The sequence below is a fragment of the Vulpes vulpes genome, chromosome X (assembly GCF_048418805.1).
Source record: "Vulpes vulpes isolate BD-2025 chromosome X, VulVul3, whole genome shotgun sequence".
In the NCBI taxonomy this organism is placed as follows: domain Eukaryota; kingdom Metazoa; phylum Chordata; class Mammalia; order Carnivora; family Canidae; genus Vulpes; species Vulpes vulpes.
The window spans coordinates 99,931,728-100,053,941 of NC_132796.1; the positions used below are offsets into that span (position 1 = coordinate 99,931,728).

A 122,214-nucleotide genomic window follows, 5' to 3' on the forward strand; every position below is an offset into this window, starting at 1 on the left:
ATATAAACCTGCCCATTTTAACAAATAAAAGAAAAATCCAGTCCATGTATATTTGGATACAAAGACACGTCCAAAAACACATGGAAGTTAAAAATCTGCTTAGAAAAAATATTGAATGAAGCAGTGAATTAAAGTGACTGGCAAAGCCTTTCACTGGATAAAACAGTGGTAACTCAATTGTGTTGAATGTTCTTAATTCATCTGGTAGTTTAAAATTTGATTATATTGCTTAGTACTCCCTGAAATCTCCTATACATGGGTAATTCCCAGCCAACAGATTTGTCGTTGAACCACTTTCTCCAAATGTGGCAAGCCACATATATTAGTCTTTTTCACCCATTATTTCTCATTTGTAATTTATTTGGAAGTGATTCAATTGATTAAATATTACATTTTAGGATATGGGTTAGTTTTCCTCCACATATGCTAGAATGGTGACTAAGTTCACAAGTGAACGTTTACCTTGTTTAAATATGTACTATAATACATCATCTTGATAAAAAGTAATGGCTCTCAGTTATGAGAAAGATTTACAAGTTAGCGAGTCTCAAATTAGTAACATCAAAAAATTCAAGAAACCAACCTGGGTAATACAGATGTCTATTTTATTAAAAAAGTTACAAACAGGTGGACTGCAGGGTCATCTTACAAAATGACAAGAATGAAATCTATTGGAAAAATTTTACTTTTACAAATCTTTATAGGTCATTGTTCAATGCTTGTACTTGTTATTTGAGATTTTTACCTTTCATTGATAGTTACAGTACATTAGATCCATTAACAGGTTACATTATTTTATTTGCAGAGCCCTACTGCAGTGATTTGAACAACTCCTAAACAGATGCCATAAAAGACAAGACATATATTGCATTTAATATTAATTTATTATCCTAATAAGCAACTTGACATGCAATCTATTCAGGAAGCTAAAATAACTTTTGGTCCCTTTTCTTAAAATGTGCTGGAGAAACCACCTTTAAATCACTTTCCCCTGATTCCTGTGATCCTAAGTGAATTCAAGTTAAATTTGCTGCTGAGGTCAATGCTGCGGGGGCGGGGGTGGGGGGGTGGGGCGCTATCCATAGGAAACAAACACTGTATATTAAAAAAAATCATCTGCAGAAAAATTTTAAATCATCATGAATTATTTGATTCCTTTAGAATTTCACACATCTAATAATGATGAACCATGATCACTTAACCTACTCTGAACTGTTTCGTTTTTAAGTTTGATATTAAAGTGCAAACTTAAAATTAGGTATTTACTTCAAGTGGTTTATAAATAAGGAACAATGTTTTAACGGCTTCCACCCTTACAATCTCACCATAAAATCCAAAATATCAGATGATCAAGGGTTCACTTTGAGGGAATCTGATCAGGAATCAAATGCAACACGATTTTAAAAAAGGAAATCAAAGTTTAATCAATTACATAATAATTAATGGTCATGCTGACCAATAAACCACATGAATGTAGATATCACTTTATTTGAACATCACACACAATATAAATTTAAAATTGCCACACCCTTCCATAAACCATCACTGCATATATTAGAGCTTTCCTTGACAAAGTTATTGAGCTATTATTATAGATCAAAAGTATAGTTTTGGTTTTGTTGTTTTGTTTTATTTAGAAGCATGTTCAAATGACTAAAGCTGGGCTCTTAGAGTTGAGAACTTTGGTGCAGGTGAGCTGCAGTTACTAACTTCTGCAAATTAAAAGCACACAACTAAAACCAAATAAAAACCCAACAAGAAAATACTGTCAAACTTACAAAATTTTAAAGTCATTGCTAGAAAAAGCGTTTGTTGTCAAGATGTTAAAACTGAACCAAAAGATTACTCTATGAGTTTCCTTTCTGTTTCTATACCTGTGTTACTGTTAAAATGTTCAAGTATTCAGACAAAATGTGCTGATTAGGTAAACAACATGGAAGGCAATGGCTATTAGAAGCACATTTGGAAAAAAATAAAAAGTTCCAAAAAACAAACAAAAAAGCCCAGAGACTTGGCGCTATCCTCTCCTGTTACACAGATTTTTGTCTCTACTACGAACATGCTTCTTGAGAAAAAACTAAAAAGCAATTGTGATAGTGCAAGAAAACTTTAACAAATATTGCTTTAAACTATTATCCAGAAAGACAAGTATTAAGAACTAGAAAGTGTATATGATTTTATTTGAATTCAATTTTACATGTGCAGGAGTCTACTAGATGTCAATTACAAGCCTGACAGGCAAAGCTGAGCGATCTCTGTTTAGGTATACAATTAATTTACCATGGATACAGTATCCCTTTTCAAAGGCATTGCTAAGTAGGTCATAACTAAATTTAGAACTTCACAGAAAGGAAAATGTTACTGCTGCAATTTGATGCTGTAAATGAGATTAACACATGTGAAAACCTAATGGAATCAAACGCTTAACTCTTCAGCTAAATGCTCTACCATCAATTTCAAATATCAGTTGGAACTTTCAGAACATGTTAATTCCAAAAACACATCACAAACCGTACTTGAGGAAAAGGGATATTCCATCCATAAGGGTAAAACATGATCTTTAGTTTCTTTTTACAACACTGCCACACGTAAACAAAGTCTCAAAGTATTAACCAACCATTTAAAGGAGAAAGATTTTACAAATAGAATGAAGCACTGGTGCGAGGTAATATACAGAAGTAACCATTTGTTTAAGGCTCAATTTTTTTCTCCATTATAACTTTCTTTTAAAAGGCATTGAGTAGGTAATACTGAGTTTGAGTAATAAATACAAGTTGAGAAACTGATTAAAGAAAATCAATTAAAATATTAAAAATTAATTCTTGCATATTAGCCATCAATAAGAACTTAGAAAGCTACAAAAGGACTGATTGATAAAGAAAAGATTTTAAACATATGGTAAACGTGCTAAGCATTCCTGTTTAAGGTCGATGGATCTTGAAGGCCAAAGACCTTATGCGCTGAATTAGATGTATGGCAACATGCTGTAATAGAGACAGGTTTACCAAGGCTCAGTTCTGCAACCCAGGTTGTAAAGTTCTCCAAAGCAGCATCTGTGCAAATTTCCTCTGAGTTTTATCTGCAATTAAGATTAAAATGTCATAAAAAATAGAAATATAGATTATAATTTCAAATGAGAATACTGACAACAGATCTAAACACACCCTGAACTGGCACCAGAATCACTATCTTCAGGTGGAATTTCACTGTGTTCCCCATCAGTTTGAATTAAAAGGTAATTTTATGTGGTCACAAAGAGTCACTGAAAATCAGAAACACTAATGCACTGAATATAACATACTGTGTGTATGTAACTACTCTGATTTGTTTTTAAATAATTATACTTTATAATTGTTTTATACTTGGTACAATACTGAAAATGTTCTTACCAGTTTCTAAGATTTCACAGTATAAAAGTGGCAGAATATTACTTGTACTTTGAATCTGATGTCTTCATATTTTTATTTTTATTTAATTTATTTTAAATAAATTTATTTTTATTGGTGTTCAATTTGTCAACATACAGAATAACACCCAGTGCTCATCCTGTCAAGTGCCCACCTCAGTGCCCGCCACCCAGTCACCCCCACCCCCTGCCCACCTCCCCTTCCACCACCCCTAGTTCGTTTCCCAGAGTTAGGAGTCTTCCATGTTCTGTCTCCCTTTCTGATATTTCCCACTTATTTTTTCTCCTTTCCCCTTTATTCCCTTTCACTATTTTTTATATTCCCCAAATGAATGAGACCATATAATGTTTGTCCTTCTCCGATTGACTTATTTCACTCAGCATAATACCCTCCTGTTCCATCCATGTTGAAGCAAATGGTGGATGGATAAAGAAGATGTGGTTTATGTATACAATGGAATATTACTCAGCCATTAGAAACGACAAATACCCACCATTTGCTTTGACGTGAATGGAAATGGAGGGTATTATGCTGAGTGAAAAAAAAATGATGTCTTCATATTTTTGATGGGAAATGGCATTAGAATTAAATGCATCTTAATTATGAGCAAACTTGGCAGTATACAAAACTTCTTCAAAATGTAGCATTTGGGGGAAATTTTTAAATATGAAAATGTAATCCAATCAGGTTCTAGCTACTGAGCATCCAGTAAGTACCCAGACCTGGGCTGGATGCTAAGTGATGGGCAGTAGCTCACGGATCCCATTCTGGTCTGTTTTCTTTTGGACATCTTCCCCACCAGATACCTCTCCTATGAGTGGGATTTCTCAGCCTCCACTCTCACAGTTGACAGACTTCTGCCCTTCTAATTAATACTAAGGAAAAAAAAAACTCTCATTCAGACACAAAGTCCTTTAACTGTGCTGGATCACTATAGCTTCTAGGGGAGTAGAATTACATTTTTTTTAATGTAAAAGATAAAAGTTGTTAAATGAAGCCAGAAACAGAGTAAAACAGCAACTATGAAAGAATGCCAAGTGAAACCAATTTAAGATCTAAAGGTTCTACCAATATTTATACATGCATAATTTTAACTTCATTTGACAGCTACACTTCTATTAGTGTCCAAAGAGCCTGAGAGAACTCTTTATTAGCAGCTATATCATAAAAATGATTACTTTTAAAGAACGTCTCTCTGCTCATTATTGAAATTCTGCCACCTAAAAATGTTAGGAAAAATAGAATTTGTCTGCCTCCTTAGAAATGATTATAAAACATTTTTTCCAATTAAAACGAAATCTTTTTTGCATAAAATTATTAACTAAGACACTGGTTATTTAAGCTCAAGCAAGTCCAGTTTCCTCATCATTAAAATAAAGATAAAAATTCTTTCCTCAAGGATTGTGGTAAATATCACATAAGGTAATTTGTGAAAGTACCTTCCAAAGTATGCAAACGTTGGATATTTCTTATTTTCATTTCTCAACTATGCTATAAATTCTAGAAGACCAGAATTATGTCTTTGATATCCAGACTGAGGTCCTTTATATTTTTTAGCCTCATTTGAATTTTTATACCCATTTGAACACAACAGTATTCAATATATGTGCAATTCAGTGTGAAGACTTCTCAGTAATTCAGATTAGACTTCTCTCAATTGATTTGAATTAGTAAGTTTGATGTAAATTTTAATCCACATTAAAAAATAGATTATAGAGTTTGGGATTTTCAAATATGCCTCTGTCTCTTAAATAGTGAAGACTTGTAATAGATGATGTTTTAGTTCAGGCATTCTCTGAAATCAAATTGAGGAAGCAGTAATTGTTTTGAGCCAAAATAAGCACTAAGAATACAAACCAGCTTATGAACCATAATCTACATTAAATAAAAGGTGACAGATGCATTATTTCTGACCCTCTAAAAATCTGGTTAACATTTGGTCCATCCACATTTCACAGGATGACAATCCTCCAGTGAAATCAAGAGACATAGATAAATCCTGGGTCTGACTCAACAATATTAATATGAGGCATACCATTAAGCAAAGTATTAATACCAGCTCTTTTTCAGAAGAGTAATAAATTTTGATTCTCTGCAGTAACAAATCCTGAAGCAAAAGCTCTCATTAAGCCAAAAGGACAGTCTCTCTCAAGATTAGAATTTCATAGAACGTAAAATATAAACGTTTTTGTTCCACACTGTGACAGCAACATTCTCGATGTACTGACAACTCTCATTTATTTAAAAAACATTCCAGAAGCTTTAAAGGCAGCTGGTCAAACTCCGACTTTTTAACTCCCAGGACAGCACATCCAGACAGACTGCAGAAGTATAACTTGCTGCTTTTCAGACAGAACACAAGTGATCCTTGTCCTCAACAATCAAGCTTCCAGTAAGACACCCGACAAATCTCAACTCTGGAAGCTTCTGCTCAAACTCTTGCTTAAGTGGTTTCACTTTTTCTCTATTTTGATTTTGTTAAGAGAGAGTAAGTGTACATACACCTCCCCCCTCCCCGACAACAGTCCAAACCTTCTACCCAGGAAATGATGAAATAGGGTCTCCCAAGTAGGGTCAATTGGTACCCGAGAGTACCAAACACAGAACTGAAAGAACAAAGATCATTATTTCTGTTAGCATGAAGAAAAGGGAGATTCTTGATTCCAGACTAGCACATCATTTCACGTGGCAAAAGAATGCCTGGGATATTAACAAAGGCTCCTGAAACGCTTAGCAGTTTATGAATGTCTTTTTAGCTTAGCTGGATCTATGATTTCTAAATACAATGGTATTTACTAGCATTCCTTTTAGCAAATATAAATGTGCAACCATAATCAATTTTAACTTTTTCTAGTTTTAGATATATAATATTCTGGAGATTTAACCAAAGGAATTTTTAAAAAAGATTTATTTATTTATTCATGAGAGACACGGAGAGAGAGAGAGGCAGAGACATAGGCAGAGGGAGAAGCAGGCTCCATGGAGGGAGCCCAATGTGGGACTTGATCCTGAGTCCCAGGCTCACGCCCTGAGCCAAAGGCAGACACTCAACCACTGAGCCACCCAGGCGTCCCCCAAAGGAATTTTTTTAAAAAATGAATTTCCCTTCACATTCTTTTACTTGGAATTTTTGTATCCAAGTTAAATACTGAAACTATGGCATCAAATCTTTGAATAAAAGTAGAACCAAAAAAAAAAAGTAGAGCCATGCTTTAAGGAGACTACATACCCCAAAAGTTTATGGCAAACCCCGGGTAGAAAATAAGGGATAAGCTGTTTTCTTCTGCCCTACACCTAAAATCTCCATAAACTTAAAATAATGAATTCTGAAATCTCAGGTAGTATGAGCATGTTCACTGATAATAAGCAGAGTATGAGCCCAATGATAGGATTCCAGCCACTAGCTTTGAATGAGATGAGGTAGGGTACTACGCCCCTCCACTCGAAATCGCTTTTTCTGAATCCGATGTTCCCAAAACTGTAGCTAATCAAAAGAATTTGGGAGTACGTTTTTGGTAGGGTAAGTTTTTCTAACAGCTGACAGGACCTAAATTTTTCTTAGTGATATTATCTTCTGGATTTTCGAATTCCACAGAGAAGTAATCCCACGAGGAGAATCTTTCCTGTAGTATGGCTAGAATACTTCCTCAGTGGCAACTCTCCAACTCTATGATGCAATTTTTGTTAATTCTACTGATGGTTCATTCTAAGCCAGAGAAGTAATGGAGTAAAACTGAATGGCTCATATGCATTTCATTCTGCAATAAAAGCCTAATCTCGAGGTTAAAAGGAAGCAATTAAAGAGGCAACAGATATACCAAGAGTCATTCTAATCACCACACACCTCCACACCTAGAGCAGGTCTAACTAGGCACCTATTCACTCTGAACAGTCCCAGAACATGAACCTTTTGGCAGGGGAGGATGGTGTCAGTGAAGGTCTGGGAAAATTAGGGTGGCAGAAAGGACCCTCTTATACCCCAGCTCCACTGCAGGTCTTTATACTACCCCCAAAGCATGCTGCCTGCTCCTTCCAGGGCTGTCATGCCACAGGCTCTATTTTGGCTCACACCATGTGAACTGGATGACAAATGAGCATTTAAAAGAAGCTATTTTCCCTACTCAAGGTGATATGCAAAATAGGGCAGAAAAAAAAGTATGTAACTTCTGCAACAGAATTCCACCCCAGTGTTTCACTAATAGGATTAATATTTAACTTTGGACATGAATATGCCAGCATTTTAAAGTACACAATGTGATTTAATTTTCATGATTTTCCCTCTTCCGTTTGCTAAATCCTCAGCACATCATATCTAATTAAAAGCCGGGAGACAAAAGATTAAGAACAATTCTGATACCACGGATTTATTTTAAAAACCCCGAAAATGCTAATCAATTCCACTGTGTTTAGAAATGGTAAGGCCAGCTAGACTAAAATGACATTCATAGATGGTTCAGCCTTTCAGGAGCCTTTGTTAACATCCCAGGCATTCTGCTGCCACGTGAAATGATGTGCTGGTCTTGAATCAAGAATCTCGCTTTTTCTTCAGGCTGACATATATAATGAACTGAGGCTGACATAAATAATGATCTTTGTTCTTTCAATTTGATTGCTGGTGTTTGGTACTCTTATGCACCATTTACTCTCATTGGGAGAACCCATTCCATAATACACGAAAAAAAAAAAATAGGATAAAATCCTGCAGGAGACCTTCAAACCGTAGTGAAGAACACCTTTTTTTATTCTGGCTTTCTTTTTTTTTTTTTTAAATAACTTTCATCAATACTGGACTGAGATACAGAAATCCTTGAGAGATAATCTCTTTAAAAATTCTATTTGCCAAAAGGGTATTTATCAAATGGTCACGTTTGAAGGATAACTTTACTGCAATTCCCATCTTCCTTTCAGGGAACCAACAGACTACTAATTAAGGCATATTATTTTTTGGCATTCCCTCTCTTTGGAAATCATCTTTACCCCTCCCCCACCCATTCAAATCCTACCCATTCTCAAGTGTTACCATTCCCCAATTCCTCTAAATCAGTAGTGCTTAGCCAGGGGTGATTTTGCCCCCTAGGAGCCATTAGGCAAAGTCTGGAGATATTCTTGTTTGTCACAACTAGGGGGTGGGGAGAATGCTGCCAGCATCTATCTAGTAAGTAGGGTCCAAGGACACTGCTAAACATCCTACAACACACAGGGCAGTCCCCATAACAAAGAGCCCAGAGTATTGAGAAATCTGCTCTAACTGGATGGTAGTCTCTCCTTTCCCTGAATGCCCACAGCGCTGTGATTTACTTCTTTTGTAGTATTATGAGATGGTTAACAAAACACCCATCATTCTCAACAACAGTGTACCAAAAGAGCCAATTGTCAATTATTTACACCAATATACAGAGGACTATGATGTAGTTAATAAAAGCAAACCAGGCCTGCAGAGCTGACCTGAGTTTCTATTATACTGCTGCTTCACAGTAAAGTCTTTCAAGGCCCTTGATGGCAGGCTCCTCGGGTCAGTAAGGAAACCTCCCCACGAAAACAGCATGTAAAGAATCTGGGCTTCAAAACTCACACTAAGACTACAGCCAGTGGGAGGGTGAAAGGTAGGGAAACAATCTGGGGAGCCATGCAGATAAACAGGTGTTGGGCAAGAGACCGGTGACCCACATTGAAGCGTGGTAAGAAATGTGAGCGATTATTAGAAGCAATTCTTAGAGTATTTAAATTTCTCCTTTTAATTAAGAGAAACCAACTTACAACAATCCCAACTGTTCTTCTGACTTATCTGAATGTTATGATTTCTCACTTGGACAAAGGTACTCTGCTATTAAGGACAAATATTTCTCAAATCACCTTTACTCGTCAGAGTTTGATCTTCAGTCTAGATCTGGGACCGACAGACCTTGGATCTCCGTGACTCAAGCTACAGGATTCAGAATCCATCACCTATTTTTTTTTAGATAAATAGTAAGCAAGCACAGGCACAAACTTTACAGGCCTCAGGTTACAGATTCCCATACGCATCAATTCCATCTTATGGGATGTCGGAAAAGAAAAAGTATAGTGTGCTTTGTTCTAAAAGATCTCCGTCAGGAAATTTCCTTTAATATTTTCAGACATTTGGCTGCTTATTTTAGTCCAATGCTCACACCTTCAGTATGTATTCTGCTTACAACAATGAAAACCAAACAAAAGCCTACACAGGCAACTTGATCTATTATCATAAAAAAATGAGCAGTTGTTGGCATTAATATTTTCTGATTTTTAGTATGTTAACAAAAAACATAGTTGGCTTGAGATATAAAGCAATTCTATTTAATCATTCCCACGGTTAACCAAATGGATTAAAAGTAATTTAGATCACATAAGCTATAAAATGAAATAAACCTAGAGAGAACTCAGAGTAAGAGACTTAAAAATCACTTTAGAAACTATCCATCTGCTAATCTGAATTTTATTCAGCTTACTTCCTGTAGCTGTCTACATTAGTGATGGAAAGAAAACTGGGAACATTTTGGGGGAGCTGGTTATTTATAAAGATGACAACACTAAAACTATAGATTTCTGTCATTTGCCCAGTTAAGTGTCAGATAAGGAAAGAGAGTGCAATGGTAAAGATGCAATCACCACATACAGCTTGTTCAAACTTGAAGTTGGCTTGCGATCTAAGAGATTATGGAAACATGAACACAGGACAGGATCACCTACATATGCCCGTTCCTGCTTCAAAAAACTATACTGCAAGAGTGATGCTGTCAAATGAACAGATGCTGGAGTGTGATCTGAACAGTGATGCCATAACAGATGTAGCCAGGTACTAAAAAATAAATGTGTTCTCATCATATTCCAGTATGCTAAATAGCTGACGTGTGAAAGCATTTTGAATAAAGCACTGTTGTCATCCTTCATTTTCAAAGGTGACAGTACCTGACAGTATCTGTCTGAAAAGATAAATTAGGGATGGTTACTCTTTTCTTCAGGGAGCACATATAAAGCCAGACCTTTGATTAGGAATCATCACTGCAATCTGAAATGCCTATTGCCATTTGCAACACTGCCTCCTAGACTTGAGGTCAGTCTTGGCTCAAAACAATCAATTCCAGTCCTGAGATTGTCAGGCTAGTCTGCCATTTGCTGTGGTTTCACAGTCATCCAGGATATTGGTTGTTTTATCTTGTTATGTAAGGGTTACTATCTAAGTGAGACTATATGTCCAATTATAATCTAGATTAAAAGATCATGGTATGAATAAAAGAATCCCATTTAAAATGCTCAGTAAGTCTTATGTAACCTTGCTTTTTTAAAAACTCATTCATCTGAAAAAACTTTTATGAAGTTATCATTCAATTCAATGAAAGGTGTGAAGGTCTTGTTAATGTTCTTAATAACCCCATTATTTATTAAACTGAATAAAACGTTGCCTGGGCTTGGGTGTGTCTCTTCTAACACAACACAGATGATTTTACCAGATTCTCATTTGGACCATATATTCATAATTAAGTCAAGGTACGCTGTGGCACTACAATTTGTTATTATCAGAGGTCACTTAAATCCCTTAAGTGCAAGGTACAGATGAACTTGATTAAATAATCATCCTCTTAAATCAAGCACTTGGTGATTAGTAAATTGATGATTTCAATTATAGCAGCTCTCCAGCCTGGGACAGAAAAGTGCGGAAAACATAAAACCAATCATCTTCTGAAATTATTATTGGATGCAAAATCACTAGAACAGGGAAAAGGTGTATTATCCTTTAACTTACCCCACCCAAAGGAATGTTACCAATGAAGCAGAAAGAGAACAGTTAATTCACTTTTAAAAAATATATCTTAGTGATAGGAATACAGGCAATCTCTTACCTTCATTTTGCTTATCTCTATCTTTATTTTCTTCATTGCATGGTGACTATTTTGTGCTAAGGGAAATGTTATTTTAAAAACAAATAAGGAAATTGAAGGTAGCACAATGTGTATTAATATTAACCAGCTTTTTGTCATATTCGATCAAAATCAAAACACTCTTGGACTCATAAGGTTCCATTGACAACTAACCTGCTCGGTATGGCCATGATTGAGGTTTCTTTTTTTTTTTTACTGGACAACGCAAGTTGTACAACACTGATCTTGCTTCTCGGGTAGGGATGAATAGTTCATTTGCCTGACGATCTCAGCAAAAAGTTCATCCACCATTGATTTACTTTTTGCCGATGTTTCCATGAAGGGGCAGCCCCATTCTTGAGCCAGAGCTCTGCCTTCTGAAGACATAACCTCTCTTTCTGGTTCCAGATCCACTTTATTTCCCACTAGGATCAGTGGGACTTTTTCATATCTCTTCACTCTGACAATCTGATCTCTCATGGGCTTGATATCCTATTCAAACAATCACAAAGAGAAAATAAAATTAAGCTGTCTGTATGACCATAACAGAAGTATTACAATATCACAAGAAGTCATCCCTTGGGGATTATAGAAAGCTGACTCCAAAATAAAACCATATACCCAAATGGAGAAAATAAACATTTTTCTCCGCTGAAGTAGGAGCTTGATAATTTCCACAGATCCCACCTGCTGGGTTTCTGTCAAGAATATAAAATGTAGGCTGCACACACCAACCTTAGGACTCATACTTCTTTCCCCTAGTCTGTCCTGATTTTAAAAGTTCCCAAATATGAATTCATTTGTACATAAGGATGTTTAGCTATTGCCTTAAACCTGCCAGCCTGTCAGCACTCCTGAAAACACCTGTTATCCTGCCACAGGCTTGTGGCATCTAGGCATTCCTAGCCATTTAGCAAGAGTGCCTGAGAGAAAGTGTTTCAGGTGGCAACAAAAACACCGGGTCATGCCTAGAAGGCCAGTTCAAAACAGATTTATACACTTAAACATTTCATTTTAAATGTAATGGTAGGCCTTCATCCCAGTAAAATCAAACACCTTAAAATACACTAGAAACCAATCTAACGGTGAGCAGCTCCTGGGAGGGACAAATGCACCTAGGAGGAGTCTGGGCAGGGAGAAAGTCATACTTCTTTTTGCCTAGTTAGTTTCTAACTTAACTAAGTGCCTGTTAGTTTCTAACAGGTTTTACAACTTGAATTTTCTCCCCAAGTGTATTATTTTTTCTAATTACAATTGATAATAAAAAGCCTTGCTGATTCTCAGGTAGCATCAACTTTAGTGGCGGGGGGTGGGGTGGGAAGTATTGATTTAAGGCAGTTTTATAGATTTAATACTAACGTCACAATATTTTTAATTTTCCATGACTTAAAAGGTTTGACTAAAATATCAAACGTGTTTAATTTGAATAGTTAACAGTAAATGGAATATTCACTTGTGGGAAGGAGGAAAAGCAGAGGACTGTGAATATGTATGAAAACACTATTTGATGTTCGCAACGATTTTGTTTGCTCATGTTATCAATTTGGTCTTCTAGGTTAAGCTTTTTTCCCGTGTCCTTACTGAAACACAAGTTCAAATGAGAAACCAAATTTATGATAGTCAGGCTTGATAGAGTTTGTCTCTGTTGAAATAATGGCAGTTTTTCACTTCATATTTATGCCTAAAACAACAGCATATATAATGGAAATCATATGAAAAATCCTTCAAAAGACTTGTAGCCTCAAGAGAGCCAGCTAATAGAATAACAAATCTCTTGAGGATCCTTTAGAAAGAAAATGCCTGTCAAATAGCACCTTTGATACTTTGGTACTTTCTGGGGGGGAAATGCTGTTATGATACTACTATTGCTTTGGAATTCAAGCCCACACAAAGTGTATACTTTGTTTTGGTCACTATACTCATTATTTCTTTAAAAGAAAAAAAAATCGTGAAGTAGCTATATGTGGTTACTGGAAAACTTCAGTAGAGTACTGTAATTTAAATACAAAGTGGAATTAGCACATTGTATTTGGTAAAGCACTTAACGTCTTTTAAGCAACATTAAGCTCATACCTTTAAATGCAGAAAAACTATCCATTTCCTAAATCAATGGAGGTCAATACAATGGGTCAATATGAGGTCATTTATTTTCAAGGAATAAATAGCAACATTTACTGCATCTCTTAAAATAATGTTAAACCTTCGGTCTGCCTCCCAGTGAAGGACAGGACAGGTTTTTCAGAAGAAATTGGACCACCTCCAGCTTGGCCACCCAGCCAGGGTTAGAAATTTGCACTTGTCTGGTGTTCTCTGATCCACATATTTTGTTTAAATATAGGTAGTGTTATCAGAAACAACTTGGATCAACTGCAGAAGAGGAGAGTCACAGTAGCTTTCTGTAGGCTATTAATTCTAGGTAATAATCTTTTCAGTTAGTAACTTTCCTTCACACACCCCAAGGTGAGTAAAATGCCTAGAAGGCAGGCCTTGAGTTCTTCATCTTGTAACGCTAAGATTTATGAATCTGGACGAGAGAACAGAGGAAGAAGTGGGGAAAGCAGACCCAGAGGAGTTACAGATACCGGGCTCCAAATAATTTTGTCTCCAAAGTTTTCTATTTACCTGAGGTTATCTGTTAAATGTTGTTCTGGTTAAGTACCTTGATCAATAGTCGTTGAATCGAACAAGCAACTTCAGAAGGTTCTATTCCAGGCTAAACATACACAGGCTGCCCTATTTCTTTCTCACTTTGACGCAAAAATAACTTTGAAATATTTGTTGACGGTTGTTACTGCAGACTCTCTATAGAAAAAACCCGATACTTTTCCCTGCCAGAAGTAACCTCAAAAAATGCGCCATGTCTAACTTTCAGAAGCAAAACATAGTCATTAACACACAGTTCAAGCTCACCAGAAGTAAATGTGGGATCACCACACCCCCTTCTAACAAATTACAAGACTCGGTTTGGTTACCTGGAAAGACTGTTGATTAACCAGGCTATAAACCAGGATGAAACCTTGGCCGTTTTTGATGTAGAGATCTCTCATGGAGGCAAACTGCTCAGTTCCTGCGGTGTCCAGAATTTCCAGCACGGAGGGGGAAGAGTCCACTTCGATCTCTTTGCGGTAGAAATCTTCAATGGTGGGGTCATATTTCTCAATGAAAGTCCCGGTGACAAACTGCACAGTAAGGGCAGATTTGCCAACCCCTCCGCTCCCTAACACCACTACCTTGTATTCCCTCATGAGTCTCACCTTCAGCAACTTCTACCAGAGGGAGGGAAAAGAACACCCCGCTAGCCACGGCGGCTCGGGGAGGCGGAAGGTGGGCGGAAATCTGCGAACTGGGGAGGAGAGTGCGGAGCGGCCGAGAGCCCAACGGGGGAAGAAGAGGAAGTTAAAGGAGGGGGAGGGGAAAGAGCCAAGTGTCGGGTGGGTGGGGATGGGATGGTGATGCCCTTCCTATAGGAACCGAAGCCCAGGCAGGGGGCGTGGGGAGGAGGGCAAGCACCGAGAGGCGGGGTGGGGAGACGTGCCGCGCCCCTGAGGGAAGCGGTGGGGGCCGCGCAACGGGGGCCCCCGCGGCCAGGGTTGGCCCGGCACCCCTCCCCCCGCCCTTCACACAAAGGGGCCCAGGGACCCCGCTTCCTGCTCGCGCCGCCGAGCCGGCCCAGGCCTGTGGGCTCGGCTCCAGTCACTGCCGCCCGGGCGGGTCTCTGGGCCGCGGCTCCCGCGGGCGTCGTCCGGCCTGTGGGGAGGGGGGTGAGGGGGCGCGTTACCGCCGGGGCCCCGACCGCCGCCCGCCATCCTCGCTCCGCAACCCCCTCCTCCCCGCCAGCTCCTGCCCGGACCCGGACCCGGCTGCCTCCGCCAGCGCCGCCGCTTACCCCGCCGTCCGCACCCGCCCGGCCGCCCGGGAGGCTCCGTCACGCCAAGGCCATGGCCAGCGGCCGGCTCCTCGGTCTCACCGCCGCCCCAGCGCCGCTGCTCGCGGAGGGGAAAGGGGCGGGGGCCGTCCGGCGGCGGCGGCGGCCACTCTGGGCGAAGCCACCTCTTTTTTTTTCCTCACCCCCCCACCCCCCCCCCCAGCACACACCCGGAAGGGTTTCCCTGACACACTGGCTGAGGTGCCCCAGTTCCCCGAGACTGGCCGGGATCACTTCCGGTGGGGAAAGTCCCACCTCTCCGGGGCGAGCCGGGTGGCTCTGGGGCCGCGCCCTGCCGAGTGAGGCGGCAGGGGACGGTCTCGGTTCGGGGCCGCGGCCTTGCCAAAGGGCCTCTCAGAGAACCTCCGGCGGCCTTCCCTTTCCCGCCCGCAACCCCGGCTGCTGACAGTCGCATCCCAAAGGCACCAAACCCCTTGGCGTCTCCGCGGCTCGCAGCCGGAGGACTCGCGCCGCCGGCTGGCGAGTGCTGGACGGCGGGTTACCATCCGGCCCCCAGGAGAGCGCCCAACATCCCGGCTCGAGAAGGCGCAAGGAAAATAAAGCAGCCAAGAAAGTTCTTTCTCCTTGCTCGTGTTTCGAACACTTGATGTCTCTCTAGAAACGCATGCGAACTACAGTACTTTTATCATCTGGCAAATCGGCTTGACTCCACCAGCAAATGCCAAAGTCACTCCTTCCCTTCTTATCACAAGGCTCAAAAACAACAGGAATAGAAACACTTTATCTGACCCTAACTCAGCTTTGCCATATTTGATTCTAACCACTACACGGCGGGAAAGGTAAGCAATACTCAGGGGAGAGTTGATTGGAAATTGTTTAGGCCTACGAGACTAATTGCTTTTAATCTTTCATTATCTGCCCGCACAGCAGTGCCCGCAGCTGGCTCTTCCCCGATAAAGTTTGTTTCAATGGTCATCCTTCATAGTCCTTGAAATGCAAAAGGAAAGGACTGGTGTTAAACACTAAGTTTCTATTTTTAGATAAATTCATTACTTCTTACATATCTTTCCCGCTGCTAACTTTCTATTTGTAAACTTTGTGTCAGATCCATAGAGCCCCAAGGCTCGATTATATTTTAGGCATGTCACTCCCTTTTTGATTCAAGCATGCACCCAGGAACCTGAGAGACTGCTCGTCTTAAATTGATTCCAAATTCCCTTACTTGCAAACCCTCACAGCCAGGCTGGATGAAAACAGATTTATTACCAAACCCAAACTGGTAGATATTAGAAAACAGACAAATCCCGGTAGTTCGAAGTCCCACTGTGTCTTTCCCTGAGCACTCCCCAATGTCACTTACAGTGTCCAGAGGACTGTTTAGTTCAATTTCTCCTCCGCTCGGGGCTGCTGCAATCTGTCCAGCGGAGTCCCCAGCTCTGGCTCCAGCTGGCCTGAGTCCCGCCTGATATCTGAGGCACTGCCCTCTGCTGGAAGAGGTTGGTCTATGAGTTTTGAGTCTCCCCATAGGTCACTGCTCCTTCCACACGTGCTGTTTCCTGATTTGGAGCGCTGCTGCCCATCTCCCTGTCTAGCTGTCTCCAGACTGTCTGGTGGGATCTACACCCTGCACCAACCCTGCTTGAACCTGAGTCTGGAAATCCTCTTCTGATCCAGCAATCACTGTTGAGAAATAGTACCCAACCTCTGCCTTATTACTAAACTGTCACAACAGGGAGCTCCTCTTTTTGAGGTTGTCCCAACTGTTGGCAAGTCTCATATCTCTGATTGTGTTGGCCAAACTGTTTTGGACACAGTTCTTTGTTTCTCCACACAGTGAAACGTGCTCCTCCCCTCAGTACACAGTCCTACAGGGTCACTCTTATCAGCTACACAGTTGACATATGTCACACTCAATCTGAAGCTCCCTCTAAACTTTCTTGGGAACGGGCTTCATTCCAGCAGCAGTTAGGAAAGCAAACAATTGGAAGTACCTTAAAATGCCCTTCAGTAGACAATTCTAAAATAATTGTGTGTGTACATTTGCAAAATGGATACTATCCAGCTATTTATTTTAAAAAAGAAAGATCTGTAAGTGCTGATATGAAAAGATGGTCAGGACATGTGATAAAGTTGAAAGAAAGCAAGATACTGAACAAATACATAGTTGCTTCCATCAAGGTAAAATATGTGGGAAAGTGTGCAATATATAGTTGCGTGTCCATTAACACCTGAAACAAGTCATGAAGTATCCATGAGAGGTATTATCAAAGGATTTTCATTTCACAACTTTTTCATTTTTCAACAATGATCAGGTCTTATTGGGGGGAAGAGGGAATAAATACCATTTCATGATATTTTTAAAGGAGAAAGAAGAAATTTGTTGATCATCACTTCCTCAAAAAACAATATCCTGACTGGGGATCAGCGGACAAGTCTGCCCAATTTAAACTCCCTTCTGCTGCCTGTTCTATCCTCCCCAAACATCTCTATACTTAGAAAAGTATTTTCACATACATTATCTCATTAGACTCCAGTTGTTCGCAAGTTTACTTTTATTAGCCAATGAGAGTTAAAAACCCAATTACAAGAGCACAGCCAGGCAGTTCAGTGCCAAGGTCTCTGAACCAAGGAAGGCATTTATGCGGCCGCTTGCCTACCTCCTTAGCTGTGGCACCACAAGCAAGTGATTTCACCAGTCCAAGGCTCTAGCTTCTCATCTGTAAAATGAAACTAACCATTTCATGTGAAAATACAATAAAGTAGTATATGTAAGATGCTTAGTTCAGTTCCTTGCTCATGACCAATCCTCAATAAATGCTGTCTCTTTGGTTTTTATTTAAAAGACTTGGTAAAGTGTTATATAAAAAATTATCAGTGGACATAGAAAAACAAAACTTTAAAAGACCAAATATCTCTCAATGGCACAAAAATAATAACCGAGTTACTCTTTCCAAAGATATTTATTGTTAAAACCTTCTTGTGTTTCAGGGGTGCTGAATGTGCTAGCATTTTTATCAACCCATCTTCTATATGTATTTTTATTTTTTTTAAGATTTTATTTATTCATTCATTTGAGACACACACAGAGAGAGAGAGACAGAGACACAGGCAGAGGGAGAAAGAAGCAGGCTTCACGCAGGAAGCCCGACATGGGACTCGATCCCAGGTCTCCAGGATCACGACCTGGACTGAAGGCGGCACTAAACCGCTGAGCCACCCAGGCCGCCCTATATGTATTTTTAAAATTTATTTTATTTATTTTTTATTTTTTAAAACATTTTATTTATTCATGAAAGACAGAGAGAGAGAGAGAGAGGCAGAGACACAGACAGAGGGAGAAGCAGGCTCTATGCAGGGAGCCCGATGTGGGACTCTATGTGGGACTGGATCCCCGGACTTCAGGATCACGCCCTGGGGCAAAGGCAGGCGCTAAACCACTGAGCCACCCAGGGATCCCGTAAAAGTTATTTTAAAAGATATCTTACTATACACATCATTCTGCACCTTGCTTTTTTCTTTTTTCACTTACTATATCTTGGTGATGGAAATCATTGAAACAAGAGGGTACTTGCATTTAAAATCTCTGGTCAATATTGTGAAATTGTCCTTCAGAAACATCATACCAATTCACATTCCTACCGACACTGCATGTGGTTTTTTTGTAACCTCACCCTAGGTATTACTAGTTTTAGTCTTTTAGAGATACTGTTTCTCACTTTAGGGTATTTTCAGGACTAACAAATGCAGGGTAGTATGATAGAAGGAATTTGGGCTTCAGAATCAGATAGTCTTAACATCCTACTTTGCAAGCTAGATCTTCATTCCCTCATTTAGTAAAGTTGGACACAATGGCCGTAACTAGCTCATAAGGCTCCCTGGAAGAATAAATTAGACAACCCATTCAAAGCACTTAGACCTTCCAAACACTAACTGCTTCATAAATGTAAAATGCTCACATAACAACTTTCCACTCCCAAGGCTCAAGGATGGGGGAGGGTCACTTCTCCAGATAGTATGCCCTTGATATTCAGAACTTCTGTTGTACTTCTGTATCAGCCTCCACTAGAAAGTAACTGCAGCTCAGGCAATCAGTTTTAAGAACACAACTGACTTTCTACCATAGTGAAGAAATCTTAGGGTATAAACTATACGCAGAATATGTAAGTTACAGGTACCTAATCCTGTTTTGTGCAAATGGCTCAGCACAAGTGGTAAGTGTGAAAGTTTGCTTCAGGCACTAGTTGTCCCTTTCCGGTTGCTACCTCCTTCAGTTGCAAGCCCTGGAGCCATAAACTGTTCTGGATCATTTTCCCTCACTTCCACCCTCCCAAGGGAGCCCTCACACCTTCTAGGTCCTAGGAAGAAACCCAAGCCCCATGATATTGGTGTCCCAGGCACTTCCCACTCCTTGGCTTGAACTTGCCTTTGGATTAACAGAGCCTGAGTTAGTAGTGTCCTAGGTCTTTGCCTACAAAAGTCTTCGGCAGGGCATTTCCTCTTACTTCATTGCTTTAGATGGGCCTCTCAATAAACACTGCTCTGGGTCCTTCCCAGCTCCTTCTAACCTCTGAGATCCCAATTTCCCTTGTCAGATTCTGCCTCCAGCTGAACCAGCTGCTGGTTCTGCATATCAGTCTCCCCAGGTACACAGAACAAATTTTATGACTTTATTATCCTTTTCTCATTACAAAAAAAGTTTTTCGCAAAAAACCTCTTTTTAAAAAGTGAAATACCACTACCCAAAGGAAATTGCCATAAAATTTTACTTCCTTTCACTGTGTTTTTCTCTGAGAGTGAGAAATTTTTTTTTTAACTGAGAACGTGGTGATATAATTTTGTGTAATGAAACTTCATGCCTGCATAAAGTATTAAAAGTACTCAGGTACCCCTCAGCCTGAGTAGACCTTCTTCCCCATAGCTCTAGCTTTCCTACAACCCCAACTAAGATTTAATCACATTCAACCTTGCCCACCTGGAATCCTTCATCCAACCAATGGGATTTTGTGGGAAGGGCTGCTTACCACAGAAGCCACTTCCCCAGCCTGACGTGACAAATGCTCTTTTAGGGGCACAAAACTCTTATTTTCCAGATGTGGCAGCTGAGAAAGTTCTCTCTCTAGGAGCTCAGGGGCCTATTAAGTAAGAGTGTAACATACCAATCTGAACCCCTTTATCATTCTCCCTATTTCATCTTTCCTTTCAAATACAGTCGTTAGGAAAGCATTTTGTAATCTATTAAGAACCAAATAAATTTAAGGAATTAGTATAAATAATAACCATAACATTTTTCTTGTTTATATGTGCATGTTTATGGGCTACTTAAATCCATTGTATAAACCTATTCTTAATTTATATGCATTTGAAGGTAACCTGGAAGTGTTGGTAATGTACAGGTGGCTGGGGCCCTAACTAGCCCACCCCTGCCAGAGTTTCTGTTTCTGGAGCAGGGCCCATAATTTGCATTTCTAAGTTCGCAGATGCTGCTGCTGCTGCTCCAAGAACCCTACCTTAAGCACCACTGTTCTAAAAAGTGGTAGGATGTTATATTTGGGCCTTCCATGCTCAGTATCAATCCACTCATTCAAGTATTCATTCAGTCAATGCACATTGATTAAATTCCTACTCTGTGCCAAACACTTTGCCAGATAGTGGGAATAGAAAGATGGATAAGACACAGTGCCCATAGGAGTTCATGACCTTTTGAAGAACACATACAATTAAGTCAATATTTACACTACAATGTGACAAGTGTCATGATAGAGATATGGCCACAGTGCTCTGGGAGACCCAGAAAGGGTGTCAAGAAATGTTTTTTTGAGGAGGCGGTTGGGCTGTAGATGAAGAGGTCAGAGGGGTCAGTAGGCGCCAGAGCCAGATGAAGAAAAGCCTTATGCAGTAAGCTGAGGGGTTTGACCTTTCCCCTGAAGGCTGTGGGAAGTCATGGAGGGTGATTTCACAGAGGTCAGGCAATACTACAATGGGCAGAAGTAGGGGATTTGGCACCCAGGCCCAGGTTCAAATATTGGCCACACCTCCTGTATGACCTGGGAAAAGTTACTCAATCTTCTCTCAGCCTCCTTTTGGTCACATGTAAAGGGGGAAATAGCATCTGTCTTATTTAGGTGTTGCAAAAATCAAGAAAAAGTATCTTAGTTCCTGGCATATGGTAGGTGTTTAATAATGGGTGATTATGGTCAGAATTGAACTTTAGAAAGCTAAAGACATGAAAGACCTGCTTCTCAGATTATTACTGTTCGTTTGAAACTACCAGGCTAGTTCAAATATCAAGGCCATATTTGATGTAGTGGCAAGTGGGATGATTTCATGGTGTACTGATAATGATTTATGGATGACAGACTATATGAGAGGAATCGTGATTTACACACATCATTTTAATTCTTGCAATAACCATAAGAGTTAAGTACTATTATCATCCCCAATTTTAGAGTGAAGGGACTAAGGCTCAGAGCAGTTAGGTAACTTATACAAAGTCGCACAGCTTATCAGGGGCAGAGTTTGAAGTCAGACGCAGGTCAGTCTGACCCCAGAACCTGCGGTATATTCACCATCTTTTTTCACAGCAAGCAGTTCTGTTTTTCTGGAGTGTAAAGCAGTGATGGGCTGTAAGACAATGTCAAAGATTTTGGGCTTTATCCTCACATTCTCTAATCTTGAGCAAGTCTGGTTGTTCCTACCTATTTCATATCCTCTCTGAGAACATGCCTCCGTGACCCACCAGGGATCATTTGACCTTGGGTCTGCGGTATTTGCTGTTGAAACTGAGGTTGTCACAATCACTTTCCAAAATGCCTTGGAGCATTTACAACAGGGAACCTCCTTCTCTTGCAACTGGTACCATATTTAACTCCATGGGAGGAGGTAAGGGGTAAGCTGAATTATTTTTAATACTGTTATTACAAATAGCAGTTATTACTTATTGAGTGCTTGTTATATGTCAGGAAGTTGGTGGAATACTTCAATCCTCACAGCAACCCACAGCAAGTATTGTTATCATCATCCCTAGTGAAGGGTGAGGAAACTAGGCTCAGAAAGGTAAGTAACTTACCTAAGGCTAGCAGATGCAGATTCAAGCAGAGAACTGGTATGTTCATCTTAACAAACCTTACATTTTTGATTTCTTACTTGGCCTCTGTAGCTCTAGTACTTCCAAATACAAATGTAATCCTCCTGAATGCTTCCACTGCCTACATGATTTATTACCACACAATACTTCAAACTCTATTTTTAATGATGTGTATGCAAATATTCTTGTTTTCTCAAAATTATTGCAGGCCATTGGAGGTCATTCTTTGGCCATTATCAAAAAAGATAAGAAATGACACATGTTGGCATGGATGTGGAGAAAATGGAACCCTAGTGCACTGCTGGTGGGAATGCAAACTGGTGCAGCCACTGTAGAACATAGTATGGAGGTACCTCAAAAAATTTAAAATAGAAGTACCAATTGATTCAGCAATCCCACTTCTGGATTTATATCCAAAGGAAATTAAGTCACTGTATTGAAGACATATCTGCACCCCCATGGTCACTGCAACATTATTTACAATAGCCAAGACATGGAAATATATATATAAAATATCACTCAGCCGTTAAAAAAAGGAAATCTTGCCATTTTTAAAGGTTTTATTTATTTTTTCATGAGAGACACAGAGAGAGGCAGAGACATAGGCAGAGGGAGAAGCAGGCTTCCTGTGGGGAGGCAGATGCAGAACTCGATCCCGGGACTCCGGGAACATGCCCTGAGCTGAAGACAAATGCTCAACTGCTGAGCCACCCAGGTGCCCCTAATCCTGCCATTTATGACAACATGGATGAAACTAGAGGACGTTATGCTAAGTGAAATAAATCAGAGAAAGACCAATATGGTATGGTCTCACTTCGATGTGGAACCTGAAGAAACAAGAACCCAAACCGATAGAAATAGAGAACAGATTGGTAGTTGGCAGGGGCAGGGGGTAGGGGAAAATGGGCAGAGGTGGTCAGAGAGTACAAACTTCCAGGTAGAAGGTGAATAAGTTCTGGGGATGTGATGTACAACATAGTGACTATAGTTAGCAATACTGTATTGTATCCACGGAAGTTGCTAAGAGAGTAGGTCTTAAAAGTTCTCACCACACACACACACATGCACATGCACACACATGCACAAATAAGGTAAATATATGAGGTGAGGGATGCATTGACCTTATGGTAATCATTTCACAAAACACATATGTATGAAATCGTCACATTGTACACTTTACACTTACACAATGTTATATGTCAATTACATCTCAGAAAAGCTAGGAAAAAAGTCATTCTTCTCCTCCTGCATTTACTAATTTGTTCTTCTTTATAAATGGTAATTTAAAATAATTATAAGCCAGGCTAAATTTTATATATTTCATATAGAGGCTTAATGTGAAATTGAAGATTCTTCCAAAGTTGTAAAGTATGGTTATGAGAACATTATAGACTCCAGTCCCATATGATTCAGCTTCCAAGGGTAATTTATCCTAAGTGTTTTCTCAAAATTGTTACAACTTACAGAAAGTGATATTCTGAGCTACTTGGGCTTCCATGTGTTCTCAGGAATTCCCCCAGCAGGTAACCAAAATTGAGGCTAGAAATAAATTGCCTTAAAATTGAATTCTCAGTCATTTAAAAGGACTAGTGTTTTAATCCTAGAAAAGGCTGATATATAAATATGAGAAGTACTAGGGCACCTGCCTGGCTCAGTTGGTGGAGCAGGTCTTTTGATCTCAGGGTTTTGAGTTCAAGCCCCAGGTCGGTATAGAGATTATGTAAGATTAAAATCTTGAAAAATGTGAGAAATAATATGAAAAATTAATGTAAATGTAGATATTGTTTTCTAAAACAGATCGTTGTTATTGTCTGCTTCGAATTTGTGGCAATGCAGAAACCCTGTTAATTTTCTTATCTGGAGTAGCTAGCTGAATATGCTGAGTACTGACACTAGGTGGCAGCAAAAGATTAAGCTAGAAACATCCCCTATTTCTTTATTTTCAAAGTTTTTATAATAATAAAACTAAAATCTGCTTCCTGGACTAAAACGAAGAAGACACAACACACTTCCTTGTTGCTGGGACAGTGTCAGTGGGTGAGAGGCCGGGTTGCTGCTGCTCAAAATGGGCACCTTAGGGAGATCACCAACGCTCAATTGTGAGTGGTAGATTGACCTCCAGCTTTGAATGGTCTGGAATTCTGTTTTGTGTCACCTGGAATGCTGAGGGATTAGAAGTTTGAAGGTGAGGTTTGAGAGGTGAACCCCCTCCTGTGAACAATTTCCTGAAAGTCTGAGTAATCATTTTACAGAGAGAAATCTAATTTTCAAGCGGATGACAGCACTTGGGCTAATTAACTCAGTGAATGCTCTTCCCACATGGACAAGATAAACAAAATTAACTCAAAGGATCACTTAGAGAGCCGAGGGAGTTGGCTGATCATAAGGGCGTCTCAAACTTACCATGTTTGATATTCAGCATATGCTTGTGTGTTTTTTAGTGCAATGTCTATACCCAGCGTGGGGCTCTGAGTGACTCATGAGCCAGCCAGGCACCCATCCTTGTTGTTCCTTTTAATCTCTAGAACTTCCCTTCTTGGGACGCCCAGGTAGCTCAGCGGTTGAGCATCTGCCTTCAGCTCAGGGCAAGATTCTGGGTCTGGGGATTGAGTCCCATGTTGGGCTCCCTGCAAGGAGCTGCTTCTCCCTCTGCCTATGTCTCTGTATCTCTCTGTGTCTCTCATGAATAAGTAAATAAAATCTTTAAAAAAAAAAGTGAACTTCCCTTCTTGTGTTTTCTATTTTTTTTTACTTTTTAAATTTTTTTGTAATAATAAATTATTTTTATTGGTGTTCAATTTGCCAACATATAGAATAACACCCAGTGCTCATCCCGTCAAGTGCCCCCCTCAGTGCCCGCCACCCAGTCACCCCCACCTCCCGCCCTCATCCCCTTCCACCACCCCTTGTTCGTTTCCCAGAGTTAGGAGTCTCTCATGTTCTGTCACCCTCACTGATATTTCCCACTCATTTTTTCTCCTTTCCCCTTCATTCCCTTTCACTATTTTTTATATTACCCAAATGAATGAGACCATATAATGTTTGTCCTTCTCCAATTGATTTACTTCACTCAGCATAATACCCTCCAGTTCCCTCCACATCGAAACAAATGGTGGGTATTTGTCATTTCTAATGGCTGAGTAATATTCCATTGTATACATAAACCACATCTTCCTTATCCATTCATCTTTCGATGGACACAGAGGCTCCTTCCACAGTTTGGCTATTGTGGACATTGCTGCTAGAAACATCGGGGTGCAGGTGTCCCGGTGTTTCACTGCATCTGTATCTTTGGGGTAAATCCCCAGCAGTGCAATTGCTGGGTCGTTGGGCAGATCTATTTTTAACTCTTTGAGGAACCTCCACACAGTTTTCCAGAGTGGCTGCACCATTTCACATTCCCACCAACAGTGCAAGCGGGTTCCCTTTTCTCCGCATCCTCTCCAACATTTGTGGTTTCCTGCCTTGTTAATTTTCCCCATTCTCACTGGTGTGAGGCGGTATCTCATGGTGGTTTTGATTTGTATTTTCCTGATGGCCAGTGATGCAGAGCATTTTCTCATGTGCATGTTGGCCATGTCTATGTCTTCCTTTGTGAGGTTTCTGTTCATGTCTTTTGCCTATTTCATGATTGGATTGTTTGTTTCTTTGCTGTTGAGTTGATTAAGTTTTTTATAGATCTTGGAAACTAGCCCTTTATCTGATACGTCATTTGCAAATATCTTCTCCCATTCTGTAGGTTGTCTTTTAGTTTTGTTGACTGTACCCTTTGCTGTGCAAAAGGTTCTTATCTTGATGAAGTCCCAATAGTTCATTTTTTATTTTGTTTCTTTTGCCTTCATGGATGTATCTTGCAAGAAGTTACTGTGGCAGAGTTCAAAAAGGGTGTTGCCTGTGTTCTCCTCTAGGATTTTGATGGAATCTCGTCTCACATTTAGATCTTTCATCCATTTTGAGTTTATCTTTGTATATGGTGAAAGAGAGTGGTCTAGTTTCATTCTTCTGCATGTGGATGTCCAATTTTCCCAGCACCATTTATTGAAGAGACTGTCTTTCTTCCAGTGGATAGTCTTTCCGCTTTTGTCAAATATTAGTTGACCATAAAGTTGAGGGTCCACTTCTGGGTTCTCTATTCTGTTCCACTGATCTATGTGTCTGTTTTTGTGCCAGTACCACACTGTCTTGATGACCACAGCTTTGTAGTACAACCTGAAATCTGGCATTGTGAGGCTCCCTGCTATGGTTTTCTTTTTTAAAATTCCCCTGGCTATTCGTGGTCTTTTCTGATTCCACACAAATCCCCTTCTTGTGTTTTCTAGCACAGTAAATGTTACCACGACCCACCAGTTATTAAAAATAGAACTTTGGATATTCTCAACTCTTTCTTCATCTTAGCTTCCCATAACCAAACAATTACCGTCCTACCAATTCTACTTCCTTAATTATTTCTTATGTTTGTCCCACTTTATGTTTGCTCTAGTGTGTGGAGAGGTTGGAGAAACACTTGTGTGACATCTCATTCCTAAACTTTGTAATAGCCTCCAAAATGATTTATAAGCTTGTAATCCCTCCTTCACTCTTCTACCAGTGTCATGAAGCAAGTCTGTTTGTTTTTTATTAAAGATTTTATTTATTTATTCATAAGAGACACAGAGAGAGGCAGAGACACAGGCAGAGGGAGAAGCAGGCTCCATGCAAGGAGCCCGATGTGGGATTCCATCCAGGGACTCCAGGATCACGTGCTGAGCCAAAGGCAGACGCTTAACCGCTGAGCCACCCAGGCATCCCGTAGCAAGTCTGTTTGAAGCAATGCTGACAACATCTTTCTGCTGATTGCAGTGACTCCCTATCAAGACAAAGTGCAAACTCACATGCAGAGAAGATAAGGTCTTCTATAATCTTGTCCCTGCCATGGTTGCATTTCCCTGATGACTAATGATGTTGAACATGTTTCCATGTGCTTATTGGCCATTTGTATATCTTCTTTGGAGAAATGCCTATTTTGTTCTTTTTCCCATTTCAAAATTGGGTTATTGGTCTTTTTCTTGTTGAGTTGTAAGTGTTCTTTATATTCTAGACACAAGTGTCTTAACAGACATATGATTGGCAAATATAATCTCTCATTCTCTGGGTTGTCTTTCAGTTTCTTGATAGTGTCTTCTGAAGCACAAAAGTTTTTAAGTTTGACTAAGTTCAATTTATCTACTTCTTATTTGGTGGCTTGTGCTTTTGGTGTTGTATCTAAGAGTTCTTTGCCAAATCCACTGTCATGAAGATTTACCCTACATTTCCTTCTAAGATTATATATATATATATATATATATATATATATATATATATATGTTTAGGTCTTAGATTGAGTTCTTTGATCCATTTTGAGTTAATTTGTAGATATAGTATGAGGTAAGGGTCCAATTTCATTCTTTTGCATGTGGCTAACTGCCACATGGCATCTTCAGATGAGAGAAATGATTATTCAGAGTCTGAAATCTTGGAACAAAGAGAGGCCCGAAAGGGCCTCCACTGGCAGGCATCACCAAGAAGTGCAGGTGCCGAGGTGAATCCCCGAGAGAGTTCGGGTTGGCTCTCAGTTTTATTACCTGGGATATAAAGTACGTGGAAACAAGGGAGGAAAAACAACTCAAGAAACCAATCATGTGAGGGGCAGCAGGGGACTGCGGACGTGACTTGCTGCACCGGACTCAGAGGAGCCTTAACTAGGGGGTTGTGGGGGATGGGAGAGCTGATCTCCGCAGGCCTGGCTGTCTGTCCATCACCATTGCTGTCTTCAGGACGGACCGACTGCAGGAGTAATTGGCTTTTGCCACATGGATAAAGCTGTTGCTGTTTATGCGTGGCCCTGTTCTTATTGTTTCTTTTACCCGCTGAGGTCTTGCTCTCCCACAGCCGGCTGGTTGTTCCAGCACCTTATGTTGAAAAGCCTAAGACATGATTCTAATGGTCTGTTTGCTGGAAGAGGTATGACACAGTCCATACTCCAGTGGTTCCAGATTATAGTCTCCGGAGCACTAGCATTGATATCACCTGGGAACTTGTTAGAAATGCAGTCTCAGGGGCACCTGGGTGGCTCAGTGATTGAGCATCTGCCTTCGGCTCAGGGCATGATCCCGGGGTCCTGGGATCGAGTCCCACATTGGGCTCCCTGCAGGGAGCCTGCTTCTCCCTCTGCTTCTCCCTCTGCCTGTGTCTGTGCCTCTCTCTCTCTCTCTCTCTCTCTCTCATGAATAAATAAGTAAAATAAAATAAAAAAGAAATGCAGTCTCAGGTCCCATCAAAGACCTACCAAGCCAGAAATTCAGTGGTTGGGCCCAGCCATCTGTGATTGAATAAGCCCACCGGGGGACTCTGAAGCAAGATCTGGTTTGAGGACCAAGGCAAGTCAAATCAACTGATGAAGCACATGTACTTTGTGGGCATCTGTTGTATGGATTATCTCCCTTTCCTTCTTCCACTTGGTCAGGCCACCAGTTTCTGTTGACTCTTCCTCATGAATATTTCCTGTATCCATTTGTCACTACTTCTTCCCATTCTCAGTCTCATCATCTTAGTTCAGGTCTTCATCACTTCACACTACAACTACCTCTCCTCCTCTAATATTATCTCTTCTGGGTCAACCCAAAATTTCTAGAATACTGTTCTGAAAAACTACTTTGTAGACATCAGTCAGCGCCCCACTCAAACATAACAGTGATGATGCATTGTTGCCTCCAAGATGAAGTACATACACATTCTTCAATTGGGCATTCAAGGATCTCCTTAATTTGACTCAAAAGTGACTTTCTTTTTTTTAAGATTTATTTATTACATATACCATGAGCATTTTTGCCTCTGCACCTTTTCCTTTTCCAAATTCTTGCAGCCCACATGTACCACCTCTCCCATTTCACTCCTACTCTATCCCCTGGATTTTAGCTTGAATATCTTCCCTTTCTGGCTGCCATGGTTGGGTGCTTCAGGGAAGGTAAGACACCCCTCCTCTATGCTTTCATAGAACATCGTTCTTACACACCGTATTTTGATTTTCTGTTTGTCTGTCTTTTCCACTGTTGTGTGAACTCCCTGATGACAGGAACCCTGTTCGTTAGCTCAACAAATGTTTGTTGACTGGTACTACGTGCCAGGCCCTATATCCCAAGCACCTAGGAAGTATTTCATAAAAAATTCTAATGGATTAAAATGAGGTTTATCCTTTGTTTTTGCTTGTCCCTTCGGTCACTTATGACACTGTAAACCATGTTTTGGGGAGATGAATTTTAGGACACTTGAGATGATACCTGAGGGCAAGTAAGTGGTGTAAAAAATGCAAGAGCTATGGACATAATGACAAAGAAGGAGGGAAGGAAGGAAATTTGCACTCATCAGCGACAGTGTGCCAGGTAACTAATAGGAAATAAAGCCTTTTATTTTCTCCTCCATCTTTTATGTAAATTTGCAAACTAAAATTAAATATGTGCAAATAAGTAGGATTTAGCTTGAAAAGTAAATCTTTTAAGCACAGATTTGGGTGTCAGAAAAAATAAACATTTTACATTAAGTTTAGGAAAATGTCTTTTGAGTGTGAACTGAGTTGATACTATTTATAATTTACAGGGACATTATGACTAGTTTTCCCCACCTCTTATCCTATTCTCTAATTAATTAATGACATCATTTGGGGGTACATCTGACTTAGGAAAAGGTAGCAGAGAGTAAAAACAGAGATTCCAAAAAGTTTTCAGACAGCCTGGCAGTTCAGCCTCCTTCCACAGTGATCAGGAAAGACTGGACTAGGGACAGGATTCCAGATTCATCTAAGGTTAAGGTCAAATTTTCCAAACTAGAGGCTGTGTATCCTTTATGGACTTGCAAATCCATGTAAACAGCAAACATGGTGTGCAATAAATAGATCTGGTACATATATACGATGTTTTAAATATATGCAGATGCTATTATGATGAATAAAAAAAATTCACATACTTTTACAATAAATGTTTTTCCTCATTACTAAAGCAATACTTGTAAATCATAGAAAATTATAATCTGTGAAAAGGAAGAACATAAAGTTTAACTAAAATCCTACTACCCAGAGGTAATGACAGTTATGCATTTTTCAATAAACTTTTATTTTTTTAAAAAAACTTTTATTTTTCAGTAGATTGAGATTTACAGAAAAATTGTGAAGACAGTACAGAGTTCCCATATTATCCACACTCAGTTTCCCCCATGATTAGCATCTTACATTATTATGGTACATTTGATATAATTAATGAATCAATATTGCTTCATTATCATTAATGGCAATCCATTCAAATTTCCTTAGTTAGTTTTTACCTAATGCCCTTTTGCTGTCCAAAAATCATATCTATTAGTTACTACATTGCATTTAGTTGTCATATTTTCTTTTTTTATAATAAATTTATTTTTTATTGGTGTTCAATTTACCAACATACAGAATAACACCCAGTGCTCATCCCGTCAAGTGTCCCCCTCATTGCCCGTCACCCACTCACCCCCACCCGCTGCCCTCTTCCCCTTCCACCACCCCTAGTTCATTTCCAGAGTTAGGAGTCTTTATGTTCTGTCTCCCTTCCTGATATTTCCCACACATTTCTTCTCCTTTTCCTTATATTCCCTTTCACTATTATTTATATTCCCCAAATGAATGAGAACATATACTGTTTGTCCTTCTCCGATTGACTTACTTCACTCAGCATAATACCCTCCAGTTCCATCCACGTTGAAGCAAATGGTGGGTATTTGTCGTTTCTAATGGCTGAGTAATATTCCATTGTATACATAGACCACATCTTCTGTATCCATTCATCTTTCGATAGTTGTCATATTTTCTTAGGCTTCTCTTAGCTATGACATTTTCTCACACTTTCTTTTTTTTAAGATTTTATTTATTTATTCATGAGAGACACAGAGAGAGAGAGAGAGAGAGAGAGAGAGAGACAGGCAGACTCTATGCAGGGAACCCAACATGGGACTCGATCCCGGGACTCCAGGATCAGGCCCTGGGCTGAAGGCGGCACTAAGCCGCTAAGCCACCCAGGCTGCCCCACTTTCTTTGTTTTTGTTGACATCGACAGTTTTGAGGAATGCTGGTCAGTTATTTGTAGAATGTCCCTCAATGGGGTTTGACTGATGTTTTTCTCATGATTAGACTGGGGTTATGGTATTTGGGGAAGAAGACCATGGAGGTAAAGTACCATTCTTATCACACCATATCAGCTGTACCACATTTAAGATGTTTCCCCCACTATCTAAAAGTAGAGCATCCCTATGAAGCTTTTCATAAGCTGAAATGGCTTAAAGCTAAGAAACAATTGCCATTCATGATATGGAAAACATTTTGAGCATTCCCAGATCCAAAAAAATTACCTCCCTTTTTTGGTACCTTAGTACACGTCTTGCTAATGGAAGACAAAATAAACCAAGATAAAGCACAGATACTTGCAGACACAGTTCGAAGCTCTGGTGGCTGGATGCTTGAGATGGTGATGGTAGCTGCCAGAGAAGGGGCTGGGAAGCACCACTCTCACTGCTCGGGGTACAAGCTGCTTCTCTAAGAGCCCAGTGCAAATCCCAAACGCAACCCTCTCTTTGCTTTTCCTCTTTTTCTCTAAAGTGAAAATCCTCTTCAGACTTCTTGCAGTTAGCAAAAACAGGTATCAATGTATGTCTTTCATAAAAGTGAAGTGGTGTATGGGAACTTTGGAAAAGCAGGGCATACCTATATATATTATTACACTACACACCCTATTTTGTACTCTGTGTTTTTCATTTAAATGCCTATCATAAGACTCCTCTAGGTCCTTAATGTCAGGGTACGAATATCCACAAGTTCATTTTAAAATTGTAATGAGGGCAGCCCTGGTGGCTCAGCGGTTTAGCACCGCCTTCAGCCCAGGGCCTGATCCTGGAGACTTGGGATTGAGTCCCATGTCGGGCTCCCTGCACGGAGCCTGCTTCTCCCTCCGCCTGTGTCTCTGCCTCTCTCTCTCTCTCTCTCTCTCTCTCTCATAAATAAATAAAATCTTAAAAAAATTGTAATGACTTCCAGAGGAGCATTTTGTCTTCATGTCTTTTTTCAAAAGATGGATTCCCTAGATCCAATTCCTCCAGTGATTTTTTTACGCTATAAAAGGGGTTCTAACTGAAGAGTTTGTTTCCTGTATCCTGGCATTACACATTGAGGGCTCTTGGTTTGACTTTGTGAGCTTTTTCATGCACTCATTGAATTTTCCTTTGGGTCAGCAAGATGAGAGCTGGTAAGAACACTATAGAGAATGGAGTAGGTAGAGAATGAAGAGAACCAGGAGACTTAGACTTTTACCTAAAGAAGGGGAAGGAATCCAATTCAGAGTCACTGTTTGTGAACTGACAGTCTCCAAAGGCTCTTTCTTAAAAAACCACAGCATATTTCCATGAAATAAGAGACAAGGGGTGTGCAAGATCTGTGGCAGTAGATAGTTGTGTCATTTAGAAATTGTATTTTTATGGATTGGAAAGTGACCCCAAAGAACTAGCTAATTTGTATGTTACTGCAGCATTTTATTGAATATTAACATTTAGTTCATCCGGTTGGACTTTTGCCTAATATAATCAGAGTATAATCACATCATATAATCACATCACTTAAACCAACATTGTGGTTGAACACAATCTCATATTTTGGGTGTTACTGCTAACTGGACAATATTTACTTACTTATTCCATAATGATCTGAAGGCAAACTAACTACATAATTAGTTTTAGATCTGCTTATATTGATCCAACTATGTCATTAATAACTGCTGATGTTATTCGTTGAATGAAATGAAATCAGGTTTTATATTATTATAAATAATAGTTTTTTGGCTAAGTATTTGAGACTGGCTACCAGGGATTATGACAAAGATTCTGCCAATTTTTGCCTACACATCAAGATAAGTACATTTGTAGTATCATGCTAGGAAATGAGTGGCAGAGGCTTATACTTGGGACCCTTATGCCAAAGTATAACATATTTGTGGCAGTAAATCATGGGTAAGAGGAGATTATAGAAACAAGACTGCCAATCAGTATGAGATGTCCAAGTTCATTCAAATAATAAGCAACTAGGAGGACTTAGTTTATTCATTCAAATGTGGTGTGCTGGATACAGCAGAAGACTGAGAAGAATGAATCCTGTATTCATCGCTTTCAAGAGTTTCAATCTCTAAAGCTCTCTTTAGCTCTAGTAGACTACGAATTTAGGATTCTACTCAGTATGAGGCACTATGCCAGGTTCTTTGTGGGGGGATAAGGTTGTGTAGGACACTGTACACATTAAAAATCAAAGTAGGGAATTGAATGGTCCCATGAACATTTGGAAAACATTTGCCACCAGGACTCAAGAAGGCCCCAAGTACGGAGGTGGAGACAGAGCATATAAAGGACAGTGACACAATTCCAACAACAAAACCAGGCTATGATGTTTGCCTTAGCTTCAACTCCAATTATTCTGCTCCAGATATCTACCCATACACTGCTAATATGAAGTGATAACATTAATTGAAAAACAAATATGCCAGAACTTAGGCATGTGTGTAGTCTCTTTGAAATAATATCCTTAAAAGATTATGTGAAGATACTTGATAAATGCCTTCATAGCCTGTGGCACATGTTCACATTTAGCCCGTTGGGATAGACCTTGGTCAATGGAGATAGACAATGGGCTTGGGAATAGCCACATGCCACTTAAAGGCAAGTCACACGAATAAAACAAGGGATACAGTTAGGCCATACATGTTGAGTTAAAAATGAAGTGTGGGGTGCCTGGGTGGCTCAGTCAGTTGAGCATGACTCTTGGTTTTGGCTGGGGTCATGATCTCATGGGTCTAGGGAGTGAGCACCCCATGTCCAGTTACATGCTTGGTGGGGAGTCTGCTTGGAGATTCTCTCCCTATGCTCCTCCCCGCTCCAGTGTGTGCTCTCTCAAATAAATAAATAAATAAATAAATAAATAAATAAATAAATTTATCTTTAAAAAGAGTAAAGTGTGACAATTAAGAAATGAGATTGACTTTCTTGAGGGCCTGTAATTGACTCAGAAGGCAATTCTTATTCCTAGAGATAGTTTGGGCATCACAAGGATAAGTAGATGTTCTCTTAAGGGACATGCTTTGAAAGACAATAGCACTTATCTGGCATACTTATGATTTCACTGTTTGTTTAGTTAGAAATACCAACTATTATATTATTATATATACTATATATTATATATTATATTATATATATATAAAATAGTCCCCAAATCTCTCTCTCTCTCTCTCTCTCTCTATATATATATATATATATATATATATATATATATATAGTAGGTTTCATATCCAGCATGGAGCCCACTGTGGGGCTTGAACTCACAACCCTGAGATCAAGACCTGAGCTGAGATTTAGAGTCAGATACTTAACCTATTGAGCCACCCAGGTGCTCTGATCCTTGTCACTACATTTTTTGGACAAGTAACATCTTTCAATTCATTTACTGAATTGCCCCTCCACTTTGCAATGCATGATATGCTAGATGCTGAGCTGGATAGCTCCCACAGCAACCCTCTGTGGAGCAGGAGTCATTTTCCTCATTTTATAGATGAAAAAACAGAGGTTCAGAAAAGTTAAGTGGCATTTCAATACAAATCGGAATCTTCCTTCAAGTTTGCCAAGGATCATAAAAGAAATCTTTTCTGTAGTGTGTTTGAGAAGTTCTTGCACAGTGAGCTATGTCTGAAACATTAGTACAATTTACTTTCTCTTTTTGGTGTTGCAGCACCATTTGAACCAGCCAACCAGAGCACATCATTGCTTCCATACTTGCCTACCAGAGACTAATGTAGTAAAAATAAAGTTTCATTTATTTAGTATTTGTCTCTCAACAAAAAGCCTTTCAAATGTGCCAGTAAGCTACAAAAGGGTTTCCCCTCTTTTCTTGTGTGGTTGGCTGGTTTAATTGAGCTTCAAGTTTTTTGACTCACAGTGCATATCCACCTTGGTTGCTGATAAAATTTCTTTTATTTATTTGAGAGAGAGAGAGAGAGAGAGAGAGGGGAAGAGAAGCACAAGCAGGAGGGGGAGGAGCAGAAGGAGAGGAAGGCTCTTTCTTAAGAAGCTTGGAGCCCATGGCAGAACTCGATGTCATGACCCTGAGATCATGACCTGAGCCAAAATCAACAGTCAGACGCTTAACCGAGAGCCACCCAGGCACCCCTAAAAGTTCTTCTAAATAGTCTCCAGGCTTCTCAAATTTTTTTGCAGCCCAGGAAATAATAACTATCCAACCCTAGGTAATTAATCATCTTGGACTGTTTTCTTATCTTTCACCTGGGGATAAAAATGTTTACCTTACCTCCCCTCTCAGGATTGACAGACAGTCTGAATGAGTGGATGTTGAAGAAATATGATACATGGTATAAAATGCACAGTATCATTTTTTTTTCTCGTCGATTATGTGATTGGCTAAGCACTAAGCCAATGTGGATTTTGACGTAATTTGATCTAGGTTCTGGGCTGGCTCCAGAGAAAGATTATGTTCTTTGTCCTAGGTCCAGAAAACAGAAGAGAGTCATATGTTACTAAAGGCCAGGCCCTGAAAGATCTCCTTTTGACATTAAGCATGGCAGCTGCTACTACTCACTGTCAAAAACATTTGATTAGGGACACCTGGGTGGTTGAGCGTCTACCTTCTGCCCAGGGCATGATCCTGGAGTCTCGGAGTCGAGTCCCATATCGGTCTCCCTGCATGGAGCCTGCTTCTCTCTCTGCATGTATCTCTGTGTCTCTCATGAATGAATAAATAAAATCTTAAAAAAAACCCATTTGATTATATTTTGCAACATATAAAAATATTGAATCATTATGTTGTACACCTGAAATGAATATAATGTTACATGTCAATTATATCTCACTTAAAAAGAGTAAAAAAAAAATGCAAAGTACAGTTTCAAGTTGAGAAGCTTTCTTAAAATCTAGCTGCTTCACCAAAAAGATACAGAACACTGTGCGAGGGTTCCTTTGTGTTATATTGCAAGCTAATAGAAGTTGAAATTAGTAAAACAAAACACCAAAAGTCCCCCCAAACTCCCAAACCTATTCAAGGAGGTGCTTTACATCAATGAACCAAATGAGGACAATGCTCCAAAAAGGCAACAGCCTGGGGAGCTCAGTCTGTTAAGTGTCAGACTCTTGGTTTCTGCCCAGGCCATGATCTCTGTGTTGCGGGATTGAGCCCTGCACTGGCTCTGCACTGAGCGTAGAGTCCGCTTCAGATTCCTTCTCTTTCTCCCCACTCCCCCTCTGCCCCTCCTGCTCATGCGCACTAGCTCGCTCTCTCTAAAATAAAATAAATAAATAAATAAAAAATTCAAAAAGACAACACCTGCAGAGAGAAGCTGGTTGGTCCAAACAGGGAGAACAAGAGGAAGGAGCAAAAGATCTCAGTGCAAGAAGCAGGATGCCTTTCAGCCCTGATTCTTGCCCACTATTGGAAGGTGGGCAAGGCTCTGGTGCATTCTGATCATCAGTTTCTTTAATTAAAACAAGTGAAGGGATGAAGAGAAATAATGCTTTGCTTATCGCACTGGGTTACTGTGAAGAGCCCAGCCAACTGAAAAGAGCTATACACAAAGTAAGGAATTAACAAATGTTTATTGAGCGCCTGTTGTATACAATGCACAAAAGAAACACCCACCTGCCCTCAAGAAGTTGGCAGTCTACTAGAGAAAGAATAGTGTTTAAAAATAAGGAATACGAGGAAGACAATTGCAAGGACCAAAATAGAGGTAAACACCACTCAATGTTTATGCAAATAAATCAACTAGGTGGTGGTTGGGATCCATCAATAAGATGAATAAAATAATGAAATGATGATTTTTAGGCACGCTGCTTTGGCATCACAGTTGCTTTATTCCTTGTACTTAAAGCATTTTTTTTTGTCTGGCAAACATATACCAAGCAACTAGTATGTGCTGGTTCCCACGCTTAAGGCTACAAATACACTGGGAGTTACAAATGCATGTGGCTGCTTTCAAGGAACCTATACTTTAGAGAAGAGAAACAGACATGCAAAGACATGATAAAAAGTTTCAGATGTAATATTGGACACCTAGATAGGTCCTGATAGGGGTAGCACAAAGGAAGCAGTGGTTAGCTATTAGGAGTCGGGGCAGAATCTGGGAAACTTCACAGAGGAGGTTACCCTTGAGTCTCAAAGGAAGAGAAGTCCAAGCAGAAAGGAGGCAAGGAGGCAAGGACATTCCTGACAGAGCAGAGGCATGAACACAAAAGCAGAGGTGCATAGAGCCTGGGGAGTGAGGGTGACTCTAACTGGTTCTGAACATCACTACTGAGAGGAACTGTGGGAAAGGCTGCGGTACAGACAAAAAGATGAGACAACTTTTGTTTTCGTCCCAAGGTTGCCCAAATTCAGGCCTGTAACCACTCTTTAATCTATATTCCCTCTGTTTCATAAAATAGCTTCAAGTTGGAATACCTGCATCACGTTGGAAGTGTCTGCATTTGCAAGAAAGTTTTGTTTCCAAATTTGTTTTACTGGTATTTTCCGTGTAAACATGGTGCTGAGTGGCACAACTGGATTTGGGTGGCGCTTTACCAGCTATTGCATATTCATCTGAATTGGTTAAAAACTCTCTATGTGAACTCCTGTTCTTTTTTGGAAAAAAAAAAAAACAGTAGCCATAAAAAAATTCAGTTAGCCATCCAGGCTTCTAGAACTCTAAAGCAGTTGTTAGATTCCTAAATAATAGTATTATTCTGGAATATTTTTCAACTAAAGTCTACACCTCCCATGTTTCCATCCCTTCCCCCACCCCCACTCTGTGGCTACACTTGCAACATTGGTTACTAGTCTGGTGAAAATGGTTCCTTTTCATTTTGCTGTGGAATCTATTAGCTATTGTATTTGAGCTCACAAGAATGAGTGCTTGGTGCTCCTAAGGAGCTGACATGTTAGTGTTCTTTTGTGATATATTTCCCTCTCAAAATTGGAGAGTCTTTATCTGCTGTTGACTATAGGCTATCTTGCATGAGCATCATTCCTGCCTTTTCAACAGGAGCTAGTCTAGTGCAATAGCCATTTGCCATAGGGGAATTCCATTTCCTCTCCTTACCAGAAGGATAGATTCTGTCTGGTGTTTACACTGAAGATGGAGGAAATTTAATTAAATTCTTTCAAGTGCTAGATTTACTTACACTATCAATTTACTGCTAAGCCCACCATTCTCATTTTGGAGAAAGAGAATAGGACCATATATCTCCAAGTTATCAACTGTCGGCACTTCCAGTAATAGTTTTCTGCTTAGAATCAAAAGAAAGATTTGGGTTTTTGAGTCCCTGAAGCCCTCTAGTGAGAACCTTATGGACTTCATGATTTGGAACTGAATTTACTGTACATTTTTGTTTGTTGGAATGAATTTGGCAATCAATCCAGTATCTTATTTGCAAAATGTCTTAGGGCAAAGTCTGGCAGCTTCTCCAAAGAGTAGTTCTCTCCTCCCATCATTGCCTGGTGAAAAACTATACAAGAATTAGATTAAGCAGCAATAAATCATCCACATGTTTGGCCAACTGACAAAATACTGACCTGTGGGGGGAAAGCTAGAGAAAGCAAGAATAAAGACACACACTCATTGACATGGACCTCTTTAAATATGAAGAGAAACTTGGTAAAAATTTCTGATTCCAGAGATAAAGATTTCATAATCCTATCTGAAAGATGATGTTATGGGAAACTTTCTCCCCTCGAGTTTCGGTTTAGGTGACTACTTAATTTAGAGACAGAGCAGAGGTACATGTGCATTTTCACATTTCTTAAATTTGTATACAACATGTCTGATATTTGGATAAAATCCGAGAAGAAGGATTCTATCCCAAATTGAATAGGGCCTGGGGCCTGTCCACAAGTACCTTATAGAGCAGTTGGAAAGATGGGGCTTACACACATGGCATCATGAAAGTCAAAGAAGGTTTGTGATAAAGAATGACATGTGCTTAACTTAGTGTAAAGCTGCATGGTACCAACACACCTCGGGAGCTATGGGAAGTTGGGAAGAGATTTTGTTTTGTTGTTGTTGTTTTTAAAGATTTTATTTATTTATTCATGAGAGACACACAAAGAGAGACATAGGCAGAGGGAGAAGCAGGCTCCCTGCGGGGAACCTGATATAGGACTCGATCCCAGGACCCCAAGATCACGTCCTGAGCCGAAGGCAGATGCTCAACCACTGAGCCACCCAGGGGCCCTGGAAGTTGGGAGGAGAAACAAAGCATTAATAGTAGCTCACATCTTGGAGAAAGTTTCATGAAGAATGTGCAATTTATGCTGTGTCTCAAAGGCTAGGCATGTTTTGGATGCACAGAAGGGAAGGGGAATGAGACATTCTGATAGAAAAAGAAGGGGGGAAAAGCAAAGGAATGAAGGAGTGAATATGGTAGGCAGGTGCAAAGCAGGGGCCAGGCTGCCTAGGGCAGAGGACATGAGAATGTTGGCATGACAGGGTACACTCAGACTTGGCAATCCGGCTGAAGAATTCGGTTTGGGTTCTACAGGCAAAGAAATGCCATCAGGATCCACTGAGTAGTGTAGTGACATGATGAAAGTAGTGTTGTGGGAAAATTAGACCAGGATTTATAGGATTACATATGGCCATCCAGATGGTACATGCACCAGTTGCAAAGATTCTTGCCAGTACAGTGAGCAGCAAGATGACTGTAGAAGGAAAGATGGAGCGGAGGATCAGCCAAGATGAATTCAGATGGGGAGGAGAGAGAGTTTCAAAGGGCAATATGGAAGAGTTGAAATGAAACATTCAGGCCATTCTGATGTAGTGTTTCCAAAAGACTTACTGGGGGCAAAGACTCAAAGGAGAACAGGAAGAGTTGGATTCCTGAGGTCGGGTTATTATCTGGCTCCTGCCTCTTTCTCCAATCTCATTATGATGCATGTGCCGTCATATTGAACTGCCTATGACTTCCTGAAATCAATTGTTTTCTCACCTCTTCAGGCCTTTGCCCAGAGCACTCTTTCCCTCATTTTTTTCTGGAATGGAATTATTGTAGGCAGAATGGCTCCCCACCAAGATATCCAAGTTCTGATCCCTGGAACCTGTGACTATTGCAGTAAAAGGGACTATGCAGACGTCACTAATGTTACATTCCCCAAGATGTGGAAGATGGTCCTGGATTATCCGGGTGGGCCCAATCATATCACATAAGCCCTTGAAAGCAGAGAACTTTCTTTAGCTGCAGTCAGAGAAGTGTGGCAAAAAGAAGTCAGATTTGGAGTATGAGACAAACTCAACTCAGTGTTGCCAGAGGGTGGCCACACAGAAACCATGAGAAGGAATGAGGGTGGCTTCTAGAAGCAAAGACTGCCTCTGGCTGCTAGCCAGCAAGGAAATGAGGCCCTCAGTCCCACAACTACAAGAAACAGAATTTAGCCATCAACCTGAATAAGCTTGGAAGTGGATTCATGTCCAGAGCCCCAGAAAGGAATGTGGTTGCTGATGCTTTGGTGTTGACCTTATGAGACTCAAAGCCTAGGAAGCAGCCATGCTACACTGTACCCATATTTCTAACCTACAAAGCTGGGCAATAACAAGTGGATGTTGTGTTAAGCCAATACATTTGTTGTCATTTGTTACAGTGGCCATAGAAGACTAACAGCACCCTTTGATGCTCAGCTCAAACACTACTTCCGGGAAGGCTTTCCTGAGCCCCCTTTCTGCGCTCACACAGCACCCTATATGTTTCTTTATAAGGGCAGGGAAGGCATGATATCGATGTCATCTGAGTGCACAGCTGCCTCCTTCCCTAGATCAGGAGGGCCTTGAAGGAAGGCACTATGTCTTAGTCATTTTTGTATCATAGTGCTGTGCACTTAGCACAGTGCCTGACAGCAGGTGTTCCATAAACACTGAGATGGGAAGAGAAGGAAGACATGAGTAAGAAAAGGTGGCTGAAGGCTGAGAGACAGAAAGGGTAAAAGAAAATGGAATGGCAGTTGTGAATGAATACAGGGAATAAAAGGCAGAGGTTAGGGAATATAGTCAATGATATTATAATCATGTTCCATGGGGACAGATGGTATAGTTGCACTTGTGGTGAGCACAGCATAACATATAGAGAAGTGGAATCGCTATTTGTACACCTGAACTTAACATGATATTGTATGTTAACTATATTCAGAAAACGGTCACAAGCATTTTTATTAATTTACTTATTTTAAAGATTTATTTATTTATTTTGAGAAAGAAAGAATCTCAAGCAGACTCTCCGCTGAGCATGGAGTTTGACACGGGTCTTGATTCCATGACCCTGAGATCATGACCTGAGCTGAAATCAAGAGCAAGACGCTCAACCGACTGAGCCACCCAGGCAATCCAGCCACAAGCATTATTTTTTAAAAAGGAAAATGGAATGGCAGCTGATAATTAGGGACTCAGAGCTTAGGAACAGTGTGGTGGCAACAGTGGCTGGAGATACAAATAATTGCTACAAGGAGAGTTAAAGGTTAGGAAGGAATATCAACAAGCTTAGGGGACTCTAGAAACACTTAGATATTGCAGGCATTAAGTTCTAGCCACACGCTACTAAGCCCCACTTATGCAGCACAACTTCCACTGTGTTTTTCAGTTCTTTGCTCTTAAATGGGAATGGCTAGCTAAAGGTCACCAGTCATTGGGCAGAAAGCTTCAACTTGAAAGAGAAAAGGGATTGAAACATTTTAGAGGGTGGAAGAAAATGTCTATGAAACTATAGTTTAGAGAGTGGGAGAAAATATCTGTGAAACAGTAATCAAAGAAATAAGAGACATTTTATCACTAAAATAGGAAAATGATTATATATAAAAAGAAAGATTAGTTGAAGAATGAGTTTTTGAAAATTAAAAACATGACATAAAAAAAGTTTAGTGAACAGGTTTGAAGATAAAGTTGAGGAACTCACGCAGAAAGTTGAACAAAATGATTTCATTTCATTCATCAAAATTGCTTACATGTTTACTGTGTGCCAGGTATTGTTTTAGGCTCTTGGAATATGTCATTACATCATCATCATCAACAATAACAAACTGACAAAAACCCTATATTTATGTAGTTTACATTTGGGTGGACAATATAAAAATAAAGAAAAGTAGGACCATCCAACCTACCCATCATTAAACTAATAAGAGTTTCCAGAAAGGGGGGCACCTAGGTTGCTCAGGCTGCTGAGCTTCTGACTCTTGATTTCAGCTCAAGTCATGCTCTTAGGGTCATGAGATTGCACATTATGTTAGATTCCTCCCCAAGCGTGGAGCCTGCTTAAGATTCTGTCTCCCTCTTCCTCTGCCACTCCCCTCCACCTGTGAGCAGAAGCACGCACGTGCATGTACATGTGCTCTCTCTCTCTCTCTCTCTCAAAAATAAGTTTTTTTTTAAAAGAAAACTTTAAAGGAATTTCCAGAAAGAAAACAGAAAATTTTAGGAGAAAATTATCAATGACATAATGCAAAATTGTTTTCCAAGCTCCAAAGGACATGAGTTTTCAGATATAAAGGGCTTACCTAGAGCCTGACACAAGAACATCATGAGATTCCAGAACACTGGGAATAAAGAGAAGAACCTGAAAACTTCCTGAGAGAAAAATAAAATAAGTCCCATACAAAGTAGTGGGCTTCTCAACAGCAAGATTATACACAATGGAATAATGCCTTCAGTATTCTGAGCAAATGATTATTTTCAAGCAGGATTGCTTCCCTCAGCAAAGTCTCAAAAATGTTACCTATAATGCACCCTTACTCAGAAGGTGATACTCAACCAAAACAAGGATGTAAACCAAGAAAGAGATTCATGAAACAGGGATTCTATCTAGGGCAGAGGTAACCAGGAATTTACAGGATGACAGCTATTCAGCAAGCTCAGAGAGCAACAGCTCAGATTGGAGCAGGCCAGAAGGCTCCAGGAGGGACATTTGTACCAAGAAAAGGCCTCAAAACCCAAACAAAACAAAACAACAGTAACAACCTGAGAGAGAATCTGAAAGCTTTGCTCACGTGACTGGGTGGATGACTGGACCGGGAGGCATTTTACAAGACTGTTGGAAGGTATGGAAAGACTTGGCTACAGGTTCAGATAAACTATGCAAAGGGGAACTGTGAATAGGGTAATCATTAACTATTTAAAGAGCAGAAACTGTACAAGAAAAGAAATGTGATCATAATATATATTTTGGTTCATCAGTGAATGCCATTTGTGTAACCATAACGATGCAAACTTTAGATTATGATATAGTTATTGGGAGAATAGAGGAGGGGTGGGGGTTTGTAAGGAAATTGAATCTTCATCTACCATAATAAGACCCCAATGGATTAATGATGATGAATCAAAAAACAATGAACCCATGTTATTTAATGATATGGAAGTAAATACCAGAAAAAGGAGTTGATAAATTGGGGTGCCTGGGTGGCTCAGGGGTTGAGTGTCTGCTTTTGGCTCAGGGTGTGATCCCGAGGTCCTGGGATCAAGTCCTGCATCGGGCTCCGGGCTCAGTGTGGAGCCTGCTTCTCCCTCTGCCTATGTCTCTGCCTCTCTCTGTGTGTCTCTCATGAATAAATAAATAAAATCTTTTTAAAAAGTTAAAAAATTGAAAGTGATATAGGCCAGGTGGTGTAGAGGAAGGACAAGGAGACAGAGGTCTTCCTTTTTTTTGGTCATATAAGCCTTTTAGACACAGTAATGTACCATTGTAAATCAGCATAGAATACTTAGATACAAATAATGATTTATTTGAAAAAGAATCAGTGGGGGTTAAACATAAGGACAACAGGTTATTTTCACCTCCCTTTTCTGAACGCTCTGCCCACAGATCTCCTGTGGTTTCATCCTGGCTATAATCAAAGAGAGAAGATCCAAAATACTCTTTCTCACTGAGATCCAAGGCACTTAAGGGGACATCCCTGAGAAGGAGTGTCCTGGGGGCTGGGGTGTGCATTTTAAAAGAGGAGGTTTCAAGCAGGACAATGCTAAGCAAGGAATAATTTCTCAATATGGATCAACAGGCATTCGCACAAGTCCTGGCCAGGATGGGGGCCGGTTATGTGGGTGACAGACTTTGTAGCATGGAAACTTTCACTACGTTCTCAGAGTCATGTAATCAAACCAAACATTTGTATTGCATTTGTAAAATATTTTCGTGAGGTCAAGGTTATCCAGCTAATGCAGGAGTAAGGATGGAGCTGCACAAAGATTCAGCATTGGCTGCCAGAGACCACGGCCTCTGTACTGCTCCACCAAGGGGCTTCCATGTAAATTTTCTGTGGCCCCTCCCCACTGCCCTTAAAAGACTCCCCTGGCCGCTGCACATGCCTGGGCTCTTCCAGGATTTCTTTATCAACCTGTTCTGAGCCCTGATTCTTTTTTTTTTTTTTAAGGTTTTATTTATTTATTCATGAGAGACAAAGAGGCAGAGGCATAGGCAGAGGGAGAAGCAGGCTCCCTGCAGGGAGCCCGATGCAGGACTTGATCTCACATGACCTGAGCCAAAGGCAGATGCTTAACCACTGAGCCACCCAGGTGTTCCTGAACCCTGATTCTTTTCTTTCTAATCACTAAACCAAGGCAAACAAAGGAAAGGCAGGGGCATTAGCAGAGAAAGGGGATCCAAGAGAGGTCGGGCAGAGAAGCAGCCTGGAGGAAAACAAGGCCCCAGTGTCCTTTCCGTTTGGTGACCTGAATGACAAATGTGGCAGCTCCGTGCTCTCAGTGCTTGTTTCACCAGAGTCACAGAGCTGTGACTAACACCCAAGGCAGGTGTTTAGGGTCATGTGTGCTGACAGAAATACCTGAGGAGAGGCGTACTCCCTGCCCATTGATCCATTAGCAACCCAAATTGCAAAGGCAGCAGTCTTCATAGCAAATTGAGCAGCCTTCCCAGCAAGGAACCAAAGGCCGTGTCTGCCCTGTCAGGTCTTCTCTGATCGCCTCCAACCAGACACCTGGTAAGCTGGATGCTGTCCAGAGCAGTGTCCCAATCAGCCCCTCAAGAAAAGCCTAGAGCCTAGGAAGGTTCCCCCTGTGGGAATACTGGGAGGAGCCGCACTTGGGAGGTGCAATTGATGAGGGATGAGGACTTAGCCCTGATGCTCTGTGAGTGGCAGCCTCTGGGAATGCCAAGGTCACCACTGTTTGGCCCAGTTTGGGGAATCTGGGTAAGTTAACCTTCGCCCCACTAACGGTTGCATTTCCTGAGGCAGGCCTTTCTGTGAAGCTTGTGTGGAGACAGACAGAGCCTGGGCTGTGAGGGTGCCTTCACCGCCTTCCTTCCTTCTCCTGATGGTTCTCCCTTCTCTCCGTTCTACTTTTTGACCTGTCTAGGAGGCTGCTGGTTCCACATGATCACTTCTGCCTGGCCACCAAAAACAATGGGACCAACAGAAACACATTCATGTTGACGTATTTGAGGTCTAATGGGACTTGCCCTGCATCCTCTGCAGGGCATTGTAACAGAGGAGACATGAGAGCAGATCTTTACATAGAAATTCAGGTGCTCACACATCGACTATGGCTGCATTCAAAGACATGAAGAAGTTTAGAGCTAGCAGAATCCCTGAAATCACCCTTGCTTCACAGAAGAGGAAATTGTGGTGGAGGAAGGGACTTGCTTGTGGTGCTTCAAGAGTTAGTAACAGAGAACTCAAGTCTATGGTTCCATCATCCCCTAGAATACTTTGCTTCTCTGCATAGCCAAAATTGGTTTGTCACCACTATGACTGTGTTTTAGCTGCTAGGAAAGGAGGAAGAGAAAGCACAGGGTGAGCCATTTTCTTTTTTTTATAATTCAAACATAATTAACGTACAGTATCATATTAGTTTCAAGTGTATGATAATAGTGATTGAACAGTCATATATATACATGACTCAGGGATCCTCATGATAAGTGTACTTTAAAACCCTTCATCTATTTCACCCATCCCCTCAGGTAACCATTGGTGTGTTCTCTATATTGAAAAGGCTGTTTTTTCCCCTCTTTTATCTTTTTTCTTTGTTTCATTTCTTAAATTATACATATGAGTGAAATCATATGGTATTTGTCCTTCTGTGACTGACTTATTTCACTTAGCATGTTGTTGCAAATTGCAAGATTTCATTCTTTTTTATGGCTGAGTAGTATTTCATTGTGTATATATATATGCATATGTATATGTATATGTATATGTATACACATATAACTCAACCTCTTCATTCATTCACCTATGAATAAGCACTTGGGTTGCTGGTAAGCCATTTCCTTTTCAGAAAATGACTCAGAGGTTGCAGGCATTACTTCCATATGCATATGACCACATGTTGCTGCAAGGGACATGGGAAAATGTAGTCTTCATCGTGAGGATCCAGGTTCATTGCTAAATCTCAGGGATCTAAAGGGGTGCTTGGCTGGCTATGTCGTAGAGCATGTGACTCTTGATCTTGGGGTTGTGAGTTCCAGCCCCACATTGGGTGTAGAGATTACTTAAAAATAAAATCTTAAAATTTTTTTTTAGGGATTTATGTTACTAAAAGAAATAAAGAAACAGAATGAGCAGTGGTAGGAAAGTGGCAGTTTCTAACACATGCTAATTTGATTTCCCATGTAGGGTAAAGGCAGTTTTGGTTGTGTAATGGTTTGATGCTAGACTAGGGAGAGTCTGAGACAAAGCCAACTAAAGAGTAACACTGTCTGAAGGTTGCCAGTTTGGGTGATGGGTAAGCCAAAATTATGTTTATGCATTCTGGGTTGGCTACCAAAAAAATTCAGCAGGATGAGAAGAGATACAATCCTGGCCAGAATGTTCCCAGTAGAGTCACTTCTGTCTTTAAGCTGTGTCACTCACTCGGGCCTTATTAGCCAGTTGCACTTTGCCTGACTTGAGATGTTAGGTTAGTCTCGGTCTCACATTTTTTTTTTTGAGAAGGCCATCTTCTCCAGATGGACAGGGAAGTCTGAGAAGGGGAGACCTGAATATTTCTGAACTAGTTCAGGTCACTGCTGTCATTCTCTGAGGTTGGCATTGCCACCCGCTGGGAATCAGGAATTAGGCATTGCAGTAGATTCGTAACCAGACAGAGGCAGATAGTCGAGCTGGATAATTCCATCAAGATGAAGTGTAAAGCAAAGATAGGTACATGTTCAGGCAATTAATCAGCACCAAGAGGTCAAAAATGAAGGGGAAACCTGTCCCTATAGGGAAGTCCTTGGAATAGAGGAGCCCAAGTAGCAGATCTTGCCATGGAATAAAGAAGCCGGCAACCATCTGCTCCATGGGGAGCAGAGCCTAAATTTCTGACTGACACTAGCTCTCTAGCCCCCTTACAGTGGGACAGGCCTGAGCATTTCAGGAATTCAGGGAATAAGAAGTCAGGATGGGGACCAGAATGGACCCAGAGTATTATGAGCTATGGTGTTCAGATAAGGACAGAGGGAAGGTCACTCAGGGAGCAGTATCTCACAAAGAATGTAAGAGAGAAATGAGATTATGCCTGCATCTTGGAAGACAGTTCTTCCCAATCTGTGTTATGTCTATATCCTCTACTCGATACTCAAATTAGAAAATTGAGTATCATCCTTGACTCTTTCCTCAGTATCTTAACATATCCTATTCATAATTACCAAATACTATCTATTCTATCTTCTGATGTTCTCTTAAAGCAATCCAATGATCTCTGGCCTCTCTGCCATAACCTAGTTCAATGTAACAAAATCTCTCTCTCTCTCTCTCTCTCTCTCTCTCTCTCTCTCTCCTGGATTATTACAATAGCTTTCTCTCTGGCCTCCTTGACTCCACTTTTATTGTCCTACAAGCTGTTATGCATGGAATTGTAACTCCTCACCAAAGAAAATTCATATGTTGAATTCCTAAACTCCAGTAACTCAGAATGTGACTATATCTAGATATAAATTCTTTAAAGAGGTAATTGAGTTAAAGTAAGGTCATTAGGGTGACCTTTAATCCAATTTGTAACTGGTGTCCTTATAAGAGGAGATTTGGACACAGGAAAGACATGGAGGGAAGACAATGTGAAGGCCCAGGGAGAAGATGGCCATCTACAAACCAAGGAGTGAGGCTTCAGAAGAAAGCACATTTTGATCTTGGACTTTTATCCTCCAGACTGTGAGAAAATTAATTTCTGTTGTTTCAGCCACCCAGGCAGACGACTACTTTATGGCAGTCTTACCAAACTAACACAACGTCCTCCACACTGCCTCCAGAGTGACCTTTATTAAGGGCAAAGTTAGTCATGTTAGTTCTCTGTTTAAATCTATCAGTGAGCTCCTGCTTTCATTCTCACCAAGAAAAACTAAAAAATCTGGATATAGATGTGTGTAAAAGCATTGGGAGCTGCTAAAACAATCTTCATCAGAGGGGCCAAGATTTCAAAGAGGGCTGAACCACTGAAAGGAGAATTATTTTTTTCCTGGGGGACAATTGCAAATTCTGGGTGCAGACAGAATCTGGGCTTTGGCTAGACAGAGGGCCACTACTAGAGGACATAAGACAAAGAGCTTTTGCAGTCATTAGGGGCAGATTTGAGGGGCCAAGACCCAGTTAAAAAAGGAAAAGAAATGAACATGACACATATCCAGTATTTTCCTCCAGAACTTTGATTAATTTTGAAACTGTACCTGTCAGTTAGCATGATGTCCTCTAGGTTTAACTGGTTAGTATCATATGTCAGGATTTCCTTCTTTGTTTAGGGTGGAAATAATATTCCATTGTATGCACTTACTATATTTTCTTTATCCATTCATCTGTAGATAGATATTTAGTTTGTTTCCAAATTGTGGCCATCGTGAATGATACTGCAATAAATATGGGAGTGCAGATATCACTTTGAGATCTTGATTTCAATTCTTTTGGATAAATGTCCAGAAGTGGGATTGCTGGGTCATATGGCCATATCATAGTTCTATTTTTAGTTTTTGAGGAACCTGTACACAGTCTGCAATAGCAGGTGCACCAATTTACATTCCCACCAACAGTGTACAGGGGTTCCAATTTTTCTACACCTCACCAACATTGCTATTTGTTTTTTATAATAACCATTTTAACAGTTGTGAGGTGATGTCTCATTGAGGCTTTGATTAGCATTTCCCTGATGATTGGTAATGCTGAGCATCTTTTCATATGTCTGTTGACCATTAGCATGTCTTCTTCAGAGAAATGTCTATTCAGGCCCTCTGCCCATTTTTAATCAAGTTATTTGGTTTTGTTTTCTTAAGGTAATTAGCTTTAGGAATTCCTTATATATTTGGGATATTAACACCTTATCAGATATATAGCTTGCAAATATTTTCTCCTATTCTGCAGGTTGGCTTTTCACTCTGTTGTTTCCAATTGTCTATTTTGGCTTTTGTTTTTTATGCTTTCAGTATCATATCCAAGAAATCATTGCTAAGACCAACATCAACATGCTTTTCCTCTATGTTATCTTCTAGAAATTTTACATTTTCAGGTCTCACATTTAAATGTCGAATCTATTTTGAGTTCATTGTTATGTATGATACAAGGCTCCGATATTATTTTTTGCATGTCAATATCTCATTTTCCCAACACCATTTATTGAAGAGTCTCTCCTTTCACCATTGTGTATTCTTGGCACCTTTGTTGAAGATAAGTTGACTGCATACATGTGGGTTATATGTTTTGAAATTAGGAAATGTGATGCCTCTAGCTTTATTTTCTTGCTCAAGATTGCTTTGGCTATTCAGGGCTTCTGTTTTCATATGAATTTTAGGATTGTTTTTTTCTATTTCTGTAAAAAAAAGTCATTAGGATTTTGATAGGAATTTTATTTGAATCTATAAATCACTTTGGGCAGTGTAAACATTTCAGTAATATTAAGTCATGTGATCCATGAACATGGGATGTATTTCCATTTATGTCTTCTTTACTTTCTTTCATAAATGTTTTATAGTTTTCGGTGTACATGTTTTTCATTTCCTTGGTTAACCTTATTCCTAAGTATTTTATTCCTTTTGATCTGTTGTAAATGAAATTGTTTTCCTAATCTCCTTTTTGGATAGTTCCTTGTTATCATATAGAAATGCAACTTATTTTCATGTACTGACTTTGTACCCTGCAACTTTACTGAAATAATTTATTAGTTCTAAGTGGGGTTTTTTTTTTTGTTGTTGTTGAGTCTTTAGAGTTTTCTATGTAAAACTACACGTCATCTAAAACAGAGATTTTAATTTCATCCTTTCTGATTTAAATGCCTTTTATTTCTTTTTCTTGTCTAATTGCTCTGGTCAGGACTTCTAGTACCATGTTAAATAGCAGTGACAAGATTGGGCATCCTTCCCTTGTTCTGATCTTAGGGGAAAGCTTTTAATTTTTCACCATTGAGTATCATGCTCGTTGTGGGCTTGTCATATATGGTATTTATCACATTAAAGTAAATTTCTCCTTTGCCTAGTTATTCAAGAGGTTTTTTTTTCATGAAAGGATGTTAATTTTGCCACTATCAAGATGATCGTACAATGTTTATCCTCCATTCTGTTAATGTGATGTATCATGTTTATTGATTTGCATGTGTTGAACCATCCTTGAATCTAATGATTGAGAAGCTACGTAGAAAGGCTTAAAAAAGGGATGTCTGGGTGGCTCAGCAGTTGAGCGTCTGCCTTTGGCTCAGGGCGTGATTCTGGAGTCCGGAGATTGAGTCCCACATCTGGCTTCCTGCATGGAGCCTGCTTCTCTCTCTACCTCTCTCCATCTGTGTCTCTCATGAATAAATAAATAAAATCTTTTTTTTTTTTTTAAAGAAAGGCTCAAAAAACAAAGTAGTGTTTTGGGCAGTCTCACTGTGCTGAGTATATAAGAATCGGAGTTTAAGATCTGCCCATGGTAATATCTTCATTGAACACACAAGATTATCAGCTGAAAGTTCTGCACAATAATGTCTTGGAAGCAGGGGAAAAAGAAAAGTAGAAAGGCTTCACCAACATTGAACCTGGAGTTGATTCAACTTAGTCACTGATTCAGTAAAAGTGATCTGCCCTTATTTGGTCTACTTAAGAGAAAAGAGTGAATTCTTTCTGTGGCAAGATAACATCATCTGGAGCCTATAAATAATTATACACAACTGGTTGACATTCATTCAAAACTTTTTAGGAATTATAAAAGACAAGACCATATGATGGAAAACCTAAAAAAAATCAGAACCAGACAATAGATACAAACCCACAGGTGATCCATATATATAACTTAGCAGACAAGGAATTTCAAATAACTATATATTCAAAAAATAAAGGAAAAGATGGAAAAATATAAGAAAAGAAAAATTCAATCCAGTCATTAGAATCTATAAAGAATCAAATGGACATTTGGCCCATGATTGGCAATATCAATAGTATGCAGCAGAAATGAAGTTTTGCCTTTCTGGGCATATTCTTTAAGAGCACTGGCCGTTTACTCCCTGTTAGAGCTCATTTTGGGCAGCTCTGTAGGAAGTTCAGCATCCCTGCTGGGCAGATTATGTGGAGAGGAGAGGCCCTGAGATTTTACATACAGGAAGAGAAGGCCAGTCATCTTAGAGACCCAGTTGAACCTCTGGATGACTCTAGCTGCCATCTGAATACAACTATGTGACAGACCCTGAGTAAGACCAGCAGAAGAACTGCCCAGTGGAGCCTGCCAATCCACAGAACAGTGAGAGAAAATAGATCGATATTTTAGTCATTGCGTTTTGGGGTACATTTGTTAGGTGACAATAGATAATAGAAACACTCCTTTCATAACTGCTCCATAGCCCACAAATGAGGTAGGGCAAGGGAGATCTGATATCTGACCATCATTGAGCTTTCCTTGTTGGAAACCTATTCAAACCTCCATGAAAAAGCTTTCTTCCTGTATGATCCACATTTCTATGTGAGTTGAACTTTAGTAAGATATCATCCCAGAAGACAGTATGCAAGTCTCCTCTTGAGTTGTGCAATAAAGACTTCAGTCCCAGATCTTGGCAATTCTAGCATCAATGGGCAGGTGGAGAAACTCTGGCTGACTCATAATCAGTCACTCAGGGAGGGGGTCTCCTCCCTCTACCCGCTTGCCTGTCCAGAGGCTAATAATTGCTCAATGGTATTGCCTTTCTAGGGAACCATATCCACCCACCACCACCACCACCACATACCTTTACAAGTCCTGGTTTCACTCAAAAATTCTCCCGTATGAATATGTGATGTCATCCCAAGCTTTGCATCAGATTGAGTTCAAAGTCCATTCCCTGCCGCCCCAGGCATCATTCTGCTGCTGAGAAGACATATTGCCACTGGCTTTATTTACTCATTTTCATTTTGTGAAGAGTTCCACTTCAACAAGTCCTGTGAAAACATTAATTTGCTGCCGTAATAATTTCAAAGTACATTTTGGATGTAGCTGATAGGCATATCATCCAAGATGACCACTTGTATAAAGCAATCTACCTTGCATTGTTTTATTTGGAATGCACATCTTTATGTTATAAATCTAGCCAACTCAATTATCCAGGTTTCTGAAAGGGTAAAGGGGTATAAATAATCTGAAACAGAGGAGAAAAGGTCGTTTACATTTATTTTGGGAATGTATTATAGATTTTTCTCAGTAGCAGCAGGTGTTCCTAATTATGAATTTGCTTAGGCTAATACTAGAATTAGCATGCATGCTCTGAGCATATATATGTCAAGAACACGTTGGGTAGCTGAGCAGGGAGAGCTGACCAAAGACTCTTAAGAAACTGTCTGATGTAAAATTTGCCTGCCAAGTCTTGAATCCTCTTTTTGTAACTGATCTACTAGACTTCCCATATGAAATGAGAGCTGTTATTCCCTTTTAGAGGCTGCATACCAACTCCAAGGATGCCATCATTTCTGACATTCTCAAAATCTCTCTGCGATTCACCTCCAAACTGTTCTCCTTTTCTTCAGTCATGGAGGATCTGGACTGCTGCATTAACCCATCCATCACAATGTCTGTCCCTGATGGATTTGGGGCGCCAGTTGGGAGCCTTGCTAGGGAGGCCGGGAAGAATGCATTGGCGTCAGCCATGATATTTCACGGATTTAGCCACCATCTTTATCCTGATTACTCCTAAATTCCCCTCCCTGGATCAGACTTCTTTCTCAAAATCTTGTGCTGTGTGGATCAGCCTAATTATTTCTCCCTGAATGTCCCACAGGACCCTCACCTGAATATCTCTTCCTCATCTCCTTCCAAATCAACTCTTCCTCTGTTCTTTATATCAGTAGTGGGTACCACTCTCCACTCTTCTCTGTCCTCTCCCCTCCTTCTCCAGTTATCACTTCTGTCCACCTTCCTCTCTCCACCCTCTCTTCCGCTCAGACCAAGGCTCTATCACCTCTCATCTGGTCTACTCAAACATTCTCAGAACTGGCTTCCTTGCATGGAATCTTGCTTCCTGTCCCCATCCATCCTCCACATAGCAAAGACTCAGAAGAGTCGTTCTAATATATATATCTCATCAAGTCACTCCTGTGCTTAATGGTTTCCCATTGCCCTTAGGGCAAGCTTTAAACTCCTTGCCTCCTTTACAAAGGCCCTGCACCTTGTGCTCTATTTTTCTTAATCTCTTGACATGCCAAACTATCTAGTCTCTGGGCCTTTGTTGGGGTCTTTCTCTCAGCAGGCTTTATTCTTTCCCAAACCCCTGCACTTCTTGGTAGCTCTCCTCAGACTGTGGGTGCCACAAGGGGATAGGACATGTATGTTCTTGTTCTTGGCTCAAGTTGTTAGCACAGTGGTTGGAACACAATAGCAGCTCAATAAACACCTTCTGGATGGTGGACAAAATAACAGTCCCTACCCACTCTCCCCTTTCATCCTGTCCTTTCTACCACCCCCAGAGTGATTTCCCAAGCCTGGGATCTAAGGCACAGCTATGTTCACAAGTCACATTTGAGCTACAACAAAACAAAACAACACAAAAATCAGTTTTCCCCCTCACTTACAGAATGAAGTCCAAATGCTTTTGTATGATATGACATCGAGATCTTCCATGGTTTGGTCCTAAACTCCCTGGCCAGTCTTATTTGTCTGCCTTAGTTTCTGCTTAGTAGAGTCTACATTCCAGTCAAATGAAATCGTGTGCTCTTCCCTGCCCATGCCTTCTGGTTTATCGCCTCTGTGACTTTGTTTTCAGAGATCTGTCCATCTGGCAAGCCCTCCTTGCACTTCTGCCTGAGTCCTATCTCTCCTTCACACCACTGCTTAAGAGCTGTGTCCTCTCTGAAGCTTTCGCAGTTCCCCCTCCCAGCTGGAAGTGACCACTTGTTCCTGGGAACGTCCCCACTCTTGTGCCTCTAATCCCATTACGTGCAGACAGGCTCCTTCTCTGCTGGACTGCAAACCACAGGAGAGAAGGTCTAGGCCACTTCTGTGTGTGGCTAACAGGACTCTGGTGACACTAGAGGTGTGGGGCCTATTTGCAGGTCTACGCTGGTTTTATAACCTTGGACTTGAAGAGGACTAGCTGCATAAGGTGTCATCAGGAACTTGCCTGTAATTCACAATCTTGGTACCTACCAGGCTACCAAACGAGAATCTGCATTTTAACAAGATCCCCAGGTGATCCACGTGCCCATTAAAATTTAAGAAGCAATGCACCGCTTTATTACACAAGGGAACATGCATCCTTAAAGACTAACAGCACACCTTGTAATTCCATGCCCTCCTACTGGCTACCAATTCACAGATCAGACACACAGTACGTGTCTCTGCTTCAGTGTTACCAGTGTGATATTGTCTGGCTTTGAGTTTGGCACCCCCCGCCCCCAACAGGATGATTAGGAACTCCATTGTAAATAAGGGAAACCGTTGTCCTAATAAGAGGGCCACGAATGCACAAAGCTGGCCCTGATCGGGGAGGGAAGCTGCGACTCTGTGCAGCTTGCCTTCATCATGGCGGACTCCGGCCAAGCTGTGAGTCAGGGCCTTGTGTCCTCCGTTCATCATTGGTGAAAGGAATGCCATGGAGTGATGTCAAGTGAGCTTTAGAGCAAACCACTCCTAGAAACATCTGGAGCTGGCAGAGGATCATGACTGTGAATACGGATGAGGGGAACAATTGATTTATTTGAATTCATCGTGGCTTTAAATATCTCGTACAAAATGTATTTGTATTTGATCTAAAGGGGCCAACGACTCAGCAGTGCTTCAGCTTCCTCAGTTTTAGAAAAGAGGTCATGACTCCATTAAAAGAACTTTGTTTCCTGAACTTTCTCCTCCCCCTGATTGAACAAGAATAGCCTCTTCTCCTTCCCTGGGCCTTCCTTAATTATCACCATGGCTCAGGTGTTACATTCAGCACCCACCTTGTCTACAGATGCCCACGGGTCCTGCGGAGCACACTGTCTCACTTCTCCTCTGCGCGCTGCGGAAAGATCTGGTAATTGGTAAGGCCGTCAAGTCCGGGCAAGGCCGCTCTAACCGGGAAGTGGCAAAACCCGCCGTTTCTGCCTGGGGCCTGTGTTTGCTGATGAATGACTGTCCTTCAAACCTCCTCACTCTCATTTGAGCCCCGGGGCTTCAGATCGGAACCACACCCAGCCGGAGCCGGGAGTGGCTCCAGACTGGCTTCTGTCTGACTCTGGGTAAGAAAGTTAAACCCGTCCCTTCTGCCATTCAGATGACAGAAAGAGGAGGGTTTGCTGGCACCTGTGCGGTCGCAGGCCACCGACCGCGTGCACTTAATCAGAAGTGTCTGTTGTCAAATAGGGCTTGGCTCAGCAAAGAGACAACTGTTTTGAATCAGAAACTGGACAATGACAAACAGGCCATGGAAGCTGTCCTCCATATGAGAGAGTTGCCAGGGGACAAAATTGTGAAATAGACACATTTCACATTTTCCTCTTCAACTGTTTCTTCTTTTGCTGGGAGTATCAGTCAACATTCTAGAGACAAACAGAAAAATATATATATATGATCTCTCTTAATCCCTCTCTCTTGAGGTATTTTATATTTTTTTATATAAAAATGTCTTGGGAGATATTTTAGGGAATTGGCTCATGTGTTTGTGGGGGCTGGCAAGTTCGAAATATGTAGGACAGGCCAGCTGGCTAGAAACTCAGGCAGGATTTCTATGTTACAGATTTGAGGCAGATTTCCTTCTCTAGTACACTCAGGCACTTTTGGTATTTTAACTTCCTTTAGTATAGACCACTTCCTGGTCCAGGTTTCATCTCCCCACTCCCACCTCACCTCCCAAAATCAAACAAACTGCTACTCTGGGCTAGGGGCATCTGGCCTTTATGGTTATTCAAGGTCATTGGTCTGGAAATATGGTAAGGTTCCCTGTAGAATTAGGAAGCCAGGAAGTACAGACAGGGGTGTTTGTCTGCTGCCACCAATGTGCATGGTGGAAATCTCTGGGGGCAGTATCAAGGTTGTCCCATCACTCAGGAAAGGCCCATAGTGGTAGGCAGTGTCTCAAGAGCTATTCTAAGGTCTTCCTTTGCCTTGAAAGCCCCTAGAGTTTGGCCCTTTCTGTTCTGTACCGCCCTGGCCTGTAAGGCTGGCCAACTCCTCTGAATTGGAAGAGTACTCCCTGGTCTCTTCCTGCTGCTCACAGCCCTAGGAAGCCCAAGGGAAGATCTGATTGGGCCTGGTTTCCCCCTTGCCATGATCCTGAGAGGCCATTAAAACTCCTCCATTCGTATCACAGCTATTTTGTGTCACTCTGTGCCAGGCACGGTGCTTCAGAAGAGAATCAGATGTGATCCGTGCCCTTGAGGAGCTCACTACCCAATTGGTCAATGATTTCAGGCAAGGGGATGAAGAGGAGGCCTGCATTTCTGCCTGCGTGGTGATGATCCCTCCCCTTTCTATCTTTTTCCTTCAAACCCAGTGACCCTTACTTCCTTCCTCCCAGCCACAGGCCTTTGTTGGCATTCTGGTTTCCCAGGGTTCTGCCCTGCACTGTTCTGGCGAGGCTTGCCTTCTCCTTGCTCCCAAAATAGGTCTGTGTTCAGACCTTGGTGCCAGCTCACAGGTCATCGGCTATCACTCTGATAAAGTGGAGTGACAACCTGGTATGAATAACTGGTAGCTTATTTAAATTCATTCATTTAACCAACAAATATATACTTAGAGCCTACTATGTACCAGGCCCTGCTCTAGGAGCTGGGTTTAGAGAGGTAGATCTGACACAGTTTCCACTTGCAATGAACTCATCATCTAGCTAAGGAGACAAGAGGTCAACACAGATAACTGCCACACAGTGTAAGACATGCAGTGATAGGGTATGTACTGTGAACAGTTGTGGCACAGACAGGGAAAGAGTTAGCCCTTCTTGGCCTAGGTGGATGGAGATCGGGGAGAGAGAAGATGATTGAGTTGCTTCCACAAAAATAAGTAGCAGTTCACTGAGTAAACAAGGCAGAGGAGACTTTCCAAAAAGAAGGAATGGCAGGAGCAAAGGCATAGTTGAGCAGTCATACGCAGCTTGCTGGGAGCCTAGAAATAAGTGGATCTAGTGAGGCTAGATGTGATGCAGTGCGTGCCGGGGATCGGACATATGTGCAGGAGTGAAAGCTCTGATGTTTCAGGACTTCATGCTAGGAACAACAGGGAGCTATGGACATTTTTGTTTTCTAGTGATAGTTTTATTAAAATATAATTCGTATACTATATAATTAGCATATTTTGAGAATAAAATTTGTGGTTTTTAGCATATTTACAAGTGCAACCATCACCACTAATTCCAGAACATTTTCATTACCCTAGCAAGAAATCCCATACTCATTAGGAGAAACTCCCCATTCCACCTCCCCAATTCTCTAGCCACTGGTGACCACTAATCTACTTTTTGCATCTATATATTTGCCGATTCTGGATATTTCATATAAATGGCACCATACAATATGTGGTCTTTTGTGACAGGCTCTTTCACTTAGCATTGCATTTTTGAGGTTCATCTATGTTGTAGTAGCTCTCAGTACTCCATTTCTTTTCACGACCAAAGAACATTCCATTGTATGGGTGTACCACATTTTACTTATCCATTCATCAATTGATGGACATCTGAGTAGTTTATATTTTTTGGCTCTTATGCATAATGCTCCTGTGAATATTTGTGTGCAAATTTTTGTATGGATATATGTTTTCAGATCCTTTGGGTCTATATCTCTGGGTAGGATTTCTGGATGATATGGTAACTCTATGTTTAATCTTTGAGGAACTGCCAGACTTTTTTCCAAAGTGGTTATACCCTTTTTACATTCCCACCAGCAATGTAGGAGGGGTCCAATTTCTTTACATTTTTGCCAACACATATTATTATTTTTTTAATTATAGCCATCCTAGTGAATGTGACATGGTATCTTGTTATTTTCCTTTGCATCTTCCTTATGACTAATGATGTTGAACATTTTTCACGTACTTAGTATCCATTTGGATACATTTTTTTGAGAATTATTTATTCAGATCCTTGTGCCAATTTTCATTGGATTACCTTTTTATTATCAAATTCTAAGATTTTTTTGTTCTGATACAAATCCTCATGAGATATATGGTTTCCAAAAATTATCTCCCACTCTAGTTTGTCTTTTCACTTTCATGATGGAATCCTTTGAAGCATAAAAGTTTTTATTGGGTGAAGGCTAATCACTTTTACATTTTGTAGAGAGTGCTTTGGGTATTATATCTAAGAACTCTACTCAACCTGAGGTCATTCAGCTGTAGCTCTGTGGAAGAGTTTAAAACAGGGAAGATAAATGTGAGGTTTTGCAGGGTAAAAAGATCAATCTAGCTGTTGTATGGAGGAAGGCCTTTGTAGGACAAGTCTGAAGGTAGACAGATTAGTTAAAAGGCTATTGAAGTAACACAAGTGAAAGATGATGAAACTATGAATGGGTTGTTGCCAGTGAAAAATGAAGAAAGGTGGATGAATTTGACCTCTATATCAAGGCCATTTCTATGGTCCAGTTGAGAGGTTTTAACCAGATCTAGGACAGTATAAGTAGAAAGGGAAAATAGAATTTTAAAGGGATATTGCTTTGGGGGAGCTGCAAAGACTTGGTGCCTAATGGGAGAATTGGAATGTGTGGAGAGGGAGGAAGAGGAGAGTTTGGCTCTGGATTACTGGTAGAACGAAAGCGCCTGACACAGAAGGACCAGAAAATGATGACAGGTTGTTGGGATATAGGAGAAGGAAGCACACTTTGGAAAAATGAAGTTTTGAAAAGCTATAAAGACATTCAAATAAAAATGCCCACTAAGCAGTAGATCTGCAGCTCAGGAGCAAGGAAGGGCTACAGTGTAACAAGACAAAAGACTTTCTACATTATTATTTGAGTTTAGGTGTGTTCAGAACTCTGGAGACATCTTTGGTGTTAACCATTTTCAAAAAGTGTTTGGTCCTCTGTAGTCTCTAATACTTATCTGCAACCCCAAGGGGAGTTTTTGTTGTTTGGAATTTTTTTGTTTTTGTTTGGGGGGGTGGGTAAAGAATGGTCACGAGGGGAGAGACATACAAAGGCTAGGTAAAAGAGTGAGAGATAAGGAAGAAATTGAGATCACAAGGGGAAAAAAGCACAGAAGGCCTACCAGAAGCTTCTTCCATCACCAGCCTCCTAAAGCTGTGATGGGGGTGCTGGGCCAGAGTAAGTGACTGCGTTAATTCTCCCCATCCACCACTCTCCAATATTCAGTGAAAGGTTCACTTAGCTTCATAAATACCTGTCTTTGTGTCTCACTTGCTTTGGCCTTGTCTTTGTCATTCTCTGTCTTGGTCTCTCTTAGTTTCTTCATCAGTGTTTCCCTCAAGGAATTTTTCATTTTTTTTCCTTTAAGATTTTTATCCATTTATTCATGAGAGATACAGAGGGGCAGAGACATAGGCAGAGGGAGAAGCAGGCTCCGAGGACTCTGGGATCATGACCTGAGCCAAAGGCAGACGCTCAACCACTGAGCCACCCCCGTGCCCCTTTTTTCATTCTTCGTCAACTCAATATTTCACCTTTGGGCAGACCCATGGTTTTCCAAAAGCCTGGTAGCTCCCATCTGAGAACACAAGAGCCACTTGCCCCAAATAACTCTGACCTGCCACTAGATGGCACTGTCTGGGAATTTTGCTAACCTGTCCCAGCCATTCAGTAGGACCTGAGGTTCAGCTGTGGGAAGTTTCAACTTGGTTATTCTGCCTTTACTGTGTTGCAATCAGTTACTAACGAAAGGTACGAGACCTTCCTTTGCCCACCACCAAAGACAACTTGTGTTTCTAAAACACGTACACCTCTAACAGCCCGTCCTCTGAGCAGATGCTTACCCTCCCCACCCCCGCCCCGCACCTCAACTCTCACATGGGTTCCTAGATTCATTTCTCCCTCCCCGCTGCCCCCCCCCCCTTAGCAAGGTGGGTTGATCCTCTTTCCTTGCTTTGAGCATGCGCTCAAAGAATCACGTGTTGTCAAAGCCTAAAGGGCTCTTATACTTCGGGTCTAACCCCATCATTTGCAGACGAGGCAACTGAGGCGCCTAAAGGAGCAGAAGCTTGATCAAGATCCTATAAGGAATTCAGGGCAGAGTATATGGGTCAGAGGCTCCTGATATATTTGTAATAATCAACAAAGTAACCCGAAGATCGTTTTGGTCCACTAACTGTGCTAGCATGGCTAGATGCCTGGGGAAGGGCAAAGAGGGAAGGAACGTAACTTGTCCTGGCGTGAGAGACTTAGTAATGTTTTCTGAGATTAGGTGGTGCAAGAACAACGCTGATGTGTGTGAGTGGCTCACGGATGCAGAGAGGAGAGAGCTCTAAGGAGAAAGAAAGCCATGGGTGGAGGAGGGAGGGGTAGAGAGTTAGGTGAAGCTTGGAGATGGGAAATGCACCAGTTACGATTATTTAGATTATTTCAGAGTCCAGGCCTATGGCTTGATAAAGAGTGATGGTCAAAGGGAAGTAGAGACCAGGCTGGACTGGTGGGCTAACACTGGACTCTTTAATCCTTAAATGTCAGGCTCCTTTCCTACTAATACTGAAGAGGAACTTTCAAATACATTTGCACTTCAGATTTTCTATTTTCAGTGGAAACTTTCCACTAAGTTCGATTCCCGAAGAAGTTGTCTCTTCATTTTGCCTTTTTTCCCCATTAGTCTCAGCCACTCAGAGATGAAATTGAACTATGAAATTAGGCTGGGAGCTTATTTCCTCTGCTCCTGTTTCCTTAGCGACATCACCAAGAAGGACCTGAACATTCTCCCTCTCTAAACCCATTTGCTTTGCTTCCATCTATCACCCACTCATAGGAACTTGGGCACCTCTGCATCCCACAGCTTCCTTTGTCTCAAGAGGACTTCCAGGGGGATTGGAGAGCTCTTGACAGCGGAGCAGCATCTACAGGAGGTAAGCATGACTTCATACAAACTCCAAAAGTAGGGCTCTTTAAAAGCAACTGGAACATGGGAAAATCGGAGGGCTCTTTCAGATTGTCATGGGCACATCAGTGCCCACACAGTCTGAACAGCAACATTTCAAAGCTAGATTAGTCTGCTCTTTCCCCTTCTGAACTCCTGTTTCATTTCCCCAAATGGCTTGAGGTGTGTTTCTCTATCAGGAACATTTCAGCCAGTTTTACTCCTGCCATTTGCTATACGCCCCCCATTCCTGCCCCTCTTTTCCCCGAGAATGCTTTGCCTTAGATCTTGACTTCTGCTCAGTCCAGGGCCTGGCACCTAGTAGATGCTCCATAAATGACACTTTTTTTTCCTTCAGAAGAGCCTGAGGGATTATCCAAGCATTAGACTCCATAGAGTCACTTCAGAGTCAACAAGTCACTGGGGAGCAGGAAGGCTGTAGGCCTTGGTGCTTGATTCAACAAAAGGAAGTATATTTGTATATGTTAATTTATAGTTTGGACTTCTGGATCTGATATTGTTTTGGAGGGAAAAAGGAATGTTCTCACTGATCCAATGTCTTCATTTTCTAGATGAGATCAGTGAGGCTCAGAGCCACTTTAAGTAGATTCAGGGAAACAATCCCACTTACAATAGCAATACAAATAAAAAAAATACTTAGGAATAAATTTAGCTAAGGAAGTGAAAGAAGTGTACACCAAGAATTATAAAATACTGAGAAAAGAATTAAAGAAGATTATATATATATATATATATATATATATATATATATATATATATATAACTGGAAAGACATCCCATGTGTGCATGGATTAGAGGACATTATACTGTTGAAATGTACATACTACCTTAACTGAACTATGAATTCAGTGCAACCCTTATCAAAATTTCAGTGGCAGGGACGCCAGGGTGGCTTAGTGGTTGAGCATGTGCCTTGGGCTCAGGGCATGATCTAGGAGTCCTGGGATCGAGTCTTGCATCAGGCTTCCTGCATGGAACCTGCTTCTCCCTCTGCCTATGTCTCTGCCTCTGTGTGTGGTGTGTGGTGTGTGTGTGTGTGTGTGTGTCAATAAATTTAAAAAATCTTTAAAAAATTTCAGTAGCATTTTTTACACAATTAGGGAAAAATCATAAAATTCATATGAAAACAAAAGGAAAAAAAAGAAAGAAAACAGAAAAGACTCTTAATAACCAAAGCATCTTGAGCAAAGAGAACAAAGCTGGGGCATTACACGTTTTTATTTCAAAATATATTATGAAACTACAATAATCAAAACACTCTGGTCCTGGCATAAAAACGGACACATAGATCAAGAGAATAGAGACTCCAGAAATACATTCACACATTTATGGTCAACTGATCTTCAACAAAGATGCCAAGAATACACAATGGGAAAGGAGAGTCACTTCAATAAATGGTATTAGGAAAACTAGAGATCCACATGCAAAAAAAAAAAAAAAAAGAAATTGGAGAGGCACCTGGGTGGCTCAGTTGGTTAAGAGTCTGCCTTTGGCTCAGATCATGATCTCAGGATCCTGGGATTAAGCCCTGTGTCAGGCTCCTTGCTTAGTGGGGAGTCTGCTTCCTTCCTCTCCCTCTGCCCCTTTCTCGGTCATTCTCTCTCTCTCTCTCTCAAATAAATAAATAAAATCCTTAAAAAATGAAATTGGAACTTTGTCATACATCGTACATAACAATAAAATGGATTAAAGATTTAACTATAAGCCCTGAAAATGTAAAACTCCTAGAAGATAACAAAGAATAAAAGCTTCATGATGTTGGTCTTGGCAATGATTTCTTGCATATGACACCAAAAGCACAAGCAACATAAGCTAAGTGGTGCTAAATCAAACCAAAAGCTTCTGCACAACAAAGGAAACAATTAACAGAGTGAAAAGACAACCTATGGAAAGGGAGAAAATATTTACTAACCATCTAGCTGATAAGGAGTTCATATCCAAAATATATAAGAAACTTCTACAACTCAATAGCAAATATATATATATATATAATTGTATATATATAATTGTGTGTATGTATATATATATAATTAATATATATATATATATATAATTAAATAATGGGTAAAGGAATTGAATAGACATCTCTCCAAAGAAGACATACAGGGACGCCTGGGTGGCTCACTGGTTGAATGTCTGCTTTTGGTTCAGGACGTGATCCCGGGGTCCTGGGATCAAGTCCCACATTGGGCTCTCTGTGGGGAGCCTGCCTCTCCCTCTACCTATGTCTCTGCCTCTCTCTGTGTGTCTCTCATAAATAAATAAATAAAATATTTTTTAAAAAGCAAAAAAAAAAAAAAACCCCAAGAAACAGAAAACAAAAAAAGAAGACATACAAATGGTCAACAGGCATAGGAAAAGGTGCTCAACATCACCGATCATCAGGGAAATGCGAATTAAAACCACAATAAGCTATCACCTCACACCCGTCAGAATGGCTAGTATCAAAAAGACAAAAAGTAAAAGGTGTTGGCAAGAATGTGGAGAAAAGTGAACCCTTGTATATTGTTGGTGGGAATGAAACCCATTATGGATGACAAAATGGAGGTTACTCAAAAAAGGAGAAACAAGACTACCACACAACCTAGCAAGCCCACTTCTGTGTATATACCGAAAGGAAATAAAATCTGTGTCTTGAAGAGATTATCTGCACTCTATGTTCACTGAAGCGCTATTCATCGTAATCAAGATGTGGGAACAACCTAATTTGTCAATGAATGAATGGCTAAAAAAAATTGGTACAACTAACTATACAATAAAAAATTATTCAAAAAATTATTCAGCCACAAAACAAGGGAAATTCTGCCATTTGTGACAACCTGAATGCTAAGTCAGATAAACCAGACACGGAAAGAGAAAAACTTCAGCATCTCATTTATATGTGGAATCTAAAATAGTCAAACTTGGAGCACCTGGGTGATTCAGTGGTTGAGCATCTGCTTTTGGCTCAGGTCATTATCCTGGGGTCCTGGGTTTGAGTTCCACATCAGGCTCCCTGCTTCTCCCTCTGCCTATGTCTCTGCCTCTCTCGGTGTCTCCATGAATAAATAAAAATCTTAAAAAAAAATAGTCAAACTCAGAAGCTGAGTGGGACAGTTGCCAGGGGAGGAAGAAATGGTGTGACATTAGTTAACGGGTATAACATTTCAGTTATTCCAGATGAATAATTTCTGGAGATCTCATGTAAAGCAATATAGATATAGTTAACAATACTGGATTGTAAATTGAAATTTACTGATAGGGCAGATCTTCAGTGTTCTCACCACAAAAATAAAGAATATGGTGGGGACACCTGGGTGGCTCAGCGGTTGAACATCTGCCTTCAGCTCAGGGCGTGATCCCAGGTCTGGGGATTGACTTCTGCATCTGGCTCCCTGCGAGGAACCCACTTCTCTCTCTGCCTATGTCTCTGCTTCTCTCTGTGTGTCTCTCATGAGTAAATAAATAAAATCTTTTTTAAAAAAAAGAAAGAACATGGTGATTATGTGAAGTCACAGATATGTTAGTTTGATTGTGGTGGTCGTTTAATAATATACACACATATCAAAATACAATTTGTACACCTTAAATGTATACAATTCTTATTTGCCCATGATACCTCAATAAGGCTGAAACAGAAACAGAATTCTGGGGAATCTTTATCTCTGTTCACTACTGGCTTTTAAACCACAGGTCTTGTAAGCCCCAGAGTTCAGTGGAAATGCCTCTGTTCTATCCTCTCTCCCCCAGCCCCCTTATCCGAGCAGCTCCCCTTTTACTTTGTAAAAAATTTTACAACTCTAAAGGAGTTCCTTTAAACAAAGGATTCCACCTCTAAGGGTCGATTGCCTCTCATCGTGGATCAGCTTAGCCCTAATTAGCAGAAGGACAAATATCTACACATCAAAATGGAAAGGAAAGTTCTAAATTAGGGAGCAGGTTGCAAGAGTCCACCTCAGAAATGATTTTCGAGACTGATGAACCAGCCAGATGCATTTGTGATAGTAGGGAAAAAGTAAAGCACCTACAAATAAAGATGTTGGATTGGTGCCATGGCTTTACCAGTGAGTCAAATAGGGTGCAGTAGAAAGAAGACATGGTATATGTATACAATGGAATATTACTCAGTCATTAGAAACGACAAATACCCACCATTTGCTTCAACGTGGATGGAACTGAGTGAAGTAAGTCAATCGGAGAAGGACAAACATTATATGGTCTCATTCATTTGGGGAATATAAAACACAGTGAAAGAGAATAAAGGGGAAAGGAGAGAAAATGAGTGGGAAATATCAGAGAGGGTGACGGAACGTGAGAGAATCCTAACTCTGGGAAACGAACAAGGGGTGGTGGAAAGGGAGGTGGGCGGGGGGTTGGGGTGACTGGGTGATGGGCACTGAGGGGGGCACTTGACGGGATGAGCACTGGGTGTTATGCTCTATGTTGGCAAATTGAACTCCAATAAAAAAATATATACAAAAAAACCCCCCAAGAAATGGGGGAGCCAAAGAAACAGGTGTGGTGGTGTTAAACTAGCTTCTGACCCATCAGGTCCCCTAGTCTCAAATTCCTAATTATGTCCTCCATCAGCCATCAACACTGTATCATGAATGAGCTTATCATCTAGCTGGGCACTTGGGAGCTGGCTCAGCAGTGGGAGAAGAGGATGCTGCCCAGAGAGGTGCCCTGCCTGGGGAATGCTCAAGAGCTGGCATCAGGAACAGAATCACCAATTTCCAATCTCTCTCTCTCTCTCTCTCTCTCTCCCTCTCTCAAAGGTCCTTGCTCTCTATGTGTATGTGTGTACAAAGATATATACAAACCTTGATAACAAAATAAGGAGGACAGAAACTGATCATGTAGCCATACCTGGTATTTGTAATGATCTTCTATTTATTTCATATTATCTTTGCATTCACCAAGTATGATTGTCATCATAGTCCAATTTTCCCTTGGTGCTTAGGATCCAGTGCCCCCATCAGTACAGTAAGTCTCTTTGCTTATTGACTCAGGAGTATGAAGAGTCCAAAGTGGCTATGGTGCTATAACTGCACACTGCTGGGTAGTGCCTGCATGTTGTGTGGAATCATCTGTAAACCAGGCACATATCTTTTCCTCCTTTATCAAGTGATCATAGGGAACCCCCCCCCCCCCATAAGGTCATAGGTGCAGACTGGGAGAGAGAAGGTAGTGTCACAGGAGTGGGAATCACGGGCATTTGGGCCACTTCTTTAAATAGGTTACTTGTCCTTTTAGGGCTTGCTTGGGCTCAACCATATATATATACCATTTCTGTTTGGTGATGGAGTGCTTCTGTGCATGTCTGATTTTATGGCTTGATAGGTCAGATAACACTCAGTTTATGATGGGCAGCTCAGTTCGTATGGTAATTTGGTGGCCCATTCTCAAGTTTTTAGTCTCTACTAAGGTCCAGTAGCAGGTCAAAAGCTGTGTCTCAAAGGGAGAGTGGTTATCTCCAGAGGATAGCAGGGATTTGCTCCAAAATACTAAGGGTCTGTGCTGTAATTCACCTACAGAGGCTTGTCAGAGGCTCTGAATAGCATCCTTATATGCACTGACACTTCAAGAACCACTGGATGTGCTAGTGGTGGACCTTGCATTTCAGCCTGGACCTGTTGCAGATCCTTCTCTTCTGTTCTCCACTCAAAACTAGCAGCTTTTCAGGTCCCTCAGTAAGTTGACGAGAGTAAACGCCCAAATAAGGAATATGTTGTCTCCAATATCCAAAGAAGGAAGCCCACCAGGTGTTATGCCTCTCTTTTGGTTGTGAGAGGGACCAGATGCAACAACTTATCCTTTACTTTAGAAGAGATATCTTGACATGCCCCAAATCACTGGAAGCCTAGAAATTTCCCTGAGATAGAAGATCCCTGAATTTTTGTTGGATTTATTTCCCACCTTCTAATAAGATGTTGCTCCATTGCCTGCCCAGTTACTAATTTGCAATCTGTTATTATCTATACCTTTGTTCTTCTAAATATAACATGTCTTTTTTCTCTGGCTACTTTTAAGATTTTCTTTCTCTCACTGGCTTTGAGCAATTCAATTATGATGTGCCTTGGTCTCGTTTTCTTCACATTTCATGTGTGTAGAGTTCATTGAGCTTCTTAGATCTGTGGGTTTATAGTTTTCTTTAAACTTGGAAAATCTCCAGCCATTATTTTTTCAAATATTTTTCTGCCCATGCCCCCCTGAGGCTCTGAGTATATGTGTATTAGACCACTTGTTGTAACCCCAAGCTCACAAATGCTCTGTTAATTAAAACCCTTTTCCTTGCATTTCATTTTATATAGTTTCTCTTGATATGTATTCACATTCACTAATATTCTCTTCTGTAATGCGTACTCTGCCATTAGTTCCAATTCAGTATATTTTTTTTCATTTTAGACATTGTAGTTTTGTCTCTAGAAGTTCAGTTTGGCTTTTTTAAATATCTTTTATGTCTCTACTCAACTTTGTGAATATCTGAAATGCAACATATATAAATTCAAGATGACCTAAGATAATTTCCATTTTATGGAAATGTTTTCCTTAACCACCTATCCTTAAAATAAATATGGTGGACAAGCATGGAGCTTGGCTCTTTGGGGTATAGTAGGATATATTCAGGAAAAAAGTCTTGGAAATGAATACAAGAGTAAAAATCAGGATAGACTAAGTGTGAACTGCATGACAAGGGTGATAAACAAAAGCTAGAGGCCAGAGTCAGGGACCAGAAAGAAACTGAATCTCAGTAGAAGCCTATTGAGAGGGATCCCTGGGTGGCACAGCGGTTTGGCGCCTGCCTTTGGCCCAGGGCGCGATCCTGGGGACCCGAGATCGAGTCCCACGTCGGGCTCCCGGTGCATGGAGCCTGCTTCTCCCTCCGCCTGTGTCTCTGCCTCTCTCTCTCTCTCTCTATAACTATCATAAATAAATAAAAAATTTAAAAAAAAATTAAAAAAAAAAGAAGCCTGTTGAGAACAAGCAAACTTTCTTGGACACCAGTGGGTGTTCATAGTTCATTTAAAAATATTTTATAAAAAATATTCTATTTACTCATGAGAGACATAGAGAGAAAAGCAGAGACATAGGCGGAGGGAGAAGTAGGCTCCTTGTTGGGAGCCCAATGTGGGATTCAATCCCAGAACCCCAGGATCACGACCCTAGCCCAAAGGCAGATGCTCAACCACTGAGCCATCCAGGTGCCCCCATAGTCCATTTTTATTGACCAATGGATGTGTGGTAACCTCATGAGGTAAGTAAACTCACAAATATCAAGAATTAGTCAATTCATATAAACAAAATCCCAAATATCCCAAATCTCTCCCTCTCCCCAACAGTTTAGCATTAGTGCTCTTTGGCTCTAGCTTTTAAGTACATTTATGAAATCTTGAACTTTAAGCAGACACTTATTTCATCATCAGCTAGTAATGACTAGCACAGAGTTAAAGTTTAGTGAATACATGTTGAGTCAAATTTATTACTCTGTGTTATACTGATCTGTGCACTCTTGTCTTTCCACTAGACCAGAACCCTTCTTATTTATTTTTCCACCCCCAATGTCTAGCATTATGCCTGGAACTTCATACATTCTCAATAGATGGTTTCTGAATAAATGATTTTCTGGATAAATGGAAAACCTTGGAAGTGCAGGACATTGCTTTGTGAATCACATCAAGGCAATGTTGCTGGCAGTGTTTAACACTCTGTCAAGAATCTAACCTAAAAATGTTGCCTCTGCCTCTTGAGAAGAATAAAGCTAAAGTTGATTTAAATAATAGGAGGGAGAATGGGATGACTTAAACCAGAATTTCTTCACCAGAGCTCAGGGGCTCAAAAGGGAGTGGGACCCATTCTATACTCAGTTGTTGTCACCTTCTTCAAGTTCACTGATCTTTTCTTTTTTACTACTAGTAGGATGTTAAACTCATTCAATGAATTTTTCACTTTTAGATATTTTAATTTTCCATTGTGGAAATAGTCCCATTTGGTTTTTTTCCATCCATTTTTTTCTTCTTTATGTTCATGTTTTCCTTTCAGCATTTCAGTATTTATAATATTTTCTAAAAAGACATTGTCTTCTAATTCTATCATCCCTGTAGTTTCTGAGTCTATGCATTTGGACTGTTTTTTCTCCTGGCTACAGGTCACATTTTCCTGCCTTTTCTGTTAGTAATTTTTTACTAAATGCTATTAATTTTTTACTAAATTACAAGTATTACCTTCCTGAGGTCCTGGATTTTGTTGTGTTCCTTCAGAGTGTTGAAGTTGACCCCAGCAGGAAGTTAAGTTACTTGTGGATCATCTTGATCCTTTCAAGGTCTGTTTTTAAGTTTTGTTTAGGTGGTTCTAATAGAACCTCTAGATGTGCTAATTTAACCCACCATAAACTCAAGACTATTCCATTCTTTACAGAATGCTCCAAGTGTTCAATGTGGTCTCTCCACTTTGACTGCTTAGAACTGAGATGTCTTCTACCCAGATTATAGCTTCCCAGTAGTTTTTCCTTGCATTGGCCTTATGAATTTGCACCATATGTACCTGCAGCTTTGTATTCAGCCAAAGATGCAAGAGGATGCCAGGCAGTTTTCTGGGGCTTTTTCTCTGCATAGTTCCCTCTTCTGTGTTATTTTGTCCCATGATTTCCACATGTTTCAGTTTCCATGAACTTTAATCTGTGTCTTCTTGACTCAGTGAGACTATGGCACTTGAGTTTCTCCTTCCTGAGCCAATGGTCTGGCAAGTATGTGCAGTCAGAAGCCTGAGGCAATCATAGGACCCACCTTATTTATTTCCCATATCTAGGGAATCACAGCCCTGTACTTTTTGTTGCCCAATGTTCGACACACCTGGTGTTTCATATACTTTGTCCAGTTTTATAATTATTAATGTGAAAGGTCAAATCTGCTGCCATTTACACTGTCATGGCTTTGACAGACCTAAAATGCAGGCATGGAGACCAGCATTTCTATGTCCAGAGATTTCACTGAGGGCAAGAATAACTACTTTGCTTCACTCTTTCTTTGGGGGAATTTTCTCAATCCATTTACAAAGATGAATTTTCTTGCAGCCAGTCTTCACAAAGAAGTGGGCTCATGGAATATTTGTTTATGTACTTATTTACTCCCTGAACAATATTGTTGAGCTACTAATGTTTTCACTACTGTAGACACGGTCCCTACCTTCTAGAAGACTGTGTCTAGGGGGAAAGACAGATGACTTTAATGTAAGTATAGTGGGACAGGGTTCTTTTTAGATCTCTTCATTTCTTCTCCTCATTTCTAGTGGGGAGAGAGCTTTTAGTATAATGATGCATCAAAGTCTTGCCATTAAGGGCACTTCAGTATTAACAAGAAAAAAAGGTCTTTTGACTGCCCTATGCTAAAGGCTTTGAAAGACACATGCCTGCTCCCAAAAGAGACTATAAGGAGCCATTGGATAGAAGGGTCTACCATCACTCCTCCCCTCTTAATGAAGAGGGGAGCCTTGACCAAACTGAAAGCTCCAGATCATTTGAAAAGCTGGGACAAGTTGGGGGGAAAAGAGGGAGACCATGGGCTGTCATCAAAAATAGGTTTTGATTGCACCAAAAGGAAAACTCATGGGTACCTCTGAGTGTGTTTACGGTGGGCTACTACTTAGAAATGGGCCCTCCTCAGCCCGGGTGGCTCAGCGGTTTAGCGCCTACCTTCGGCCCTGGGCATGATCCTGGAGACCCAGGATTGAGTCCCGCATCAGGCTCCCTGCATGGAGCCTGCTTCTCCGTCTGCCTGTGTCTCTGCCTCTTTCTCTGTGTGTCACTCATGAATAAATAAATAAAATCTTAAAAAAAAAAAAAAGAAAAGAAATGGGCCCTCCTTGCAAATCATGCCAAGATATTACCTAAAGCAAAATATGTCAAGTGTTACAAGAGTGGCCAAGTGAGGGGATCCCGGCGTGGCTCAGCGGTTCCGCGCCTGCCTTTGGCCCAGGGCGCGATCCTGGAGTCGCGGGATCAAGTCCCGCATCGAACTCCCAGCATGGAGCCTGCTTCTCCCTCTGCCTGTGTCTCTGCCTCTCTCTCTCTCTCTGTGTCTATCATAAATAAATAAATAAATCTTAAAAAAAAAAAGACTGGCCAAGTGACGTGGAAGTTCTACATTGGTGTGGTCAGAGAAGTAAGAAGCATAATTTCCAGTCCCCCAAATATCTCTCCACTAAGAGGTCAGAACCTGAAATTCTACCATTGACACCTAAAACATTTGTCTTATATATTGCTTTCTTTCCACATTATCTATTTGAGAGAGCAAGTCTCCTTAGTCCTAAAATGTTGATGGAATAACGGATGCGACAAATAGCAAGATGGAAGATGTGTCTCTTTGTTCTCATTTGAAAAGGCTCTGCTTTTCATCATTTATAGAGATCTCGCTATTTACTGCTTCTGCTGTGGTCTTTGCTCTTCAGATTTCCCTGAATATGCGGTAGAATTCATGTGGAAGTAGAATGCAACTGAATTGCTCTGTGCTAGATTCTGGACAAAGGAGATTGCTGCTGAGGCTTTGGCTCAGTTGAAAGTAAATCTCATTCCTTGGGTGATAGATCCTGTTATTTTAACTGGCACAAGATTTTCATTTTGTGTGCTCAAAGGAACAGGTTCCTGAATAAAGCCAGCCACTCATAAAAAGTGTGGCTGTGACATGCATGAGAGGCTGACACAGCCAGAGTAGCATTCAGGGTCTGCAGGAAGAGTAGGCTGGATACTGGCAGTGGAGGCTGCTTTTGGTGTTTCTAGAATGAGCTTTGTTCAGATTTTCCCATCAGACTTTCATTAATGCACATCCAGTCCCACATGCAAGTCTCTCTTTTCTCCCTCCCTTCAGTGGCTCCTCGGGGGTGCTCTATGCCTAAACGCCCCCACCCCGTGCTACCTATGGGCAGAGTGGGCACAGCAGAGTGTAGGGAGCAGCTCACAAGGAACCAGCAAATGACCCCAAGACACAAGTTTCTTCCTCTTTCCACTCTCAGTCACATCAATCTCAATGTAAGGGACCCAGGGCTGGAGTTACATTATTAGACCAGACTGTCTAAAGTTACTAAGTGATAAGTTACTGTCAAAGTTACTAAGTGATAGCAACCAGGCAGAAGGTAACCAATAGCAGAACAAGGGAACCAGAGGGACAAATAAAGATAGAGAAATGCCTTCAGAGGCCCATGGCTTTAGCCTTGCTGACTCCAGCTCGCAGGGACTTGAGGACTCAGGATAGCTTAAGAGATTGGGCATCAGTGATCCCAAAATTTCATTCCCTTGCTTTGAAGCTCCTTTATTTCCAAACAGAACCCAAGAAGTGGCACAGTACAGAGGAAAGAGCATTTGTCTGGGGTCCAGAACACTGGGTTCTAATGTCTGGTTGAAACATTACATAGTTGTATGACTTTGAACAAACCCCTTTCACTTCCTGGGCTTCAGTTTCTCCTTCTGTAAAATGAGAGGAAGCATAGGCTACATTGCTAAGCACCTTAAAAACTCTGGCATTCAGGGATGCCTGGGTGGCTCAGCAGTTGAGCGCCTGCCTTCAGCTCAGGACATGATCCTGGGGTCCCAAGATCGAGTCCCACATTGGGCTCTCCACAGGGAGCCTGCTTCTCCCTCTGCCTATATCTCTGCCTCTTTCTCTGTGTGTCTCTTATGAATAAATAAATAAAATCTTTAAAAAATAACTGACATTCCAAGAGTCAAAATAAAGCACACACCTTTGCTCTACTATTTGTATTTGACCTTGGGCAAGTCACTTATCCTCTTTGAACTTAGTTTCTCCATCTATAACAGGAGAGGCTGGACTTACCTGTAACTAAGAGCCGTGCCAACCCTGACATTCAGTGCAACATTTCCTGGGGCCAGAGCAGGTGCTGACTATCTGTGACAAGGAAGAATCTTCAGTAGGCATTTTGGGAGCAGAAAGCTGTCTCTTGCTTCCTAGTGCATGTGCTCGCGTGTCTGGCATAACTCATTAGGTGGGTCCAATTTTCTAACAGTTGCATTTTTGCTTGTTTGATTTCTTGTCGGGACAAGTGTGCAATCTATTCTGTGAATGTAATTAAACAAGCAGCTAGAGATTCTAGAGATTCTAGTTCTCTCCCAAGAAGGAAATACATTTTTATTGGGAGCGAGGTCCCCAGGGATACCTCTCAGGAGCTGATGACTGCCTGGCAGGAGAATCAGCCCTGTGATCAGGTGACTGCCTCCTCAGGTGTGCCCTGAGGAGTAACAGGAGGGGTGGGGTGGGGGGGGGGTTGCAGTTTGCCTAGTCCAGTGCTTGTCACCATGCCTCCCTCTAATGCTCTCATTTAAAATACATTCATTCATTATTTGCAGATTTCTCCCAGGTTGTAAAGAGGTTGGTGGTCTTGACAGATGCCAAAATGCCCCCCTGTGCTATCCATGGGCACAGGGATAGCACAGCTATCCTGTTGGTGGTCCCAACAGAGCATATGTGGCTAGCACAGCTTTAAAGAAGATTCAAGTTTGAATACCTTTAAGCAGAGAAATGTCTCACTTGTGAGCCATAGTCTTCACCATTCCCTTTTGTATTACAGAACACTGCTTAACTGTGCCCCTGGGATAGCTTAATGCGGGCAATTTATGCATATCCAGGTTTCTGCTCCTCACTTTGGTAGCTCTTCCTCAGTTGGGAGTTAGTTACTTGGAAAGTTGAGCCTAGAAATGGGGTACAGGTAGGAGCTGAGAGGTTTAAAGACACCTGATACGTTCCAATGCCTTCCTAAGTTCCAAGGAGGATTTTTATATCGAGATTAACCTGCTTACCCTACTTTAGCCCATCCTGAGGGTTTGAATCTCTACCCCTCGGGGACTGGACATGTTGCTCCCAATTGTGGGTAACTGCTAGCTCCAGTCAGAGGCTGGAACAGATTCTCCCAAATCCAGTCCTGGCTAGAGAAACAAATAACTGCCTGTGGCCCTGGCTACAGAAGCGTTTCCCAGGACTGGCCTTTGGCCCCAGAGAGAGGAAGATGAAAAAGGACGTTGAAAGATTGTTCCATGTTCAGTATCACTTGAACTTCTATTTAATTTCTCAGAGCTTGGAGAGAAGTCTCTGGAAATGCCTTGTGGACATAAGGTCAGATTTTCCTCGGAGTGAAGAGAACCCTTTTGGGTCACGTGCAAAAAGTCTTTAGGCTCCCTGAACTGCTGAACCTGTTTTTCCAGCTCTCCACCTCCAAGTTCCCTCCAAGTCAGCCTGGAGAGACTTGACTGCAGATCAGCAGTCTGTTATGCAGCTTGTCTTGCTTCCCCAGCAGAGCTGCAGCTCAACTCCTGCTTTTGAGAGGCAGGTCCATAGGGGATGGGGAGAAGTGAGCCTGGAGCCGCTTGCAGGGAACTTGGCAATGGCATCCGAATCTCAAACTTCATGACCTCTGTGCAGTCCCTGACTACTCCATTCCCTCAGTATTTTCTAGTCTCTTGCCTGGATAAGGCCAAGCACTGCTATTCCCCAGCACAGTAGGCCTAGAGGAACAGCTAGAAAGTTTGTCCTCAAGGATTGGCACCCTTCTCTATCTTCTAGCCCTGCTGCGACCCTTCCAAATTTTGCTCTCCAGCCCGTTTGTTCATCTGGAAAATATTCAGTGATGTTTCAGGAAGGCTGAAAACTGCGCAATACTTTTCATAAATTCTCACTGAGCTGGTTTCAATGACAGGGAAAAGTTTGAGATCTTCAGGATCAGAGTTCAACTCTTCAGGTAAACTTTCCTTTTTTTTTTTTTTTAAGATTTTACTTATTTATTCATGAGAGACACAGAGAGAGTGGCAGAGACATAGACAGAGGAAGAAGACTCACTGTGGTGAGCTGGATGCAGGACTTGGGCCAAAGGCAGACGCTCAACCATTGAGCCACCCAGGCACCCTGCTAAGGTAAACTTTCACCCAATCCCTGTATGTATATTCATCAGGATTCCACCTCTGGCCACCCTTTCTTGTCACCCTTTGTGCCTCATGTACTATCCTTCCCTTCCATGATTCTAAGACATCGTGGATGGTAAGACATCGTTTCGATAATAGCTTTACTAAACTTCATTGCGAGATGCACTCTCATTTCAGAAATACTAAAAAGAGAAAAATGTTCCTTTAATGCAAAGAAGATATGGCACTGATGTAGGAAAGATGCTAGGGTTCGAAGCTGACATCCAAGAATGAATTCTTGAGACATCTTTGGTGCAAAAAGGTGGTTTTATTACAGTGCCGGGACAGGACCAAAAAACAGACTCTTAGCTCTAGAGAACACACTGGTGGTTACCAGAGGGGAGGGCGGGCAGAAAGAGCAGCACTGGGGTCAGGAGTCATCCATTATATACTTTCAAGTTGGGAGGGGGTTAGGGATAGTGTAAACCTCCCAGGTATTTTGGAAACAAGGTTTCCAGGCTCCTGAGGGGGCTAGCTATTCTTAGGAAACCTCATTTATTACTGTTTAGTAAAAACTAAGTCATGAGACCCTTCAGATGAATATTTGTAGGTTATATACTTGGGGGATGATTGCCAACACGTATCTTAGGTGGTAGAGGTAAAGGAAGTTTCCAAAGGAATTTCTATATGTTAAAGTAGACTCACAGGGACCTGGGGGTGGGGGTTGGGCTAAGGTTGCCTTTTGCCCTTTAGTAAAGTGTCAACATTGAGGCAGCTGAGTCCCTAGAGGAATGTCACTCTGCTTGTTTCAAGGACTTGTCAATGGGCTGTAGGGAGTAAGGAAATTCAATAATCTCTCTTCTGCCTTTGTTTCCCACATCAGTATCACCCTTCTGCTGATAGCCCTGAACGTTTTTTTTTTTTTTTAAGGTTTTATATATTTATTCATGAGAAACACAGACACAGATGTAGGGAGAGGGGGAAGCAAGCTCCCCATGTGGATCCCGATGTGGAACTAGATCCCAGGACCCCGGATCATGCCCTGAGCAGAAGGCAGATGCTCAACCACTGAGCCACCCAGGTGCCCCAGCCCTAAACTTTTAAAAAAGTTTTTATTTCAATGCCAGTTATCACAGTGTTATATTAGTTTCAGGTGTACAATGTAGTGATTCTATAATTCTATATATCACCTGGTGCTCATCACAAGTGCCCCCCTTAGTCCCTATCACCTATTTCACCCATCCCCCCACTGCCCTCCCCTCTGGTAACCACCAGTGTGTTCTCTAGAGTTAAGAGTCACCATTCTTGGGTATGCAATGGAAATTAAGACCCATAAAGTTGGTACTTTGATGGAATTTGCCCTTCTAATGGTTAAAAGCAGGTAATAACTAAGAATATGAATCAACCAATAATAGTAATCATAATAATTGCCATGCAGAGAATAAACCCCACTTCCAGAATGGAGAGTGACTGGAGGAGGGGGATGTTGTAATGAGGGTGGTTAGCAAAGATGTTTCTGGTGAGAAAATATTTAAGCAGAGATCAGAATTATCAAAAAGCAGGCAGCTGTGGGGTGACCCGAGGAAGAGCAGTCTTCACGGAGGAAATAACAAATGTCACGGTCTTGAGGTGGGAACATGTCTTGACATGTTTGTGGAACACGAAAAAGTCCATGTGACTGAAGGGCAGTGAGCAGTAGTGGTTGTAGGGGAAGAGTATAAGAAGTTTGGGTTTTATTCTAAGTATTTTTGTATAGGCATTATTAATGATAGCTAAAAGGTAGAAAGAACTGAAATGTCCAACCACTGATGAATGGATAAGCAACATATGGAGGAACAAAGTGCTGATAACAGCCACTTTGAAAACATGATGCTAAGTGAAAAAAGTCAGACACAAAAGTTCACATATTGTATGACACCAATTAGATGAAATTTCCAGAGTAGAGAAATCTATAGAGATTGCAAGTAGATTAAGTGGTTGCTTAGGGCCAGGGCAGGGGGAAATATGGGGGTGATAGCAAAAGTGTTCAGGGTTTCTTTTTGAGGTGATGAAAATGTTCTAAAATCTACTGTGGTGAAGGTTACCAAATCTGTGGATATACTGAAAACCATTGAATTGTACACTTTAAGTGGGTGAACTATATGGTTTATGGATTATATCTCAATAAAACTTGAGTTCCCTCTGCTTATGGTATAGACAAGAAAATAGGCCTCTGCTTGATTGTTCGATTCTTTTAGGGCTCCCATTCTTGTGCCTAAAAAACATTTGTTTCACATATTTTGTCCAGTTTTCTGGTTGCTTGTGGTGGGGCAGCAATTACTTCACCATGGTAGAAGTAGAAGCCCTCTCCAAGTATTATTATTTTTTTCAAAGTCTTAACTTTCTTTTTTCTTTTTTTCCAAAATGTTTATTTATTTATTTGAGAGAGAAAGAGAGACGAGTAAGCAGTGGGGAGGGGCAGAAGGAGAGAATCTTGAAGCAGATTCCCCGCCGAGCATGAAGTCTAACGTGAGGCTCAATCTCAGGACCCTGAGATCATGACTTGAGCTGAAATCAAGAGTCCGATGGTTAACTGGTTGAGCCCCCCCAGGTGCCCCTCAAAATATTATTTTTAAAGCACATTCCTAACCCTTTTTTTTCTGGCCTCTATGATTTTCTTATGTTCAAATCATATCTACTCAAAAATCAAGGAATGCTATCTCCTTGATGCAACCTTTCATATACCTTTCAGACAGAAGCAATCTATCTCTCCCTTGTTCACCAGAGTGCATTTAGGCATTCCTTCATTTACTCAGCATAAAGCTAAACAGTCATATAATATGTACTTTCTGTGTTCTGGACACAGTGATAAACTCTGAGGATACAGAAATACAAAGTTGCTCTTCTTTAAAAACTCACATTTCATCAAGAATGGAAGACCATATTGTGATAATATTGTGGAAGGACGCCAAGTCCACTGGAAGAATCGAGATACAGAGGGTTTCTCCATAGAATGGATAATAGCTGGGAGAGGCAGAAGGGAAGAATGTTTCAGATAGAAGGAATAGCATGTACTCTTAGCACTTTTTACTTTGTATTCTCAGTGTCTGTGCAAATCTGACCCACACCGTTACTTCCAGTCTCCATTGCCTGATAAGCTCTTGGAGCCCAGGGATCATGTTTTATTTATCACATCCCCTTCCTCAGTATACACTGTTCATGGTGTGCAGCATATAGTAACTATTTAGTAAATATCTGAGGTACAAAACTGGAATAGCTTATTTTATCATGACTGAGCTATTGTCAGAAAATGACTTGGAAATGCCAAATGCTCTCACACTGGGTACACCACTAGGTTCCAGGGAGAGATTCACTGCTCCCCTGAGCCTCTCTGTTCCCGAGGACATAAAGGCATCCTTTCTTGAGCATAAAGAAAGAAACATCTCCTATACTCAGCAGAGAAATGGTATCCACACTTTGGCTACTTCAGAATTTGCAATGGCTTTAGAAATTCCCTGGAGAGATCTGTAAAGCATGTCTTCAGGAAGCTCTCAAACAGGCATACTGTCCTAGGTCAAAATGAATCTGTTGAACAGGACTGATAATCTGACTACACAGATCAATTTCTGCATTTCTGTCCTAATTTTCTACCTGATTGCCTAAATCCTTAGCTTGGTTTCTGACATGACTTCAGTGTATGTGTAATATTCATGCTTGTTGGCACCCCAGTGGCAACCAGCATTCTGATTGGTGTGTCGCACTAGAAAGGGGGCTGTATACCTGGGTTCTGGTTTCAGCTCTGCAAGTCACATCACCTCTCTGAGTCTCTTTCAAAGTGATGATAACACTTCAAAGCTCATTACTTCCGTTCATACCTCACATTTGATGTGAAAGTGTCTTTAAATCATATAAAGTGCTGGGGCACCGGGGTGGCTCAGTTGGTTAAGTGTCAGCCTTTGGCACAGGTCATGATCCCAGGATCCTAGATGGCAGGGAGCCTGCTTCTCTCTCTCCTCCCCTCCTCCCCCTCTCTCTTTCTTTCAAATAAATAAAAAATCTTTAAAAAAATCATATAAAGAGCTTCAAGATGTTTGAGGATTGATTATGTATATTAATATATATTATAAATACCACAATTATTATATCTTTATGCACATATTATATATTATAATTTAATATATTATTATATCATATTATATGATATGATGTATATAATACAGTATATAGTATATAATATATATTACATTATTGTTATATATATCTTACATATATTATATATACATATTTATATATTTGTTTGTACATACATATATAATATATACATATAAATGTATTATATATTTATGAATTAAATATAATTTAAATATTATATATTTATATATTATATTAATATAAATTATATTTAATTTATAAATATAAATATGTATAATTATATTTAGTATATAATAATATAATATGTATAATATATATTTTTATAATATACACAAAATATATATAATATATAATATAAAATATATAGTGTGTAATGATATAATTTAATATATGGTTGTAAAATTGTTAATATTATATATTATTATCTTATATATAAATCGTATATCATTAAGCATTAAATATGATATACAATTATGTTATTATAAATATTATCATATATAATTAATTCTATTAATTATTATATAATTATTATATGTTAATTATGTATCAGTAATTATATATTAATTACAAACTATATAAAATGATGATTATAATATAACACATGTAGTATATAACATAGTATATATAATATGTAATTATATATAACAATAGTATGTAGTAATATTAATAACATATAATGATATAATATTCTAATAATGAAAATAATATATATTTATATATAGGCATTAGTAGAAACACCATAGTGTGGTAGAAAAATTAGTTGCCTTCTGGTTGTGACTTTATATAAATTAGCTTTGTACCCTTCAGCAAGTCATTTTTTTCCTTTGAACCTTAGTTTCTTCATCTCTACATTAGGCCATTTTTGATTATCTTAACTGAAATACTATTGTCCTGTGGCATACATACTGCTTGCTGTTAGGATATGAAGTCCAACCTTTTCAGATGTCCAGATGCTGCTTAGCTATTGAGGTCCAACCTTTTAGCCTTTTACATGATCACCTAAAGCTCCAAAAAGGAGGATGGAAAGTGGGAGGTTGAGGCACATATGACTAAATCTATTGACCTGAAAACCCAAAGATCCAGCTAAGAATGACAAGGTAGACCTGTCTAGGAAGGAGAAAGGAGTGATTCTGAAAGTTAGGTTCGGAAGCTCTATTTTCTTTATCTGGAGATGTAGGGTACAATATCCAAGATGGAAGACTGGAATGCTTATGTCCAAACTTGCCGCACACAAGCAAGGGAATTACGTTAAGGCCATCACCAAAATAATGGGCAAAGTTTACTGGAGGCTTCCCCACACAGATGTGAATAATCTAGTGACACTGTTGTGAGGAGCATGGAGAGGGCCAGCTAGAGTCTGTCCCTGTGACAGAATTCCCGGAAATCACATTTCTCAGAAGGAATGACTATTGGAAATTTTGATGGTGACGAGAAGCATTGGAAGTGGCACCAACAGCAACAATAAAAAAACCAACAACACATGAAGCAGACAATAAGGCAACATCGCTCAGCAATGGGGGAACCTTCGTGCTGTACCTGTAAAATATTATCCACTGTATCTTTGCCCTCTCTCCAAGCTCCCAGCCGTCTGGAAATGTCATTGCTTAAGTTTTTGTTCCACCATTAGTTAAAGTCAGAATCCTTTGATCTGTTCTGTTCACTAGATCCTATATCATGACATACAAAACTCCTGACAACTATATTTTCATTAAATTTGTTTTCTGGGGTTTTAGCCATTGCACTAAAATCCAATCCCAATATACCACTAATTTAAAAAAAAAAACTGTTATCAGTGTGCTCTTACAGTTACTATAACAGTAAAAATTGCACTCAACAGCATTATTATAATCTTCACTTATTTAGAGGTTATATTTGGTTCATGTTGTAGAGCCAAGGAAGCAAAGAAGTAAATAAAATTATTGCCATCAACATTACTGCAATTTTTTTCTATCCTTAAAACCTGCCACCAGTGATACATATGACAACAGATTGCCTGTAAACACATAAAAGCCCTTCTCGGAAAATGTGGGCTTTTGTTTCCATCATGGTGAAACCTAGGTTCCTTGATAGGATAATTGATGACAAAGATGGTAGGAAAGGATGAAAAGGCCTACCATTGTGCACTCTACACCAGCACCCTGTAGACATGTGAGCATGAACAGTGGCCTGACTTCTCTTAGCTTCCCAAGACCTAGTGACCCAGACAACAATTAGCTATGGCAAGAACAAGTGGGTGATGGAATCTTGCCCACTCTTAATCTTTCATTTTGCAAAATAATCCTTTGGGCTGGAAGTTTAATGGGATAGTGAATTGACTCAAGTTTTTATCCCTGTTACATTTACTTGTTAGTCTTAGTTCCCATGATTCCTGAGCAGCTGAGTGGACATCATTTGGTACTCCTTCCTATACACCTGCAGTGGAGCAGTGATCATCTGTATGGAGATGGCTAGTTTGGGGAATTGATTTTTGGGTAAACCAACAAGAATTGGGCTATTCCACACAGAAAAGAAAGTCAGTAAATACTAATGCAAGAGTCCAGAAGGCTAGTGGCAACATGAGGGTTGTAGTATCAGTGGGAGACAGCCAGTGGAAAACAAATCAGTGAGTCCTATTGGGTCTTCAGTCATAGCATTGCAGGTAGTAGATGCATGGTGTGTGGGTTCATTGGGTTGGCCATCGTCCCTTAGCATCCAAAAGCCTTCTTATTTCAATTCAGTGTATCTACTGCCTGGCAAGTGTCCACTCACCAGACATAACATAAGGACTTCAGGAAGGAAAAAAAGAGGCTCATTTTGAATGAAGTCCTTTTCACTGTTTTTTTCTCAAGAGTAAAACCTATGAATCAATACCTTAGTTCTCAACCTGCCCATTTTTCTCTCCATCCCCAAACTTGTTTCAGGTTCGATAACTAAATCAATAACCTTTTTTGGTGGAATGGCCCTTTATTTTGAAAGGCTCTCTTACACTTAAACTCTTAGGGACTTATAAAATATTTATTTCTACTTCATATTCTTTTCAGAGAAAAAAATGGATCAAAAAGAGCTAAGCAGTCATAAAGCCAAGAAAAATGAAAACCCATTTTCCTCCTATCCTGTTGAGGCCCCTGAGAAATGGATTTAGAAACCTTGTCACAGGGCTTTCATAGAGTTGACTCTAGGTAAAGTTTTTATTAGACCTGGCTCACAAATATTGAAACCCAAAGGGCGGGGAATGGATTAGAGCATTAAACAATTTTCAAATGTATGCCAAGAAAATAATCTGTAGATGTGTGAATGATGTGACTTTGTGTAGAGAGGTGAATATATAAGCTTTAAATATAGACGCAGGATAAGTTAATCAGTATAAGAAAGATATGCTCTGCATGGCAGTCTAGATTTAGGAGTAGTCAAAGGCTTTAAGACAAATTTGGTGATATTTGGCTTTGAGCCCCACATAAACTATAACCATCATAGGCCTCTCATTTTCCCCTTATAACCCATGGGGCTCCTTGGCGAAACAGTTACTCTGTAGTTTTACTCTTGCTTTGCTGGTCACTACTTTGCAGTACTACTTCCCAGGTTCTATTTCACCACTCTCAATGTCAGAGGACAATAATTGTCCCTCAGTGATTTCAGATTCCTTGGTCAAAATGGATTGTCTAGCATTTGAGAGACTACAAATTTAAGCTCCTTCAGTCTGCCCTTCACCCCCAAGGGTACTTACTTCTCAACATAGTGGTCTTCTTTGAGGAATATTGGATCAGTTCACCATGAATTGGGGACACTTTGGTGGCACCTAGCCATGCTAGTCTGGGAATATTCCTTCCATCCTATTTGATCTGGAACCATAATATGTTTGGACTTTTTTTTTGGACTTAAAAAAAGATTTTATTTATTTATTCATGAGACACACACACACACACACACACACAGAGAGAGAGAGAGAGAGAGAGAGAGAGAGCGGCAGAGACACAGGCAGAGGGAAAAACAGGCTCCAGGCAGGGAGCCCGACACGGAACTCGATCCCGGGTCTCCAAGATCACGCCCTGGGCTGAAGGCAGTGCTAAACTGCTGAGCCACCAGGGCTGCCCACGTTTGGACTTTCTGACCTCATAGCAAGTGATCTGACTTCTATGGATACCATTCCATCTTCTTTCCAGTGATCTTGTTGAAAAGTCTTTTTGTGAATTACTCTTCAGTGTCTATATCCCCTTCCCTATCTGTTCCAGGGAATAGATTATAATTCAGTATCCACTTGGCTGTCCCTAATATCCTCACATTACTAATGTTAGTTTTTAAATCAGGCCAACAAAAGGGCCTTGCTGTAGATTCCCCATTCTGCCACTTTTACAATCCCTATAACGTTTTCACATTTACCCAAGTTCTTCCACTTACATTATGACCTTGAGAGCATTCTTTTAATCTCAACACCCACTGTGAACCCAGCTCTTTGGCATGACTCAAATGTTTGCTAAATGAATCAATCGGGATCCCTGGGTAGCGCAGCGGTTTGGCGCCTGCCTTTGGCCCAGGGTGCGATCCTGGAGACCCAGGATCGAATCCCACATCAGGCTCCCGGTGCATGGAGCCTGCTTCTCCCTCTGCCTATGTCTCTGCCTCTCTCTCTCTCTCTCTCTCTCTCTGTAACTATCATAAATAAATAAAAATTTTTAAAAAATTAAAAAAAATAAATGAATCAATCAATGATAAAATAATGGAAGAAGGGAATGATTGAAACAGATTTCTAAATGCCAAACAGTACTGAGCAGGCCTAGAAGTGAACCAGGACAATGGCTCACTTTGGGGTTCATCCTTCCCTATCCTTCTGTTTTTGTCTGTTTTTTTAAACCATGGTACAGATAGCCCTGATCAAACTCCTGGTTAAGAGGTATGCTCTACGCTGCCTAAGAGGCAGTTGCTGTTTCAAAGTTGACAGTGTTGCTGGCAAATTAAAAGTTTTCTTGATCCAAATCATCAGCCACTCTGTCAGTCTTGAATTTGAGACCATAATCACTCCCTGAATTCAAGATAGCCACGGACTGTGACTCCCACGTTTCACCGCTGGTTTACAGTGCCAAGCCTAAGGGACTAGAATACTAGATTAGAAATATGGCGAAAGACAATTATGACAAGGTCAATTTCACTCTATGTACTGATCCCATACCCTGATTATTCTACCATCTCTTTATAAAGACCACTGAGTTCAGGCTGAAGAGAAGCAAAGGGATATTTATCATCTCAGCCTAATTTCCTGAGGGCCAGAGAGATGTGGACCTCATGCTTTTCTGATATTTTGACTTCTTCCAGACACATCATAGCTTCTGAAGCACCAGGGGTAAATTCAGATTGTTGATGAAGTCAGAAAATAGAAAACAAGCCTTATCATAATAATATAATAGCATTTTTACCCAAGAATTACTTACCTTGTATGTTTGGGTAACGTCTGCTCAATATTCACTTCCTCCTTTAAAAAAGAAATTTTTTTGTATATTTTTTTTTGGAGTTCGACCTGCCAACATATAGTATAACACCTAGTGCTCATCCCATCAAGTGCCCCCCTCAGTGCCTGTCACCCAGTCACCCCATCCCCCTGCCCACCTCCCCTTCCACTACCCATTGTTCGTTTCCCAGAGTTAGGAGTCTCATGTTTTGTCACCCTCTCTGATTTTTCCCACTCATTTTCTCTCTTTTCCCCTATGATCCCTTTCACTCTTTTTTATATTCCCCGTATGAGTGAAACCATATGATGATTGTCCTTCTCCGATTGACTTATTTTACTCAGCATAATACCCTCCAATTCCATCCACATCGAAGCAAATGGTGGGTATTTGTCGTTTCTAATGGCTGAGTAATATTCCATTGTATATATAGACCACATCTTCTTTATCCATTCATCTTTCGATGGACACCGAGTTTCCTTCCACAGTTTAACTATTGTGGACATTGCTGCTATAAACATTGGGGTGCAGGCGTCTCAGCTTTTCACTGCATCTGTATCTTTTTTTAAAAAGATTTTATTTATTTATTCTTGAGAGACAGAGAGAGAGACAGAGAGACAGAGAGAGAGAGGCAGAGACATGGGAGAGGGAGGAGCAGGCTCTATGCAGGGAGCCCAATGTGGGACTCGATCCCGGGACTCCAGGATCACTCCTTGGGCCGAAGGCAGGTGCTAAACCGCTGAGCCACCCGGGCTGCCCACTGCATCTGTATCTTTGGTGTAAATCCCCAGTAGTGCAATGGCTGGGTGGTAGGGTAGCTCTATTTTTAACTCTTTCAGGAACCTCCACACAGTTTTCCAGATTAAAAATATTTTTAAAAGATGTTATTTAGGTATTCATGACAGACACACAGAGAGAGGCAGAGAAATAGGTCAAACGCAAAACCTCAACTACTGGGCCACCATGTGCCCTCTTACTTTTTTCTTAACAGAACTCTTTATTCAGTACTCTTTATTCAGCCTCCCCTGCAGCTTAAAGGGTCACCTTTCAAAGTTCTAGATTGTTAAATGGAAACAGATGTCTAAGATATAAGGCTACTGAGAAAGCTGTTTTCCTTCTATGAAGATAGAAACTCTGCTATCATACACATTTTTGCCTTTGCTCTTTTCCCCTTTTCCTTGTTGGGGAAAATGAATGCAGTGCCTAGAGCTACAGCAGCTATCTTAAACCCGGAGGGAAAATAAGCCAAATAGCATGAATGGCAGAAAAAGAAGATTGGAGTCTGGACTGATCTTGAGCAATGAAACCAATCCCAGGCCAACCACCAAACTCCTTGTGAGGGGAGAAGGAGAAAAAACCATTACTTGCAGCCAAACACCCATAAGTGGGATCTATGTCTTTCAGTCTAGGAGCCAAAGGGCCCTTATCAAGGTCCATCTGTAGTATGTGAAGTTCTCATCTTTTCTCTCCAGTAGAGAAGGCCCCATCAGGTGTTTCCACGACTGTCTCAGGTAGTTTGTCCCTCTTTTCATTCTCCTTCTTTAACACGTAGTTGGGGTCTTAACTGAAGGAGGTTGAGAGGCACATGTTTTCATCCCGCAGATGGAGCCCACTCTGACGTTGAGGGGCAGCTAACCCCAACCTAATAGGGGCGGACTTCCATGATCTTGGGCAAGGTGAAAAAATAATGATTCAAAAGAGAAGGTACTGCCTGTAGAAATAGTTTGTGTTGGCGTGTTCAGTGTTTTAAGACATTTGAATCCATGGCCAACAATGAAACATCAGAACATTTTTCATAATCTCTGAATTTCCAGCATCTCCTGAAAAATCCAAAAAAACTGACAGCCTTGGGCCCTCATGGTTACAGTTGACTAAAGCAGCAACGTCTCCATTTAGAAGGGAGCATGTGCTTTGCAGATGAGCTCCTTCCCCAGCCCTCTTCAACATGGTGCCCTGGCTGCTCACTGACTTCCCTGTGGCTGGTGGCAGGGGCTGAGCTGTGCAGGGGGGTGGGTGGGTGATGGGGTGGTGGGGGTGGGTGGGTGGTGGGGGTGGTGGTGAGGGGGGTGGGGGGTGGTGTGCACATGGCTGCATCTTCAACATGGGGTAAACAGGTTTGTCAAAACTTAACTGAACTATATATTTTCAGTGACTACATTTTATTGTCTTCAAGTTATATTTTAAAAAGTTGTTTTGGAAAAGGACAGAATGTTGAACAGCATAGATGGCAAGCGTGCCTGTCCATCTTAGTAAACATTAATCATGTCTAATTTATTGGCCCATAAAAAGGACAAAAATAAAATAAATATCGGATCAAATGGTAGGTAAATTGTTATTGTGGTTGGAAGGGATGGGAAGAGGGTTGCTTGGTGTTAGAATGTACTAATATCCATGTTTTGTTTGGGAGAAAGAGTAAAGTATTATTTTTTTAAGATTTTATTTTTTAAAAGTAATCTCTACTCAGTTTTGGGCTCGAACTCACAACCCAGAGATCAAGAGCCAGCCAGGCACCCCATAAAGTATTATTTTTAACTTTAAGCTGTGTTATGAAACAAAACTTTATTTTTAAAAAGATTTTATGTATTTATTCATGAGATACACAGAGAGAGGGATAGAGAGGCAGAGACACAGGCAGAGGGAGAAGCAGGCTCCATGCCGGGAACCTGACGTGGGACTCGATCCCAGGTCTCCAGGATCATGCCCCGGGCCGAAGGCAGGTGCCAAACCGCTGAGCCACCCAGGGATCCCCTGAAACAAAACTTTAATTACTGTTCATAGAATACTGTGTGACGTATAAATTACAAAGTGTTACAGGAAAAGAAAATGGAATATGGAAATACAAGAATTTTGTTGTAACTTAATCAGGGTTGGGGAGAGAATTAGAGGGAGTTATATAAAAAATAGTTAAACAGTGATAAAACCAGTAAGATGATAGAGACAAGTCTAAGTATACCAATAATCTCAATAAGTAAACACCTCCAGGAAGGATTGAAATAATAGATTATCAAAAAATACACCAGGAAAAACAAAGATGCAGGCAAAACCTTAAACAAAAAGAAAGCTTGGATAGCAATATTACTAAAAAATAAAAGACAACTTAGACAAAAAGCATTATTAATATTTTTTAAATATTTTATTTATTTATTCATGAAAGACAGAGAGAGAGGCAGAGATATAGTTAGATGAATCAGGCTCTGAGCCTGATGTGGGACTTGACTCCAGGACTCCAAGATCACAACCTAAGCCAAAGGCAGACGCTCAGCCACTGTGCCACCCAGGTGCCCCCAAAAGCATTATTATAGATAGAAAGGGTAACTGCAAAATAAAAAGCTAATTTGACTCAAAATATATAGCAATTCTTAGCTTGTTTTCACAAGTATATGAACTTGAAAATGCAGTAATGGAAAGCCAGAGAAAGAAAAATCCATAGAAAACAAATAACAAAATGGCAGACATAATGCCTACCTTATCAGTAATTATATTAAATGTAAGTGAGTAAGCATGCCCAACAAAAAGTAGAAGTTAGCAGAATGGGTTAAAAAATATACAATTCAATGATATGCTGTCTATAAAAAAACAAACACTAAACTCAAAGACACAAATAGATCAAAAATAGGATACATCAATAACCTAGATGTAAGAGCGCAAATTATAAAACCCTTCAATGAAGATATAGAAATAAATCTTTGTGACTGGGGTAGGTAATAGTTTCTTGGAGATGATACCAAAAGCACAATGTCAAGAAAAAGGAGTATCTAAATTGGACTTCATCAAAATTAAAAACCTTTCTGCTTTAAATGATGCTATCAATAAAGTGAAAGTAAACCCACGGAATGAGAATAAGAGAAAATATTTGCAAATTTTATTTCTTGTAATACTTGTATCCTGAATATATAAACAATTCTCACAATTCAGTGTTAAAAACAAATAAATCAATAATAAACTTTTGGCTTCTGGTTCCCTGTGTAGTAATCCTGAAAGTCACTACTCCATCTTAGCAACAGATAAAAAGCTAATCAGGTGAAAAAGTTAACTTTTTTTTATAAAAAAGTATTTTAAAGATTTACTTAATTATTTTAGAAAGAGAGAGAGAGAGCACAGGAGTGGAGGGAGGGGCAGAAGGAGAGAGAATCCCAAGCCGACTCTGCTGAACCTGGAGTCCCACTCCTATGACCCTCAGGACAGAACCTGAGACAAAACCAAAAGTTGGATGTCTGGGCAACCCCGGTGGCCCAGCGGTTTAGCGCCTGCCTTCGGCCGGGGGCCTGATCCTGGAGACCCAGGATCGAGTCCTGCGTCAGGCTTCTTGCATGGAGCCTGCTTCTCCCTCTGCCTGTCCCTGCCTCTCTCTCTCTGTGTGTCTCTCATGAATAAATAAGTAAAACCTTAAAAAAATTTTTTTTAAAAGTTGGATGTCCAACCAACTGCACCACCGAGGCCCATGAAAAAGTCAACTCTTCTTATGTATGGAAGAGAGGTAAGGACAAGGGGCAAACTGCTGCCCCCACGATTGAAGAGACAAAGGCAAAAATTAGAAACACAACTTCCTAGAGCAGACTCACGAGTGACACTGCTGTAGGAAGCAGTGCCAGGGTTTGAAAATCTGAACTGTAATGGACGAATTGCTGGAGGCTCAGTGTAGAGCAGTCTGAGAGTTAAAAAGTCCAGGGGAATCTAGTCATAGAGGGGGCTCCATACTTTTGTGAGTTTTACACCCAGGAGTTCAAGCAGATTTTCACAGAAAATGTTGGAGAAAAAGTGCTATGTGCTTCTGATGGGGGCAGAGGAAAAACAACCATTTTGAAATATGCCAGACATTCTGTTTTTCTTAACAAGGCCTGCCCTCAGGGCAACTAGTTAGCAAGAACCTAACCTGCTGGCATATTATCAGAGCCTAACTGATCTGGGTGGATGGAAATACCCAGCCACAGCCCCATCTAGGGAACCTGTTCCACCTAAGTGGGGTGAGGTACGAGGAAGCACTTGTGGAGTTCACAGTCATGAGGTATGGGCTCCTTGAAAGACTGAGAATTAATCATAAGACTACAGAATGCTTCCCCTCCCCTCACACTCCTTCACAGTATTACTATACGGCTTATTTGCCACAGTTTTTTTTTTCCTGGTACCTCATGTCTCAATAGAAAAAAGAATTACAAGGCATAACAAAAGGCAAAATACACAATTTGAAGTGACAGAGTAAACAGAACCAAACATGGCAGGGATGCCTGTATGGCTCAGTGGTTGAGCGTCTGCCTTTGGCTCTGGTCCTGATCCCGGGGTCCTGGGATCAAGTCATGAATCGGGCTCCCTGCAGGGAGCCTGCTTCTCCCTCTGCCTACGTCTCTGCCTCTCTCTCTGTGTTTCTCATGAATAAATACAATCCTTAAAAAAAAGAAAGAACCAAGCATTGCAGCAATGTTGGAATTATCAGATGAGGAATTAAAAATTTTTTTAAAGATTTTATTTATTTATTCATAAGAGACACACAGAGAGAGGCAGAGACGTAGGCAGAGGGAGAAGCAGGCTCCATGCAGGGAGCCTGATGTGGGACTCTACCCTGAGACCGCAGGATCACACCCTGAGCCAAAGGCAGATGCTCAAACTCTGAGCCACCCAGGCGTTACCAGATGAAGAATTTAAAACAACAGTGAATAATACTATACTAAAGGCTCTAATAGATAACATGGGCAGCATACAAGAACAGATGGGCAATGTAAACAGAGATAGAAATTCTAAGCAAGAGCCAAAAAGAAATGCTAGAGATTAAAAAAAAAATGGTAACAGAAATCAAGAATGCCTTTGATGGGTTTTTTAGTAGACTGGACACAGCTGAGGAAAGAATTTTTGAGCTTGAGCGTATCTCAGAAGAAACTTCCAAAATTGAAAATCTCAAAGAGAACAAAGACCCTCCCCCCCAAAAAAGGAACAAAATATCTCAGGACTAAGGGACAGCTATAAAAGGTGTAATATGCAGGGGGTGCCTGGGTGGCTCAGTTGGTTAAGCAGCTGACTCTTTTGACTCAGGTCATGATTTCAGGGGCATGAGATCGAGCCCCATGTCAATCTCCATGCTTAGCATGGAGTCTGCTTGGGATTCTCTCTCTCCGTCTTCCCCTCTCCCTGTGCTTTATCACTCTCTCCTAAATAAATAAATAAATAAATAAATAAATAAATAAATAAATCTTTTTTTTTTTAAAGGTGGAATATGCAGAATGGCAATACCAGAAGGAGAAGAAAGACAGGAAAGAATAGAAGAAATATTTGAAATATAATGGCTACATATTTCTTCAAATTAATGTCACACCAAACTGTAGATCACAGAAGCTTAGAGAACACTAAGCAGGATAGATGCCTGAGAAAAGACACCTGGGCATCTTATTTTCAAACTCTAGAAAGTCAAAGATAAAGAAAAAATCCTGAAAGAATCCAGAGGGAAAAAACACCTCACTTATCGAAGAGCAAGGATACAAATTACATCTGACTTCTCAGAAAGCACACAAGCTTGAAGAGGGGAGTACAACATTTAGTGTTGGGAGAAAAAGCCCATCAACCTAGAATTCTGTGCCCTGTGATATTTTAAATATATTTTTTAAATTTTTATTTATTTATGATAGTCACACAGGGAGAGAGAGAGAAGCAGAGACACAGGCAGAGGGAGAAGCAGGCTCCATGCACCGGGAGCCCGACGTGGGACTCGATCCTGGGTCTCCAGGATCGCGCCCTGGGCCAAAGGCAGGCGCTAAACCGCTGCGCCACCCAGGGATCCCCCTGTGCCCTGTGATATTAAACTTCAAAAGTGAAGGAGAAATAAATACTTTCTTGGACAAACAAAAATTGAGAGAATCTGTTGTCAGTAGACCTACCTTGCAAGAAATGCTGAAAGTTCTTTAGAGAAGGGAAATAATATGGTTGATATAAAATAATAGAGAGCCCACAGAATCATGTATAACTGGGATCTTGGTATCTGACTGAGGCATTGGAATCACTGGATAAGGAAGATTTTATTGTTCAGTAAATGAATTGGTTATCCATATGGAGAATGAAATAAAGCCGTTACTTTGCACCCTACAGCTAAATAAATTCCATATGGATTAAGGACTGAGATGTGAAACAAAGTGAAAAGGATAAAACAAAACTGTTCTTATTTACAATCCAAATTTTTTACATAGAAAACCAGAATGAATTGATGTGCAAATTATTACAAATAATAATAAGAGTTAGGCAAGATGGCTCACAATATGATCAACATATAAATTTAACTGCATTTATATAGTCTAGCAATAAACAGAAAGCATAATTTTTTGAGACACCATTTATAATATCTAAAAAATAACTCCTTAGGAATATGTATAACAAAAGATGTGCAAGGTATCCATGGTGAAATTTCTGAACCTACATTTAAAGATACTAAGGGGAAAAAAAGGGGGGGGGAAAGGAAAAAAAATAAAGATACTAAGGAAGACTTAAAGAAATGGGGTTATGAGACAAGTCTATGAATTTCATGTTTATGTTCTAACACTTGTAGAAGAAACTATAGGCAAATACCCTTATGATCCTGGCTAGGCTAGACTCAAGGTCCAAATAGACTACTAATTCTAAAAATAAAGTTTGATAAATTCAATGACACTAAACCGGAGACTTTTTGATTATAGAAATATACCATAAAGCAAGTGAAAAGACAAGCCATAAATAGGGAGAGGATATTTGCAACGTGTGTAATAGACAAAGTTTTGGTGTCTTACATAGGAAGAAGATTTCTATAAATCAGGAAGAAAAACATGAGGAAGGTAGTGGACAAAATCAGGGAGGGAGAGAGGAGAAAGACAAAATAGGGATTTCATATTAGCAGAAACATGAATGGCAATTTAAAAATATGAAAATTTCTCCTATCTCAGTAATCTGAAAAATGAAAATCAAGACCTCAATAATGTGCAGTTTCACAATTATCTGATTGGCAGTGATTAAATTGTCTGAGAGTCCCAAGTATTAGAGAGGATGTAGAGCAATGGGAATTCTTGTGCAGTACTGCTGATGCTATAAATTGATACAATCTCACTGCAAAATAATTCGGCTTTATCAGTGAAGGTAAAGATTCACGTAATCTTCTACCCAGAAATTCTATTCCTTAGTTTTTACCTTAAGTCAGCACATTGCAATAGAAATCAAACATGATAGACAAATTCAGGCCAAAATGTGATTTTTAATATTCTTGGAGCTACATTAAAAAGTAAAAATTAATATAATAATTTAATAATATATTTAACTTGCACAGTACAGCCAGTACATCTCAATATGTAATCAATGTAAAAATTATCAGTGAGATATTTTTTTTATTGATAGAAATTTTTTTTTTAATTTTTATTTATTTATGATAGTCACAGAGAGATAGAGAGAGAGAGGCAGAGACACAGGCAGAGGGAGAAGCAGGCTCCATGCACCGGGAGCCCGACGTGGGATTCGATCCCGGGTCTCCAGGATCGCGCCCTGGGCCAAAGGCAGGCGCCAAACCGCTGCGCCACCCAGGGATCCCTATCAGTGAGATATTTTATGTCTTTTTTTTGCAGTGATTCTTTGAAATTCAGGGCATATTTTACACAGCATATTACAATTCTGATTTTAAGCATTTTTATTTTATTTTAATTATCATTATTTATTATTATTTTTTGTTTTGATAGAGAGTGGGGAAAGAAGGGCAGAGGGAGAGGGAGAGCATCTTAAGCAGACTCCATGCTGAGTGTGGTATCTCATGACCCTGAGATTATGATCTGAGCCAAAATCAAGAGTCAGACATTTAACTGACTGAGCCACCCAGGTACCCTGCAAATTACAATTTTCACCCTCCCATTTCATATGCTCAGTAGTGAAATATAATTAGTGCCTATCATATTGGACAGTGCAACCCTATATTGGTTGCATATTGGACATGCAACTCTTATCACATGTACATCAAGAGATATATACAGGAATGTTTATAGTAACACTGATTGGAGTAACAAAAGTAAGATATAAATCTATACGACCATGGATAACAGTATGAATGATAGTCATATAGTGGAGTACTAGATGGCAGATGGCAGTAAAAATGAATGTCTATACAACAACATGGATGACTATTAGCAATGATGACTAAAGGTCCAACTCCTAAAAGAATATACAGTATGACTATATTTTTATAAAGCTCAATATAAGCAAAACATGGCACAATAATCTGTAGGGAAGCATACATCTGTGATTATTATTTTGATTAAACTATTCTTTAAAAGAAAGGGAAATTGATATAGAGAATGATGATGACTGCCGTGTTTAAATCTCCATACCGTCCTCTCAAAAACCCATAAAGTGCACAAGGAAAACATATGAAAGCATACATAAGCCAGGCCTTCAGCATATCTAGGAGTCAGGGAACACTGTAACTGTAAAATTACCCTTAAGGAGAAAAAAAATCATTCCAGCAGAGCTCTCTTCCCACTTGCTACAAAAGCCTGTGGGTGCAAGAAACGAGAGAGGAGAGGTTTAAGAAGTTCATTGAAAAGAGTTGGTGTGAAAAAAAAAAAAAAAAAAAAAAGAAAAGAGTTGGTGTGACCGGAGGAGTTAGATGAGGCACAGATAAAAATCACCCTTGAATGTGAACATTGAAAATGTCAAAATGTTGAACACAGGTTGGGAATTGGCAGTTCAAAACACCAAGAACCAAGAGTTAAACAGATAAAAGCTTGCTTGCAAGTGTGGGAGACCAGCAGGGGCAGCCTCGTACCTTCCTGTGGGGGAAAGAGAGAGACACAGAGAAAGAGAGAGAGAGAGGCTTCAGTACCTTCTAGAGATAAGGCTGTCTGGGACAAGAGGAAAATCAGAGGGGAAATTAAGGATCCTTTAGGAAAGAAAGGAGAACAAGACACGTCAGCCCCTCTGTCTCTCCCTTGCACCAATAACACCATCCAGAAAGAAATCTTCACAGAAGACACTAGAACAGACAGGAGAGCATTCTCTAACTAGGAATCCCATCCAGGGAATTAATAGAAGATCAAACAAGCAGACCACATGCACACAAACTACTGTAAAACGAATCAGAAAATAAGTGGTGAAAATTATCTCCCCCCACAAGCCACAAAGTCAAATAAAATTCAAAGCAATTCTCCAAACTGAATTAGATATATCCTCAAGAAAGCTTTGAGATATATGAAAAAAAAATCTTGAATCAGATATGCAAAACCAAAGAATGTAGATGACAAAAACAAACAAAAAAAGCCTCTCTCTCTCTCTCTCTCTCTCTCTCTCTCTCACACACACACACAAGAAAAAATCCCCCCAAAACCAATACCAAAAAGCAAAAGGCAGTGAACTCTAAGAGTTGATTCAACTAGGTGCTCAATAGCAGAACAATTCAACTAAAAATATCATAAAGGTTCCATAAGAACATATAACAGAAAAAAAAAAAAACCCTTACATAGCCTAGAGGAGAGTAGAGTGGGCTAGATAATGGGCACCTATTCTGTGGTCTGAGTGTTGAGAAAGAGTTAAACAGATAAAAAAACTAGCAGGAAAGAACACTGGGCATCATCCCACGCCCTATTGTAGGAGGAGCCCATGAGGTGGAATAGGCTCTGATAACAAGATAGAAAATGACAAGAGGTGAGCCTGGGGAGGACAAACCATGAGAAGCTATGCAACCACATCACAGACTTTGATTTTATCTTAGGAGCAATGTAAAACCACTAAAGTCTTATTTTAGAAATGAGTGATATGATCAGATTCGCTGTTTGAAAAAAGGAATCTGGCTACAATTCAGAGTATGTATTACAGAAGAAGAAGCCAGAGAAGATTCAGGAAGACTAGATAGGATGTTTTTTGTAATCCTTCAGATAAAGTAGGCTGGTGGTAGATGGCATGGAGAGAATTTGATGGGTTTTAGTAATATTTAGGTGGTAAAATTAACTGGGATTTATCATGTATTCAATGTGGGAGGGGTGAAGGACGGGAGAGTTAAGGATGACACTTAGCTTTTTGGTTCTAGGTACTGGGTGGATGATAGTTAACACCGAAGGAGGATTAGATCTGGAGGTGTTTAGTTAAGTGGTCTTCAGGATATCAAATTGGATATATCAAGTGGATCTTACAAGCAAGATCTAGGCTAGAGATTTAATTTGGGAGTCAATAATACTTACATGTAATTCAACCTATGGATGTGGATGAGGTAACTTAGGGAGTGAGTATGGAAAGGATAGGGACAGAAATACTGGGACAGAACCTTAAGGAACTCCAACATTGAATACCTAGAAAGAGGAGCATGGACCTGCAGAGCAGACTGGGGAGCATGGAGCAGAGTGAGAGAAGGAAAAGCAGTAGAATGTGGTAGTATGGAAGCCAAAGGAGTGTTCTTTAAGAAAGAGAAAAGATTAATTGTGTCAAATGACTCCGAGAGATAAAATAGGAGGATGGTAGTGTGTCCATTGGAGTTGGTGACATGGAGGTCAATGATGACCTTTCCTAAGGGCTGTTTTGTTGGATTGGTGGAGGACAGTCCAGAGTTCACTGAAGAATAAGGAAATGAATAGAATAAATTTATAGGCATTTTTAGAGAAGTATATCTATGACTGGGAAGAGAGATGAGTATGATACCCAGACCAGGCCAATCCTCATACTAGATCTTCCCCAGACACAGCAATTTGTACGGAGAACATCTCATGAACCAAGGCGGCCAATCAGAATCCTTTTGTGAGATTTTTCTAGGAGTATCCTGGAGCAGGGGTGGGGGGGAAAGGTCTCTTTACCTTTGTAATTTGGGGTTGTAAAAATACAGCCTGAGAACTGCCAGCAGCCATCTCCCCTGCCAAATTGAGAGAGCTCAACAAATAAATAAGCAGCATGAAGAGAGGCACAGAAATGAGGCACAGAGAACTCAGAGACAAGAAAAGAACCCAGACAGCATTGTTGAGCTCCTGGATCCAGCTCTGCCAGATCTGCCCTTGGACTTTCCAGTTCTGTGAGCCAATACATCTCTTTGTTGCTTAAATTACTTTGAAATCAGTTCCTGTTGCCTTTATCTGAAAGAGGCCTGTCTAAATCAAAATTGGAAACAGAACTGGCATGTAGAGAGTGACAGACCTACAGTATGGAATTTGCTGCTTTGAAACAGGAAGGTGGGCAGGAGGATCCCTTCATCTCCAACTGGGAAGATGGTTAACTTTATTATAAATTTGCAAACCATCTGGTTAAGCTGGTTTTATTGCATCCTGTAGATCAGTCCGTGTAACTGTTGGTCCGAATCTTGGAAAAGATCAAGATGCTGAGGTGGTTGCCACTTTTTGTAGCTCTCAGCAAGTATCTGCGTGGAAAGCAGCTGTGATCCACACTGGCCCATATGTAAGTGGAAAAGAAGGGCACAAAGTTTTCTTAAACAAGGCCATGTCTTCCCTCTGCCAAAAAATTTTAGATGGTTGAGAGCCATGGTGAATGTATAAGGATTTCCTATGTTGAAGTTAGAGAGAGAGAAGACAAAACCAGGGAGTCTGAAAATATCAGCAAATCAGACTGGGAGCAGGCAGGCCTGAGAATTGAGATGTGCTTGATTCCTTAGTTCCATCCCAACCACTGACAGTCCCTTCCCACAACAGTTTAATAATGACTTCGATTGCAAAGAACCATTCATTGGAATACAGCTTAAGAACAAGGAATAAATTATCCCTATCTCCAATCTAGCCCATTTGTCAGAGATGGAGACTCTTGTTTCAAAAAGACAGAAGAAATCCTTAAATGGGAGCTGGTCCAGAGTGAAGAATCATGATTCAGTATCATCTCTTGGTTTGGTTACTAGCCAGTCAATTTGAATCACATGTTTTCCAGCAGCGGTCTCAAGATATACATGCACATGTATATAAATGCGATGTTATTAGGTTCATATATATTTAGAATTATTATATCATCCCATTGAATTGAGACTTTTACAATTATGAAATATTACTTCTGATCTTGCATAATACTTCTTTCCTTAAAATATATTTTGTCTCATGTTAAAACAGACACTTCTTTTGGTTGGTGTTTGCATGGTGTATCTTTCTCCTTCATTTTGCTTCCAATCTATTTATGTCTTTACATTTAAAGTGTGTTTCTTGGGACGTCTGGGTGGCTCAGTGGTTGAGCATCTGCTTTTGGCTCAGGGCGTGATCCTGGAGTCCCGGGATTGAGTCCCATATTGGGCTTCCTGCATGGAGCCTGCTTCTCCCTCTGTCTATGTCTCTGCCTCTCTCTCTGTGTCTTCCATTAATGAATAAATAAAATCTTTAAAAAAAAATTAAAAAGTGTGTTTCTTGTTTCTTGTAAACATACATGGTTGGGGGAGGTCTACTTTTAAAAATCTAGTCTGGTAATTTAGTTTATTTGCGTTAGAGTGTTTAGTGTATTTATATTTAATATAATTACTGATATATTTGACCTTAAGCCTACCATCTTGCTACTTGCACTATGTCTCATTTATTTCTTTATTCTTCCCTTTTCTTTCTTGTTTTTTTTTTTTAAAAGATTTTGACTCGTGACCTGAGTCAAAGGCAGACGCTCAACCACTGAACAACCCTTGTTTTTTTTCTTGTTTTAATGAAGTGTGATCCTTTATTGTTCTATCTCTTCCATTTACCTCTTTGTTATGCCTTCTGTATTATTCTTTTAGAAGTCATCCTAGAAATTTCAAATGCACCTGTAGCTTTTTACAGTCTACCTTAAACTAGTACTTTTGCCACATTCAGAGCAATGCAGGAACTTCCTAGCAGTTCAAATCTATTTATCCCTCCCACCTTTTTAGTTATTACATACCATGTTAACATTTAACTCCACAAAACTCTATTATTGTTGTTGTTTTAATCAATCATCTTCTACAATTACCAAAATATTGACCCCTTTCAGTCATGTTCATGCTTTATTTCACTTCTCTATTTATATCTGGAATAATTTCCTTTCAGCTTTCAAGAAATTTAAAACATTTTTTTGTTTTTGTTTTCTTTTGTTTTACTATGTTTGCTGTAAAAAACTTTTTTCAGCTTTACTTCGTGTCTAGAATTCTAGGTTGTTTTGTTCTTTTTGACTATTTTTTCTTTGTTTATTCTTTTAGTTGGTTTAAAAAAATTTAATTCCAGTGTAATTAACATGCAGTGTTAAATTAGTTTCAGGTGTACAATATAGTGATTCAACAGTTCCATATATCACTCAGTGCTTATCACGACAAGGGCACTCTTTACTCTCCATTATCTCGTCCCCCCACCCTTCAACCCTCTTCCTTCTGGTAACTATCAGTTTGTTCTCTATAGTTAAGAGTCTGGTTTTTTGGTTTGTCTCTTTTTCTCTTTGTTTTGTTTCTGAGATTTCACATATGAGTGAAATCATATGGTATTTTTCTTTCTTTGACTTATTTCTTTTTTTAAGATTTTATTTATTTATTCATGAGACACACAGAGAATGAGTGGCAGAGACACAGGCAGAGGGAGAAGCAGGCTCCATGCAGGGAGCCAGATGTGGGACTTGATCCCAGGTCTCCAGGATAGCACCCTGGGCTGAAGGTGGCGCTAAACCGCTGAGCCACCAGGGCTGCCCACTAATTTCACTTAGCATTTATACCTTCTAGATCAATCCATGTTGTTGCAAATGGCAAGATTTCATTCTTTTTCATGGCTGAGTAATATTCCATTGTATATGTGTACCATATATTCTTTATCAATTCATCTATCAATAGACATTCGGGTCTCTTCCATAATTTGGTTATTGTAAATAATGCTGCAATAAACATACGGGTACATATATTTTGTCAAATTAGTGTTTTTTGTATCCTTTGGGTAAAGACTCAGAAGCAGAATTACTGGATCTTATGGTAGTTCTAATTTTATTTTTTTTGTCCCCATTAAACAGTTTATTACAACACTACATCTGTTGTAATCAAAGTGGTGCTGTTTACAGACATTATCATATGAACATTTTTAACAAGAGCAAACTACTATAAAAACAAGCATTTACTTGACGGTTTTTTTTTCCAATTGCTTGCACATTATAATGGCCAAATGTATATAACCAGTAATAAAGTTGCAAAAGCTATAACTTTTTAAATCACACAGGTTTCCTTCAAATAAAACAGTTAAGCAACATTAAAAAATAAAAGTAGAGCTACTGGTTACCATTTATGCAGATTTGCTTTATTCAGATCTATTCCTGTTCATTTTATCCATGAATCCTTACAGGTTCAGTTCAATCACAAGAAGCAAACTGCTGGACAAGCGTCATTTTTCCCCCATGAAGACTGTTTTGTCTTGGAAGGTGTTCCTCTTCCTTCAGCTTCTTCTAACGATGACGATACTCGCGCTCTCGTCCCGTTCTCAGTCCCGGTCTGGGTCCCAATCCTGGTGTCTCTCTCGTTCTCTGCTTCTCTCTCTATAATAATCATCATGAGGATCTCTACTACGGGATTTATGACGCCGACTCTTTTCTCGTGATCTACTATAGTCCCTCTCTCTTGATCATTCACGTCTTCTTGATCCAGAACCATAAGACTTGGATTCAATTCCATGAAGGCAATCTTGCAAAGAGCTAATAAGAACTTTGCAACGATCATCAGCAGATACTTTGGATTGTTTAATTAAAGAAATTGCAGTTACCAATGTCTCAATAGCACTCCCATAATAACCAGCACTGGCATCAGATACAGCTCTTGAAATAGCACTGCTTGAGATTGCCCTATTTCTATTAATGATTTCTTCAAACTCAGTTTCACTCAATGGTGTTCTTGCAGTATCCATTTCTCTCCCAGAAGGCCCATAGTCACCCCTGTCATAGGGTGGGGGTCGGCCATACGGATCTGTTGGCGGTCGGCCCCGGCTATCTGATGTAGGCATGCTGCTATTAGTTGGTGGAGGAAAGAAACCCGGGTTCACATGTGGAGCTGGTGGTGGGGCACCTGGAGGTGGTCCAGGAAGATGCGGAGGAGGAGCAAGTGTAAGGGGCGGCCCAAGAGGGCTGGGTAGGCGAGGTGGAAAGGGGTCTGGAGGTGGAGGTGGTCCCTGTTGTGGAGGTGGTGGGCCAGGAGGGGGGTTGGGAGGAAGCGGGCCCAGCCCAGGCTGCCCAAAAGGCTGTCCAGGAAAAAGAACTGGTGGTGGAGGGCGATCTCCTCGATTAGGAGGCCCAGCTAAAGGGGGAGGCAGAACCTGACCTGGAGGTGGAGGACCTGATGGACCAGGTGGGCCTGGGGGGCCCAAGGGTGGACGTGGCGGAGTCTGTCCAGCTGGAAAAGGGGTGGCGGTGGCCCTCCTGGTCCTGCTGGTCCAGGAAATCTGTCCCCACCGGGAATAGCCCCTGGAAAACGGCCCTGTCCTCTACCACCTTGTGGAAATGCTGCACGTGAACTGCCTCCTGGAGGACCAGCTTTACCTTCCCCAGACATTTGTCCTGATTGTGTAGTTTTCCTGGACTGCATTTCAAATTGACTCAGGAACTGTTTATTGCATGGAGTTACAACAGGATTCTGACCACGAAGTTCTCTTAGGCAACAGATCCATTAACTTTTTCGAGGATGCTTCAGATCCAACACCAACAAGGGCAAACCCCTTTGGCCATTTGCCCAATTTTCAAAAAATTTTATCTCCAAAATATCATTAACTCCCAAAGAATGAACTGCTTCAGTTAAGTCTTCATCTGTTGTCCACCATGTTAGATTTCCAATATACAATGCAATTCTCTTTCCAGTATACGTATAGACAACATTTGGTGCTGCTCCTTTACCCACATCATCACCAACAGTTGGTGGGAGAGTGTCCATGTAATCACGGTCTTCTGGGGCATCTCCATTATTTGCAGATGGAGAGATGACATCATCATACAAATCTATCTGATCATGCCCACCATATTCAGCTTCCTGGTTGAAATCCTCGCCCACATCCGCGTAGATGTCTATGTGGTCCATGCTGTCTGTCATCTTCTCTCCCAATTTTAATTTTTTAAAGAACCTCCATACTGTTTTACAGAGAGGCTGCACCAGTTTGTATTCCTAACAACAGTGCACAAGGGTTCATTTTTCTCCACATTCACTTGTGGCCAACACTTGTTGTTTCCCGCGTTTTTCATTTTAGTCATGTTGACAGGTATGAAGTAATATCTCATTGTGGTTTTGATTTGCATTTCCCTGATGATGAGTGATGTGGAGCATCTTTTCATGTGTCTGTTGGCCATTTGGATGTCTTCTTTGGAGAAATGTCTGCTCATGCCTTCTGCCCATTTTTAAATTGGATTATTTGGGGCTTTTTGGTGTTGAGTTATAGAAGTTCTTTATATATTTTGTATACTAATCCTTTACCAGAGGATACCAAGATTAAAATCAGCCTGTATTCTGTCACAAGAACTATGTTCTCCTTTCAAGCCTTCATCAAGCTCATTGATGTTGAATCTACAAAAAAAATAAAATGCACCAAAACTGACAAACTCATGTTCATAATAAAATAAGCAAATAAAACCTAAACATTTGATCACAATTATTAAGACTAATGTACTCATGTTCATAATAAAATAAGCAATAAAACCTAAATATTTGATCACAATTATTAAGAGCTACTAGATTCGTGTATGTTGTGCTGGTCAAAGTAAAATTTGAGATGCCTATTGCATAGTCAGGCCTTTACAAGGCTCTTAGTAGGTTGACTCAATGAATCTATTGAGTTACCAGCAATGTGAAGATTGAAGAAGAGTAATCACATTTTTGTTTTTGTCTGAGTTGTATGAGTTTGTTATATGCTTTGGATATTAATCCCTCATCAGATATATGATTTGAAAATATGTTCTGCCATTCTGTAGGTTGCTTTGTCATTTTGTCTAGATAAATACTGCATGATCTAACTTATATATGGAATCTAAAAGAAATTGAACTCAGAAAAACAAAGACAAATGTGTTAATTAACCTTACTGTGGCGATCATTTCACAACACACATATATCAAGTTTTACACCTTAAACTTACATAATGTTACATGTCAAATATGTCTCAGTAAAATTGGGGAATAAAAAAATAAGAGTAGGGATCCCTGGGTGGCGCAGCGGTTTGGCGCCTGCCTTTGGCCCGGGGCGCGATCCTGGAGACCCGGGATCGAATCCCGCATCGGGCTCCCGGTGCATGGAGCCTGCTTCTCCCTCCGCCTGTGTCTCTGCCTCTCTCTCTCTCTCTGTGACTATCATAAATAAATAAAAAGTTAAAAAAAAATAAGAGTAAAACCTCATTTCTGGCATGCAAATACCTACAAAGTAACTGGGAAGGGGGAAACACATGCATTAAACATAATTATAAAGAGGGGCACCTGGGTGGCTCAGTTGGTTAAGTGTTATTCTATCCCAGGGTCCTGGGATCAAGCCCTGCATCAGGCTCCTTGCTCAGTGGGGAGTCTCCTTCTCTTACCCATGCTCATGCACTCTCTTTTTCAATCAAATAAATAAAATCTTTTAAAAAATAATCATAAAGAAAGAGAGTAAAAAGAAACAACTCATTTGTGTCATCCCAATGCTAATTAATGGATTTTGAAATAGGCAAAGACTGTGGATCAGAAAAGCACAAAAGTGAGAGGAATCATTCTAGCGTTGTCAAAAGAGGTGTTTTCATCAGTAGCCTTTCAGTTATGATAGAAACCCTACTCCATATTGCTAAAATATTATGTAGAAAAAGTCATTTGCTCACATAGTTAAAAGTCTGGAGGTCAATCTGGCTTAAGGAACAACTGGGTACTGGGGCTTGATGATATCATTAGGATCTCCCCATGTTTCTCCCTCTGTCATTGCCTATGTGTCAGCTCACTTTTCCCAATGTTTGCATCATTATTAGGCAGACTCTTCCCACATGATGACAAAGCTGGTAACTGGCAACCCTAGGCTTACATTATCTAGGCTTAACAAGCCCAGCAGAAAGACAGTACCGTTTCTTTCCTAATAATTCCAGCAAAGTCTCAATTACATTCTTATTGGCACAGTTTGTCTTACCTGCCCATTTCTAAATCCACTACTGTGCCTGTTTGGTCTCTGGCCCAGGTTGTATATTCACTCCTAGAACTGGGTGAAGGATGGGGTAGGGCTACCAGCTCTACTACAATGTCATTAACAACTTCAGAGGAGGTATAGTTTCCCCAAGGGAAATTAAGAAGGGAAAAAAGATGTTAGGTGTTTTTAAATAGAAGTTTTCATTTTTAGTATCTACTGATAAAACATAGGCCCAGATTTGAGTCTCTTACAAACTTGTTGGGAATTGAAGCTTATGGGAGGGGGTAATTTTCCTCCTCATGCATTCCTTCCAAACGTGATCTACAAAAGAGGGACTTTCACCCCTTCATGAATATTTTTTTTTAATTTTTTATTTATTTATGATAGTCACAGAGAGAGAGAGAGAGAGGCAGAGACACAGGCGGAGGGAGAAGCAGGCTCCATGCACCGGGAGCCTGATGTGGGATTCGATCCCGGGTCTCCAGGATCGCGCCCTGGGCCAAAGGCAGGCGCCAAACCGCTGCGCCACCCAGGGATCCCCCTTCATGAATATTGAATAGGACTTCTGCTTTTTCCTCCTACCTCTTACTTCTTTTATCCAAGAGGAGGAATGACTTTTATATTTGATGAAATTGGGAAGAAAGTTTGAGTATGTGGGGCTCAGACCTGCCTTTCCCCACCATGATGTTGCTATGTGTTAAGTGCCCTGAGTCTAGGCTCCTTGGCTCTTTGTCTTGGTGCCAAGTCAGTCCGGTTTGATGTGGGGGACAATTGAAGTGACATGTATTAGAAGCCCATTTGTGGCCACAGATCCAGGCCACTTTCTCCAAGCCTTATCAGCAGTAAAGCCGATATTTTTGTCTCTGATGCCATATCTATTTTTTCAAATGTTTCTAAATGTAGCTGTGCAAAGAGATATGACTAATGCCTCCTGAGTTGGTGTGCAGGGGTAAGAAATGCAGCAAGTTGGAAATAAGATTACCTAGGTTTCAGGAGTAGTAGGTATGTCACTTCCTTACTCTGGGATTCAATTTTCTCATTTACAAAACAAGTGAGTGGGCTTTGGAGAGCCCTAAAGATATTTCCATATCCAACATGTCATGATTATCATTGGGCAGTAGACTGATCCTTGAAGGAAATACCTGATTCAGATTTTTAAAGAGAAGGAAGGGAAAAGTTAGAGAGAGGCTCGCAGGGATGAAAGCATCAAAAGAAGAGTTAGCATGGTAAATATGAAGAACAGAAAGAGGTAGGGCAATTTTCTAGCCCAGGCATTTGCAGGCTGATTCACCTTGACAACCATTTAAGTTTATGCACATAAAAGGATATAGAGGATTTGACATAATCACAGATAGGAGGAGTTTCACTGATGCATGACTTGAAAAATCTACTGATCTTATGAGATGGTCCAATATTAATAAAGATTCTAGGCAGGAAGATGAGAATCACCATATATATATGTATATATATATATATATACACACATATATATATATATATACATCTCTATAACTCCTATCTTAAAGCATAGCAAAGGGATGGGGCTATGGACTAAACACTTATGATGACTTTTCTTGACTGGACTCCTTGTCCAATGAACACAGCTGCTTTTTTTTCTTAGGCTCCATTTCATGAGTTTATCATTGATTATATCTGGCTTCTCTGACCTTGTACTATCTTTGATTCTGACTTCAGATCTAACATGTTATGATTATCACTGACAATGAAAAAAGCAGAATAAAAGATATTTTATATATAAAATATATGTATATGTATAACTTCAGCTTATATTTCTTTCTTATTTACTCAAGTCCTGCACTAACAGCTCTGAGGGACCCATCTGGGCAGATCACACTCATGCACTGGAAAAGCTCTGAATGTGTTGATCATGTCTCATCATGTCTTCATATTTTTGGGCAAAAGCTCTGACTTCTTAACCTAGAATCCAGAAGGATTGTCCAAATATATACTCAGAGACATTTTTTACATTCATCATTAGCTTTTTAAAAAAGATTTTATTTATTTATTCATGAGACAGAAAGAGAGACAGAGACAGAGACAGAGACAGAGACAAAGGCAGAGGGAAAAGCAGGCTCCCTGCAGGGAGCCTGATACAGGACTCAATCCCGGGACTCCAGGATTATGACCTGAGCCGAAGGCAGATGTTCAACCCCTGAGCCACCCAGGAGCCCCTTTAGTGTTTTTATTACTGATTTACTGATTATAAGGAACTCTTACATGCAGCCATAGTTACCATTTGAAGGGGTAAGAGCGGCAAGAAGGCATTTATTCACCATTGGATCCTATTATTGAGCTCAGGGTTTTTTCTGAAAAAAACAGCAGTTCACCAGGATAAGGTACATGGAAAATAGGGCCTGACTTACTAGGAGCCTGACTTGTGACACTAGAATACTTGCTAAGCTCCAAAGTTATTACGTCTTCATTATTTAGCATAACCCTGGCCTGTAGTCTTTGATAGTCTTGGTGACCACCACTCCCATAGCCCCTTCATGAAGAAATTAGCTGCAGGATTCTTTCTGAATAAAGTTGCTAGAGCCTATGCCATATGCATTGAGAGCAACTAACACAAGTAATATAGTTAAGTCCAGCGGTGATAGGTTGAACCAGAGATCTGCACATGATCATAGTTAACTATTATCTAAGACTGTTTGGCTTGAAACAATGACTTATAATAGAGCTCTATATTTAAAGGTACTGGTCCCAAGGGCTAACATGAAGAAAGTTATGTGTCCTTGTGGTGGCTTATTGAGAAATCCAGCTCTTAGAGGCCCTATAGATGTAGATGAGATAGGGAAGAAGGAGATATCTCTAGATCTGAATGAAACCTGATAATCATCCAAATCTAGGAATTACTGGGATTGAAAATATCTATGTGGATAAGAAGATGATATGTTCCATTGAGAGGTAGTGGAGCATAAAGATGAGTACAGTCTCTGGAGCTAAATTGCCTGTGTTTGGATACTAGCCCTCCACTTAGTAGCTCTGTGACCTTATACCGGTGACATCAACTCTCTGTGCCTTGGGTCTCCATCTGGAAAACAGGAATAATAATGACACCTACAAGATGGATTGTGAGTCTGAAATGAGTTAATACATGTCAAGCACTTAGAATAATAGCTGGCACATAGTAAGCACTCAAAAACATAAGCTTTTAATGTTATTTTATCCTGCTACTTAAGTGAGGCAGAATAATCTATTGAAATACTGTGTTTCTTCTCCCTCTACCTCTTTTTCTTGTATTCCAAAGAGAAATGGAAGCCCTTTGTGCTTTCTTTCCTGGGGAAAGAGTGGGGTTTTTTGCAGGGCCCAAAGTCTGTCTTCCTAGCTTTTGTTTACCTGGAATCCTGAGCATATTGTAAGGATTATGTTCAAAGGAAGGGAAGGGAGTAGCTGACTTCAGAAACAAGAGTGAGTGAGATTTCTCCAAGCCTTTGGAAGCACTGAGAACTGTCAGTTTGAGAATAGTAAGATCTGGGGCCACTTCCAGGCAGAACTCCTGGGGATAACATATCCGCAGTCGATTTTAGGAGCTAGATTCTGGTGCCATAGCTTTCCCCTAGGCATGGGGCAAGTGATTGCTTTTACAGCACCGTGTGGGCTTGGACTAGAAAGCACAATGGCTTGACAATTAGAGCTACTGTCCTTATTTGATACTTGCCCCACAAAGCTCCCGAGTGTTTGCATGATTGTAGGGAGTGTAGAAAACTCCAGAAAGTGATTGGAATTTAATTTTTTTTTGCCAGTCTGGCAGTACAGAGATGTGGAGTTAAAATAAATTTGACTTATTTTTTAAAAGATTTTATTTATTTATTCATGAGAGACACAGAGAGGCAGAGACATAGGCAGAGGGAAAAGCAGGCTCCCCATGGGGAGCCTGATGTGGGACTTGATCCCAGGACCCCAGGATCACGACCTGAGCCAAAGGCAGATACTCAACCACTGAGCCACCCAGGTGCCCCGAAATCAATTTGACTTAAAGGAAATGAAGAAATGTGATAGTCCTCACATACTTCAGTTTGTGGGATACCATTCATACCACTTACACGTAAAGCATCATTACCAAAAGTAATTTACATTTTTTGGTAGGATCTTTCCTTTATAATATTAGAAAGATTAAATCATATATAATTTTGTGCTAAGAAATAGGTCACAAGGAAAAGATCCTTAAAGGGAATGAAAGGTCAGAGGGGCGGAGTGGGTAGCAGTGAGGATTTCCCCATGTGAAGTCATTTGTTTGTAATGGTGAAGTTTTTTTTTTTTTTAATGGTGAAGTTATTAAATAAGATGTCCTTCAGAGGTAAGGTGAGGCTTTGGAGCACATGGCACCTGCCACGTTACAGTGTATGTTAGTTTTTAGTAATAAAGTACTGCAAACTGAGTAGTTTAAAACAAAAAAAAATTCTTCCCTCATGGTTCTGGAAGCTGGAAATCTAAAATCAAGGTTTTCCGAAGGGCCATGCTCCCTCTGAAAACTATAGCAGAGAATTCTTTTTTCCCCTCGTCTAGATTCTGGTGTTTGCTTGGAATTCTGGGCATTCCTTGCCTTGTAGATACATCACTCCAATCTCTGCCTCCATCTTCACTTCTATGAAGCTTCTTTACAGTAAGAAATCTTTTCTTCCTTTATGTTGGTATGGCATCTAATTCTTATCTTCCTTGTGGTATTTATCTTGCATCATAGTTATTTATGATTGCATCTTTAGAAGATGACTTTTCAGTTGTCTGCCCAGACAATTAAACCTCTACCTTGGTAATAACAGTCTGAAACAGCAGAGAAGAGATCTATTTGCCTAAAAACTACAGAACACTTCAGAAAGAAATTGAGGAAGACACAAAGAGATGGAAAAATATTCCACGCTCATGGATTGGAAGAATTAATATTGTGAAAATGTCAATGTTACCCAGAGCAATTTACACATTTAATGCAATCCCATCAAAATACCATGGACTTTCTTCAGAGAGTTGGAACAAATCATCTTAAGATTTGTGTGGAATCAGAAAAGACCCCGAATAGCCAGGGAAATATTAAAAAAGAAAACCATAGCTGGGGGCATCACAATGCCAGATTTCAGGTTGTACTACAAAGCTGTGGTCATCAAGACAGTGTGGTACTGGCACAAAAACAGACACATAGATTAATAACAGAATAGAGAATCCAGAAATGGGCCCTCAACTCTATGTTCAACTAATATTCGACAAAGGAGGAAAGAATATCCAGTGGAAAAAAGACAGTCTCTTCAATAAACGGTGCTGAGAAAATTGGACAGCCACATGCAGAAGAAAGAAACTAGACCATTCTCTGACACCATACACAAAGATAAACTCAAAATGGATGAAAGATCTAAATGTGAGACAAGACTCCATCAAAATCCTAGAGGAGAACACAAGCAACACCCTTTTTGAACTCAGCCACAGTAACTTCTTGTAGGATACATCTATGAAGGCAAGGGAAACAGAAGCAAAAACGAATTATTGAGACTTCATCAAGATAAAAAGCTTCTGCACAGCCAAAGGAACAGACAACAAAACTCAAAGACAACCTACAGAATGGGAGAAGATATTTGCAAATGACCTATCAGACAAAGGGCTTGTATCCAAGATCTATAAAGAACTTTTTACACTCAACAGCAAAGAAACAAACAATCCAATCATGAAATGGGCAAAAGACATGAAGAGAAATCTCACAGAGGAAGACATAGACATGGCCAACAAGCACATGAGACAATGCTCCGCATCACTGGTCATCAGGGAAATACAAATCAAAAGCACAATGAGATACCACCTCACACCAGTGAGAATGGGGAAAATTAACAAGACAGGAAACCACAAAGGTTGGAGAGGATGTGGAGAAAGGGGAACCCTCTTGCACTGTTGGTGGGAATGTGAACTGGTGCAGCCACTCTGGAAAGCTGTGTGGAGGTTCCTCAAAGAGTTAACCATAGAACTGCCCTACAACCCAGCAATTGCACTGTTGGGGATTTACCCCAAAGATACAGATGCATTGAAATGCCGGGACACCTGCACCCCGATGTTTATAGCAGCAATGTCCACAATAGCCAAACTGTGGAAGGAGCCTCAGTGTCCATCGAAAGGTGAATGGATAAAGAAGATGTGGTCTATGTATACAATGGAATATTACTCAGCCATTAGAAACGACAAATGCCCACCATTTGCTTCGATCTCAAAGGACCTGGAGGGTATAATGCTGAGTGATATAAGTCAAGAGGAAAAGGGCAAACATTATATGGTCTCATTCATTTGGGGAATATAGAAAACAGTGAAAGGGAATAAAGGGGAAAGGAGAGAAAATGAGTGGAATTATCAGTGAGGGTGACAAAACATGAGAGACACCTAACTCTGGGAAATGAACAAGGGGTAGGGGAAAGGGAGGTGGGCGAGGGGTAGGGGTGACTGGGTGACGGGCACTGAGGGAGGCACTTGGTGGAATGAGCACTGGGTGATATGCTATATGTTGGCAAATTGAACTCCAATTAAAAAACTAAAAAATAGAATTCTATTTGCCATATTCTTAGTACCCAATCATTGTCCCCTTTCATAGTCTGATTTAATGATGGCTGTGTAACTGACCAAATGGAACCAATAAGATTCTCTGTCTAGGACATCTGAATTTGGAACTCAAAGATTCTGCTGAGTCCCAGTGCTTTTGACAAAACTGAGGATATGTTTTCTTTTAAGATTTATTTATTTATTTATTTATTTATTTATTTATTTATTTATTAGAGAGAGAGAGAGAGAGAGAGAGAGGCCAAGACACAAGCAGAGGGAGAAACAGGCTCCACACAGGGAGCCTGACCTGGGACTCGATCCCAGGTCTCCAGGATCACATCCCGGGCTGAAGGCAGTGCTGAACCACTGAGCCACGGGGGCTGCCCAAAACTGAGGATACATTAATCCAAGAATTGATAGGGCCAGCAGAAAGCACAGAGGAACAAAGACAGTTGTTCTGACCAAAGAAAAAATGAAGCAGATGTGTAAGGGGCAATGACTGTAGTGTTAGGAGAGATTACACAGAAAAATCAGGATGTTGACGTTTACTACTTACTTCTTGTTGATTTTGCCAAAGTTCTGCAAGAGAGGAATTAGCTCAAACTAAAACTGAGGAAGTCTGCGAGTAAACATAAAAAGAAAACAACATTTATAAGGTAAGTGCTTTCCACCTATGGACTGAAGTCTAAACTGACTGTTCCATAATTTGGTGACTTCCAGGATCGAAAAAAACCAATAGCTTTTGTACCTCAAAACCAAAGCTGGTACAATCAGCGGCAAAGAATTGGCAGCTATAGCCGAAGACACAATTAGTGGTCTATGTCTTTCTCAAGTAGGTTCTGTTAATGATTCTCTGTCAGACCAAGGGAAAAACCCACTGACAATGATCGACTTATAAGTGATGTCACATTAACTAAGGTTATTTTAGGGCTAGGGAAATGGGTAGAGTGTAGAGATGAATACATAAAAAAAGAGGATAAAAAAACTTTTTAAAAGCATAAAAAAAGAAATACAGTGGAACATAAGAATAGAGCCTGGGAAAATCCAGGTCCCCCAAGTATCCCCCAAGGGCCTACTCCTATTAAAAGGAAGTCCAATACTTCAGATGCATCTTAAAAGAAAGAAGATTAGCTGCGTGTCTCCTCTACCTCACGTGACTTTTTGTGACCCCAATACAAAAGCCAAGATAGAGGCCATTTAACTGAGGGACTAGGGGGCCTGAGCAGAGTCGTAAAGCCTATTGCTAAAGGATAGAATTTTCTAGGCTAGTGTGTAGATTCAAGGACATGAGTTCATATCTTTTCCTTTGACTACCACCTCCATGAAACAGTTTAAATCAAACCTATCGTAGTAGAATGTAGAATACTAGTTGCCTACCCCACTATCTCTTTTCTCTGCCTTAGTAATCAATTTCTTTTTTTTCTCACACTAGCGTTCTTAGTTTATTTATCCTCTCATGAAAAATCTGCACAATCACCACAGATAAAGCCATTGCAGAATCTTTACTCCTTCTGTTGTCCAATCTCCAGCTCACTTTTTGCCAGCACCAACGTTGGCTTTTGCAGTCCCCCTGACTTTCTTCATTCTGTTTTTGCATTCTTTGCGCTGTTTTCTTGAAGGCTTTTTCTTCTCATACAGGCCATGTCTTGCAAGTCTATGTTTGGGTTCAATTTTGTTTGCATAATCCAAGGAATCATAAATCATGCCAAAGCCAGTTGTTTTGCCACCACCAAAATGGGTTCTGAATCCAAATACAAATATGACTTCTGGTGTGGTCTTGTACATTTTGGCTAGTTTTTCCCGAATTTCTGTCTTAGGTACTTTTGCCTTCCCGGGGTGAAGAACATCAATAACCATCTGTTTCCGCTGAAGCAGTCGGTTGGTCATGAACTTCTTGGTCTGGATAGTTACTGTGTCGTTCATGATGGCAGCCGAGCTTCAAGCAGCCGGGGAGGAAAAGAGTAATCAATTTCTAATTTTTATCTGGGCACATTACTATTTGGAATAAAAGACTAGACTACATTTCCCAACCTCCCGCACCATTAGGCATGGCTATACCTTTACGTCTGGTCAATGAGACATAGGCAACAGTGTTTCATGGGTCTTCTGAGAAGTTTCCTTAGAAAAGAAGGAGGCATGCTCTTCTTCACCTTTCACCATCCTACTGCCTGGAATGTGGATATGATAATGAGTTTTGTCAGCCATCTTGGGCCATAAGGATGACATCCATACCCTAGGAAATGCATTGCTAGAGAAAAGCCAAGCATGGACAAAACCACAAAGGCTTATGATTTTCAGCCCCTAAAGCAATCCCCATTTGGAGGAAGAGGGTTGCTGAAATGATGCAGTTTCCAGAAGGGTAAACCTTCCTAATGCCCCTTTCAGTAGTAGCCAAGTAGGACAATGCACAAGGGAGATGATCTGAGAGAAGAGAATCTAAGACATTCAGTTGGGCTGACCAAGAACTCACTCCACTGCTATGTAGTTCTTGCTATTTATGTATATGATACAGAAATTGATACGATATTGATTGACAATCTTCATGTGTCGTATCCACTTTTTTTCCATTTCCAAATGGGATGTTTTATTTAACTCATCCTGTTTTCCCTCTAGTATTAGAGACTAAGTGTTTGGGATATGGTCTAATGTACCATTTACCTATAGATGTGGAACCATGGGGAACTACAAGAAGACCTGCCCAAGATGATCATGAACTACTGAAGGATTTTGGGTTTAATGTTGGGTGCACTTGGGCTATGTGAATTTGGACTGTCTTTCTATACAGAAAGCATGAGCATATTTTCATTTGTGTATGGTTTGGTAGCATATTAGTTGAAGACCTTTTGTAGATCAGGTGGCTATCAATTTCATATGTTGGTTTTCTCCATCCAGTATACATCACCAATTGTTCTGGGAACAGCACTTTGGCTTCCCTTTGAGTGATGAGCTCTCTCTCTCTCTCTTTCTCTCAATTTCTTTCTCTTTCAATCCACAACTTCTAAGCAGAGATGTCCCATTCCCTGGTTCAAAGAGTAGGTGCATAAAATCTAACTTGACTAATTAGAATGTCCTATCCCCTGGCTTCAGGAATGGGCATGCGATCTAAACAGGTATAATCATGTGCCCAAAACTAGGTCAACAAATCAGCCAATGGAACATTACTAAGAACAATGCATTCTCTTCTTTTATTTTCCCCTAACTTTACTGAAATGTAATTAACACAAAACATTGTGTAATTTTAACTGGTACAATGTGGTTATTTGATAATGTATATGTTGTAAATTGTTTACCACAATAGGTTAGTTAGCACATCCTTCACCTGACATAATTACCATTTTTTGTTGTTGTTATGGTGAGAACATTAAAGCTCTACTCTCTTAGCAACTTTGAAGTACACAAGTATTATTAACTATAGTCATCATGCTGTACATTAGATCTTCAGAATGTATTTATCTTGTAACTAATAGTTGTACCTTTTGACCAACATCTCCTCATTCCTCTCACCCCTCAGCCCTTGGCAACCACCATTCTACTTTCTGTTTCCATGAGTTCAATGTTTTTAGATTTTATATATAACTAAGATCATACAGCATTTGTCTTTCTCTGTGACTTATTTTATTTAGCATAGTGCCATCAAGATCCATCCATATTGTTGCAAATTAATATAATTAATATTCCATTACACACACACCATCTTCTTTATCCATTAATCCACCAATGCACACTTAGGGTTTTTTTCATGTCCTAGACAGTGTGAATAATATATTAATAACACATGATCCAATAATTTCACTAGTGGTATTTACCCAAAGAAAATGAAAGCACTAGTTCTAAAGGTATGTGCTAAATAAATATATAGATATTAGATAAATATGTGTAGATATGTGCTAGATAAATATATGTATATTGCAGCATTATTTATGATAGCCAAGATATTAAAACAACATAAGTATCCATTGATAGATAAATGGATAAAGATGTGATTATATATTATTAATATATTATTAATATATTATATATAATTATATATCACTTACACATACACATATATAGACATAATGGAATATTACTCATTCATAATAATGGATGAGATCTTGTCATTCATTTGTGACAACATGGATGGACCTAGAGGGTATCATGCTAAGTGAAATAAGTCAGTCAGAGAAAGACAAATACCATATGATTTCACTCATACGTGGAATCTAAAAACAAAACAAGTGAATAAACAAACATAAAGCAGAATCAGATACAGAGAACAAATGGTTGCTAGAGAGAAGGGGGTAGGAGGATGAACAAAACAGGTGATGGAGAGTGGGAGATATAGGCTTCCATTTATGGAATGAATACATGAGGATAAAAGACACAGCATAGGGAATATAGTCAATGATATTGCAATAGGATTGTATGGTGACAGGTGGTAGCTACACTTGTGGTGAGCACAGCATAACACATAGAGAAATTGAATCACTATGTTGTACATCTGAAATGAATGTAACACTGTGTGCTAACTATACTGAAAAATTTAAAAACCCACAATGGGGTATCACCTCAAGCTGATTAGAATGGCTATAACCAAAAATCCCCCAACCAAACAAACAAAAAACAAAAAACCCACAAGAGATAACAAATGCTAGCAAGGATATGGAGAAAAGGGAAACTTGTGCCTTGTGGGTAGGAGTGTCAATTGGTGCATTCACTGTGAAATACAGTATGGAGGTTCCTTAAAAAATCAAAAATAGTACTGTGCTCTCTTCTTTTAGAATGCTAATCTAGTTAGATGGAAGTGTGAACCTTCCAATGACAAACACAAATGGAATTGGGGCTGAGAAAAGGAGAGTGTTAGATCCCTAACCTCACAGCTTGAGCACCAGCATACAGCTATGCCTGAAGCCAACCCATCCATGGATCTTTCACTACTTGACCTGATGCTATTTTGTCCTCTTAAAACATATTTATTTGGAATTCTGTTATAACCAGAAGAACTCTGACAAGTAGACACCCGTATCCTTATAATGTACCACTGTTCCCATTTTACTTATGCTGAGGATCACTTACTAATAGTAGCTTGTGGTTTTTTTCTCAGTGCTATAAGTATTTTTTTCCTCTTATATATATTCTGCCTTGCCTGATCTGGGGGATAGGGCAGAACCTCAGAAGGAAATGACTGGGTAGAACAACTAGGGAGGCTGATCCCTAGGAACCGTGGCTCCTGATCTTTCAAGTGGGATTCTCTTGTTCATGCTTAGCATCAAAGTGGTAGTGTCGTCTGCTTTTTTTTTTAATTGCAGAAAAAAGACACCATAACATAACATAATTCACCATTACAAAAGGAATGGGTAAAGAAAAAAATGGAATATTATTCAGTCACAAAAAAGGAAATCTTGCCATTTGCAACAACATGGATGGGCCCTGGATTCAGGCATTATGGTAAGTGAAACTGGTCAGACAGAGAAAGACACTGTATGGTACCATTCGTGTGTAGAATCAAAATAGATCAAGCTCACAGAAACAGAAGAAAATATTGGTTGCCAGGGGCATGTGTGGTAGGGGAAATGGGGAGATGTTGGTCAAAGGGTACAAACTTTCAGTTATAGGATGAATAAGTTCTGGGGAGATAATGTACAGCATGGTGACTATAGTTAGCAACACTATATCGAATTCTTGAAAGTTGCCATGATAGTTGTGCTTTAATGTTCTCACCGTAACAATAATGACAACAAAATGGCAATTATGTAAGAGGAAGGACACATTAACTAAGCTTATTGTGGTAAACATTTAGCAATATATGTGCATCAAATCATAAAATTGTACACCTTAAACTTACACGTTACATGTGAATTATGCTTAAATAAGGCCGGAAAAAATTTACCATCTTAATCACTTTGAATTGTACAGTTTGGTGGCATTAAGTACATTCACATGCTGCAGCTGTCACCACCATCCATCCCCAGAACTCTTTTCATCTTTCAAAACCGAAACTCTGTTCCCATTAAACACTAACACCCCATTCCCCCTACCCCCAGCCCCCAGCCCCCAGGCCTTGGAAGCCACCATTTACTTTTTCTTTTTAAGATTTATCTATTTGAGAGACACAGAGAGAAAGAAGACAGGTGGCAGGTGGTAGGGCAGAGGGAGAGGGAGAGAGAATTTTAAGCAGACTCTGTACTGAGCATGGAGCCCAACATGGGGCTCCATCTCATGACCCTGAGATCATGACCTGAGCTGAAACCAAGAGTTTGACGCTTAACTGACTGCACCAGCCAGGTGCCCCCACCATCTACTTTCTGTGTCTATAAATTTGACAACTCTAGATACCTCATATTTGTAAAATCACACAGTATTTTTCCTTTTGTGAATGACTTATTTCACTTAGCATAGTGTCCTCAAAATTCATCCATGTGTAGCACATGTCAGAATTTTTAAGGTTAAATAATATTCGATCGTATGGATATATCACATTTTATTTATCCATTTATCCATCAAGGGGCAGTTGGGTTGCTTCCACCTTTTGGCTATTGTGAATAATACTGCTATGAACATGGGTCTACAAATACCTGTATGAGTCCCTACTTTCAACTGAGTCATCTGCTTTTAAAGAAACATGCAAGTTCAAATAATGAGCATATTGACTAGTATGGACATAAGACCAGAATACCTCTCTCTGTTTATGAATGTGTAAAACCCTCAAGGTCCTTGAATGTGCATCAGGTAAGAGGTAGAGGAAAAGACTTTAAATTTCTCTACCAGTCCATCAGGTGGGACTTAGAGAAAATTAAATTTAAATTGGAGAAATAATATACCCATTTTGTAGACTATCTTCATAGCTGCTGCACTGATTCTACTAAATTTCTATTATTTGCCACAAAATGAGACAATTCTAACCATTTTAACAATTCAGTGAAGTATATTCATAATGTTGTGTAATTTTCACCACTATTAAGCTCCAGATCTTTTTTGCAATCCCAGATGGAAACTCTACCTATTAAACAATAACTCCCAGTTCCCCCAAGCCCCTGGCAACCTCTATTGCATTTTCTGTCTCTATGCATTTGCCAATTCTAACACCTAATGTAAGTGGAATCATACAGTATGTGCCCTTTTGTGTCTGGCTTATTTCACTTAGCATCATGTCCTCAAGGTTCATCCATTTTGGAGCATGTGTCAGAATTTCAATCCTATTAAAAGCTGAATATATCCCATTATATATGTATGTATATGCATATATACACACATATTATGGATATGTATCACACTTTATATATTTTATATAGTATATAATCTTATGAATTATCTTATATATACACCACATTTTATTTATCCATTCATCTGTTGATGGACCTTTTGGATTCTTTCCACATTTTAGCTATTGTAAATAATGCTGCTATTAACATTAGTGTACAAGTATCAGTTCAAGTCTCTGCTTTCAATTCTTCGGGGTCTACCCCCAGGTGGGAAATTGCTGATTCATAAGATTCTATGTTTAACTTTCTGAGGAATTGCCTGTTTTCCATAATGGCTTTGCCATTTTACACGCCTACCAGCAATGGACACGGGTTCTAATTTCTCCATGTCGTCACTAACACTAGATACTTGCCATTTTTAAAATGATACCTATCTTAATGAGTGTGACTTGGTATCCCATTGTAGTTTTGAGTTGCATTTCCCTAATGATTAATAATGTTGAGCATCGTTTCGTGTATTTACTGGCCATTTGTGTATCTTCTTTGGAGAAATATGGATGTAAAGGATGTTCAAGTTCATCCTTTGCCCATTTTTAAATCCAGTCATTTATTTGTTGTTGTTGAGTTGAATGAATTAAAAAGAATTAATCACTGTGTTAGGTGCTGGAAGTATAGACACTTGTAGGCTAGTGGGAGAAGCAGACAATATTCTATTTTTTTAAAGATTTTATTTATTTATTTATTTGACAGAGAGAGGATTGAGCACAAACAGGGGGAGCAACAGATGGGGAGGGAGAAGCAGGCACCCTGCTGAGCAGGGAGCCCAACGTGGGACTCCATCCCAGGACTCTGGAATCATGATCTGAGCCAAAGGCAGATGCTTCACTGACTGAGCCCTGCAGGAGCCCGAAGTAGACAATATTCTAATGCGGTGCGGTAAATCCAATGACAGTTATATGCGGAAGGTATTATCTCAGTTTCAAAGAGGGGCACACTAGTGGAGGTGGGAAGCAGACATAGAAGTTTTCCTGAGGGATATGGTGCTTTGGGATTATCTTGGTCTCAAAGGATCCTAGGCAGGCAAAAGGGGGAAGGGCGGCCATTACAGGCAGAAAGAAAATCATGAGCAATGGCTCACCGGCATGAAACATTCTGGAAACTACAAGCATCTATCTGCTGTTGAACAAGCAATTCCAAGGCAGGCAGTGGCAAGAAATGAGGCTGGAGAGATAGATGGGGACTGGATTATGCCAGATGTTATGGGCTATTGTAAGGTGTGTTTAAGGCTTTATGCTGAGACCTATGCAGTGATTGAAAAGTTTTAAGCATAGGAGTTACATAGTCAAACTTGTGTTTTAGATCAGAGCTTCTCAATCTTTTTTCTTATTCCATCATAGTATATATACATAGCATGAGAATTTTGTATGGCATTCTGAGGTAGGTAGTCCTGCAGCTGCATGCTGCATGAGATGACAGGCCTGGGCTTTTGCTGCCCCCAACCCAACATAGCTGTCCCGAAAGCTGAGATATGGGGGCAGGGAGTCAAGGTAAGATTCCCAGGGTTTTTGCTTGGACAACTGGGTGGAGGAGCTACATGTTTGAGAGAGGTGATTCATCTAGGGATAGGTGTAAAGATTTACTCTGAGATGAGTGGCTGGAGATGCTGATAGATGGTCATTATGTCCTTGTTGGCTCTATTGGCTATGGAGCCATGAAGCATAAAGACCAAGGAGCTAGTGCAGTGTGGAAATTCATCTAGCTTTGAAAGGAACTCGGAGTGATTGTGATGGAGATCCACCTCCTTTGAAATGTTTCCCAGTCCACAGCTTCAAAGAGGCAACCTTTCATATTCACCATTTGACTCCAGCCTTTTGGACACAACTGAATGTTACAGGGATTAATATTTGATTTACCAATCAAATTCTCTCTCCTGAGAATCAGGCATTGGGCCCCAGAGACTGAATCAACTGTGTGAGAACCAAGGCTGAAGGTCAAGTAGATCAATCATTCTCAAACAGTGTCCCCAGGTTATCCGAATCATTTGGGAACTTGTTAGAAATGTAAATTCTCATGCCTCACCCCACAGCTACTGAATCAGAGACTCTTGGGTGGGTCCCAGCAACCTGTGTTTTATAAGCCTTCCAGGTGCTTGTGCAGGTTGTCACTGATATGGACTCCTGGGATAAGATTACCATTCTGGAAGTAGCCCTGATCAATCACCTGAGTGTGATAAGTAGGCAGAAAAAGCTGGTCTTCAGAGAAGCAGGAGACTGAAGGGGCCTGGGAGAGAGAGGGAGACAGAAAGAGAGAATAGAAGAGAAGAGAGAGACAGGCACAGACGTATACAAAGAGACAAGGAGAGAAGAAACAAGCTACCTGATAACTTTTCAGTTCTATGAGGTCCAATTGTTCTTCCTATGATCAGAATTTGTGAAATTTCCCTGTATCATTACATAAATCTCTTTTATTTGAATGAGGTTTTCTTTTCTTTTCCTTTTTTTTTTACAATAAAAATATAGTTGATTATTCCTCCAAATAGTTGACTATTTCTCCAAAAATCTATTATGCATTTATTGCATGGCTACTGTCAAGGGTATCAAGATCAAGAAGACCTGGTTCTTGCCCTTGAGAATGCCAGTTTAATGGAGGAGGAATTTAGACAATGTCAGGAGGGTAGGGAATGTGGTTACTGAGCTTTGAGGTTACTTGCTAAGCACTAAATAAATATTAGCTGTATCTCAGTGGTACCTGGTAAGGCCAGAAAAGACCTCAAGGAAGACTTAATAGTTGATATATCTTGAATGACAAGTTTTTTAAGAAGAGGAGGAAGATGGAAGGTGTTTCAAGTGGAGAGTAAATTAGCACAGAGGTATGGGAGATTATGGTATGTACCTGGGAAACGCAAGTGGTGTAAGGGCAAATACAAATTAAAAATAAGAGGCTTAATTTTCCTTGTCAGAAATAAGGGAGGAGATTCCTCCCACCTCTCTCCCTTTTCTTACAAAATTTCTTCCTCTGTCCTTGGGTATGTAAATCTTAAGTAATAGCTAAACAAGTCTGCTAGCTTCACAATTCCCCCACCTCTCCACAGGGACCAGGGAGCCACCTCTTTTCTTTTTTCTTTTTAAGATTTTATTTATTTATATCATGAGAGACATACAGAGAGAGGCAGAAACATAGGCAGAGGGAGAAGCAAGCTCCCTGCAGGGAGTATGATTCAGGACTTGAACTCAGGACCCTGGGATCAGGACCTGAGCCAAAGGCAGACAGATGCTCAACTACTAAGCCACCCAGGTGCCCAGAAGCCACCTCTTTGAAATGCAAACATCAAGGTTCTGGAGCCCCCATCTCAGTTCCTGTAGGAGGGTCACAGCCTAGCTTACCCAGAGAACCTTGCTCCAATTTGCAAAACTGTCTCTTGGAGGTAAAGATATGAAAAGTTTGTTTCTCCTATGGATAAAGTCAACACAGGTCATCTCCCCAGTTATAGGATAAAGTTAAGATGAACTATGAAAAAAAAAAAAAGATGAACCACAAACGACAAAAGGTGCCGTCAAGTCCTCTTACTTAAGGACCAGCTGTTATCTTGTAAACATGTATGTAATGGGTTCTACCCGCTGGCTAGACATGGGGATGATTCCTCTCTGCCTTCACAATTTCTTAGTGGATTGCCAATGGTGTGCATCCCATTTTGGTTTGATGTTCATTCAATAAAAACAGTGTTTGCTTCCACTGCTACCTCTGTGGGGAGGGTTTATTGGGCTAGAAGGTCTTGGTCTTAATTATATTTCCCCAACGGTGCTTTGGTTGGGCTGGAGTTGGGCAGGTTACAGAAGGCAGGGGAGAGGAGAAGCTTGAGGGCAAGACTAAAGCCTGACTGAGTGCAGGAGTTTGGTGTGTTTGAATGTAGGCTTTATCCTGTAAGACAGAGAAAAGAGCTGGGATATTTTTATTTTATTTATTTATTTTTAAATATTTTATTTATTTATTCATGAGAGACACACAGAGAGAGGCAGAGACACAGGCAGAGGGAGAAGCAGGCTTCCCATGGGGAGCTTGATGCAGTGCTCAATCCCAGGACCCCGGGATCACACCCTGAGCCAAAGGCAGATGCTCAATTGCTCAGGTGCTCCGAGATCTGGAAGATTTTTAGCCAGGGAAGAGAAATCATGAATTTTCCAGCTTAGAAAAATGACACTAGTAGTAATGTGGAGGGTGGATGGTGGGGGGTGGGGAGGGAAGGGCCAAGTGGCATGGCACTAACTGTGGGCAAGGTAATAATCTTAGAATACAATTTAAGGGTTTTCTTAATCTGTTATCACTCAGAGGTTATTCTTGGATTGACCTTTCCCTAAGCCCCGAAACAATATCTGGACCTGTGTATTTTTATTTTTACCACAGGGTCATCTCCCCAGGATGCAGA

General features: G+C 40.4%; 1 protein-coding gene, 1 long non-coding RNA gene and 2 pseudogenes across 2 annotated transcripts; 1 reads left to right on the top strand and 3 right to left on the bottom strand.

The window, feature by feature from the left end:
• Window positions 1–588: 588 nt before the first annotated feature.
• RAP2C (RAP2C, member of RAS oncogene family) lies at window positions 589–16,666 on the bottom strand. Its single transcript, XM_025983167.2, has 4 exons — window positions 16,531–16,666; window positions 14,257–15,031; window positions 11,459–11,776; window positions 589–3,079 (listed from the first exon to the last, which is right to left on the bottom strand). The coding sequence occupies exons 2-3, from the start codon at window positions 14,527–14,529 to the stop codon at window positions 11,498–11,500; spliced, it is 552 nt and encodes a 183-aa protein (XP_025838952.1). The 5' UTR covers window positions 14,530–15,031; window positions 16,531–16,666; the 3' UTR covers window positions 589–3,079; window positions 11,459–11,497.
• Window positions 15,442–92,524, top strand: LOC140596228 (uncharacterized). The gene is made up of 3 exons (XR_011998264.1): window positions 15,442–16,009; window positions 61,547–61,643; window positions 91,301–92,524. It is a non-coding gene; the product is annotated as an uncharacterized lncRNA (long non-coding RNA).
• Window positions 92,525–100,275: 7,751 nt separating this feature from the next.
• Window positions 100,276–102,044, bottom strand: LOC112907860 (cleavage and polyadenylation specificity factor subunit 6 pseudogene; annotated as a pseudogene).
• A 10,007-nt stretch (window positions 102,045–112,051) lies between these two features.
• On the bottom strand, window positions 112,052–112,533 carry LOC112907857 (small ribosomal subunit protein eS24 pseudogene; annotated as a pseudogene).
• Between the last annotated feature and the right edge of the window lie 9,681 nt (window positions 112,534–122,214).

Bases quoted from the DNA above. Each gene is read 5' to 3' on its own strand.
- RAP2C (XM_025983167.2), bottom strand. From the start codon at position 14,529: ATGAGGGAATACAAGGTAGTGGTGTTAGGGAGCGGAGGGGTTGGCAAA. The intron at 11,777-14,256 runs GTAACCAAACCG...TTGTTTGAATAG, and splicing joins TTAATCAACAGTCTTTCCAG to GATATCAAGCCCATGAGAGA.